General features: G+C 36.3%; 8 protein-coding genes, 2 long non-coding RNA genes and 3 pseudogenes across 26 annotated transcripts; 7 read left to right on the top strand and 6 right to left on the bottom strand.

The window, feature by feature from the left end:
* Nucleotides 1-5,030: 5,030 nt before the first annotated feature.
* Nucleotides 5,031-6,350, bottom strand: LOC104767949 (F-box/LRR-repeat/kelch-repeat protein At1g09650 pseudogene; annotated as a pseudogene).
* A 6,504-nt stretch (nt 6,351-12,854) lies between these two features.
* On the bottom strand, nt 12,855-17,028 carry LOC104747283 (GDP-mannose transporter GONST1). The gene is made up of 10 exons (XM_087502943.1): nt 16,703-17,028; nt 16,277-16,369; nt 15,529-15,742; nt 15,280-15,419; nt 14,680-14,809; nt 14,079-14,177; nt 13,669-13,823; nt 13,466-13,582; nt 13,206-13,303; nt 12,855-13,112 (listed from the first exon to the last, which is right to left on the bottom strand). The coding sequence occupies exons 3-10, from the start codon at nt 15,727-15,729 to the stop codon at nt 13,060-13,062; spliced, it is 993 nt and encodes a 330-aa protein (XP_087359069.1). The 5' UTR covers nt 15,730-15,742; nt 16,277-16,369; nt 16,703-17,028; the 3' UTR covers nt 12,855-13,059.
* Nucleotides 17,029-23,837: 6,809 nt separating this feature from the next.
* Nucleotides 23,838-25,381, bottom strand: LOC104766641 (uncharacterized). 4 transcript variants are annotated; one of them, XR_015590538.1, is made up of 4 exons: nt 25,359-25,381; nt 24,755-25,194; nt 24,242-24,357; nt 23,838-24,122 (listed from the first exon to the last, which is right to left on the bottom strand). It is a non-coding gene; the product is annotated as an uncharacterized LOC104766641 (long non-coding RNA). The 4 variants fall into 4 exon arrangements; XR_015590536.1 differs by having other exon boundaries at nt 23,838-24,117; XR_015590537.1 differs by having other exon boundaries at nt 25,317-25,368.
* An 802-nt stretch (nt 25,382-26,183) lies between these two features.
* On the top strand, nt 26,184-30,695 carry LOC147920801 (uncharacterized). Its single transcript, XM_087501233.1, has 6 exons — nt 26,184-26,625; nt 26,766-28,132; nt 28,262-28,369; nt 28,552-29,268; nt 29,597-29,749; nt 29,805-30,695. The coding sequence occupies exons 1-6, from the start codon at nt 26,184-26,186 to the stop codon at nt 30,693-30,695; spliced, it is 3,678 nt and encodes a 1,225-aa protein (XP_087357359.1).
* Nucleotides 30,696-35,839: 5,144 nt separating this feature from the next.
* Nucleotides 35,840-47,588, top strand: LOC104767950 (callose synthase 5-like). The gene is made up of 41 exons (XM_087502217.1): nt 35,840-36,017; nt 36,117-36,149; nt 36,479-36,679; nt 36,782-36,882; nt 37,285-37,406; nt 37,513-37,609; nt 37,724-37,834; nt 37,933-38,061; nt 38,164-38,256; nt 38,553-38,644; nt 38,739-38,865; nt 38,966-39,103; nt 39,178-39,254; nt 39,341-39,419; nt 39,509-39,634; nt 39,715-39,829; nt 39,945-40,279; nt 40,603-40,655; nt 40,771-40,831; nt 40,926-41,007; nt 41,103-41,152; nt 41,247-41,333; nt 41,787-41,909; nt 41,997-42,091; nt 42,173-42,257; nt 42,339-42,499; nt 42,680-42,803; nt 43,041-43,135; nt 43,257-43,374; nt 43,476-43,627; nt 43,779-43,888; nt 43,976-44,101; nt 44,180-44,248; nt 44,461-44,650; nt 44,739-44,850; nt 44,947-45,066; nt 45,154-45,269; nt 45,371-45,454; nt 45,589-45,701; nt 45,790-46,019; nt 46,113-47,588. Exons 3-41 carry the CDS (start codon nt 36,487-36,489, stop codon nt 47,391-47,393), a joined length of 5,772 nt encoding a protein of 1,923 aa, XP_087358343.1. The 5' UTR covers nt 35,840-36,017; nt 36,117-36,149; nt 36,479-36,486; the 3' UTR covers nt 47,394-47,588.
* A 64-nt stretch (nt 47,589-47,652) lies between these two features.
* On the bottom strand, nt 47,653-50,249 carry LOC147920800 (BTB/POZ domain-containing protein At2g13690). The gene is made up of 2 exons (XM_087502218.1): nt 49,370-50,249; nt 47,653-48,819 (listed from the first exon to the last, which is right to left on the bottom strand). The coding sequence occupies exons 1-2, from the start codon at nt 50,198-50,200 to the stop codon at nt 47,908-47,910; spliced, it is 1,743 nt and encodes a 580-aa protein (XP_087358344.1). The 5' UTR covers nt 50,201-50,249; the 3' UTR covers nt 47,653-47,907.
* Nucleotides 50,250-55,016: 4,767 nt separating this feature from the next.
* On the bottom strand, nt 55,017-66,689 carry LOC147920799 (uncharacterized). 10 transcript variants are annotated; one of them, XR_015590833.1, is made up of 12 exons: nt 66,479-66,689; nt 66,278-66,399; nt 65,630-66,189; nt 65,437-65,509; nt 65,257-65,337; nt 59,100-59,237; nt 58,920-58,977; nt 58,324-58,393; nt 58,146-58,213; nt 55,616-55,711; nt 55,412-55,475; nt 55,017-55,322 (listed from the first exon to the last, which is right to left on the bottom strand). It is a non-coding gene; the product is annotated as an uncharacterized LOC147920799 (long non-coding RNA). The 10 variants fall into 10 exon arrangements; XR_015590828.1 differs by lacking the exon at nt 55,412-55,475 and having other exon boundaries at nt 65,630-65,865; nt 66,135-66,189; XR_015590832.1 differs by lacking the exon at nt 55,412-55,475 and having other exon boundaries at nt 65,630-65,865; nt 66,135-66,189; nt 66,343-66,399.
* LOC109130858 (uncharacterized) lies at nt 57,040-58,093 on the top strand. The gene is made up of 4 exons (XM_087503081.1): nt 57,040-57,159; nt 57,261-57,473; nt 57,560-57,837; nt 58,048-58,093. The coding sequence occupies exons 1-4, from the start codon at nt 57,040-57,042 to the stop codon at nt 58,091-58,093; spliced, it is 657 nt and encodes a 218-aa protein (XP_087359207.1).
* Nucleotides 60,661-64,849, top strand: LOC109130859 (uncharacterized; annotated as a pseudogene).
* Nucleotides 66,690-80,096: 13,407 nt separating the features above from the next.
* On the top strand, nt 80,097-82,842 carry LOC104766643 (L10-interacting MYB domain-containing protein-like). 2 transcript variants are annotated; one of them, XM_010490562.3, is made up of 4 exons: nt 80,097-80,209; nt 81,123-81,416; nt 81,503-81,994; nt 82,100-82,842. In XM_010490562.3, exons 2-4 carry the CDS (start codon nt 81,132-81,134, stop codon nt 82,661-82,663), a joined length of 1,341 nt encoding a protein of 446 aa, XP_010488864.1. In that variant the 5' UTR covers nt 80,097-80,209; nt 81,123-81,131; the 3' UTR covers nt 82,664-82,842. The 2 variants fall into 2 exon arrangements, with proteins under 2 accessions (XP_010488864.1, XP_010488866.1); XM_010490564.3 differs by having other exon boundaries at nt 80,099-80,209; nt 81,128-81,416.
* Nucleotides 82,843-97,193: 14,351 nt separating this feature from the next.
* Nucleotides 97,194-103,319, top strand: LOC104767952 (somatic embryogenesis receptor kinase 4-like; annotated as a pseudogene). Its single transcript, XR_015591035.1, has 11 exons — nt 97,194-98,528; nt 98,714-98,855; nt 98,969-99,040; nt 99,660-99,803; nt 100,515-100,583; nt 100,678-100,749; nt 100,828-100,911; nt 101,637-101,764; nt 101,846-102,186; nt 102,400-102,794; nt 102,888-103,319. The product of XR_015591035.1 is annotated as a somatic embryogenesis receptor kinase 4-like (transcript).
* Nucleotides 103,320-106,050: 2,731 nt separating this feature from the next.
* LOC104766645 (aminotransferase ALD1, chloroplastic-like) lies at nt 106,051-109,723 on the top strand. Of its 3 annotated transcripts, none has more exons than XM_087502917.1 (11): nt 106,051-106,283; nt 106,389-106,482; nt 106,618-106,643; nt 106,750-106,820; nt 106,930-107,046; nt 107,839-107,901; nt 108,086-108,190; nt 108,288-108,338; nt 108,451-108,771; nt 108,850-109,056; nt 109,284-109,723. In XM_087502917.1, the coding sequence occupies exons 2-11, from the start codon at nt 106,412-106,414 to the stop codon at nt 109,623-109,625; spliced, it is 1,374 nt and encodes a 457-aa protein (XP_087359043.1). In that variant the 5' UTR covers nt 106,051-106,283; nt 106,389-106,411; the 3' UTR covers nt 109,626-109,723. The 3 variants fall into 3 exon arrangements, with proteins under 3 accessions (XP_087359043.1, XP_087359044.1, XP_087359042.1); XM_087502916.1 differs by having other exon boundaries at nt 106,181-106,308; XM_087502918.1 differs by lacking the exon at nt 107,839-107,901 and having other exon boundaries at nt 106,154-106,283.
* Nucleotides 109,440-111,196, bottom strand: LOC109124708 (non-specific lipid transfer protein GPI-anchored 11). The gene is made up of 3 exons (XM_010490567.3): nt 110,781-111,196; nt 110,656-110,691; nt 109,440-110,123 (listed from the first exon to the last, which is right to left on the bottom strand). Exons 1-3 carry the CDS (start codon nt 111,100-111,102, stop codon nt 109,969-109,971), a joined length of 513 nt encoding a protein of 170 aa, XP_010488869.1. The 5' UTR covers nt 111,103-111,196; the 3' UTR covers nt 109,440-109,968.
* Nucleotides 111,197-121,339: the final 10,143 nt, after the last annotated feature.

Raw genomic sequence — 121,339 nt, 5'->3', positions numbered from 1 at the left:
TTGCGACAACTTTCACAACTTCCTTACTTCGTCACTTTTATTTAGCGACTAATTTAGTGACTCAATATTTTTGTCAATGGTGTGAGTTAATTACCCATGAATTCTTAAACTATTTTCATATAACAACAACCAGATGAACCCGAGGTTTGATTTCTTGTATGCGAGAATATATTATCTGTTGTGACCATCTTCATAAATAATATAAGGACGTTAGTGTTACAAAATTCGTTTTTGGTGATAGAAGTAATATGGTTTCTTAGGACGTTAGTGTTAACTATAAATTTGTTTTTGGTGATAAAAATTTTAATAGTCTCTCAATGTATCAAGCTTTAAAAAAATCTTTTGCTATTTTTCTCTAATTGGTTACTTCAAGCTTATTCATCAAAAACTGAGAGAAGAAGAGGCAAAATTTGGATATAAATATACATTAATTTGCTAAAAAATGATGGGTCTGTTAAGCTTTGTTATTCAATGGGATTTAATACTAGTAATCTAATCTTGATTTGGTAGTTTCAATTCTTCAACTATTTTGTGTTGTCCGCGTCTTTAAAGATTTGTATTAGAGTATGGAAGTTTGAGTGGACAAGGACAATGATGGTGGTGGTACACTCAACATTTCAACATTTATTTGATATATGGTTTGCAACAATTTTAAATATGGCTCTACTTTAGTATTATTTCATATCCTAAACAATTTATGGTACAACCAAAAAAAAATAAAAAACAAAATTTTTGAAACGGATCTAGTAGTAAAGTCGCTTTGCAAATTAAGAATTTATTGTGTGTGCTAATAGTTCCAAATGCATGTGGCAAACAAATCACCAAATAATTCCAAATTTGCAATGCATTCACAAAAAAAAAAGTTGGTCAAATCTGTTTTAGAATTTTATTTATTTATTTGAAAGCATGAAATAATTGGAGACACTTGTTGCAAATCTTTTTTAAACTTTAACACTTGTTTTAATTTTTGCTATGAGTCATTATTACAAGTTTACTTTGTTATAATTAGGGATGTTAATTTGGGTAAACCCAACCCATTTAAACCTATCCCAATTAAACCCAATTCATTTAAGTATAAACCTATTTCAACCCATATATATTTGAAACCCATTTAATTATACCCATTTAAATATACATGGCCCCATTTAACCTATTGAACCCATTTAACTATACCCATTTTGAACACATGTTTTACTTGATACGGTCTATGTTTGAAAATGTATAATCTTTGATAAGCTAAGTAGCAGTACACAAATCTGAAACATATGTTATGTTTTTGAAATTGTGTTTAGGGAAAGGTAAAAGCTAGAATAACAAGTATGATATGAGGCTATAGTAGTAAGGGGGAAAGACAAAAGCTCGAATAACAAGTATGGAAATCAGACATCAACTTCTCCATGACCATCATGACTCATGGCACACTTGAACCTTCAGATCTTGAATCATGTACTCCAGAATTATTAGCAGTTCTAGCACCTTCATAGCCAATGTGATCGTTATCTTCTGTTGTACCTACACATATCTCAAGTATCAAGTCTCAACATTTACCTACACATAATATCAAGTCTCAAGTCTAAAGTCTCAACATTTACCTTCATAGTCTGAAAAGCCTCTTAACCAATTACGCTTACAAAGCAAAGCCTGAACATTTTCTTGCAGCAGACGATTTCTATAAGGAGTCAACACCCTAGCTCCAATGCTGAAAGCCGATTCTGAAGCTATAGTAGTAATGGGGATGCTGAGAACATCACGGGCCATCGAGGCTAAGTCCCCAAGTCAACCTTGGTTACTTTTCCAGTAGCTCAAAACATCTAAATTGGGAAATGATTTCCACTCTAGCCTCGGCTCAACCAAATAGATATCTAATTTTGTCTTCGTCTTGTTCACACCAGATTCAATGCATCTTTCAAGCTCAAAGAGATCATGGTTATAAGAATTCACATCAAATTAGCAAATAGCAACATTATGATTCTAAATTTCTGATAATGGAATTCTATGTACAAGAAAGTACTTACATTATCGAAATCATCTTCAATTGGAGATTCGGTAAGTAGGTCATGTGGAGTGGCTAAAACACTTGAAGATCCCATCTGATAATAACTGAAAAACATCTCCAAATTCTTCTTAAGTTTTGCAATTTTCACCTCAGCACTAATAGCATCCACTTTCTTATAAGCTACCTCAAGCATCTCTAGTTTAAGTCTTGGATCCAAAACAGCTGCAATAGCCAAAATAAGACTGTAATGCTCCCAATATTTTTTGAATTTACCTTTCATTTCCAGAGCCATTTGTTTCATAGCATCATCATCACAAATGGCGTACTTCTGCATCAACAACTCGATCCTCCATACTTGTGTGAAGTATACAATAGATGTAGGATACTTGCAACCTGAGAAGTGAGTGGTGATGACACTGAAGGGTTTTAACAAATCACAAATCATTTCCCCACGGTTCCACTCATCATCTAAAGCTAAAAACTTATAATTAGTATCATAGACCTTCATGCTACCAAATGCTTTTCTAAACTTTAAAGCTCTAGCTAGCATTTCATAAATAGAATTCCATCTAGTACACACATCGAGAGATAAACCTGCCCCACTTTTAATTCCAACTCTTTCTGCACAAGCTTTAAATGCCTCTTTCCTCTGTGAAGATGCTTTGATATATAAGACACTCTCCCGGATGTTGTGTAAAACATCTTTTGCTAAATCTAACCCTTTCTTCACAATCAGATTTAAAATATGGGAACAACACCTCACATGTAGAAACTTCCCATCACATAACAGACCACTACCACTAATCATCTGAAGTTGACCTTTGAGAATGTTTTGCATACTATTATTATTAGTAGCATTATCCAACGTAATAGAGAATACCTTCTTTTCCAATCCCCACTCTTTCAAACACTCAAGAACCTTATTTGCCATATGTTCACCGGTGTGTGATGACTTCAACTCACAAAAGGCTAGAATCTTACTATTTAAGTTCTAATTACCATCAATAAAATGAGCAGTGAGACAAATATAACTTGCCAGTGTAGCACGAGCCAACCACATGTCTGAAGTAAAACAAACTCTACCATTATGCATTGCAGATACTTCTCTTAACTTTTCCTTTTCTATCCCATATCTCACATATACATCATCAGCAACAGTTTGCCTACAAATGGGCTGGCATTCTGGATTTAAATATTTATCTCTAGCCCTAACTTTCTCATACTCGATATACCTAAATGGTTGATCATTGATAGATTATAATTTCAGTAATCATCTCACGGTCTACTTTCTGATCATATGGAGGTTTATCTATCTTCTTAGGCATCTTTGGACACTTTTGTAAATGGAGACTCAGGTGGTGTGTTCCATAGTTTCCATTTTGTTTACTACTTATCACTAATTTTGTACTACAATGAATGCACCTAGCCCTTTCTTTACCATCTTTTTCTATCCCTACTGAAACAAAATCATCCCAAACATGTGAAGTTTTGCGTCTCTTACGTGGAACTTGAGTCCGCTGACTTTGAGCTTGAGTCCGCTGACTTTGAGCTTGACTTTGAGTTTGAGTAAACCGTTCAATTTGAGTTTCACTTTCCTCTGTTGCTTGCAGACTTTGCACTTCATCTTCCTCATTCATTTCTATCATCTCATTGTTGGCATTGAGATATGCGATTGTTTCTAGAGACTCCAAATCCATCCTTCAATCAAAAGTAAAAAAAGCTTCAATCAATCTACAAATTCAATCAAAATATAGACAACAAAGTTCTAACGAAGTTCATAAATCTCTTCAATGCAATCTACTCATGATCAAAAGCTTTTCGAAATAAGTTCATAAATCTCTTCAATTCAATCTACTCATGACATAATTCAATCTACAAAGTTCATAAATCTCTTCAATTCAATCTACTCATGATCAAAAGCTTTTCGAAATAAGATACTCTTCAAATCTCTTCAACGATATAAGATACTAACCTTGTAGCCTTGTAGGAACCCTAAATTGAACAGAAGAAGATAACCCAAATCAAAAATTGAAGAGAGGACGACGACCCAGATCCAAAAAAGCAGCGAACTAAGCAATCTTCATGTAGGAATCGAGATTGTTGTCGGAACTAAGCTCAGTCTGTCTCATTTTCTCGACTTGGACTCGTGGGGATTGGGGAAGAAAAGCAAGAGATTGTTGTTTAACCTAAGTCAAAATGGCAACGTTTTGTTTTATGCAACCAAAAAAAAAATGATAATGGGTACCCGTTTAGAAATATAAAAGCTCATTTACTAGGTGGTTTTAGTTGGATAAACCTATTTTATTCCATTAGATTATTTTTGATATATGGGTTTATATGGGTAAAATATTTTACACATACCCATATATTAAATGGGGGTTTTATACCCAAATTAACATCCCTAGTTATAATGCATGTATTCGAATAATTTTCATTTTGTTTCAATTGTTCGTGATATGAGAAAAGTGAAAAGAAAACAAAACCAGTGGTGGGTATTAGAAAAATCAGTAAATGAAAAATCGGATAAGATCAGTTTACAATTTGTTCACTTTAGTTTTGTTAGTTAAACCCCCTCTGAATTGGCTTAACTTGTTCTCTGAATTGGCTTAACTTGATCTTTCTTGATTGTTAGCGAAGTTCCCATTTGGTTTGCCTTTGTATTACGATTGTAAAAGGTTAATTGAATCTGCTGAAATAAAATTTTAGATGCTCTCACAACACCACAACAACAACAAAAACAAAGACGAAACCCACTCTCTGAGCAAGATTAACTAGAAGCATGATAACAAATCTTCAAGTGTTGCTAATACGTCTACATAAGCTAAATATCAAAAGAAGAAGAAGAATTAGAGAAAAAGTCAAGGAATTGGTGATGTGGAGGCCTAGCTTGCACAGTGAAATAAAGGGTTTGCTGTTCGAGTTCATTGTCCTTAAGAGCAGCTGAGAATCAGTATTTACTCTTTACCGGACACAATCACTTCTTGGTAGGTCCTCACAAATACTAAAATGGTTCGAGCTCAAAGATAAACATAGGTGGTGGTGATATCAAATAAATTTTTTAAAAAGAATTTCTGCATGCACCACCAAAAATTGGAGTGTTACATATCAATTATTTAACGGTTGAAAACTTGGAAAAGCAAAACAGCCCTTCATTAAATAGAGATTAAACTCTGAAAATAGCAAACACGATATCCAATGTAATATTCGTCGTTGAAAGCAACATGATCTGATTCGGTTTCGAGATCATGTGTCCACAATGTTCTACTTCACGTAGGATCATGAAACAACAAATTCTTCTTCTTCTTATTATTATTATTATTATTCTTCCCACTCCCAGACAAAATTGCTAGTGGATGGAATGCGCCTTGTGTTGGGCAACCATACAGTGCCCGAGTTAGGCGGAGATCTATGGAACAAATTTTGTCCCATGTTTTGTTGACTGAATCGAACGACCATATCACTTGGTTGGACCAATAAATCTTCTCGGATACGCACAAGCGGTTGTCGAGGTGGCACAAGACTACTCGTAATGATCAAAATGCACATAGGCCAAGGGAGCTTTAGAGATGATTTGAAAAGTTTCGGTGTGAAGATCGAAAGATACAACTTTGGTTTCTTGCCAGCAGTCTGTGAACCAATTAAGCGAGCCATTTGCAAACACAGGATGGGCGACACCAACAATCCCATAAGGAGCTGAGGGAGTGACATACCTCCAAGCGTTGGTACTAAAGTCGAAAACTTCGCATGTAGTAACGCCTATTTCTTTTGAAGAGTTGTTGTTGTTGTTGTTGTTGTTGTTGTATAGCCAAACGGCCTTGTATTTGCCAGTGAATATGTCTTTACCAAATCCAAGATTATAGGTTTGGTTATTAAGCTTGAAGTAACGGTCTCCTAAATCGATCATGCGTCGTTGGAATTGGCAGAGAGGAAGATGTCGATACCATCAAGTGGCGGGGTTGAGCACAATACTATATTTGAGGGGATGGTAGAGACAAACGAGACCGTCACAGCTATGATAGGTGACGAAGTAGTGCTTGTACTCCTTGTCCTTGTCCTTGTCCTTGTCCTTGTCCTTGTCCCAATGAATAGGGAACTTAACCGATGAGGATGAACCCAATACCAGTGTTCTAAGACTCTCTCTGTCCGGCAGGTAAACCATGAGAACATCTGGATCTCGTAATTGTTGACGCTGCTTCAACTGTTTTGCTTGGAACAATGGTGATTCGATCGTTGATTTCCATTGCTTCGACACAGCCTTGAATCTCACCAGAGATTTCACCTCAAGTGTCTCCAAGATGATCTCTACCACATCGTGGGGAACCCATTCCATTTCCAAGCCACGTTTTTTCGACATTCGAAATCAGATCAACAAAATACTATATTCTCTCTCTTTCTCTCTCCCACACGACATAGATTCTCCTAACCTAACAAAAACTCCGGAACAACTTCAAACCCCCCTATCTATATCCCTACATGCCCAGTCAAAACGAACAAAACCGGTGCCCGGGTTAATGTCAAAACCCGGTTCATAAAATTTACGAAGTATCCTTTTTTCTTGTAAATTTACAAAACCCTATTCAAAACAAATATGATATCTCTATATCTCGACTTATTGTTGATTACAATAAAGGATGGTAGACACTTTACACGTCTTTACACTTAGATCTCTCATGGTTTCTGTTCTACGTGCATGGTATAGTTTCGTTTATTTTTACTTTTGCTTATTAGATTCTGGTTTTTAAACGGGTTTTTATGTAAGTAAATAATTAAATATGGATCTATATAAGAACTAATGTGAAATCTGATGTCAAACAAAAAAAAAAGGACAAACGTAAAATCTGATTTAACATGGTTTGAGATTTTGGCTTCTCATTTAAATTAATTCCAGTCAAAAAGTATAACAGATATCAAAAATAAATTAGCTATGTATATTTTTAGAATTAAATAAAAAAATTCCAATAAATCATATTTTACATTTTCACAAAAAATAAAATCTATAATAATATAGAAATTGTGGAGCACACAAATATTCCAACTACCTTCACTTGTGAAATTTATGAAGTCGCAATATTGAAAAATACAAACCAACTAGGTTCGGACCCGCACGTACGTGCGAAGTAATGCTTGCGTAAAGTTTTCTAAAATTGGAAATACTGAGACCTGCATGAGTGATATAAGAAAAAATTAAAATATAATTTAGTAAGAGATATTACATGTATATTATTCTAAACTAATCCAAACATTTCCAACAGTTTGTTAAGGAGGGTTAAATCAATTTTGGATTCGTTTGTATATTCATTTATTTCACGTATTTAACCTAGATATATATATTTGGGACATGATACTCGTCTTGTCTTGTATGCATCACAAAATTTCATCCCATAACCGTTTTCTTAAAAATAATTATAGTTTTGACTATATTATTATGATAGATTTAGATACCCATATTTCCGGTTTATAAATTTTAATTTTACTAAATCGATGAAAATTATCCAGATAAATAAAATAATTATGTAGAATTCTCTAAATATTTTTAAGAATACTCAAAAAAACTCAAAAATCCTTCACAAAATGGATCCTTAGATGTCCTCACTCCTATAGTCAAACTATTATCCAAAACAGTGAAAATTTGAGAAAGGAATATATCTACCCAAAATTTTAGATTATGTACTGTTATCTCAAAAGTCAAGACCTCTTTGTTTATATGATTTGATCAAAAATCAAAAGGTACACCTTTTGGCTATATGTTTGACCGATGAGCAGAAGTAAGTTGCTATGGGATGATAGCTCTAAATTGTAATGTCATTGAAGATTAATATTTCTTAAGCTGAAGTGATTAAACCGATGATTTTCTTGATACCTGTAGAGCATAATTTTATTAGAAAATGTGACAAAAAAAAGTAAGAGATTATTGGCATTTTAATACATTTTCCAAACTTAATTAGAAATGTAATACATGTACTATTGATAATTAGAGAAATAGTCAGGGTCCCACTTGTAAGATAGAATGTTTGTAAGATGAAATTGTGAAAGAGAAAGAGAAATGAGATGGTGTGTGTGCGTGAGAGAGAAATAGAGAAAAAGATATATATTTTTTTTTCTTTTGTCATCACACCCTATCATATCTATTTATTCAAATATTTTGGTAATATGACATTTCAAAATAAAAATCAGATATATAAAAATTTATATTTTTTTCTTTATAATTTGATATGTATTTTGTTTGATGATTTTATTTATTAATGTTAAATATTTTTTACAAATTTTGTATTCGTAAACATTATTAAGTGTACGGATGTCTGTACACCTTATTAAATATACAGATATTTGCACACCTTATTAAGTGTAATGTGTACACTTTGTAATGTGTAGAGACATCTGTACATTTAATAAGGTGTGCAGATATCTGTACATTTAATAAGGTGTACATACATCCATACACTTAATAATGTGTACGAATACAAAATTTGTAAAAAATATTTAACATTAATAAATAAAATCATCAAACAAAATAAATATCAAATTATAAAGAGAAAAATATAAATTTTTATATATCTGAAATTTTTCTCTATTGAAATTGAGAATGCAAACATAGCTCTTTATGTTAAAAATAAATATTAAAAATCATATAGATTGATATAATAAGATACAGTATATATTTATAAATAAAAAAAATAAGAGACATAAAGATATATGGTTCCCTATACATTTTACACAAAAAACAATGCAAAAGAAAATAATATTTGACAGGATTATAATGCTAGTTTATATATATGCATTAATTGCATATTCAAAGCCAACAATAACATTCAATTATTAGCAAAGACTTACAAATAATTATGGATCTCATAGGCAATATGTTGAGTTATTATGAATTATCCAATTCTCCTACAACACAAAGCTTATTACCTTTTTGGATCATGTGGAGGATTTGGAAAACAAGGAACAACTATCTTTTTAACAAGTTTTGGGAAAGTCCATCCAAAATAACTTTAAAAGCAATCGCTGAGGTGAAAAAATGGATAAACAATACAATTTTTTTTTCGATGGATACAACTATACAACAAACTACACCATCTGAATAACTTCGATGGACTACCCCAATTTATCCTTACGCAGAATGTAATTTTGATGCGAGTTTTAATCAACAAACATTAGAAACAAGAGGAGGCTGGATTATGAGAGGTCATCAAAGCGTTAGTAAGGTTTGGGGTTCATCAAGCTTATCTACTACATCTTCTCCTTTGAGAGCAGAAACTGAAGCTCTCCTAGCAACTATTCAACAAGTTTGTATTTGTAGTTATACATCAGTAATATTTGAAGGAGAATGTGAGGTATTAATTAAAGTGATCAATGGAATTTATAACAGGTGCGAGATCGAGAGTATGGTGCAAGACATTCGCTTATGGGCTATAAAGTTTACGTTTATTTTCTTTACTTTTGTGAATATCGTTCTTGTAACAGTGTTGTAGACTATCTCGCTAAAGATTGTTTATATAATGGTGATTTCTCTGACAATGTAAATCCACCTTTAAGGGTAGAACAATTGATGTGTATTGATTTAAGAAATTAATACAATAATTTGTTGATGAAAAAGAAAAACCATGGGTCTCATATGAAAAGGGCCTTACATATACAAAAACCATGAAATCAGAAAAAAAAAAAATATATATATATATATATATATTAAATATTTATGTGATGTTCGTTGGTATGTGATGTTCGTTGGTATTAGTCATGGAATTGCGTGTTATTCTTTCTAAACCAAGCAGAGTGTTAATTAAAGTGTTTCAAGTGTATAGAAACTGAAAATTCGTTTAAAATATTTCACAATAGGGAAGAGATAGAAGAATTAGTGGCTTTTGATTAAAGAGTTTTTTAACAGATTTACCACATTCCAAAACTTTTCTTTTCCTTTCTACCACATTTGATAACTCCTTTCGTCGGATACCACAACCTCAAATGAAAAATATGAAAATATCTTTTGTTTAATATAGAAATATATAATATATATTTTATTCTTCATGTTTATCTCTCTCTCACACTCTCTCTCTTTCTCTCTTTTTTCTTTTGTTTTACTTACAAATGTAAAATGTTTACATTCACTTCGTTATCTTTTAGATCTACAAGCTTAATTAATTAAAATTTTTCATAATTTATCTTTCTCAGTTACATTCGTCTCCAGACTTCATATTCTATAAGATTCGTTTGTAAACAAATCAAAGCTGGTCCACGGTATTATGTTTTTGGTCCACAGTTATAATTTTGTCTATAATTTATGGGAACATTAAAAAAAAAATTTATGTTTTTGGTCGTTACCAGCTTCTTTGGTCACAGAAAAAAAAAATGCAAATTTTTTTTCGAGCCGCAGACCTGTAGAACAAATCATAACACAAATAACCAACTGCGCCGGAGGAGATTTTGTTAATTATTCAAATAGTTAGATATATATCACTTCGTTGTCATTGTCTCCTTCACTTCCTCTGCAACTCCTCCGCTTCCACTCTCTTCCGCCGGCGACGAAGTTGCTTCTAACTCCGATTCAGATCCAGTTGTATGGGTTAAAACCTCTTTATCATCATCACCACCCTAATCGCCTTTCATTATCTTCTTCTTTCAAGATCCGAATTCTTATATAATATTTCCGCCAAAGTTTTTGTCTCCTCTCCGCAGTTTAGGATCTGGGTATCATGAAATTCGCCATCAAATTTCCCAATTTCGTGTAATTTTTTACTGATAAATAAGATTTCTAATAAGAATCTCAAATGCGTCTTACTAGCGGAACAATTCACAATGTTTCTCTAGCTCTAGATTTGCTTGTTCGTCACTGCTGTTTATGACGACAACATAATAACATATCGTTAAAGGTTGAATAATTCGTTAAAGCTCTAGTGGAGCAGTTGGTTGGGTGCGTATTAGCTTGCTTTGTAGGTCATGGGTTCAAACTTACCCTAGAACGTTTTTTTTGTTTTTTTTTAAATGTTCAAAACGACGTAGTTTTGAAAATATATATACAGACTTATACGATTTGCAAAATCTATACACATCCGAGGGTTATATTGTGGGTGACTTTTAAGATTATGGTATTGACTTGCATTTATTTGATTTGGAGGGTTAACTTGCAAAACAAAATTACTTGGAGGGTTTTTTTGCACAAAACCCTTTAAAATACATACACAACTTAAGTGATTATTAATGTTTATATAAGCATACAAAATTGGAAGTGAATATTAAAAAAAAAACGCATACAAAATATTAACAAAAGAAATCATAATAATTCTCTCTGTTCTCTCGCGTATAAATATTAACAGAAGAAGCTCTATCTTTCTTTAAAGATGATGAGTCGTCGTCAGGATCCCCTCATGGATACTCAAAGCTGGGTGAACTCGAAGTTGACTACCACGGCCAAGAATTTAGGTTCCCCAAGGATGAGATCAGAATTCATCACCTATCACCAGCCAGTGACGCAAAATACCCACCTCTTGCGATTCTGAAAACAATCGAGTCGTCTGCCTTGCACTGCAAGCTTGGGCCTTCCTCTCAAATCAATTCCCCAGATTTGGTGGAGCTCCACCAAGTATGTTGCAACGAACTCAAGGTAAGAAACTCTGCTTGTCTTTTAAGACTTTCACCCAACTTATTGATTCAGAGAGTGTGATTCTTGGGTTTCTTTACAATTCTCAGACTGCCGTGGTTTTGCTCGGAAACGATGAGGAAGTTCATTTAGTTGCAATGCGGAGTAGGGATCATAACTTTCCATGTTTCTGGGTCTTCTCAGTCGCGTCAGGTCTTTACGATTCATGTTCAAAGATGCTTAGCAATCGTGTTAGATCTTGATGAAACTTTAATTGCGGCAAATTCTATGGCATTGTTTGGAGAGAAAATAAAGAATCTTGAAGCGAGCATTCGAGAAGAGACTGATCCAGCCAAGATATTGATTTCGACAGAGGCGTTGAAGGGATATAAATTTGACATGAATCTTCTTCAGCAGTATATTGCTGATGACGCCGTGGTCGTTAATTGTTGGAACTCAAAAGGATGGATTCTTAATTTTTCGATGCAGAATGAAAAAACTAGTATGCTTGTGAAAGTCAGACCAGATTGGGAAGATTTAAGAAACTCTTTAACAGGAGTGACAGCAAAATATTTTGAAGTTTACGTGTGTACAAAGTCTCAAAGGGAATACGCTCTGGAGGTGTGGAGACTACTTGATCCAGAAGCACACTTAATGAGTATCAAGCAACAACAAGATCGTATTGTTTGCGTGAGTTCAAACGTCAAGAAATCCCTGAAAACGGTTTCAACGGTGGAGTCTGTCATCCGAGAATTACAATGATCGTTGACGATCGTACTGACGTGTGGGACGAAAGGGACATTCCGAGGATTCATTCTGTTGATCCGTATCTTCCGTATTCACCACAGGTATGTATGTTCTGCTTATTATCCCTTTTAAGTTTATACCCATAACGTCATGCGAGTAATGTATCTTCTCTTCTATTTATAGGGGTGAGCCAATAGGCCTCTGAGTCATGCAAGAAAACTCGCCATCAGTTTCAGAACATACTTTTTCAGGTGACTTGTCTTTGCTTCTCTGGAGGTTTGAATGATTATGCTTGTGAATACTGTTTCTGAAAATGTTTCTTTCAGGCAGTTTGATAGTTTCCTGCGTACAAGACCTGTTTGCTACGAAGATGGTGTGGATACTTTACCGCCATCACTCTCAGTGAATTACATAAATGCTCTGTAAATAGGTAGGACAAGAAATGTTTTGAGGGATACCAACTTGACAGTGTAATTTCGTTTCGATATTAATTTTACGTAAAAACCAGATTGGTCAATCACCAAAAAAAAACACTTCTTTTACCACTAAGAATCGATACATTCATTAATATTTTACCGTCTTCTTCTACAAACAGAGTGGCGGATGGTTTAGTAGTTACAGAAACACACATAATGTGAATAGAAATTCTGAGGTTGTAAACTCATTGCTCTGCTTTAGTCATCTTTTTTGCCATGTCCTATACTGATTAATGTAGGAAAATGTGTTGGAACTGTTAAGGGTATTAGGACTTCTCCCTCATTTTGGCTCTGGCAAATACAACCCCAGCCACAAGACCTGCATTTCAGGCGCCTCAGGTTAATGCACAAAACAACTGATATGTGTTTCTCCAAAATGTTGGACAACGGAACTGATCAAGATATCGCTTACCAAAGAGTATGCTTGCTGAGTTCTGTAAACTGGTTGGTACATTGAATAGAACGATCCCCGCGATGGATAAAGGTATCTTGTTTAGCGATCCCACCAGGCTGAATTTTGAATAAAACGAAAGATGTATATATTCAGAAGGAACAAACCACCAAAAAAGCGAGTATAGAAAAGGGATATGTGGAAAAGACTGGGCAGAGCAAACTCTCCAAACTATAGTTTTGAAATTGCATGTTTCTCTATCGCTTTCTCTAATTTGGTACCTGTAAGTTGTTGCTCCCGTTTGATGAAGAAACCACATTGAAGTGAAGCTAATGGCAAGCCCTAAAAGTCCACTAAGTGTCATGACCATCCAGAAACCTGGCAATCGCAGAAGTGGCCTGCACAATTATAACACAACAACCATTTTGTTTTCAGATGACACAAACCATTTTCCATTGACAGGAAAAAAAGGACAGGAACTCACGTTTGATACAGATAATCCATCTCGTTGAAGGAAAAAGAAAGCAGAAGCCCAAGTGGTAATGAAAGTGTGTTATTAAGCAAGACCATGGAGAACTCGTTCAAGTTTCCAGATTGAGTAACATGCTTGGCCGTATCCATGGTCTTTCTCAAAGTTAGCTGCAAAACAAGAATATATAAGCAAGTCAAAAGTGGTGGCAGAATTTTCAAGAGTAGTAGCCTAGCTAACAACGTAATGGTTATAGTGAAGAAGAACCATTTAGTTGATTGGCTTAGTCTTTTCTCAAACAACATGTAATGCTTAACATGAAAGTATGGTTTTTAAGTGAGCTCCTTTTCAAATTTGTGTCTATTGTTTCAAAAGACTCCAACATTTTGAGAAAAGAAAGCACAAATGATCAAATGTTTACTCACAGAGTACGATGCAGTTAAGAAGCAATTGGCAATCTGCCAAGCATAGCCAACAGCATTGAATGATAGGTCCGTTATCCCTCCAGAAACTGCGGAAATTATCTGCAAATGAGGGCCGAAAGAAGCGCAGGCTAATTAAACTTTAGCTTCTAATTATTCTATAAGAAATAGAATATACATCATAACAATGAGTGGCCATGACAAAGAAAACATGATTACATTTCCCTGGCAGACTAATTGTGGAAGCAGTAAAAAAACATATATCTCCAACAGTTTGAAAGGTTAGGCTATGCCACATCACTGAAGGCCTCTAGGAGCAGTATAACTGTGTAAGCACACAAATAGGGTGGGTCACTTATCCATAAGAAGATATGTTTTAGATTTTCATGATTAAGGTTGATGATCAGAAAGTGCTTTGAGAAAACAAGAGAAAAAGAATGTTTTGTTTAAAACAAAATCTAAATCAGTAATCGTTGTTTGACAAGGATATCTTTCAGAACTCTAATTTAAATGGTTTCTATATGCATCTTGAAATAGGGTCCTTGGGAATAGTTCTCTCAGGTCAATATACAAAATCAGTTTGAAATGCTTTGGACAAACATACCATTAAGAAGAGAGCAGCCCACACTCTGTTGTCATGTTGCTTGTTGAATAGATACATCTCCCCAACTGCAGTTATCACATTAGTGACATTCTTCAGGACAGTGACCATTGCTACATTGATGTATTTCAAACTGTCAAAGAAAAATGTAATTGAAGTTGACAATCAAGTTCAATCTGCGCTTCAAACGTCGTCTGCATACTCATATCAGATACTGATATATCTCATCCCTACTGTGGAGTAAACACAGAATATCTCAGTTTAGAATGGAAAAGCTATCTGTTCCAGCTCAGAATCTACAGGTTATGCAATCCTCGATCTACTGTAAAGGTTAACTATAGAGCTCAAAAAAATGAGGTACAGATTTGTATAACTACCTCTAGTACTCCAAAAAGTTGTGGCTCTCCAACCAACTTTACTAATTTAGTAATCTTTCAATGGGCTTGAGAATTAAGAAACCAGAAAGAGCGCATCAATATTTTATCGCAAACAAAATAGTAGGCAGTTAATATATACCTAGAAGTCTTTCCCATATTTCACACATGAATATGAATTATGAAATCTATAAACCAACAGAAATAAAGGTATAGAACATATTCTTACCTAAACATGCTTGTGATAAGCATGCCAACAAATATCACGTTCACTGGAAACCAGACCTTCATTAATCTCAAGGTCAGCGGTTCTGTTGTTATTAGACCCATTAAGCTCAAAGCCACCACAATGATCACTGAGACTAAGTTCTGCACCATCACAAAGATGAAAGTTTATGAAAAATCAGACCACAAAACAAATTGCTGACAGATTTTCATAAGAAGTATCACTAGGGAGGGGAAACCAAACGAGTCCTACCTGGTATAACATTAAAAATATCCCAGCATTGAAGTTGTAGCTGGAAAGGACAAACTTGTTCACAAGAATCATGCTGCATGATGAAATGCAATAAGCTAAACCAGATAGCAAAGCCCGATTATGTATCTTTCTTTGCATTGGCTTATCTCCGGATTTTCCCGTCTTCCCATCTTCTAAATCAACTGCATCGTGTGATTTCATTGCGAGCTAAGACCTACCAGAGAAAAAATAATATCTAGCAAGCATAAGACCATGTGAACTATATGAAATAAAGCCAACTGAAAATATCATCTTAGAAAGATTGCAATATAAGCCGAGAAATAGGAAATATAGAATCAGTTGGACTTCAATGATGGTCATCATCACATCACAAGATTGATTTCCGCTAGCTTTTACCACATCAATAACTCATCGAAAATATGGTGGTCGTTATATTACTTCAACAAACAACAATAAGATAGATCTATCATTCTTAACAATACAAAGAATTCAACACAAAGAGTAACATTTTTTCATCAACCCATATCAAAACCCTCTGTACAACTTTACTGGGAAAGAAAGACTCATATGCCTATTTTAGCCTCATAAACCAATTCCGTTCCAGTTCGAAAGGCCAGCAGCTAGAAAGTGGCAACTTGATCTAAAATATTCGAAACGTAAGCAAATGATAGCCAAGCAGTGTTGGGACTTGGGACTCTAAATGGACTTGGATGACTGATTAAGAAGAAGCCATTTTCATTAAACTTACTGCTTAAATCTCCAGTGGGTTGAAATTAGAAGTAAGATAACAACTCCAGATCAACGGGCTGTCCCAAGGAAACCAAGAGATTCGAATACAACCCTAGAGTGAAGAAGACAGTAAGTATCATCAGTTCCAAACTTGCAGATCAAAAGAGGGTCAAACCAAGGCAAAGAATCAACAAAGACTACTCTATTTAAACCAATTTCTAATTTTGTGAAAATATAAAGGCAAAACGAAGGGAAGATGCAAATGGAAGAAGTCGCTACAATCAAAAGATACACACACGGACATATAGAATCTGGAGCAGGTCAAAGTTTAGAAACTTCGAATAAACCCACCAAGTTCAGAGTAGTAAGCTATACACAAGCACAAAAAAAATCAAAACTTTGGAAATACCCAAAAGATTCAGTAGAAGAAAATAACGAAATTTACCTCCACGCTGCTCAAAAGCTCGCGAAGTAGAGAGGTTCAGCTTCGGATCAGAAGCAACCAAGGACGAGATCTGATTGAACCCAAATCACAGTAATAAGAAAACACAAATCAGAAGAAGAAGATGAAATTTGCTCGGGGGTAGAAACACTTCAGAGTAAACTGGGACTGTGAAGATGTTTGATGAAAACAATATGGAAGAAATTGAAGAAACTGAAATAAAACGAGGGAGAGAGAAGGGCATTGACCCAGAGACCAAACTAAAATTATGGATTCAGACCAGTTTTGTTTATTTATTTATATATTATATTAGAAAGTTTTTATAAGTTAGAAGAAATTCCATTATTGAAACAAAATATGTATTCTCAGTGGGAATTTCAAAATCGACAACTTTTTTTTTTTTTTACATTACTACTTTTAAACATGTTTATTTTATTTAAAATTATTTCCACAAAAAAAAAAACCCTTTTATCTGTAAAAACGGAATGAAAGTGAACATTAGCTATTCAATATCAAAAATTATTTTTTCTACTCAGCAACATAAAAATTTGAGAATAATCGATACAGTTTATAATATTAATATAATTAAACTAAAAACAATAGAAAAACTCTTATATTGTGTTTGGTAACATATGGTTAAAGCATAATAAGCTGAGGACAAAAAAAAAAAAAAATGACCTTGTATTATTCAGATACATGGTTCATATGAGAAACCTTTGTCCATGTATATTGTATGCAAATTCTACACAAAAAAAATGATAGTGGGTTCTGAATTTTGATTCGTACTAAGGTTTGACCACAATGAATACATACTGTCAAAAAAAAATCATAATAATAATGGTGTTTCGCCTTGTACCATACCGTTGACATTTTTGGCTTAATTCTATCCACCCAAAAATGTAGGCTCTCTATTTTGACTCTTTGACGCAGTCCACTTCAAATATCCACTAGCCATATCTGCCTAAGTTTACAGGAGCACAAGAATATTTAAGATTAAAAAAAAAATCAAAAACTTTAGGCCCAAATGAACTCTTACAAACTTTATGCAATGTACAGACAAAATCAAACGCATGACCATTTTTATAACAAAGATGTATACACACTGTGAAGCCAACGACACTCATGTTGATCTTGAGAACAAAACGGTTGAATATCATCTTTGTTTAATAACAAAATCTGGCGTAGTGGCGTGTATAGTTTGCGTAGTGGCGTGTATAGTTTTAATAACAATATCTTTGTTTAATAACAATATCATCTTTGTTTAATAACAAAATCAAACAATATATCTACGTAGTATATACCTGTATATGGACTGAACCACCTAACACATATGCTCCAAGTAGACGGACAAGTTTTCTTCACTCTACGGGCATAAGTTATGCTGCATAACAAATGTTCAATATTGGTTTTCATGTGTAACGATCTTCTTTATCTGAAGTTTATAGATATTGACACCTACCAATTCACTTCCATAATACGTACTGAAAACAAAATTGGATGATAAAAACTGCCTAAGCAGGCTTATATCTCTTCCAAATACAATAATGTGCTTAGAAGTGTGCCAAATATATATTTTTAAAAAATAAGAGATAAAATGTATGACATATCCAAAAGATGATACGAAATAGTTAGAATGATTCATGTTCATTGCAGTGGATTAAAAAATTTAATTATTTTTTTCTATCTAAAGATTTTCATATTTTCCAATGTTTTTTTTTCAGGTCTCTTAAAGCTAAAATCGATAATGTTTGTGTTCTTAAAGTACTAATTAAACATTTTGTAAGATGTGTTTTGAGAGAACTAGACATAAATTATGTATATTTACTGAGTAGTGTTTTGTAGGGATCAAAATTTTACACGAATTTGTGATATAGTACACACATCTCTAAAATCACCATGCAATTCACTTAGGGTAGACTTAGACACATTGTTTCTCCAAGCATGGTGGTTCACAGAAAAAAATTATATGAGTTGAGAAATATAGGTTACTCAGACCCAATGTAAGCCAAGAAACTCGAACAGTATTATTTTTCTTGTTCTTTGTGGGAGTAGTCGAGTAGTTATGTTGGTGCAGTGCAATAAAAGTCCTTAATTAATCCTAACATAGACGATGAAATTGAAACGGTAGAAACTTAATGATTTTGTTTTAAAATTTTAGAGAAAGAAAAACAATTTTAAAGGAGAAAAACTCAGATACAATTTTACATTCAATTAAAAAAAAAGTCAGATACCGTGCCATCTCCTCAATTTGTGACTTGATGGAATGGTGGAGAGTTCACATTTTTTTTTAATATATATGAAAAAAAAGTAAGTATGAAATCACATTTAATTTCAAACACGTTTATAAACACTATATATATGGACATGTACGAACATTAATTGTTAATATGGTTTGTTTATGAAATGCAGTTAGTGTAGAACTAGGTTAGACTCGCGCTACGCCGTGGGATACTTTTTTGTAACTATTTTTAGATATACGGTTTTGAACTCACGCTACGCGTGAGTGTATTTAATATATTTTAGTGAATATTATATATGATTGATGATAGTTATGAAATATTATCTTATAAAAACCTTTAAATTACTATTAAGACAATTTTTTTAATTTCAAACACACAATTTTAAAAAATACAAAATATATAACATTATACTTAAAAGTTATACTCTTTTAAAAATTCAAATATGATAAAAAAATCATGAATTTATAATTAAACGTTATACTATTTTTCTTTCTATTTTTTCGTCAGTTTCCTCACATTCTTCTACTGAATAATAATTCAAAATCTCTTTTTAGATTACCATACATCTTGTTAACCAATCAAACTCCACCACCAAAATCATTGCCAATTTTCTCGTTAAGTTTGAGCAATTCATGAAAACCAACATAGTCACCACATGCACTCAATTATTGATACTTTCACCGTATACGTACTCGGTTTTAGATTCACACGTATTGAAACTTCTTAACTCAAGATCCTTAATATTACAAAATTGTAAATTCTCAAACCAAAATCTTTAATACTACAAAATTATAAATTACTTGGAAAGAAAGTAATATGAACAAATGTATAGCTAATAAAACATGTGTGCTTGTCTTCGATCTTTCTTCTTTAAACCTCAAAACTTGACTCAAACAACATCAAATCTAGGTTTTGCGACGTCGATCCTTCTTTTTTGATATATTTTGGTAAAAATTATATATGATTGATGACAGTTATGAAATATTATCTTAAAAAAAGAATCATGAATTTAATTGGATTTAACTGGACGTTTAATCGATGCGGATCGAACATTTGAATTGGTGACATTGCATATACTAAATCATTTCTTTGACCACCAGACAAACGAAATATTTTTCGAATTATGAATTAATCTCGTTTTCTCATATTTAATTGGTCACCACCATCTATGTCTTCGTGTTTTTTTTTTCTATTGTTTTCTTACTATTCATATTCTTTATCGTCATTTTCATTGTCAAATTTTCATGATAATTGTCATCAGTACTTTTACCAACCGATTCTTCTTTATACTCTTCTTCTTTCTCTTTCTTGCTAGCTTCATCACATTCTTCCACTGAATAATCATTTAAAACATTTTTTTTAGAATACAACATAACTTGTTAACCCATCAAACTTCAAGACCAAAATCATTGCCTCTTTTTTTTTTTTTTTTTTTTGAATCTAATGTTAAATTATATTCAAAGAAATTTAGCGTTTTTACAACTAATGCAGCAGGTGTTTGAACAATCTTATAGAGATTACATTAGAGGAGAATAGAAACCAGTCTTATATTCGAGATTGAAATCAAACTTGAAGCCCATTATCGAACCAGCTATCCCCTTGTCGTTGAATAGCCAAAATCTGATCTCGGACTTGGCGGTCGATCCACTTGATTAACTGCTACGGGTTATTGGGGTGCTGACCATGGCGTCTTCCGTTCCTTTCCCGCCAGATGGTATAAATCGCTAGCTGAAAGGTGTATCGAGTGAAAAACCTGTCCAACCGATCTAGGTGATTGTCTGCTAAGAAAGTGAGTAGCTGGTGCCAGTCAGTAGTGTATCGTAACCCCCTTAGCCGTCGCGTTCCACACTTCTGAAGTAAACCTGCAGGAGAAGAACATATGCGACCTGGTTTCTAGACTTTGTTGACAAAACACACAGGTCCCCGTAGCTCCAATATTCCACCGCAGCATTCGATCCCCTGTCGCCAATTTATCATGAACTGCTAACCAGGTACAAAAAGTATACTTTGGAGTAGCATGAAGAAACCAAACCGCTTGGTACCAGGAAACCTCTGCACAAGTGCGCCGAGTATGATTCCAAGTGTCTGCTGTAGAAAATTCCGCTTTGAAGTTACCCACCTTCCCTTTCCACAAAAACAAATCAGCCACCTCTGTTCTGCGTTAGTACTGCGAGCATAATACATCCTCGATGGAGAGGAGGTGCGGGAGACGAGGTCTTCTCCTACTCCTAGCAGACCAAGCCTCCGCTACTGTCATTGTGCGCCCAATCCCCAAGTCTACAGCTCCCCTAGCTCCAGCCACATCCACTAACCGGGCTAAAGATGACCAATTATCAAACCAAAAAGAGGCCAGCTGCCCATTTCCAACCTCCACCGTACACAGCGTAGTAGCAACCTCTCTATATTTCAGGATCTTTCGCCATATCCATGAGCCCACTCATGTGTTTTCTTTAATCATTGCCTCTTTTCTCATAACATTTATCCAATTCATGGATCAACATAGCCACAACATGCACTAAACTATTGATAATTTCACTCGTATACATACTCGATTTTAGATCCACATGTATTAATAATTTTCGAACCAAAATCTTTAATACTATAAAATTGCAAATTACTTGCACACATGTATAGCTAATAAAAAAATGTGTTTGTCATCGATTATTTTTCTTTAAACCTCAAAAATAAACTCAAACAACAACGAATCAAGGTCTTGCGACGTCAATCTTTCTTTTTTAGACCCACAAATAAATTTTTTACTGAAACAATATCAAAATCACCTATAAAGTCATACACAAAAACATGTTTTACAACTCATAAGAGATGTAAAGCACAAAGAGAGCTAAATAAGATATTTTCAAGACATGAAAAAATCAAATATATAATAATTAATAATACTTAATTTTTTTTTAAAATTAAATATTTATAATTAAAATTTTTATATTAATTTAATTTTTTTTACAGTAAAATACTAACGATACTTAAACTTTTGATAGAGTTTAAATATTTATAATATTTTAAATTTTCTATGGGAGTATTTATACTATTTTAAAACATTCTATAAAGTTCAAATCTATGCTAAATAAAAGTTTAACCTTTTAAAAATTTCATTGATTATAATATTTTAAACTTTTTAGAGTAAAATATTAATGATACTTAAACTTTTGATAGAGTTTAAATATTTATAATATTTTAAAATTTATATGGGGGTATTTATAATATTCTTCAACATTCTATAAAGTTCAAATCTATGCTAAATAAAAGTTTAACCTTTTAAAAATTTTATTAATTATAATATTTTAAACTTTTTAGAGTAAAATATTAATGATACTTAAACTTTTGATAGAGTTTAAATATTTATAATATTTTAAAATTTATATGGGGGTATTTATAATATTCTTAAACATTCTATAAAGTTAAAATATTTATCATATTTTTGAAACTTTTAAAAGTTTCAATATTTATAATATTTTAAAATTTATAAAAATTTAAAAATAATAATATTTAGAAACTTTTAAAAGTGTTTATTTGCTCAAATAAAACATCAGATTAAACTGAATAAAACTTTTAAATTTTGGACGCCTGATAAATCAAGTTTTCCTGTTCATTCGTAGTTGGAAGCATATTAGTCTTATTTATAACGGTTCGGTTCTTAATCAATGTTTAAAACTTTTTTATTCGATGTGGGACATTGTACATGTCTTTTATTTTTATAAATTTAACTTTTTCTTTTTTGTAAAAAGACTTAATAATATAGAAAACTACTATATTTTCAAAAATGTTAATAAGTGAGATGTCTAATCCCTATTGGTTGTTTAAAATACTACGTGGTTAAGCAAAAAATGTTAATTAGTGACATGTTGAATCCCTATTGGCTCATTAAAATCATATGTGGACAGCCTTAGGAACTTATAGCTCCTCCTTTTATTTAGTATAGATTTAATTATTGAAAATATGTTTTTTTTAATTGGATTAATTATAAAAACTATAGTTAATACAATGTTAAGATAAAAAAATGCACTGATAAATAAAAATAGAGCAAAGTCAAGTCTAGGATTACTTATAAATGTTTACATTTAAATCGGGTAAAATTAATTATATAAATAGTCTAACTAATCCTAATGTATGTTCTGTTTATTTTCTTTACCTTTTGTGGAAAATATATTAATATAGTTTGAATTTGTGGTGTACTTTTATTGTAGTTTTTACAAATTTAATCCCATAATTGTTATATAGTGTTTTTTTTTGTCTTGTTAGAAAAGTTATTATTTGTCAAACTACATAGACATATTTTTACTTTAATATGGTTTTGTATGATATTTTAATACTATTATACTTATGTTGAATCATATGGATTAAGTTAATTGTCAAAGTAATATTTAAGTTGTAGATGATTAATTAGTTTTTACTTATTTTAAACTATAAGATAAACTTTCCATTGATTTTTACTATGCCGCGGGGTTATTTTTTATTTTGTTTTTCTTTATAGCTACTGTAGTGTTTAGTTTTGTATGTTGTTTGTAATGTAAAATCACTTTTATTTTTTTAAGGATGTTTATGTGTGTTTTTTTTTCTTATTATGTGTTGTTCTTTATTTTTATTCTAATTTTTTGTAATGGAATTGTAGAGTATAATGTTTTCTTTTTCTTGTTTTAGGATGTATTGGAGGTCCATTTTATTAGTTTTGTTGTTTCGTTATTATTTTTACTTAATTTTGGCTGTTGATTTTTTTATTTAATGACATATACTGTGTGTGTTTTTATTGATTTTTTTTTATATAATTATTGGTAGAATTGCTTAATTGGATTGTCTATGTAACATAAAATAGGTACTTGGATTTGGAAGGACTGTTTTCTTTCTTGTTTTTACATACTTTCACTGTTGTTTATGAAATGTGATTTAAAAATGACAATAATTGTTTTAAGAAATTTAAACAGTCCCTCCTCATAAAGCTAAGGAGCACAAATCATTGTTAGAAAGTAAGCATACTTGAAATATACAACAAAAACAAACAAAGATTCATAAGAAAATGAGTAAATAATTGAGAAGAAAGATCTTAGGGAAAAGAAAGCTGAAGACATTCCAAAAGTAAATGAAAAAGATCAACAATGAATTAAGCTTCTCTTCTCGTTTCTCTACTTCTTCCTCTTTTCAATTATATTCTTCTTCTCACAAGTCCTTTTCTTCCACACCAGCAAATACGGTGAAACCACATATTCACCGGTAGGAGAACCAGTTAGTAAGTTAAAAAGTTTGGAATGCCACTGTGCACACTATATAAATATACACCAAGAGTACATACCATGAGCTTTGGCGTCACTGTTGAATAGTTCCTTAATGAGCACTGTTTTCACAACACCAGCACCGTCAGAACGTCCAATCTCTCCTCCTCTTTGATAAGGAGAAAGGATAAACAACCTGTTAGAGAAATTAAAGCGACAAGCTGTTAGAATCAATTGTCATGACAGGTCCATAGAAAGTAAGACATTGTTCAAGCATGGCAGTCACAGAACTCAACATTAACCTTTCATAGCAACAATAATTTCGTCTACAGTGATTAGCACACATCCTCATATTAACAAAAGAAAAAAAAAAAAAAAAAAAAAAGATATCCACACCCATTCATTCTCTAAAAAGCAAGAATATGTTAACTTTGAAAAGAACCCAACTCCAATCATCCATCTCAAAACCATAACAAGACTGATTTCACCAGACTTATCTAGAATTCTGAAATTGAAATTGATAGATTATATACTATATGCTTGAAATTAAAACTGATACAAAAGGCTTCAGCTGAGAGAAGGAGGAAACAAACCTCCTTATCGCCATAAATATCAAAGTACTGCTTTTGAATAACATGACTAAAGTAGAGGAAGACATTGTAGATCATATACGAAGAGTGCTTTGTCAAATTCAACATCACGAAGTCGAAGTTCAATCCAACCATCCGATGATGAGAAAGCCAGTCTAAAAGAATCATTAATTTCAATTTCGATTTGAACTCAACCATCCGATGATGAGAAAGCCACTCTAAAAGAATTCGGTCCCTGTTCACATCCATTTCTCGAAGCTCAAACCCTCCCCAATCGACACCTTTAGATCATCCTCCACCCGACTCATTGAGTTTTTGTGCAAAAACCTCTCAGAAATCTTCAAATCCCCAGGCTCCGGATATGAACCTAGGGTTTGAGGTGACAATGAACCATGCCCTGAACTATTACTTTTTTAGCATCTTCTTCTGAGTATTTGCCTCCCCTGATGAATACAAACAAAAAAATAAGAGATCGGTCGACGGATAAGAGAAGAGGAAATCGATTAATAGCAAGAAGAATAAGAAATCGATTGATAGCAAGAGAAGAATCAAAATAAATTGATACATCATCGAGCAGCGAAGAGAAAAAATATTTTGAGTCACGAACCAAATATTGTGCTTACCTGTATTAATTGTTTTAATTTAATTGGGTATTCATTTTAATTGATGTGTCAATCTCCGTTTTCGTACAAAATCTGAGGTGTCATGCTCTGGTAAAAAACATCCAAGTTTTATTATATTGATCAACTAATATATCCACTAGGAAAACAACATAAGAAGAATATATATGTCTATAGAGATAATGTTTTTTTAAAAAAATAATAAAGAAACATATTGTTGGATAAATAGGTTTTTCCGTTTTTGACAGAAAAAAAATAAACACATGAACGAGGCATCTGTTAGTACCGCGATCCGTCAGTTTGGATAATAGATTTGGGCCCAAGACAAATAGGCTGGATGAACCGAAGTACAAAAAGAGCAGCCCATTAAGCTGAAGCAGGAGAAGTGAAGTAAAAGCATAATTGCGAGCTAAGGTGCACCGGAGCTCGGAGAGCGTTCAAATTATCGAATTAAATTACATTAATGGAGTGTGAGATTTATGCCTCTGATTGATTCAGCATTAACTGTAATAGCACTATAAATAAGAGAGGAGAGAGATGTAGTATGGGGGATCGAAAACTATCATTTTGGCAATAAGAATTTACTTTCACCTTGCAAATTACATTTAGTCTCTATTTTAGCTCGGAACTAGAACGGTGATTAGCATCCCCGCTCAGAATTCACTCTGGAACGAAGGCTAAAGCTTTTCTTCTCACATTTAGCGCTAGAAGGAGGGGGTCCATCACCTGTACTCTCGCTAGTTCCGACTCTACCTATGATCCCAAACCAAACAAGCACCTTCATGGCTAACGAATCCTCCAACCAGGTAACCATGGATACAATCCAGAAACTTTTCAAGGATTTGGCCGAAAAGTTAGACCGTCAGCAAACAGCCTCTGCTGCTTCGTCTGAACGCTTCGACAGCCTAGAGGGGCAGATCTCTACTCGCTTGGAGACGATCACAAGTTTCGTCGCTGATCTTTCCACCTCTCACCGTGTGTATGCCGATCGGGTAGATCTCCTTTCTTCCGAGCAAAATCCGCGGCGACGTGCTTTAGATTTCACTGGCATCATTCCGCCATTCGCCTTGCCGCCGGCAACGGCAACAGCGACTCCGGGGAATACCTTCCCACCTCATACAGTCTCTCAACCATCATCACCATTTATCGATGACAGGCACACCCCGGTTCAAATCGAAGTCGCTGGATCCTCCGAAGTTCCAGTTCGGATCCCTCCCCCAGTGGGAGGAAACCTCCGAGAGAACTTTACTCCGGGTTTTTCTTCCAACCCCGAGTTTCATAGAATGTAGAGCGAGATCCGAGACATGCGATCTCTGATGCACAATGCAACCACTTCGGCACCGGACATCTCCCCAGTAATCGAAGAGTCAAAGCGAACTCCTTTCTCTGAACAGGTAGCCCGAGTTCGCGTCAAGGACACCAGAAAAATAAATTCTCGAGCTACGAAGGGAAAGAGGACCCGACAACTCACCTCAAAACTTTCTTGATGACGGCTAGCCGCGTGGACCTCGAGCCGCACGAAGCGGACGCCGGATACTGTAAATTGTTCGCAGAGACGTTTTGCGGGCCAGCTCTACTCTGGTTCGCATCCTTGGCAGCTGGCTCCATTAACAACTTCACGGAGCTATCAACTTCATTTCTCAAACAGTACTCTAGCTTGATTGAAACAGCACTAACGGACGCCCAACTCTGGAACTTGAACCAAACCGCCGGAGAATCACTCCGCTCATACATCACTAAATTCAAAGAAATTCAAGTCCAGATTCCAGGGCTTTCGGATTCAACCGCCTTGGCCGCACTGAAAAATAGCCTTTGGCATGAGTCCCGCTTCCGTGAAGAGCTAACGGTAAATCAACTCGCTACCATCCAAGACGCATTACATCGGGCTTCGAACTGGATAGTTGCAGAGGAAGAGAGGGCAGCCGCAGCTCAAAAGCATAAAGTAGCTACCAAACCTCGATTCAAAGTGCCCGCCAAAAATACTCCTCCATCCACTCCGAAGCCCGGACCAAGAACTTTTGCCGTGGACAAGTCTCCACAAAAAGGTTTCCCAAGAAATTCATCATCCAAACCACCATTCTCACCGCGCTCCAAGAGCATGGTGCTCCCAAGTAATAAGTGGGTCCGGGACGAAAATGCGTTCTGCGAGCTACATAAAACAAACAGACATTCAACCCGGGACTGCAAAAAGCTGATGCATCTCCTTGCAGAAAAATTTGTGTCTGGAGAAATGCCAGACGTTACTATCAGTGAGCTCGATCAGAAATCACCATTCGAGTCTGATGAGGAAGCTCCACCACAGAAGAAACCAAAGCAAACTGACGGTGATGCAGCTCCCAAGAAAAGAATAGATGTCATTATGGGAGGATCACACCTCTTCCGAAACTCCGTCACGACAATAAAAGACCATCAGCGGAAGCTCACGAGTCTGCAGCCTAAGCGAATCAAAGTCACTGCGAACGATCTACCCAAAGTCACCTTCTCGGAGAAAGAAACCGAGGAACTAAGTACTCCGCATGACGATGCACTTGTCATATCATTGGATGTTGCAAATCACGAAGTATGCCGAATCCTGATAGGTATTGGGAGTTCGGTGGATTTAATATTCCTAGAAACGATTACTAGAATGGGCATCAGAAGAGAACATATTGTAGGACCACCTTCTCTACAAGTCTCATTTACGAGTGAGACATCGATGTCATTGGGGACAATTACATTACCAGTTTCTACTCAAGGCGTAGTGAAAATGGTGGAATTCACGGTCTTTGACTGACCTGCAGCCTACAATGCTATAATGGGAACACCTTCGCTTTTTCAGATGAAGGTCATAGCCTCTACGTACCATCAGTGCGTTAAATTCCCAATCCAACAAGGATTTTGGAAATTTTAGGAAGCCAAAGGATGGCTAGAAGTTGCTATATGGCGAGTCACAAACTTTTGGTTCAATAGCAACCACATCTCGAGGTCACTAAGAAACCAGTTCGGAAGTAGCTTAAAGGTGACCTCACTGAGTCTGTTTTTACTAATGATAAGTTTTCAGACCAGGAAATCAAGATCGGAGCCGGACTTGGGAGCGAGCTCCGAGCCAATTTGATCTCCTTTCTGAAGGAGAACATTTCCACATTCGCGTGGTCCGTTGATGAAATGCCCGGGAGCAGTTCGGAGGTCATTTTACACTAGCTGAATGTAGATCCGACGTTTAGGCCGGTAAAGCAGAAGCGAAGGAAACTCGGTCCTGAGAAAGCTGAGATCGTTAAGAAAGAGGTAGATCGTTTACTGAATGCAGGTCAAATCCGTGAAGTAAAGTACCCAGAATGGCCTGCAAACACGGTGGTTGTAAAGAAGAAGAATGAAAAGTCACGGGTTTGCGTTGACTTTACCGATCTGAACAGGGCATGTCCCAAGGACAGTTTCCCATTTCCACACATCGACAGGCTAGTCGAGTCAACCTCGGGACACGAACTAATGTCCTTCATGGACACTTTCTCTGGTTACATCCAAATCCTCATGAATCCTGAAGATCAAGAAAAGACTGCATTTGTTACGGACCGCGGGACTTATTGCTACAAAGTGATGCCATTTGGATTGAAAAACGCCAAAGCAACCTACCAGCGTCTTATGAATCGGATGTTCGAGGAGCAGCTCGGAAAAACCATGGAAGTCTATATTGACGATATGCTGGTGAAATCCATGGAAGCTAGTTCGCACCTGGCGGACTTGAAAGTTTGTTTCGACATCCTGAACCAGTTCGGGATGAAGCTTAACCCTACAAAGTGCACTTTCGCGGTCCCATCCGGGGAATTTTTAGGTTACATCGTCATAGAGTGGGGAATTGAAGCTAACCCGAGACCAATCAACGCCTTCTTATCCATAGGTTCCCCGAGGACATTACGAGAAGTACAGCATCTCACCGGACGGATCGCAGCTCTTAATTGTTTCATCTCCAGGTCAACGGACAAGTGCCTCCCATTCTTCCAGCTATTAAAAAAGGGGGGGGGGGGGGGGAAATGTCGTGTGGGATGCGAAGTGCGAGGAAGCGTGTACTGAGCTGAAAGCATACCTATCTCAACCTCCGGTCTTGGCGAAGCCTGAATTAGGTGAACCACTTTTCCTCTATGTAGCTGTCTCGGACAGCGCAGTGAGTGGAGTATTAGTTCGCGAAGAAAGGAGGGGAGCAGAGGCCGATTTTCTATGTCAGTAAGTCATTTACAGGGGCAGAATCCAGGTATCCTATGATGGAGAAGCTGGCCCTAGCAGTAGTTACTTCGGCAAGAAAACTACGGTCTTACTTTCAATCTTATTCGATCGTAATCCTAACGACACAACCACTTCGGACGGTACTACGTATTCCGAGCCAGTCTCAGTGATTAGCGAAATGGTCGGTGGAGCTTAGTGAATATGACATCGAATTCCAAACTCAAACTTGTGCTAAGGCCCAAGTGCTGGCAGATTTTCTTATAGAACTCCCTCTCGCCAGTTCAGTAGAAGATAACATTGAGGTCCCATGGACGTTGCACGTAGACGGTGCATCTTCCAGGACAGGTGCAAGGGTTGGGGTTCGCCTCACTTCCCCTACAGGCGAAGTGTTTGAGCAGTCGTTTTGCCTAGCATTCAGTGCATCAAACAACAAAGCTGAATATGAGTCTTTTCTCGCTGGCTTACGCCTCGCAGTAGGGATCGGTGAACGAAAGCTCCGGGCTTTTTGTGATTCGCAGCTGGTCACTAACCAGTTTCTGGGCGAATATGAGACAAAAGATGGACGCATGGAAGCTTACCTAGCAGCAACCCGTGAGTTGGCAACTAAGTTTGACGATTTCGAGGTCACTAAGATCCCACGAACTGAAAACTCCGCTGCAGACGCCTTAGCAGCGCTAGCCTCGACTTCGGACCTCGCAACTGCGAGAATTATCCGAGTGGAAGTCATCGAATTTCGAAGTATACATTTAGAGAGTTCGCATGCGATAACCCGGGCAATGAAGAAAAAGTTAGCTGCCAAAGAAGTGGTTCGCAAGACGATTTCTGACCCCCCACCACGGGTAGACTCGGCTCCCATCATGCCTACTCCGGACATTATTCGCTCTCCTACGGTCGAACAAGACTCCATCCCAATTCCGGACATTTCTAGCCCACCTACCACCGACCGAGCCGTTCTCCTGTACACACCTTCGAGCAATACGAACACCAACAATTGGGGGGGGGGGCAGGAGACTTGCGGAGCCCGATCTGGGCTTACTTGGAAAAAGGAGAACTCCCAGCTGATAAGTGGGCAGCTAGGAAACTCAAAGTTGTCAGTGCACGATATTGCATCTACAGCGGAATTGTAACATCCCCATTTTTAATTATTGGGCTATTTGAAGTTTTAGCCCATTAATAGCCCAAGTTAACCAAAGTTAAAACGACAAAGGGTTTATGGTGTAAGTGTGGATGCACTTATATCGCCGTCCTTGTTTTGTCGAGAGAAGAGAGTTTGTGAACCCTAATCCTAAGTCTCTCTCAACGTCGTAGTTCACCATTATCACCGTCTTTCTCATGTTGTTGTCATTGCCATCGTTGAGAAGGAGAGCAAGAGGTCACGGGGATTTGTTGTTCATCAGCAACCCATCGTGAATCACCGGAGTTTGAAACCATGTGTTAACCACTGTCAGTGGAGAAGTCAGCCGCTGTCTCCGTAACAGCCATAGCCATTGTCGAGGCCGTTAAGGGTAAGGAAGCCCTAGTGTTCTTTTGTAACTTGCGCATGAAGTAAATGATGTTGTCTAATGATCTGTTGTTGTTGTTTGATTGTGAATCATGAGAACTGAACACCAACGTGAGCTTGAGCCACTTTGGATCCCTGTTGCCGAGCAGACTCCGTTGCTTGAATCGTGGAGCAAACTCGTCCGAGTGTATGAGAAAGGTAAACGGTGAAGCTTACTCTTGTCGTTGTTGTGTTGTTATTAAACCGGATCTCAACCAGAGTAAACCAAGAATTCTAAGTTTCGTAATTGACGTCTTGAACCGAAGTTTCAATACGTGAGTTGATTTGTGTTGGTGTGGGCACGTGTATAAGTTGAACGGCGGTGTAATGGATAGTGTGCTGTAATTGGTTATTGATTAAACTAAGTTGTATGATTGTGGTGATGAATTGTGATTATTGAACTGAATCATGGTCTCGTGGAATTATTAAATTATTTGATTTTGGTTTGGTTTAATTACTAAGCTAGATCTAATTAATTAACTGGAATGTTACCCATTCAATTTAAATAGGGATTTTGGGATGGATTAATTGATTATAGTCATCTAAACCGCTGCAGATCGAGGATCGTTGCTGAAGCTGGTTTTTGTTGTTGCATTTTCTAAACCAAGTATTAAATTCAATGGCTAAGGGGTGGTATTTCCGGATAATAGTAACCTCTTTCTTTATGTACTCTTCGATAGTTGCTGAGTATAGACTCAAGAATTGTTTGTTGATTGAAAGTGTTTGTGTGGATTTGTGTGCATGGTAAAATAGGTTGTTAGTAATATGATATATGTGAAGCACATTAGCTACATAATCTGATGTTATGAATTAACTTATATATTTTTATTATAAATATAACTATGAACATACATGAGAATGAGATGAGATGAGAAAGGAAAAGATACTTGAGGATGTTGGACTGTAATGGACCGACGGGTTCATTGCAGGTCATAAACCGCTGACGAGCAGGGAAGAATCGAGCTATTGGCCGTGGTCTTCTAAGAAAGAGGGTTTGGGAGCCAGAAAAAGTGTTAATGGCCAAACCTATAAGGAACGTAAAACTTCTAAAATAATATAAAGAAAACAGAAATGTTTTAGTGTGGTAGTTGCCACAAAAGTATATAAAATAAAATCGAAGTTATTGATGAAAAAAAAGATGTTTGCTTGTTTGTTTTATTGATAAACATTTTGAATCTATGCTAAGTAATAATTGTTGATTATATTTGGAACATTATAACTGTATATCCAGTGGACAGAGTTTGATCTCCTCACTAAGTAAATTTGTTTACTCACCCCTTTTTCCCTTTTTTCCCAGGTTAGTAAGTCTCAAGATTTGCATGTTGAAGTTTGTTCATTGGTGAATTTTAAAGAAAGAAACGTTTTTGGCAAGATCGGATGGATTACATGTTGTCCCGTCTTTTGAGACGGTACGGGTGTTACAGGAATACTCCTACACCGAAGTGTAGTTGGTCCTTATCTAACGTGTGTCGCTGGTGAAGAGCCTGCGGCATTAATGCGAGTTGTTCATGATGGTCCCAATGGAAATCACTCCGGAGGGCGGACTTTGGCCTTCAAAATCAAGAGACAAGGGTATTTCTGGCCTACTATGGTTGCCGACTGCGAGGAATACTCCCAAACCTGTGAGAAGTGTCAAAAGCATGCTCCGTCAATCCATCAGCCAACCGAACTCCTGTCTTTGGTGTCTGCACCTTACCCGTTCATGAGGTGGTCTCTGGACATCATTGGCCCTTTACATCGAGGACCGGGAGGAATTCAGTACGTGCTGGCTCTTACCGATTATTTCTCCAAATGGGTGGAAGCAGCGGCCTATGCAAAAGTGACAAGTGAAGAAGTAGAACAGTTCATGTTGAAAAGCATAATCTACCGGTACGATGTTCCTAATGAAATCGTCACGGACAATGGCCCGCAATTCATCTCCTTGCAATTCAAAGGCTTCTGCGCGAAATGGAAAATACGACTCAGCAAGTCAACTCCTCGTTACCCGCAAGGTAATGGGCTAGCCGAAGCAATGAACAAAGTCATATTAGCTAACTTGAAGAAATGGCTCGACTCTCACAAAGGACGCTGGCCGGACGGATTGCAAGGCGTACTTTGGGCAATCCGAACAACACCTCGCCGGGCTACTAATGAAACACCTTTTTCCTTAGTATACGGAGTCGACGCTATAGTCCCAGCTGCCATAGAAGTACCCGGAGTTTGTTCCACGATAAATCCACTTTGGGCTACGGAGAATGAGGAATTTCTACATGATACCCTCGATATCATAAACGAGCATCGGGATCAAGCCTTAGTTCGGATGCAAAATTACCAGAACGCCGTTGCCCGCTATTATAACTCCAAGATCCAAAGCAGGCCTTTGGCAGTCGGCGATCTAGTCCTTCAGAAGGTCTACGAAAACATCGAAGAGAACAATGCAGGAAAATTGGGAATCAATTGGGAAGGGCCATATAAGATCACCTGCGTTAAGAAAAGAAAAACAGGCGAGCTTGTTTAAGAATCAGCATGAATTACACGGTGTAAAAAACAAAACAAAAAAAAAACGAAACGCTTACCTCGGGGAGAGTGACGCTGTTACTTTGGGGGGAGATTTTTGGAGGAGCCTCCGGACTCCTTAGACTAAAGAGGATCTCCGGATTTCTTCTCGGAGAGAGGCACACCATCCCTCGAACTGGACCTGCTTTGTTCGTCTCCAGAGGAGCCGATTCAGGCTCGAACTTTCTCACGGGAAGAAGTAAGAGTTTCAGGCTCCTTCCTCTTCCTCGATTGCTCAGTCTGCTGCGGGTTGTCGTCAGCTCGGTTGCATGCGATAACCGGAGTAGGGGCACCACTCTCTATGGGTTCGTCAGCCGAATCCGAGATAACAATCAGAGTGGGATCAGCGGATCCTGAGGTCGGTTCAATGCTGGGCTCCCGAGCAGGAGTCGCGGTAGCTTTAGAGGCTGAGGGTGGAGCGTCAGCCGACTTAGACGCAGAAGAGTCAGTGTTTCTAGCCAGGATGCGGGCCTTGCCCTTTGCCAGGGAGTTGGACATGAGCCTTTTCGCCTCCTTCTCGGCATTCTCCATGTTTCTCCTGAAAGCTCTCTCTTCTCTGTAAGCCATGGTGGAAGTATCGAAAAAATGAGGTTCGGTGGAGGAAACGTAGGAACAGCTCCTAAGTCGAACTCCGGAATCTCTGATTCGTTCGCACGAAAACGAGTCCCAAGCGATCTGACCTTTGCAGAGTCGGGAGAAGTATTCGGCGAAGGTGGGAGAGAGCTGACCACGCTCGAAGTGAGCTGGAAAACAAATAACAAAGTGGTCAAGAACGGAAAAGAGAGGGAAGAAAATCTAATACCATACAGAGTACTCTACGCTACCGATTTTCGAAGTCCAGTTCGGCATGAACAAGCGCACACGAGGCCCGAAGGTGAGTTCATTCACAAGAAAAAAGAAAAAAAAAGAGAGCGATAGCAGGAAAGTGATAAGTGAACTACCTTTATACGCCAGATTGAGGGAAAGAAATGATTACCTAGGGAAGCGAAAGGTTCCAGTTTGTTTATTTCTCTCTCTTATAGCGTGTTGAGAAGCGTAGTGGGTCCCGAGGCTTGTTCGAGAAGGCAAATCCCATCATTATCACAATCAAATCATGGGATACAAGAGATATTCAGTTTCCCGAAGCGGTTCATCGAAAGCCAAAAGTCTCACGAACTAAAGAGTTCGGGAGACTTGGGGGGGGGAACTGTTGGTACCCGCGTTCCGTCAGTTTGGATAATGGATCTGGGCCCAAGACAATTAGGCTGGATGGGCCCGATTTACAAAAAGGGCGGCCCATTAAGCTGAAGCAGGAGAAGCGAAGTGAAAGCATAATTGCGAGCTAAGGTGCACCGGAGCTCGGAGGGCGTTCAAATTATCGAATTAAATTACATTAACTGAGTACGAGATTTATGCCTCTAATATATTCAGCATTAACTGTAATAGCACTATAAATAAGAGAGGAGAGAGATGTTGTATGGGGGATTGAAAACTATCATTTTGGCAATAAGAATTTACTTTCACCTTGCAAATTACATTTAGTCTCTCTTTTAGCTCGGAACTAGAACGGTGATTAGCATCCCCGCTCAGAATTCACTCCGGAACGAAGGCTAAAGCTTCTGTTCTCACAGCATCAGTTTTAGATATCACATAACTCTTCTAAAATGGGTTTCGCGTATTTTAGTTCGAACCGAGTTCGTATGGTGCAACGACGATCGAATCAACCCAATATACCATATGTAACGCTAGTAGCCTAGTCCATACATCATCTAAGTCGACATGCAACAACGAGTACTCACATATTCTATACCGTGCATGCATGATGATATCACTTAATTAAAGCACACAAATTCATTTACGTTCGTATTGTTTACCATATTGAGAAATTGACCCTAACAAATTTTATCATAAACTACATATATAGTCTACATTTATTAGATTACTATAAAAAAAGTACATAGTCTACATTTATTAGATTACTATAAAAAAAACACCCAAGAAATCGTTAATCTGTTCATAGTTACATTAAAAATATATGATGACTTGTATATACTCCTCAAAACTTGGAAATAACAGAAAAAAATTGGAGAAAGATGCGGAGGTCCAATTGTGAGAGAGACGAACACCTTCCCTTCCCTTCCACCATCGCTATTTTATTAGCCTATCTTATTACGCCACGTGTTATCTCTCCCTAACTGAAAATATTCTCTCATTTCCCTCTTAAACCGTAAAACAACATTTTTTTTTTCATTTTTGGTCTCTCTCTCCCCCCCCCTCTCTCTTGTTCTTCATCTTCATCTTCTTCCTCTCGTCACTTTTTTTTTTTTTTTAATAATTTCTCTCTGTGTTGTGTTCATGCCCGACGCGAAATTGAGCCACCTCGTCTCTGTTTCAGGTGAAATCGTCGTTGCTATTTCTCCGCTTTTTTTTTTTGTTAATCTCCATGTTTATCCTTCGATTACACTCACGATTCGTTTTTTTTTTTAATCTTCAGGGAAGGGGATCTAGAAGCTCTTCGCATCTAAACGTGAGTTCGTTTTTTTTTTTTTTGACGCACGATTCAGCTTCCGTGAGATTTTTGTTTTTGGAAATGAGATGTGAAACATTGAATCGATGTTTCGCATGAGCGCCTGATTTTGATTTTTTTTTTTGTGCGTGTGTTCGTCGTCGTTACTGATTTTTAAGGTCCTTTTTTGTTTGTTCCGTACGATTTCCGATTTGTGTGTCCGTGAAATTGTTTATCGGAATTTGATATCTCGCTTCCCGTGTTCGTCTTCTTCTGAATTAAATCCTTCGTATCTATTTGTTGTTCATTGAGAATCTCGGTATCATTTGTGATTCAATGTTTCTTAACAGGGAGAGAGATGGCGCAGAGTAGTACATCTCATGACTCTGGCCCTCAGGGGCTTATGAGGCGGCCATCTCGTAGTGCTGCCACAACAGTGTCGATTGAAGTTTTTGATCATGAGGTGGTTCCGGCCTCCCTTGGTACCATTGCACCTATTCTACGAGTTGCTGCAGAGATTGAACATGAGCGCCCCCGTGTTGCCTATCTCTGTATGATTTTTGCGTCTCCTTATTTGTTTTGCTTCTAGGATAAAGCTGAACTACTTCAATTTATGTCCCTGATCACTTTAATTTCCATGTGTTCGTGTGAAGGTCGATTTTATGCTTTCGAGAAAGCTCATAGGTTGGATGCAAGCTCTAGTGGAAGAGGTGTGAGGCAATTCAAGACACTTCTCTTTCAAAGATTAGAAAGGGTAATCATCTCTTACTATTCCGTTTTTTTTTTCTCGCACAGAAAATAGCAATTCATAAGAGCCTTTAAATCAGGCTTTTAATCATCTAAACCCCCACACATAGATAGCCAGTGTTAATATGATCCCATCTATAGTTTTCTTGATGTTCTGTGTAGTAGTTTTCACAAAGGATGTTTTCAAATTCCAGTTTAAAAGGTCATCATCTCAGACCTTCACCTTATGATACAATCTGCTACTAGACAAGTCTCTTTATTCACAAGATTTACTTTTCAAATTACTCCTAAACTGGGGCTCCAGAGTTGCATTTGTTTTACACCTTGAGAATATCCATTTGAAATGATACGGATAATGACATTTTCTTCTAGCATCAGTAGATATAGTAACAATTTTTTTGTGACGCAGGACAATGCTTCAAGTCTTGCTTCTAGGGTGAAGAAAACTGATGGGCGGGAAGTTGAGAGCTTCTATCAACAATATTATGAGCACTATGTCAGGGCACTTGATGAAGGAGATCAAGCAGACAGGTAAAGATACAATCCTGTGTTTTCCAAACTTATCATGTGTTGGGCTTTGCAGAGAAATAATATAATGCTCTTTTTCTGACGGATTTTCTGAACCATCATCTTGCAGAGCTCAGCTTGGTAAAGCATACCAGACAGCCGGAGTGCTCTTTGAAGTGCTCATGGCAGTTAACAAGAGCGAGAAAGTTGAAGCAGTAGCTCCTGAGGTTTGTGTCCAAATTAAATTTCTTCAAAGCAATCAGGACAGCTATAAAAGATTCCTTAATGATTAGCTAACCAAGATGGGAGTTTAAAACGTTTCCATATGTGTTTCTGCGTAGATCATTGCAGCTGCTAGAGATGTCCAAGAAAAAAATGAAATTTACGCACCGTACAACATTCTTCCACTAGATTCTGCTGGAGCTTCACAGTCCGTTATGCAGCTTGAGGAGGTATATACAATTTGAATTATTCTTCCCATTCTTAAATGTAATGGCCGCTAAATTTTGATATCTGCCTTCTTATACCTCTAACGCTGGTTGATGACTAGGTCAAAGCCGCTGTAGCTGCCTTGGGGAACACTCGCGGATTGAACTGGCCATCTGGATTTGAGCAGCACCGAAAGAAAACCGGAAATCTGGATCTTCTTGACTGGTTAAGAGCTATGTTCGGATTTCAGGCAAGTCGGTGATCTGAAAAGAGTGACAAGAAGATATAATGTTAAAGGCATAAAAACACTGAGACATATTTCTTACTTTCTTTATCTTTTTGATTTTCACAGAGAGACAATGTCAGAAATCAGAGGGAACATTTGGTTTGTTTACTTGCTGATAATCACATAAGGTTGACTCCTAAGCCAGAACCTCTAAACAAGGTACTCTTGATAGTTCCACTCTTTGAGAGCCAACGACACTATAGGAGTGAGTAGAGTGGGTAATTAAGAGCTTTGGGTACAGTCTGATAAAAGTTCATCGACCTTGTGAACAACACCATAGACCTGGTTTATTCATTTATCAAGAAGTTTGTTATCCAGGGCCCTTAAACAGAATTATCCTAAGCAGATAGAAAAACAAAGCATTATCTCAATATTTCATCAATTCAGTATATCTCTATACTATTCATCTATTAAGCACGTTTCATTTCTTTCAACTAACTAATCTGTATATTCAGCTCGATGACAGAGCCGTTGATGCCGTAATGACAAAGCTCTTTAAGAACTACAAGAACTGGTGCAAATTTTTAGGACGTAAACACAGTTTAAGGTAGCTGGAAAAATTTTGTTTTCTAAATGGCTTGGATGGGAAATGTTTTCAAATGATTGATTTATCAAAATTCACTCTGTTTTTTTATGCAAAGGCTTCCTCAAGCTGCTCAAGATATACAACAGAGGAAGATACTATATATGGGCTTGTATCTTCTCATCTGGGGTGAAGCTGCAAATATTCGCTTCATGCCAGAGTGCTTGTGCTATATTTTCCACAATGTCAGTAACTTATTCAGATTCTCTTCATTTACTTTTTTCCCCATTTTTTCCTTTTATTTTTGGACGTAAAAAAACAACTATATCTCTTGGTTATGCTCAGATGGCTTATGAACTCCATGGTCTCTTGGCTGGAAATGTCAGCATCGTTACTGGAGAAAATATTAAGCCTTCTTACGGTGGAGATGATGAGGCATTTCTACGGAAGGTCATTACACCAATCTACCGTGTAGTTCAAAAGGTACATGTTTGAATGACAAGTCATTTTAAGAATCCTGACATTGTATACACGGTAGCTAACTTTTTATGAATTAGGAAGCAAATAAGAATGCGAACGGCAAGGCTGCTCACTCAGATTGGTCCAACTATGATGATCTGAACGAATATTTTTGGTATTTTTGACCTCAAGTCTGTAAAATTGAAGGTTTAGTTGGTGAGGGCACCTTTTATATATAATTTGTGCATTACTGTTATATAGGAGTCCTGATTGCTTCTCTCTGGGCTGGCCAATGCGTGATGATGGAGATCTTTTCAAATCAACCCGTGATATGACACAGGTAGTCTGTTGTAGTTTTCCTTCGCTGCTTCTCTTCCTCCCCCCCCCCCCCCCCCCCCCATTGATTTTAATCAGCATTTTTCTTGATAGGGAAAAAAGGGATCAATAAGAAAAGGGGGAAGGACAGGCAAATCAAATTTCACTGAAACTCGAACATTTTGGCACATATATCATAGTTTCGACAGACTGTGGACATTCTATCTATTAGCACTCCAGGTAAGCAATCTGGCCAAGCTATAGTATGGTTCCTCGTAACATGAACTAGTCAAAAATGACATTTCTACTTCTCAATACAGGCAATGATCATTCTTGCATTTGAACGAGTAGAATTGAGGGAAATCTTACGGAAGGATGTTTTATATTCTCTCTCCAGTATCTTCATTACCGCGGCTTTTCTACGCTTCCTTCAAAGTATGTCACGTCAATGCTATATTATTTTCTAATTTCTATGGAGTTTCTTTGTGCTCATCATTTGGTTATGTTTCCTGAAAATAAAGGTTAACTTGATGTTTTGCTTCCATGTTAGGTGTCCTGGACGTTATCTTAAACTTTCCAGGTTTCCACAGGTGGAAATTTACTGATGTTTTGAGAAATATTCTCAAGATCATTGTCAGTCTCGCTTGGTGTGTTGTGTTACCCCTATGCTATGCCCAGTCTGTCTCTTTTGCTCCTGGCCAGCTGAAACAATGGCTATCATTTCTTCCACAAGTTAAAGGCGTTCCTCCGCTTTATATCATGGCTGTAGCATTGTACTTACTTCCAAATGTACTGGCAGCTATCATGTTCATTTTTCCAATGCTTCGACGCTGGATCGAGAATTCAGACTGGCATATATTTAGATTGCTCTTGTGGTGGTCACAGGTATGAAGGCTGGATGTTATACATTCCCTGTCTTCTAGTCCTGCATGATAATTCCATTCCCAGTTTATCTAGTCAGCAAAACCCTTAGGAACGTTAACAGACCTCTGAATCGGATAGTTGAGATTATCTGCCACTGAGGATCAATATTCTTGTATTGCTTGTTAGTTATATGTATATGCAAGTCGAGAGGAAAGTTTGCGTGTTTATTGGCTATATCAATGATTAAATAAGTTTTTGATTATGGCTTATGCTCAGGGGGATATCTTACATGTTGTTTGAATATACCATTTACTGATGTGCATGTCCTATGTTTTCCTTTTCAGCCAAGAATTTATGTTGGAAGAGGGATGCATGAAAGTCAAATTGCACTCATAAAGTGAGTTTATGGAGTCAAACATATTCTACTGAAGAATTGATCGCATATAATGAAATTTATATCAATGCTCTGCTTATACAATTGTTTTTGCTAATCTGTTTCTTGAAATTTCTAGGTATACGATTTTCTGGCTGTTGCTTTTCTGTTGCAAATTTGCATTCAGTTACTTTCTACAGGTTTGAAACTGCATAACAGTTATGTGATGTGACCTGATGTCGAACTATCATAATCGTTCTCACCTTTAATACCGCTCTTTGTGTCTTCTCCCAGGTGAAACTTTTGGTGAAGCCAACTAACGCAATTATGAGCATTCGCCATGTAAAATACAAATGGCATGAGTTTTTCCCCAATGGTAATTTTTCTACTTATACTCTTAGTTTGGAACTATAATTTTCGACTTTGCTGTTAGTATTTCGGCTAAGATAAATGTTTCGACTCGCCATGCAGCTGAGCACAACTATGGAGCAGTGGTGTCGCTCTGGTTACCAGTTATTCTGGTATATTTTTCTTAACCACACATCTAAATGAACGAGATTTTGGTCAGGTATAAGTAGAATGATTGGTGTCTCATATTCCTTAATTTTTGCTCAGGTTTATTTTATGGACACCCAAATTTGGTATGCTATATTCTCCACAATATGTGGTGGTGTCATTGGGGCCTTTGATCGTTTGGGAGAGGTAGTATATTCTGGATTCATTCTACTCCACTTCTCTTACCCTTGTTGTGTTACTAAAACGACATTAAGGTTTCCACATGGCGTTTGATGATATCAAATAGCGTTTGAGATGCTTCTTTTACATTGTTCACATGTGTTTCTACTCAGTCGATTAACATTCTTGCATTATATCTTCTTATAACATTTAGTTAGTATTCAATCTTCTAATTCCTCAATGTTATTGTTTTAGTGTAATCCAAATGGTTCAATAAACTAGTATCTCTTGTAAATAGTTGATATGTAGTTCTCCAAAGGTAGCTATGATGGATGATCCTCTATAAGAAGTGCTTTTGACATTCATTCGAATGAATATCTCCTTAATTAATTAGATGTCACAGACGCAACTGTGGAAATTGATGCATTGTCCTGCATAAAAATATTTGAACACATAAGCTCATTTCTGTTTGCCTTCCAGATACGAACACTTGGAATGCTAAGGTCAAGGTTTCAATCATTACCTGGAGCATTTAATACGTATCTTGTTCCTTCTGATAAAACAAGGAGAAGAGGGTTTTCCTTGTCAAAAAGATTTGCAGAGGTTACAGAAGATTGATGCTCTTTTGTATCTACAAAGTGATCGTTGAAAGAATGTTGTCAACATCTACTAAATTATATTTCTGTGCAGGTCACTGCTGCAAGAAGAACTGAAGCGGCAAAATTTTCCCAACTCTGGAATGAAATAATTTGCAGCTTCCGTGAGGAAGATCTAATCAGTGACAGGTAACAACTTAGGTATTATAGTTATACTGCCTTCTTCATGAATCCCAATTTCTCCGTGTCTTAAACCAACTGTTGGTCCAGGGAGATGGATCTGTTGCTTGTTCCATACACTTCAGACCCTAGTTTGAAACTAATTCAGTGGCCACCGTTTTTGCTTGCAAGCAAGGTTTGTGATCTTCTTCTTTTTTTGCCATCACAAATACCTTTTCTACTTCTACTTATTGCTAAAATTCTCATCTTGTTACAGATACCGATAGCATTGGATATGGCAGCTCAATTTCGAACAAAAGATTCTGACCTCTGGAAGCGCATATGCGCAGACGAATACATGAAATGTGCTGTCATTGAATGCTACGAATCATTCAAACATGTCTTGCACACCTTGGTAATTGGGGAGAATGAGAAAAGGTATTTCAATAGAATGAGACATGTGTTAGATTCTAATAAGTACGGTCAACATTCCTCTGTTTGATAATACAATAGTTTCTTCACCTTTCACAATATATGTGCTTCAACCTGCAATTTCAGTCCCTCTATTGAGTTCTAGACTTCATTTAAATGATACTAAGAAAAGATATAATACCACAGGATTATTGGTATCATCATCAAAGAGGTGGAGAGCAACATATCAAAGAATTCCTTCCTTTCGAATTTCAGAATGGCGCCTTTACCTGCTCTTTGTAGTAAATTTGTCGAGCTTGTCGGAATATTGGTAAGTGAACCACATCCTTGCTTAATCATTGGTATTGATTTAAGACTGTTCGTGGGAGTGGATACTTTTTATGCCAGAGACGGTGCAATCCCCTAGTTTAGGTCTGATACTATTCTAAGCCAAGTTGGCTGCCACTTTCAGTATGAATTCATGTTTTGAGGGAAATGATAATACTTGCGAGCTGTTATTGTTATATCTGGGAAACTATATAATTATTTGTAACTTATGATGTTGCAGAAAAATGCGGACCCATCCAAAAGAGACACAGTGGTGCTGTTGTTACAAGATATGTTGGAAGTAGTGACTCGAGATATGATGCAAAATGAAAACCGGTTAGTGGGCTATTTTTTTATAGTTAGAGAACTAGCTAGAATGTCGTTTTTAGTGCCTATGTGAATATGCATGCTATAGTACACACGTGCAAGAATAAACACGGGTGGCACCTTTCTCCAGTGAATTGGTAGAACTTGGGCATACTAACAAGGAATCCGGAAGGCAACTCTTTGCTGGTACTGACGCAAAACCTGCGATACTGTTTCCTCCAGTGGCAACAGCTCAATGGGATGAACAGGTAAAAGATCAAAAACTAAAATATAAGACTGGTCTGGTCCTTAGGAAAACTCTTCAATCTTTAGACCATTTACAACATTATGATTTAATTATTTGTTCTAGATAAGTCGTCTTCATTTACTATTGACGGTAAAAGAGTCTGCAATGGATGTTCCCACAAACCTTGAAGCGCAAAGAAGGATTGCCTTCTTCACAAATTCACTGTTTATGGATATGCCGCGAGCTCCTCGTGTCAGAAATATGCTCTCTTTCAGGTCCGTGCTCCGGCTATCAGTTATCACCATTTTTAACAGAACTTATGCTTCTTGAATGACACCATGTGCTATTTATATACACCATTTTCCTACTGCAGAGAGGAGCTTTTTCTTTTCACTAACCTTAGAGGTTTTTGTTTTGCATTTACAGTGTTCTGACTCCGTATTATAGTGAGGAAACCGTCTACTCTAAGAACGACCTGGAAATGGAGAATGAAGATGGTGTATCAGTTGTATACTATTTGCAGAAGATCTTTCCAGGTATGTCTTATTGATGACCCTTCCTGTTGTTGGGTTTAGTTACTTGTCAATGCGTTCAGTAATTTATTCCCCCCCGCCCATTTTCAGATGAGTGGACTAACTTCTTGGAGCGGCTTGGTTGTAAAGATGAAATTTATGTTTTGGAGAGTGAAGAAAATATATTGCAGCTTCGCCATTGGGTTTCTTTGAGGGGACAGACTTTGTTTAGGACAGGTAACTTATACCATCTACGTCTATTTATATACTGTTAGATGTTTTCATTTGCTTACACCTTTTTTTTTTATCCTGCAGTTAGAGGTATGATGTATTACAGGCGAGCATTGAAACTTCAGGCTTTTCTTGACATGGCTACTGAAACAGGTGAGGCGTGGTTACTTGACTTGTGTTGAACTAAAATCAGCTGCATAGGTTAAACGTTAAAGTGTTTTCAACTCACTGTATTATGTCATTCGTACATTCGACAACCAAATACTGCGCAATGTTGATCATTTGTGTGAAGTATTCGTAGTTCCATATCGAAGAAATGTTCAACATTCTGGTATAAGTACTTATAAAATATCTTGTGTCTACAGAAATATTAGCAGGATACAAAGCTATTTCAGAGCCAACTGAGGAGGACAAGAAAAGTCAGAGATCCTTGTACGCTCAGTTAGAGGCAGTTGCAGATATGAAATTCACTTATGTTGCTACCTGTCAGAACTATGGAAATCAGAAGCGAAGTGGAGACCGGAGAGCTACTGACATCCTGAACCTTATGGTTAAGTAAGTCCCTCCTCCATATTTGTTGCTGAATAGATTCCAGTATTGGTTGGTTCCTTGGTGAGTCTTATTTTCATATTCAATTCTGCAGCAATCCCGCTCTCCGTGTAGCATACATTGATGAGGTTGAGGAACGAGAAGGCGGAAAAGTGCAGAAAGTGTTCTACTCAGTGCTTATCAAGGCTGTTGATAATCTTGATCAGGTTTTTTATTATTTGAAATCTTAACAGATTGGCTATACACTATGTCCTATACGAGAACCCCCAGAATTCCAACTTTGTGTCTCTTACTTTACAAAGGAAATATATCGAATAAAATTACCTGGTCCAGCAAAAGTTGGAGAAGGGAAACCTGAAAATCAAAATCATGCCCTCATTTTTACAAGAGGAGAAGCTCTCCAGGCTATTGACATGAATCAGGTAAACCACATTCCCCCAACCGGCAGTTTCCACAATAAAATAATCTTTGTTGGATGAGTTTTACTTACCATAGTATATAATTAATAGGACCATTACTTGGAAGAAGCACTTAAAATGAGGAATCTGCTGGAAGAGTTCAATGAAGACCATGGAGTACGTGCACCCACTATTCTTGGTTTCAGAGAACATATTTTTACTGGCAGGTATTTTGGGAAATTTGATTATTATTACTTTGTTAGTTATAGAACTCCCTTCTTTTTGCTAGCTGATTTATATGTTTTTCACTTCGGCATGGTGTTCACAGTGTTTCTTCTTTAGCCTGGTTTATGTCAAACCAAGAAACAAGCTTTGTAACCATTGGTCAGCGGGTCCTGGCAAGTCCTCTCAAGTACGTCATGGTCTTCTTTTTTTTATTCTACACACATGATGAAGCTCATTTTTAACTAAAATTTAGTATCTGTTAAAACTGTGAACGAAGAGGATCATTTAACTCACACAGGCACCTTATGTTTCTGATTTCAGGGTCAGGTTTCACTATGGTCATCCTGATGTCTTTGATAGAATCTTCCACATCACTCGGGGTGGCATCAGCAAAGCATCACGGGGCATAAATCTTAGCGAGGACATCTTTGCTGGTTAGATTATGAACCTTACTTCTTGGAGGAAAGTATTGGCGTTGGTTCCTTCATCATTTACTTATGATTGACTCATGCATGTATGTAGGTTTCAACTCAACTCTGAGGCGTGGTAATGTAACTCATCATGAGTACATCCAAGTAGGGAAAGGAAGAGATGTCGGTTTGAACCAAATATCCCTCTTTGAAGCCAAGGTTGCCTGTGGCAACGGGGAGCAAACATTGAGTAGGGATCTCTACAGACTTGGGCATCGTTTTGATTTTTTCCGTATGATGTCTTGCTATTTCACAACAGTGGGCTTCTACATCAGCTCAGTGGTAACTTATGATCTCCAAATGTCAAAATAAGTTTATCATCAACTCGAATTTGCTTAAAACAAAAACTTAACAAGTAAATTATGTGTACTGCAGATTGTTGTTCTCACAGTATATGCATTCTTGTACGGAAGGCTTTATTTGTCACTGAGTGGAGTGGAAGAGGCAATAGTAAAGTTTGCAGCAGCGAAAGGAGATAGTTCCCTCAAGGCGGCCATGGCGTCACAGTCTGTAGTACAACTGGGTCTGCTGATGACACTACCAATGGTGATGGAGATTGGGCTGGAGAGAGGATTCAGAACTGCTTTGTCCGATATAATCGTAATGCAGCTTCAGTTAGCGCCTGTCTTCTTCACCTTCTCGCTTGGGACAAAGGTTCATTACTATGGTCGGACCATCCTACACGGGGGAGCAAAGTACAGAGCAACAGGGCGTGGGTTTGTGGTGAAGCACGAGAAGTTTGCAGAGAACTACAGAATGTATTCGAGAAGCCACTTTGTGAAAGGAATGGAGCTTATGGTGCTGCTGATATGTTACAGGCTTTACGGGAAAGCAGCAGAGGACTCGGTAGCATATGCGCTTGTAATGGGCTCAACATGGTTCCTGGTGGGTTCCTGGTTGTTTGCACCGTTCTTTTTCAACCCCTCGGGATTCGAGTGGCAGAAGATAGTTGATGACTGGGATGATTGGAACAAGTGGATAAGCAGCAGAGGAGGCATCGGAGTGCCAGCAAACAAGAGTTGGGAATCGTGGTGGGAAGAAGAGCAAGAGCATCTGCTTCACACTGGATTTTTTGGGAAGTTCTGGGAGATATTCCTCTCGCTGCGGTATTTCATCTATCAGTACGGTACCGTTTACCATTTGAACCTGACCAAGGAGAGCCGAATGGGAAAACAGCAGAGCATCATTGTGTATGGACTGTCTTGGCTGGTGATCGTGGCAGTGATGATTGTCCTAAAGATAGTGTCAATGGGGAGAAGGAAGTTCAGCGCCGATTTCCAGCTAATGTTCAGGCTTTTGAAGCTGTTTTTGTTCATCGGATCAGTCGTGATCGTGGGGATGCTGTTCCACTTCTTGAAGCTGACGGTTGGAGACATTATGCAGTCTCTGTTGGCGTTCTTACCTACGGGATGGGCTTTGCTACAGATATCACAAGTTGGAAGGCAACTGATGAAGGCAGTAGGGATGTGGGGATCCGTCAAGGCCTTGGCTAGAGGGTATGAGTACATCATGGGAGTTGTTATCTTCATGCCAGTCACCGTACTTGCGTGGTTCCCTTTCGTCTCTGAGTTCCAGACCAGGCTTCTCTTCAACCAAGCCTTTAGCCGTGGCCTCCAAATCCAACGTATTCTCGCCGGTGGTAAGAAACAGAAATGAGACTCGGTCTAACTTCTCTGATTCGCCTTTCCCTCATCACTCTATAGCAAGCTTACAACTCTTTTACCTCAATTTTTAGTTTTCTGTGTTTGTATAACAAAAAAGTTTCCCTCTGTTCTTAAGTAAAAACATATACATGTGTGTAAATCGTGAGAAACATACCGATAGATTTAAGTGCAAATTTTTTATTATCAATTGGTGTCAAAAGAGTATTATGGAAATACAAGATAATATAGCTCACAAGTATAGTAATAGCCGATCGAAAGAAAGTAGCCTGTTATTCGAAAAACACATAGCTGCTGACAGAAAGTACATTTTGTGCTTTTCACACGTTACATTTTTCTAACCTTACGACTAATTTAGCTCAATAACAAAAAAAAAAAAAAAAACATCCGATACAAACATAGCATGTGGGAGGAGACAAAGGTGATAAGTCAGCAGGAGAGTTTATATTACAGTCTAAATACCATAAAGCTAACGCCTAACATTGACTCTTGAACTTGGAATAATTTGTTTACCTACAAGTAGAAGATTCTACACCTCTAAGGAATGACCTACGCCACCATATCTGAAACGCCTTGCTTAGATTAGGACACTCAGTCCCATGCTTTGAGAACCACCTGAACCATTCCATGAAAACTTGATACTGCTGCTTTACTGGCAGCGTTAACAGTGTTTGCCCTATCCCTTCCTCTACTTCCCTCATGTCTAGTCCCTTCTTGCATCTTTGTAGCCACCCAAAATCTACTAACATTGGCTTGAACCACGCCTCTACTAGCCCCGCCCTTGCTTCTCCTCCGCATTGCACTCTCCTTTTCCCCATTGCAATAAATATCGCTCCTGTGACTCTGCTTACTTCATACCTCACCATTGGCGATACCCTCTCATGCATCTCCACTAGCCTTTTTTGCTTCCCCCATATCTCCACAAATTCCTCTGCTATTTCCCAATCTATCATGATCTCCAGCAGCCAGTTTATGTTCTCTACCTCCCTCGAAATTCCTTCAATCAATGGCTTTTCTTTCTTGTTACTCTCATTACTGCCCTCTTCAAACAGCTTAGCTAGTGAATCGACACAGCACTTGCCTGCTCTATATATGTCATCCTTGTTGATCTCAGGCTGTTCTTTCTCATACACTGAACTTTTGCAAAGAAGACCTTTAACCAAAGATTTGAGCTCGTTTCTAGGATTTACATCACTGCAGGAAGTTATTGACCAAACGAGTTTCTTCGACAAGCTGTCTTGCACGTTTTCTGTCTCATTTGAATTAAACCTTGCGAAAATTTCGCTGGTTGCAGCATCATCGAAGTTATGAATTGCAAGAAGTCTCCTCAGTTTTTCCTCTTCGTCCTCTGTCCAAGGAACAGCTTCAAGATATTTCAGACAGGACAAGACAGCTCTTGAAAATTTGATTCCAGCCGCTACCTGTTTGTGGTTAAGAAACAAGCTTTGTTAGCTCCACCAGTCACACCTATAAGTTTATGGTTAACAATGCCAATGAATCTAACATGCAGAGCAGAGCAAAGATCAAAGTTCCACACAACAATATTCATACTCAAAGACAAAAAATACAAGATGAACAAAAACCATATAAATCAACAAACACATTTGAATAGATTTATACTTAGCAGTGAGTAGAAACTTGCACAAACATTTTTTGGGCCTCTACAAGAACATAAGAGTGTCCCAAAAACAGTTCACTGAAATGGCAGGATAAAGCTAGAATGATGAACCAAGTACTAGTCCGTAGCTGAAACACTAGAGTGTAAGTCCCCCCATTACCCAATAAATATGTCAAGGCGACAAAAACCAAATACTTAGCCAACAAAGTACTCTTCTAATACATCCTATCAAATCGTAGGTTTCTTCATATCTAGAGATGAGCTACAAAAACTAAAGCAAAATATACTAACAAGAACAAACCCATCAAAACTAAAAACTCAAATCAATAAGAAGAAAGAATCATTTCCCAAACCTCGAGTACATCAATGGCTCTGTAGACACCCATTTTCATCAACTTGTTGATGATACAATTACTTTCCTCAAACATAAGTTCCACAGCATCCCTGAAAACACCAAGATTCTCCACATCACAAACTTCAATCCTGCATGTGTTCTTCAACCCTAAAGAAGAACACTTTTTGTTCTCCACAATCAAACCCGCGAAAACATCTGAATTCGCAGCCAAAACCTCCGAGCTAAGCTCCAACACCAAAACCCCACCACCGTTTCTCCCCTTTAGGCTCAACCTAGCATCGTAACCCTCACTTGAAACCGAACCTGAGACAGTAACATCAATCTTCGGAGCTCTGAAACTCTCTGAGCGCAGATTCGGAGCTGAACCTACAACCACCACATCTTCCTCTTCGTCTTCGTGAGTGGTCTCAGTCTCTTGCATGGTATCGATGGCGAGATCCGAATCTATGGGTGAAACCCGACCCGGTGATAAGATCCGACGCGGGTCGATTCGACCCACGATGTTTAGAGGAGATTTAGAGCTTTGCGGTGAGCAAGGAACCGATTTGGGACCAGTTTTGGGTCTCTGCTGCTGAGCTTTAGCTTGAATGTGGTTACGAGATGAAATTGAAAGGGCATCAGGACTCGCCGGAGGTACGGCGAAAGAGCAACACCATGATCTTCGCCGAGATAAAGGTCCGGTGCCGAAATTAGTAGGTTTCCGGTGATCAGAGTCGCCACCCATTGTCATCATAAGAGAGAGAGAGAGAGGAAGTGAGATGGTGAAGTAAAAGTAAATTAAAGTAAAGAGAAAGAGAAAACTGTTTGTGTTTGTGTTTTTTTTTTTCATTTTTCCTTCATAGTTATTAATATTAAAAGTATACAAAAGAGTCTAAGATCATTTCTATTGAATATCTTTAACAGAATATCTTAACACATTAAAATTAAACTAAAATCTATATATATAAAATTTGTTATGAATATTCTATATTATATACACGATTATCGGTTTATTAATGGATACCTAAAACACTAAAATTATATCATTATATATATTATATTTTATTAGATAGATTAATAATATAAAAAAACAATTACCTAAACTTTTGGTTATAACACGTTATTAGCATGAATTTCTAATCCTAGTCATTATATAAAAAAAAAACTTAGCCGTCGAGACGTTTGAGCAGGACCTTCTTCTAAAACTAAGTCGTTTTCGTTATCAATCAGATAAGTATTCGTAATTTATGTTTGTTTAATACTTTATGTTTGAGTCATGCTTATAGTTGATGATTTGACTTAACGTTAGACATAAAAACCGTACCCGAATATCTAACCCAGAACCTGACCCGAAAAACCGGATTCGGATTGGGTACGAGTTTGCTTATAAAAATTTATTGGGTTCTATTTTCTAATACCTGTGGGTTCAGGTTTGGGTCGAGTAATACCCAATACCCGTTTGGGTGCCCATTAAACCCGAAAGCATAAACATATTTATAATATATTTATCATTAATATAATGCAATTATCCCAAAATATGATTATAATTTTGAATATTTCATTTAGTTTTATACCTAAATATCAAAAATAATCAAAATATCTAAAATATTTTGTTACATAAGTCAAAATTTAACTAAATTTATTGAAATTTAATTAATTTTAATTATATTTTTTCGGGTACCCGGTAGTTCAAGTACTAATCGGATTCTAAAATTTATAACCCAAACCGACCCGAACCCGGTAGTACCCAAACCGAATCGAACCTATATATCTAAAAATACCCAATGGATTCTATTTTTCTAAACCCGTTTATCCGAATCTGAACGAATAATACCCAAACCCGAACGGATTACCCAAATGTCCGGCCCTAATTTGACTCATGCAACTAAATTTATACCGTCGCATGATTTATAATTGACTCCCATATGATTGCTTTGGCTTTTGGTCATGATCGGTTCATGCTATGGATTGTGTGTTATTATTGATTCATACAATATGATTGAATTATAATTGTTTAATACTTTGTTGTCTTATAACAAAACGATTTTATATCTATGAAAAAAAAAAAGAAGCTAGAACTAAGCTTTATATCTATTGTTATTTTATTGAACAGGTCATATTATCGTGTGCTTTAGAATTCATTTATTCAAAGTCATGATGTGGCTTCAATTAGAATCTTAAAATAATAAATTCATTAGCTTGATCAGCACATGCTTTGACTTATAGTTCTTCACTTGTATGATAATTGTTTTGTTGATGTCATCGAAAACATACATGTGTATGATAATTAACTACCCATCGTTGAATATTTGTATAGCTTCTTGGAAATTTATTTGTTGATCTCTTTGATACATGATACTCCATATGTGTCTCATATAGTTTGATATTTTAGGATTTGTCTTTATCCTTAAAAGATTGATGTTGTATATCTTAAAAAATTAAAATACATTTTTATTTTATCTTTTTTCCGTATGTTATACTGTCTAAAGTCTATATTTTTTTTTTACTTGAAAATAATTATAAATTAATTTATAAATAGAACTTTAACTTTTTCTTTAATATATTAATATATGTAAAAGTGGCAAAACAACAAACGATTAGAATAGACATCATAATCGGTTATTTGTTTTACCGAGAACATTTGGGTTTAATTTATTTGGTTGTTAAGTTTTGTTTGGAATATCATTTAGTTTGACAAAAGTGTTTTTTGTTTGAAGGATTGATATCTCTTGGTGAAGTTAAGATCTACGTTTTTATCTCTATCTCTGGGAACATCATTCATGGAGACGTCTACGTGACACCGTCTTATTGTCGAGATGCAGAGACTGTTTTAGTGAGTCAGTCTTTCCAACATGAGGGAGAGAAAAATAAACAGCTGGTAAAGAAATATAATGGAAGAAATTATCTTGATTTTCGTACTGAGAAATGTGCGCAATAATTTCAAAAGATAATTTATTGGCAAAATTTACAAAGATGCTAAAAGCATGCAAGAGCCATTCTCTGACCATGATTGAGTGACAAAGTCACATATACCAGCTGTGCTCCAATTGAAATTAATATCCTAGAAGGATAAGATCAACTGCTAGTAAGTCTAAAGATCGCATGAAGTGTGATAGACTTATGGTTCCAAATATAAGCATCCTCGGAAAATAAAAGGAGCATAAACTAATATGGCACCGAGGAAGCAAAGAGTTATGAAAAATCTCTAGAAGAGAAGACATGAGTAAGAAAGAGATTCGGGTACCTGAGAATCATAATGAAAGTAAATCTCAACAAGTTGAGTCATGTCTAGATTGAAAAGGAACCAAAAGGCAAATCGACGTCGGAAATATGTTTGCATGCAGTGTTGCAGTTGATGATTTTACGGATTAAAATCGAGGATCATAAACCTACGGTCAATAGAAAAAGCTTTATTGAAAAGTGTACACATAGAATGACTGGTTAATCATTGAAAGAAGTAACTATGAAATAGTTATAGTCTCTTAACGAGATAATATTTGGACTTGTAGTCCTTACACTTGAAAGTGTAAAATGAGTGGGACATAAAGGGATCTTTATGAGAAATAAAATACATGTAGTAGTATAATGATTCTCATAAATATTTGATATTTATTATGAGAAATGCACTCTCATATGGTGGAAGCAACTATGTAGATTCTTTAGAAGATTTTCAAACTATAAGAGATATCCCTTAAAGTAATTATCTTGCTAATTATATTGCTAGAAGCAATACCTTATAGTTCTCGAGAATATTGTAAAAGCAAGAAAAAGTCTTGATGCCTTTTGACACCTTTTGAGAGAAAAGGGTGAGAGTCTATCTCTATGAGAAAATCATGTGTGTAGATCATTGTTGTTCATCTTAGGGATCTCATAGTGGGTTGAAAATAAATCGGGAACAAGCTAAGATAAGATCTTAGATTTGTGTAAATCTGAGATTAAACAATGACTGTAATTGTGTTCAAGAAATATTTTTCAAGAAAGTTTGATATATATGATCATAATGCAAAAGCTGAAGATGATGCTTTCAGGGGGAAAAATATGATCATGTGCGTGGTTGTACTCTTTTTCTCTTATTATGGTTTTTTATCCCATTGGGTTTTTCCTTGAAAGGTTTTTAATGAGACAATGAAAAGAACACGCGAAAGATAAACACCTGAAGAGGAATATTATGATTCCAATGGTGAAAGACTATCATCGTCAAAGTCTTTGACATACATTGATGAGATCGTGAGAGACGAAGATAATGATCAAGATGAGTCATCTAAGAGACCAATAATTTAGAATAATGGTGATATACGGTGATATACATGTCCTACAAATTTGTTGAAGTGAAGATTTGGTGAACCATTTACCAAGGCGTTTTTAACCACTACTTCAAGAAGTTACTTCATCATATTGGATTGCGACATTTTGAAGATTTCAAGTGATGTACTCAAGAGGGGGAGTAAAAGCGCGCTGCACTCTTTTTCCCTTAACCATGGTTTTTTCCACTGGGTTTTCCTGGTAAGGTTTTTAATGAGGCAACATCTCACATGCGCATTTGGAACTACATTTTTATAATGGTCATCCAAGGGAGAGTGTTATGAATATTCTATATTGTATGGATTCCCATTATCGGCCCATTAGTAAATCAACCTAAAACCCTAAAGTTGTATCATTATATATATGTTATATCCTATTGGATATATTAATAACACAAGAGAACAATTCTCTAAACCTCTTGTTATAACAAGTTTTTTTCTCACTTATGGTGCTGTCACGTCAGCAACTCCTGATTTATTTTTTTGGGCATATTCTTAAACACTTACCCACTAAATAGTTTATAATCTAACGCTTCAAAGGCCATATCAAACCCAAATTTTTTAGCTGCCCTAACAAAAACCGTAAATCGGAGTGGTGATGATGTCGATCCTTCTTCCTCATATGTCGCCTAAATCTAATTACTACTAATAACTAAGCCATACCCTTTGATCTCTCCTCCTCCAATTTGTTGTCGAAACATTGTTTTCATCCCTTCTCCTTTTCCTGCACCCTCTGATGAGATTGAAATCTCATTCGGTCGCAACCTAAAACCCTAGCCACAATTCAGATTGAGGTTATAGCGAAACAAAGCTATATCGTCCTATTTTCTGCTTATAAGGTTGCTTATTTCATGTTTCCCTACGCCCTTCTTGCTAGAGAGATATTCTCTTCTTCTATTGGCTGAGAATTCCAACGCAATTGTTACTCAATCAAGGTATGTCAAGGGAAGTGAATATTTTATATGATTGCCTCTTTACGTTTCTATTTTTGAAATTATATCAATGATTCTTCTTTTTCCTATACCAGAAATATAGTTCCATAAAAGAGCCACGATTCAAGGAGGAGCGAGATATAATCAAGCAAAAATAGGACTGAAGATGTAGTCAATAGAGAAAAAGTGAAAAAATCTATCTACACACACGAGACCATGGAAGATGCTGTATATTCGTGGGCTTATCGAAATTGAGACGAATATATGAGACAACATCAGCATGCTAAATCTGGTCATTCCCACATTTATTATTATTATTCTTTTCAATTGCAACGATTCAGGTTTATAAATAGTCTCCTTATTATGAACATTAAAACATTAGTATAAGAGATACACTTCAAATAACAAGTAACAAAAACTGGCTATATCTATATATACATTTTCAGAAACATTTACGAAAAAATTCCTGAAGTTCTAACTTATTTACAACCCTGCCACTGTCTATATTAGTAAGTATCTAAGTTTGGGTTCGACGATTACAATTCAAAAATAACAAGCCCAAGCCCATCCTTTTGTCGAAAATTACATAACCCTGAATTATTTTCCCCCTAATTGTTTATCTTCAAAAATTAAATAGAAAATAGACAGATTTTTCTTGCCTTCCACGATGATCTTATGCGAGATTTGTGTTTAAACTGCTTGATTTCCAAATATTTTTCCCCCACCAATTACGCATCTCCTAAATCAATCAACCGAAACAAAATTAAATTTTAAAATATATCATATCCCATAAAGCAATTTGAGTCACCCAATCTGTATTTGGAGGACCTTATAGTTGTGACTCAAATTGTGAGTTTGGGTGAATTGGAGGACCTCGAAGCCAATAATAAGCCTACCAAAATACTCAATTTTGAGCTACGGGACGAAACGTAATGCTTATATGCTAATATGTCTATAGAATTATTATGTGGGATAACATCTGCAATCCAACTTACTCATTTTATGTAATAGAGATGATCGAATGTCATGTACCTTGTGGGGTTACTTGGCCGAGCACGTTTTTACATCCTGTCAAGACTCTGATGGAAACATCATCACCTGTGTCCTCAGATTTGTGAAGATAAAATTCTACAAGGGTAAAAACATTTAATTATTACGAATTGTTTATCATTTAACAGATGCATTATTCCACACTAGGGTTGATCCCGTGGTACACCACAGTGCAATTTTTTTTAAAAACTTTTGAATATATTATAAATAGATCAAGTTTCTTTGAGTTTTAGTATAAATGTTACATTGTTATTAACAAAAAGGTTAAGATAGATATTCATTATATATTAAAATAACTCAAATGTGAAATAATCTATATCTGAATATACTTGTTTGGTTACAAAAATTCTAAAACAATTTTTAAAATATATATTCGTTTATAAAAATTCAAATCACATCTTTTTTTTTTTTGCCATCCGAATCACATCATATGCTAAAAAAAATGTAAAATTTTATTAACTTAGTATATTAAATAGTAATTTAAATAATTAAATATAAGATTAAATAAAAGTGAAAGGAGAATTATATTTTAATCTAACATATTGCTTTAAATTAGGTAGATAGATTTTAGGAAATTAATATTATCAAATAAGAAAATCATTGTGTTTGGTTGTAAGGATTGTAGAGAATTTAGTTGGGACTTGTTTGAATACAAAGATAAGAAAGGATGTCACAAAAATGTACTCCAAAAATGTTAAGATAAATACTTATGATTTTACTTAATCAGGTGTAAACTTTTTGACTAATTCGTTTGATGCTTCTCAAGTCCATGTTAACCCAATATTCCATGAAGTTGATGTTTTCAGACAAGCGTAAGATTATCTATCATAATAAATTTCTTTTTATTATATGTCTTAGCATAATTAGTGAGTTTGAATTGAATCCTGAAAACATATTTAATCGTATTTTAACAGGCTTCCCGATGATGGCCTCTCTCTCATATGCCGTCAGAGACAACCAAGGTGGGGGATGGTTGCTGTTCAAGCTGAAAATGCAGAAGATTTTCCTAGGAGAATAATTGAAGAGTTGAAAAATTCTGTTGAGATATGTAAAGCTTATGTTAACTTTCTGGATTTATTCTAACTAATCAATAAAAAAATATCTATCTATAGATTGGAAAGGCAAGAATTCATTGCACGGTCTACGACATTAACACAAACTGGGCTTGGTACTATATTAGTTGCCGTTCTTGCAATAAGAAAGTCGAGAAAGTAAACGATGGGGATAATGGGTTGAATAACAAAGGGTCAAAACCAAGGTTTTGGTGTTACAAATGCAATACAGTCGTCACTAATGTTGTACCACGGTAATGAAAATTTTAGATTCAAATTATTTCAAATCTATCTTTATTGCTTTACAATCAAATCCCATTTATATTTATTACTTTATATACATTTTTTAGGTTCATGCTCTATGCTAATGTCATGGACGCTACTGGTGAGACAAAATTATTGTTGTTTGATTCTATTTGCTCTGAGATTATTGGGCAGTCTGCCCCATCAGTTCTTGGTGGCTCAGTTGATGAGGTTAGCTAATCATAAGATAATATTCCCATTAATGTTAAGTAATGATGATGTTCCTAACCATTGTGTTCACTAACTATCATTTCATTTTAATTGGCCTGTACATTATAGATCCAGAAAATTTGCCTGATCCAGTGAAAAGTCTTATTGGAAAGACTTATCTCTTTCTGGTAAATATTAAGAAAGCAAACATATTTGATGGTAAAGACAACTATAAGGTCTCCAAAGTCCTCTTGAAAGATGGCCTACTCGACAAACAACTGTTGGAAAATTCATCTGAGACACTAAACGCAACATCTACAGTATCTGGTGACCAGGTAAATGATCTACACATTAATCCGGTATTAAAAATTAGGGAACCGCGGTAATCTAATTTATATAACTAGGTATTGTCTGTTTATAGGGACCTCTCATGTTAGAATGTAGCCCGCATACTACCGACTCTACTACTCCATCCTCCAAGCGTATTTACCCTGTTAATAGAGGGACTTCTGATCAAAACTCAACTTCTAAAATTTTTTGTATTGAACCAATAGATTTGGAGCTGAAAGAGTTCATGAAAAGGCTCAAGGATCAAACGACAACGATGGGGTTGGAAAACAGAAGGGTGTCTACCATGGAAGTGTTGTGGCCAACACAGTCATTGAGGGAAAAGAAAAGACGGTCAGAGTTAAGATCAAGGTTGAAAAGAAGGAATGATTTGTGGCAGCATTTTATTTTCAGTTTTGTTTTTGTTTTTCTCCCCCTTTCTCATGTTCTAACTTCTAAAGTTTGTTTTTTCTTTCTTTTGTGACATTGTTTCTCGCAAATAATTGCTGCTTTCCAGCTCTTTTCTGAAATTATTGAGTTGCTTCAATAAAACTTTTATATTTTTCTCCATTTTAACTTTAGAAGAATGCATCCTATCTACATCATGAACCCTAATTATCTATCATAGACTCTTAAAAAATCAACTTAGATAAACTGCTAAAGAAGTATATAGAACTGACCTGCGTTGAAGATTTATGGACCGCATGTTTCACTCGAATTTAAATTCTCTCTTGAATGACAAAATAGCCTGAGAGAAACACAAAAGTTTTCGTATAAGAGAAAATTAACAACATAACGCATTTAAACTTTGTTCTATCAAAATAATAAACCATGTATATAGTAAAATACAAGGCTTACATATATTCATGAGGCTTATAACTATCGTACTCCATGCCAGGCAAAACATTAGTATATGACCTGCCCAAATCTTCGTTTTGCAAGACATATTACCAATTTAGTATGCAGAAAGTATTTAAACCAACTATCTATATTGTCAACACTCAATCAGCAGAAAAATGCTTATTGAAAAAACATCAAATCAGCAAAAATATTAGTATCCCATAACTGTCTCCTTTTTAGTTGTAATTGAAACCAACTTTCTATATTTACTACTCAATCAAATATTTGATTCTAACTACGCAATCATTACTCTTTTTAGTAGATATATACTGGAAAAAATCCAACCAACCTGTTTAAGCAACGAAATAAACACCCTCTCATCATCTACAACTTATCATATTCGACCTAATTCGAGAAAAAAATAACCCAACCATGAAAAAAAGATAAGCCCTTCTCTGTCGGATTTTGATTCTAATTCTAACCCATCCAAAAAAAACCGTTTGATTCAAAGTTCTACTCCTAATAGTCAGATTATTCAATCGAATGCATCTAATAGTAATGGTTATGTTCTTCTAAGTACAACTTTTAGCAGGGTTTTAAACGATATTACCAACCTTGGTAATTCTTCTACTGGTCATTTTAGGACACCAATATCTCTTCAACAGTCCATTCCTGCCAAAAAAACACAACATGCTCTGGGTGATTTACAACACACATACTTTTGATAATCTTTGGTATGAATTTATCTTCATTGCGACAAACATATACTAAAATATGAGAACAAATGTCATTACCAGGTTCAAGTTTTTTCTCGGACATGCCTTCAATTGAAAATAACAGCTCCGGATTGACTCAGAAATCTTCAATAGATGTTCTCACGAACATCACCAATCTACAGCGCCGGGTTGCTCCAACAAAAACACTTCCTTCTGCTGATATCCACAATAAACGAAAAGGTTAATGCTTACCTCAAATCCCTTTTAAACAACAACTACTCATACATATAAATTGACTCAATTGATCTTTGTTATAAAGTGAACCGGTGTGTTGCTTCTACATCATTCAAAAGGAACCAGAAACAATCAAAGCATGGCACGAAAGTCGATATGTTTCCTATTAGAAATTAGCAAGAAGAATTTGAAAATGCATCACCCACTACTTTTATGTAAGGTAATCTATATATGCATAACTTTTTGGTTTTAGCTATATATAGTTATGATTGTCTTCTATAACTAATGTTTATGCGACACAATATTTTAACTGGTAACAGTGACAAATAGGTCAAACTTCAGCTTCTATGAACTACGAACCATTAGTAGAGAGTAGTACTGATGATGAAAGCATGGACCAGTTCAACGATGATAGTTGTACTGACAGTGAAACTGCAGAGGAACAGACCTACTATATAAGTACAACTAACGATGAAACTGACCAGTACCCTGATGAAGAAACTGAAATTCCAAGCAATGATAATATAGAAATCCAGAATGCTACAGAACAACTCACTGATGTATCACATCAGAGCGCCAGAAGTGAAGAACATATAAAATTCATGACTAAAGCGGATCAAATATTGCAGAAAATAAGAGAAAATGAATCAGCTGATCAGAACATCCCTCAACCAAAGAGAAGAAGTCGACCACATTTGCAAAAAAATTTAAATTGTTCAACACCAATTTCTTTAAAATCAGGTATCAATCATTTCTTATATGTTCGAATAAGTTTTTTCTATTGAGTTATATATTTACGTGGCCGGGAACTGTTTTTTCTCCCCCATATTATCATGACCATGGTGATGCTACATATAAGTGTAAGTATTGTGGTGCCTTCATATGGTATGATGAGCGTATAAACAAAAGTAGGAACCAAAATACCCAACATTTACACTATGTTGTGGTCAAGGAAGTGTGAAATTACCCTTTCTAAAAGAATCTCCAGAGCTTATCAAGAAATTGCTCAAAGGAAATGACGCAATGAGCAGAAACTACAGAGAAAATATTAGAATTTTTAATATGATTTTCGCCATGAATTCTCTTGGTGGAAAGGTGGACCAATCTCTGCCAAAAGGGAAAGGGCCTAACATGTTTCGATTGCAAGGAGGAAACTATCATTTGATTGGCAGTTTAAAGCCGGATGAGGGTGACTATGCTAAGTATTCACAACTATATATAGTTGATACTGAAAACGAAGTATATAATAGAGCTACTATCATCAAGTAATCTTTCTACCTACATATCTTTTATATGTTTTAGTAACTTCACTATACTTATGTTTCTTAATTCATGTTTTGCTTATTTCTGTAGCAAGGGAAAAAATTCAAAGGCAACCGCATGGAAGCAAAAACTTAATAAAGAAGTCATCGAAGCCCTAATGAAAATGCTCAATGATGTAAACCCTTATGTCAAAATTTTCAGGTCCGCTAGAGAGAGGTTTCAATCAACTAATGATGAGCCATTTCACATGCGTATTGTCGCTGATCAAAAAGGTGTTGATGGGAGGATATACAGTATGCCTACAACATCAGAGGTAGCAGCTTTAATACCTGGGGATTTTAAAAAACAAAATGCCAGAACGTGATATAGTCATTCAAGAGAAGAGTACTGGTCACTTACAGAGGATTAGCCAAATTCATATCTCCTATTTGGCTCTACAATATCCTCTCATTCTATGCTATGGTGAGGATGGTTTCAGGCCTGGTATTGAGAAATGTTTTCAGAAAGCCAACAAGAAGAAGAAGAAATGTATTAGCATGAGACAGTGGTTTGCATTCAGGATTCAAGAGAGGGAAAATGAGTCTCATACTTTGTTGCATTCTAAGAGGTTGTTCCAGCAGTTTCTTTGTGATTTTTACACAACTATCGAATCAAACAGACTATCTTACATCAAGTTTAATCAGTCCAAACTAAGATGCGAGAACTACAACTCCATTAAAGAGGCAACGACAGCTGGAACAACTACTATGGGTGAAGAAGGTAATCAAATTAATATACCTTCTTCTTTCACCAGTGGACCTCAGTATATGGTTCAAAGCTACTATGATGCAATGGCAATCTGTAAACATTACGGATTTCCTGACCTATTCATCACCTTCACATGCAATCCTAAGTGGCCAGAGATAACAAGATATTGCCAAAGAAGAGGTCTAACTGCTGATGATAGACCGGATATTGTTGCAAGGATATTCAAAATCAATTTGGATTCTTTAATGCAAGATTTGACAAAAAAGAATATGCTAGGAAAGACAGTTGCGTGTAAGTTTTTTCTTTGATGTACTCGAGGTTTTGTTACTGTTTTTATATTTTATCATATCCTCATTACACTTTGTTTCTACTATTTCAACTATGTATACTGTCGGATTTCAGAAGAGAGGATTACCACATGCTCACATTCTCTTATTCATGGCTCCTCAAAGTAAGCTACCAACAGCTGACGACATTGATAAGATCATTTATGCAGAAATTCCAGATAAAGAGAAAGAGGCAGAGCTCTATGAAGTTGTTAAAAATTCAATGATTCATGGTCCATGTGGTTCAGCTAACAGAAATTCTCCGTGTATGGTTGATGGAACATGTTCAAAGAACTACCCAAAAAAACATCAAGCTATTACAAAGGTTGGTGGTGATGGTTATCCTATTTATAGAAGGAGGATCACATAAGACTACACTGAGAAAGGTGGTATTAAATGTGACAATAGGTATGTTGTGCCTTATAATAAGAAGCTCTCTCTTCGTTATCAAGCTCATATCAATGTGGAATGGTGTAATCAGAATGGTTCTATTAAATACTTATTTAAGTATATCAACAAAGGCCCATATACCCGACCAGTCTAAAACAAATGAAACTGTAACTCCTGGCGAATCACCAAATACCACTTAGAAAAAGGAGAATGAAATCAAAGATTGGTTTGATTGCACATAGTTATTATACACTTAAATTTCAATCCGCCTATTTTATTCTTTATCACTATCTAACTTGGCTTCATGGTAATTCTATCTTTTTAGATATGTATCTGCTTCAGAGGCAATTTGGAGGATTTTCAAGTTTCCACTTCAAAATAGATCTACAGCAGTTCAGAGACTGTCTTTTCATGTAGAAGGAAAGCAACCTGCTTATTTTGAAGGGAAGGCTCATATTAATGATGTTCAGGAACGTATACTTAATCAAGATTCACAGTTCATGGCTTGGTTGACTTTGAATAGGAATAATGCTATTGGAAAAAATGGGAGATGAGCTCGAGAACTTCTATATGCTCAAATTCTAACATATTTTATTTGGGATGGAAAGAATAAGCAGTTTAAGAAGGGATCAATAGGTTTTTCTTTGGGTCGTATTAACTACGTACCTAGAAAAATGGAAGATGAATATTATCTGAGGGTGCTTGTTAACATTGTCAGAGGACCTTGTTGTTTTGATGACATCAAGACATATAATGGTGTTGTATACGAATCGTACAAAGAAGCATGTTTTGCACATGGAATTTTAGATGATGATCAAGTTTTCATTGATGGTTTGATTGAAGCAGGTCAGTATTGTTTTGGGGATTATATGAGAAATTTTTTTGCTATGCTTCTTCTATCGGATTCTCTTGCTAGAACGGAACATGTATGGTCTCAGACATGGCACCTTTTATCCGATGATATAGAAACAAAAAAAAAGAGAACAGTACAACAATCCAGGTAATTATGTATTCTCATATGATCGCCTAATTTCTCAAAAATTAGAACCATTTTGAATACTATTTTGTTTCCCTACTGACACCGACACTAATTTTTGCAAAATTGACTCTAACAGAAGCTCAGATTAGAAACTACACTCTTCAAGAAATAGAGATGATTATGTTGTTTAATGGTGGAACTCTCAGAGACATTGCACATTTCCCTCAACCATCACACGAAGATATTGATAATTCCAACCGGTTAATTGTTGATGAGATGAGATATAACCGTGAGTTTTTGGCAGAAAAACATGCTGAATGGATAAAAATGCTAACGATTGAGCAGAGAAGCATATACGATGAGATCACCGGAGCTGTATTCAATGATTTAGGTGGTTTTTTTTATGGCTTTGGAGGAACAGAGAAAACATTTGTGTGGAAAAAACTAGCAGCCGCTGTTAGATCAAGAGGACAGATTGTTCTTAATGTCGCCTCCAGTGGCATCACATCTTTGTTGTTAGAAGGAGGTAGGACTGCTCATTCAAGGTTTGCAATCCCTTTAAATCCTGACGAATTTTCAGTTTGCAAAATCAAGCCTAAATCAGATCTAGCTACCTTGATCAAAGAAGCATCACTTATTATCTGGGATGAAGCTCCAATGATGAGCAAGTTCTGTTTTAAATCTTTAGACAAAAGCTTTTCTGATATTATCAAGAACAGATATAACAAGGGATTTGGTGGAAAGGTGGTTGTTTTTGGAGGTGATTTCAGACAAGTTCTTTCAGTAATAAATGGAGCAGGGATGGCAGAAATTGTTATGTCATCACTTAATGCTTCGTATCTTTGGGATCACTGCAAGGTCCTAAAGTTGACTAAAAACATGCGACTACTATCAGACAATATAAGTGTGGATGAAGCTAAAGATATCCAAAAAATTTCAGATTGGTTATTGGCTGTTGGTGATGGTAGGATTAATGAGCCTAATGACGGTGAGGCTCTAATCGATATCCTAGAAGAATTGTTGATTGAAGAAGCAGAAAATCCAGTAGCAGTAATTTTTAAGAAAATTTATGGAGATCCAACACAAATGCACAAAGAAAATGGTGCTAAATTCTTTCAAAAGAGAGCTATTTTAGCACCGACCAATGATGATGTCAACACAATGAACAAGTTTATGCTAGAGCATTTGCAAGGTGAGTAAACATTTGAATAGCTAATGTTTTCCAACAATTAAATGTCATTTATATCTTTAATATCTTTAATATATTAACTGTTTCTGTGCTTCTAGGGGAAGAAAGGATCTACCTAAGTGCTGATAGTATAGACCCTACAGATTCAGATTCACTGAACAATCCGGTAATTACTCCAGATTTCTTAAACAATATCAAGCTATCAGGTTTGCCACACCATGCTTTACGTTTGAAAATTGGTGCGCTGGTTATGTTGCTTAGGAATATTGATCCAAAAGTTGGGCTGTGTAATGGAACTAGGCTCTAGATTACTCAACTAGCTAATCACATTGTCGAAGCTAGAGTAATAACAGGTGACCGAAGTGGTGAGATAGTTTTAATCCCTAAGATAAATCTAACACCTTCAGATACTAAACTGCCATTCAAGATGCGTAGAAGACAGTTTCCACTATCTGTTGCATTTGCTATGACCATCAATAAGAGTCAGGGACAGTCTCTAGAGAAAGTAGGACTTTACTTGCCTAAACTTGTGTTCTCTCATGGCCAACTTTATGTGGCATTGTCTAGGGTGACAACCAAAAAAAGTTTGAGAATACTAATACTAAACAAAGAGGGAAAGATTCAAAAGCAGACAACTAATGTTGTTTTCAAGGAGGTTTTCCAAAACATACACTGAGTCATCTACTTCTTCGAAGATAAACTTTACATATCTTATATTTGTAGCATGCTCATTTCTTCGTTGTATTATGTCTCAGAACTATAGTTTTCTTATAATTGAGATGTTTTTTTGAAAATGCAGGTGCCTCATTATCAATAGGACCAATGATTCGAGACCCATGAAGGAAGCATATCAGAACCGATTGTTAGGACTGATATGAATCAATATTTTGCTTATTGTAATTTTTTAATTTAGTTTCTAAAACACAGATTCAACCCTTCTTTTACTTCCATTTTCATAACCAATACACGAGACAATTTATTTAATTTTTGTTTGAGAGCCAATAGATTTAACCTTTTCCTAATCACTTAAATTTGTAAAACTCAATGCAGTGAACACACAGAAAAAATTAAAAACTAATTGTAGTGAGTGCATATACAGATACCAACCTTAATCAAATTACCTTCAAGACGCTTAGTGCTGAAAGCAGTACTTTGTTACATTTATGCACTTCATTTATGCAGTTCAACCTGAAGGTAAAAAAAACACAATTAGCTATATATATGACAGTATACTTTAAGGTTGGTTATTAGAACTTAAACAAATTCCTATACTACTTACCATCTTACCTTTTCTAATTGATGAATCTATATATACAGTATCAGACATTTTTATTAGTCATTGCTTAGAATCTCAACTAACCTGCAAAGTAAACCAACATCAAAACAATAATTTTTTTTAACAAATTACCAAAGCCTAGATGGAACATAGTACAAGTGATATGTGAATGTTTAACAAAAATTAGCTTTGAAAGTAATATACATAATAAGACTACAGGATCTAACACGGTTGATAAACGGAAGAGAATAGTTTGTTCCTCATCTTGACTCGAATGCCCTTCCACGTTAACCCTCATAAGTAAAAAAAACGCCCATAAGAGCTCACAGAAAGCTGGGTAACTGTTTGTAGAAAGGGAGCGATTTAACCTTCTTACAGTTCTTCTCTATGCAGTGGTACCTCAACTTAAATTGCAGGAGGACTTTAAATAGTAGGTCATCCTACATAAACGAATTGATCAGATGAGTTTTAACAACACAAAGACCAGATGAATTTATCTCCACAGCCTCGAAAGAAAAAACATAACTTTTAACTGATGCAAAATGGTATCCATTTGGGGACAAAGATAAAGGGGGCACAGGATCCATTAGGATTTAACTTGAAAGCTTTGACCCATTTCCCTCAAGAACCAAGTCAACAGATACAAGAACTAAATTCTCTTGGATAATCTCTCTGACCATCACACGATTGGTGTATAAAATCCACCCACCTCCTTGTTACTGAGGCTAAGTGAAGGAATACTCCCATTGTATAGTTTTTGATGCCTGAAAACAAAACCCCAATTACAAAAGCTACGATTGAAAACGCAAGAAATTCAAAATTGGTTCTTGAGGGAGAGAGTTAGGTTCATACTTCTTAATACATCATACATATCTCAAATCATATATGGCTGTCCAGAACTGATAAGATTGAATCACCTGCTGACTTTATTGTAATAAACGAATCTCCCCCAATATGTTTCCTATTTCGATTATCTACAAGTGATCCGAAATCGGCGTATTACCATATGTGAGTTCAAAAAAAATCAACAACAGAAAGAACAGATTTATTTACCTGGAACCATTCCAATCTTGCATCGTGGAGATGAAAACGATATGGACAGGCAATGATCGATGCTTCTCTCTACATGATTACCTTCTAAATTAATATGTTATTTCTGTTGTTGACATGGAAGAATCAGAAAAAGAACTTCAAATATCTCATACTTGAAAAAACCAAAATGTCGAAGATGATAAGAGAAAATAAAAATTGACGTTTCTTTTTCTCTACAGACAATCAGATTTAGTCAGTGAAGACAAAAAAAATATATATATTTAACTAATAGGAATTAATAAGACAACAAGTACAAGAATTGCCAAAATGCCCCCAACTATAACAAATGTTTTATCTCTATACCTAATATATTAAAATTAATCAAATATCCAATTATAAAACACTCCACCATTTTAATGGTAGTAAATATTTATAAATACAAAAGTATTAAAATATAAAAAGAAAAACCACCTAAATTATGGTTGTCAAATTATGGTAGACTCATCTAATTATTAAAAATAATAGTATTATAAATATATTTTAACTACATTGTAAATACAAATACAAAGAAACAAAAATAGACTAATAGTTTACTAAAATAATTATTATGAACAATAATGCTATTTTAAATTATTAAACCGCGGTCAAACAATAGATATACACAATAGGAATTACACAATATATTAGACTTTTAAAATTATAAAATTTACAAAATATAAAACTAATTAGTTACATATATAGAAAATTAAATAATTAAATTAATTTATGTATCCCTTAACAAAACTATAGCTCCGCGGTGTACCGCGGGTGAATATCTAGTATATATATATATATATATATATATATATATATATAACTAATACAAGTCATAGCTGGAAGTTTTAATATATTTTCAGTTTACAAATTTTAGCTCTTGAAAAGTGGTAGCAATACACATATTTCTTGGTATTTGATAGAATTTCAAGCTCAGATAATTGTCTTTTGATGGTCTTCAGTTTTCCAAAAGATATTTTCACTATAAGCAATAAGCTCTTGGTATGTACAGTAGGCAAGTTATTTTTGTATAACAAGCCTCCATCATGAAACAATTCCCAATTCTATCTTCTTTGATCAATCGATCCTCTTGCCCCAACTTCTTTTCGTAACGAATTTCAATCTTCTTTGATCATTCATCTGGCATCATTATTTATTAAATTTCTTAATTTTGCACATTTCATCTCCTCGCTACAATATACATCCAAATAGAAATTTGAAACGACCCCACATACAAAATCTCCTTCAAATCTGTTCTGCTATAGTCTCGACTGCCATCGTTGCCATTACCAATCCATTACGCATCTCAACAAATCACGTTGGGCATTCAAAGATCGAATCATATTCAAGTAAGTTTATAGTTGAAAATGAGTCTGATTAGTATGTTTGGTAACTTGTGAGTCTCAAAGCAAGAATGCTTTCCAATGATGTGGACAAATGTGGATTATTGCAGATTAAGGCTTAGAACTTCAAGCTTTTGTTGCCTTGATCACACATCACATAGCATGTAAACAATATGATCCTAGACAAAAGCCCTTTACCATCGCAAGACGTTGGTGATCAACAATTTATAGATCAACATGGTGAGGCTGAGATCTCTTTGCTTTTCTTTCAATTTTTTAGTCTCTGCTTTCAATATGATTGAAATTGATGCAGAGATGCAGACTTTGTTTCTTGCTTTAAGTGTTCAACACATAATTTCCAATTTGGATGATAACCCTTCAAAATATAAGACATAGCTAACTTGATGTTTTCATAACTTTTGTGGGTTTATATAAAATTCTCTATAATTTAATTAAATATAAACCTAATGTTTGTAACCCTGAATCAAGAAGAGCTCAAAATGAATAAGAAGAATCTATGAACTGTCTGTCGTACTTAATATTCATTTTCTATTTTATGCTTTATGACTAGCATGCCTCATCCTACTTCCAAAAATTATGTTGGTTTATGTGTTGTCTGAGAATATAAACCTTAACTATGAACCGTCCAATTCTCTTCATTGATGCATGTACATATCAGAATATATTAGAGACCTTAAAATTGTACCATAGATAGTAGATATAATTATTGGCCGAAAGGTCAAACCAGTTGAAATCACTATTCACTACAAGTTAACGGTGTTAAAAAATATTGGTCAAATCAGGTAGGTCTGAGTATATATGAAAATATAAGAGTCCAAATATTGTTAAACCATCGAGAATTATTTACGAGATCATCATTTTAAATAAGAAGTTTACAAAGTCTGATAACCAAATTATAATACGCAGTCATTGAAGGAAGATAAGTACCTCGCCATACTGACCGCTAGAAGACTAGGCTACCTACGTGTATATGTAATCTAAGATACATGATGCAACAAAACCACACATGTTGTTTACAAACAATTAAAATCCCAAATATTCCACAACAAAACAAGTAATTTTGTTAAGATAAAGCGTTAGCTATAATCAAATGAAAACGAGTGATTTTGTTCACTTTTATAGTAGTATATGTAGGTCATTTATATGAAAATGTTAAATACTATAAATCATTAACATCTGATTTTTATTGTAAAGTAAACTAAAACTATATTGAATTTAAACCTCAATTAACTAATCAAAAAATGTAGGTCATTTATATGAAAATGTTAAATACAATAAATCAATAACATCTGAATTTATTGTAAAGTAAACTAAAACTAAATTGAATTTAAACCTGAATTAACTAATTAAAAAATGTTAGTTGTCAAATATATTATCGGGCGTAGCTCGGACTTTCTGATAGCTACTACTATTAAAAGAGACAATTTGAACCCTATAAGAGTGTCCACCTCTCCCAAATTGAAACTCATCTAAGAGTATGCCACAGCACATTAAATAAATGGAAAAAATATAAGTTCAACCCTATCATTATCACATCATTATAAATTACCAACCATCTATTACTAATACTTAGATACAAATTCACAAACCTAAATTTAAACTAACCGACCTCTTTCGGTACAACAATTAAAAAACAAAAAAAAAAACAGAACAAGAAGCAACCAAGTTTCTAATCAACTTAGTAGTATTAAAATATACGAAGTAAAAAAAAAACTTTAAAATGTCCAAAGTGAGTCAAGCTTTCTTTATAAACCAGCATCCCACAAGAAATATAGCTTAAAGATTTGAAATACTGAAGTTAAATTTCCAATCGTTAAGCGCAACCTCACAAAAACAACAATCAATAGCAACCTCAGGAGAAGCAAACTAAATCAACATCTACAAAGCTTAAAGAAAGAGTTAGGAAGAAAAATTCAATTCACAGTTATGCCCACCGACTTCAGTTCAATAACAACATGTGCCTATGCTATACTACTTTTTTTTCTTTCAGAAGTGTGTTATTTATTCATAGACAATCGGACCAAGCCAATTGTGACGAGTCAAATATATTACAAACCCATTAAAGTAAATAAAGCCACTAAAAACATAGTGAAAGCCCAAATAAGGAAACATAACACTAAAGAAAAAGCAATCGACACCACATAGGACACGTGACAAAAAGAGGAACAAGTTGGTTGACACGGGGGAAGCCGAAGAAGATGGAGTCTCGGATAATCAGCCGATTCTCGGAAAGCTTCAAGACCGGTGGAAGGCACCGGGAAGCTTACTCAATTCTTGCGCCAGATCTCAAGCTTCGCCGAGAGAATTAAAGGCAAAATCCTAGTTTAAGCTTTGATGAGAATATGATTCCACTTTATGCAAATCTGTAATTTTTCTTCATCTTCTTCTTCAAACAAACGCTTTTAATCTTCAAAGAAATTATGCAGTTCACCAAACATAGACTTGCTTTCATCAAAACCGTTTCGAATCCAAAGCTTTTTTTGACAAAGGATGGTAATCCGACGATCCAAGACAAACTCAGATCAATTGGACAGCATCTTTGTCAGATTCGAAACCAAAAAATCCCCAATTGGCGGTGGTAACACCAGATAGAGACCCAACCGATCTCGCTATGAAAACCGATATCGTTAGAGCAAAGCCAGCCACAAGTGTTATAAAAACCACCTATGCTGGAAACAAAGCCGGCCACATGTGCCATGGAATCCACATATGCCAGAGACAAAGCCAGCCATAGGTGTCATGGAAACCACCTATGTCAGAGACAAAAACGACCAACCAACCTTCACTATGTAAGCTGGAGGATGTCGGATGGGAAACCGATTGACACCAATCGGATGGCAGAGCAAAAAGACGTCTCTCTCTCTAAAAGATTTTTAGAGAGATAAGAGAGAGAGCGTCCCAACAATTCAATTTATTGTCTAAATACTGACTTTCTTTTACCGCCTCTGCTATACTACTTCTATAACCAAACACAAAGAATGTAAGAGATGCACACACCGTTAGTTCACGAAAAAGATGTAGAAATTCGAGTTCCACATTAAGTTCACGCTAGAACTAAATTTAGTGACACACTAAACCGGCCAAAAAATAAACACCCCAAAATGTAAAAAATAAGAGCACCATAGACATGAAGATTTAATTTAACAAAACACAATTCACATCCAATCGAAACACTCACTCTGGGGCCAACCGAAACTAAACTTATAACTAAGATCTCAAAAACAATGGATTAATTAATTAGAAAATCAAACGAACACAACACTTTTTAAAATAAACAGATTTGCACACGAATTAACACTTACCTTGACTGAAAACATCAGGGGAGAACCAATTACCTCCTACGGATGCGAAGCGATGAGGAAAACACCCAAATACGCCAAAAAAATGAAGAATTGTGCATCGATGAAAGGGATGAATGAAAAAGGATTACAAGCATCGAAGCTATAGTTTCAACACTCATATTGTTCTATAGATCGCAAAAATTGCTTATCTGCTATCTATTCACGAGGACATCCTATTTTCAAAGAGAATTAAGCCATTCCCACCTCAATAACATACCATTAAAGATCCAATAGGCCAACACAATTTTAAGGTTTACAGAAAAATAGGGCCCAACGGCTGAAACACAAAATAAAATCAATAAAAACAGAAATGTAAGTAATTGACATATTTTTCTTTTTAAAAAAGAAACCACTACCTAATCACTACAAACACAAAAGCATTGACAAAAAACTATACAATCTTAACTTCTAATTCTATATTTTTTTTGAAACAAAAAAAGATCAAGATGATTCAAATTTATTTTAAATAAAAATTTCACTACATTATACTTGCTGCAAAAACCTAGAGGAAAAAATAAAACCAACAAAAGAACAAAAGAAAATAAATGTAACCAAAAAACAATATACCAAAACAACCCAAAATACACCCTCATCTAACTCCCGCGTGCAGCGGGGTCAAATGCTAGTATATAATAAAGTTAAGATTTAATCTTTAGCTAAGCTTTTTAGAAATTGTTAAACAATTCTATGTGTCAATTTATGATTGGTTGTCTTTTCTTCTTTTTCTTTTTCTTCCTCTTCTTTTTCTTCTTTTTTACTTCCATATCTAATTGATTTTGATGTTTAGCAGCTATCAATCAACCTTTTAAATTTTGACAATTTCTAGAAGTTCTTAATTTAACTTTTTTTTCAAAATTTATAATAAAATAACTTTTAAGCAAATTTTAAAAATTTATTGATGGAAATGTTCTAAAACCGGTAGTTTTTGAGAGCATTTCTCAAGATTAAAAAAAAACTAAAAAGTAAAGAAAAAGTATGAAAGATAAAAAATAATTTCTGGTCTGAGAAACGAAAGTAGAAAATAACACTCTTAGTGAAATAAAATTTTTGTATATATTTGATAAATAATTAATGACTTAAATATAATAAAATGAGCTTCAGATTTAGAGGTAAATTATGAAATTTAGCATTAAAAATATATTGACAAAGTTTGTTTGTTTGATTGATGCAGGCGGTTGCAGATGCGGCAGCAGCAGCGACTGCATTTATATTTTTAACCATTAAATCGAAATAATGTTTAAAAGTGTTAGACGCAATTACAGCGGTTAAAAATATAAAATCCTTTCAAACAATTTATGTATTTAAAAGAAACAAAAATAATACGCTCTCTCTCCTCTCTCCTCCGTTCAGTTCGCCCTAGCCGTCATTTTCGAGCCATCAAGAGCGTATCTTCTCTCTGACGTCGGTGTAGCTATGGCTCGCCGGCGTCGGGTCCTGCCTTTGTGTTGCTGCTCCGTCTCTCTCCTGTCAAATCCAAGCTCGTCTCGATTTAAGATCTCGTTAAAACCGTACTCCGGGTTTCAAATCCGGTGTTAATTCCGTCGTGATCTGTCTTCTCTTTTCATCTCTGGCGTTCGATTTACCGCGTCTTCCGGAATCGCTTCATTTACCGGATTCCTTTTCGGCGCTTGCCCAAGTGTTGCTATGTGTCTCCTCCTGGATCTGGGCCTGAGTCTCTCTTAATTAATTTTGGGAGAACCTTTCTCTCCCAGTCCGCCGCTAACCTCCTCCTAGTGATTTACTCACCGGTTCTCCCCCTCCATAGCTTATCCATCGAACCTATCAGGTACTGCTGGTGCTTTCTGGTCCATCCTTTTCTCCTCCCCCTCCCCTATCTGCCGCCGTGATGTTTTCTCGCCTGAGCTAGATCTTGTGCGGAGGACCCTGAAGTTGTTTCTTTGGTGGGCCTGGTCCAATACTTTTTGGATCTTTGGGTGTGTTTTCTCCTTAGTGGGTTTGCGTTTCTGGCCCATTAATAGAGTATGTCTCGACGGCCCAACCATGTTTCTTGTGAGGCTGTTTGGTGTGTTCTTCAAGCCTCGATGGGAGTCACCAGCTGGCTTTTCCGTCACTGAATTTAGAAGACCTTGTTTTGGATATACTTATGTGCATCACTCTTGCTGGAGTGGATATACTTCTATCCTCCTCCCTGGTTTTGGTTTTGCTTCTCTTTCCAGGTTATTGGAGAAAAGCATTCCACCATCATCCTTGCTTCCATGGCGCTTGTGCATTCAACCGTCTGAAGGATGCTTTCCAGAGATTTCTTCCTCTGATGGTTTCAACGGCTTGTCAGCTTGGTGCCCTATCAGCTTTGTCTTTTCAGCCAATATTATGATTTTCTTGTCTACCCCAGTGGCGAACTCAATCTCTAGCAACATCTCACCTTGTGTGTTTGGTGTTTTCCAAGGTGTCTTCTTACTTATTCGTTATAATGTTTTCAAAGATCGATGTTTCCGTGACTACAGTTATTGTCTAAGTGTTAGGATTACTTTGCTCTATCATTCTATCTGCTTGTATCTTGTCTTTGGACTTGCTTTTGGATCAGGGAGTTAGTTAGTTTTGGCTCATCCATTTGTAATGTTTTCGTCTTTGGAGGTTGATTAGTATGGTATAAAATCTTGGTCCTCAATAATAAAAAATTTATGTATTTTTAACTAAAGAGATCCTCTAAAATCCTCCATAATCCATGAAAATAATTAAAATTCAAATCTTCAAAACATTTTGAATAATACTGGATTTTAAACTAGATTTTCAAATCATTTATTCATTAAGATTGGATTTCAAAAAACTTCTTAAAATCCATGTTTGAATAAAATAAGATTTGTTAGCTTTACACAAATCACTTAAAATAAAATGTTAGATTGAATACACACTTCTAAAAGAGCACATCCATTGGTTATTTGTATTTAAATTTTAAAAGTAATAAAAAATGAAAAAAAATTATGAAAGAGATATCTCTGCATAGACAATTTTGGTGGAAATGATTGCATAGATATAAACAAGTTGAAAAAGATGAGTTGAATAAAATAGATCGAATATTATTCTCTTGATTCATCTGCGAAATATGAGATGAAAGAATTGAACAACATGTAGCACATCGATCAAGACGCTCAAATCACATTGAGATTGTGACCATACACAAGCTTTCCAAGATAAACATAATCTTGTGTATTTATCTGTACAGATTAAATGTGAGAATTGAGTTGGGTTGTTTTTTACTGCTATAGTTTTTTCAAGGTGAGAATTGAGTCAAAGGGAGGGAGCAAAGCAAAGGATTACTAGAAAGAAAAGTTGAGTCATAATCTTATGCAACAATGTGTTTTTTTGTCAAATCAGGACACTTCAATCTTTCCCACCGAACAAGAGATCATATTTATATAAACATTTTCACTGTAATTTTAGCAAAGAAAGCTTGGAGTTGGGAAATATTTACATCCAATGCCACTATACTTAAGACATGTTTTTTAAAAAAATCAAACAATAATCCCATGCCATTGAATTAATTACTCAAATCTAAAAAATTGACCAATAATTTTTGTAAACAAGAATATGATTTAGATATCACAATAATACCCGCAAATTTAGCTACTCTGATGCCATAAACTTAGAATGAATATTCTTAGTTTTGGAAAACCATATTTGAATCAATTCAAACAAGGAAATCCTTTATTACTCTGAAATTTATTATAAAAATCTTTGTAATATATATATTTCATGAAATCCCAACTCTTACTTTTTATTATATGGCATATTCTAAAAGTAAAGACTGACTAATGAAATTTAATTTCTATCCATAATTAAGATTTTTTGACAAATTTTGTACTTGCCCACCAAAAATATCAATAAACTCTTCATCTCTATCCCTGACAACTTATATAAACTACTATAAATACATACCATTCAACTCATCACATCGAATAACAACTACTCTTATCTATCAGTACTAGAATATGACCCGTGCTAGAGCACGGGTTGAAAATTTTATTGTTTATTTTGTAATTTTTATTCAAAACATCATATATGTAATTGTTTTATTTTTTAAAAAAGTTTTTTTTGGATGGAATACTATGCCATGAAATCATATGTTGAATATGACTTATGAAAATAACATATTTTTGTAAGATATATTCTAGTAGATCTAGACTTTTACCCGCGGCATACTGCGAGTTAAGTTGTGTGAGAAAAAAAAATTAATTTTTGTTTGTTAATTTTATTTGATTTGTTTAGTGTTTAAAATTATATATTGTATTTTGATTGTTGATTCTATGACTTAACCAATAGTATACTTTTTTCCCATAGTATACTGCATATTAATTTTAGTACTAAATATGCAACATATATTTGTCAAAAACATCTTGACCGAGAAAGCCTACCAAATAACATTATTCCAAACTTTAATTTAATCCGAAAAATTATATTTCTTGAAATTTCAACCCGTGCTTCAGCAAAAATCATATTTCTTGGAATTCTTTCATATTATAATGACATATTATTTACCCTTGCTATAGCAAATCAAATTAGAGTGTTTTTAACTTTTTGATCTATCATACATTTATGATATTCTTAAAAAAATCAAATTAAACTATTTTAAAGTATTTCAAATTAAATTATTTTAAAAGTTTATTATAGTATATAAAATTATACAATTTTACAAAAGAAATCTATGAAATTGAATTTAAATATTCAAATTTTGACCCGTTACTCCGTCAAAATTTTAGTTGAATAGATATTTTATAAAATAATAATACTACTAAAGCTTGAATATTTTATAAATTGAACAACTCGGTTTAACATTGTAAACTGAGAAAGGATTGTCATTTTTTTTAATTTTTTGGTATGAATATGAGCGATGTATTTCGGTGAATGGAGATATGAATGATTTATATGAAAAGCTTGGAAGGGTGTTAGGCAAGATTTTATTTTCAACTGCACAGTAAAATCTCGGAAATCACGATTACGTGTGATTAATTACCAATATTTTATTCATTTTTACGCCTAACAGTATATTTTTATATACAACAGTAAATATGGTGTAACAATATATAGAATAATGGAGATTTTATTTTTGTAAATCGTATAAATCATTGGGATATTCTCTTTAAGAGAATTCTTTGGGATATTCTTAAGTGTATTCATATAGCCCACGCATTGACCAATTAATCTATAATTTTTTTTGTAACCAACTTATATTTAATCTATAACTCAATTTGTAACCAACCTATTAAAATTATAAAGTCTACAAAAAAATAAGATTGTGTACTTTCCTAATATTATATAGGGGATTCAAAATAAAAATTCTAATAACGGATTCTTTTGCTTTTCTCTGGTGTATCCAAGCGATAAAATCTTCTTCAACTTCATATTCGATCAGATAATCAATTCAGTACAAATCCTCCAGAGCTTTATTGTTATCGTCATGAAAACTTGAATCCGTTGGGAATTGATAGATCCACCAAAATATATCTGTGGATGTTAACTGAACTTTTTTTTTTGTTTTGTTTTTTTTTTGTCCAGGTGCATGAGCAGAATCGTTTGGGAAGACTGGGAAGATGAACATTTTCCTCTAATTTTTAATTTTAATTTACTGTATATCTTTTGTTTCCTTTATGTATATATAGACATTTGTTTTTTGGTTTTTGTTTTAATTCACATATGACCTATTAAATTGAACATATCAAATCAAACTATATATGGCTTAACGTAAAACACCCAAAAAGTTTTTGTACATTCAACCAAAACCCATTTTTGTATGTTTATTTTTTTTCTTTGCCTATATATTTATTTGTATTTTTTAATTATTAAAAATTGTTTATTATTAATATATAGTTTAACTATGCAAAGTAAGACTCAAAAATAAACTAAAAATATTTTCAACTTAATTTCAATTATGGTCAAATCTATATTAGCATTTTTGAAATATAAAATTTTCAAAAATAACAATTACTTCAGATTTTATTTTTGTGACACTCCGGTTTCAGAGACTTGCAGAGAGGTTTAAAAGAATTGATTTGGCCACCTATGTCACCAAAGTGCACTTATATTTTTGGTCAAAGGTCCCGAGAGAACTCCAGAATTAAGCTTGCTTGAGCTGGAGTAGTACCAGAATGGATGACCTTCCGGGAAGTGGCTGTCGAAACTGTGATCCTCAGAGAAAGATCATGTGGTGATTTGTAGGGACGGTAACAAGTCTTTAAAGCCTCCCGGACGTAGCAAACCGACCGTCGGATATGGATGGGCTCACGGGCCTAGTGAGAGGACGTGAGGCCATTAAGGAAAGTGAGCCCATGGATTGGGATTGGACGTGAGGCCCACTAAGAGGTGGCGGTCGAGGCGTTACAAGTGGTATCAGAGCCGAACCCATACGAGTGTAGAGTCGAGTGGACTCACATCATCAGGAAGTGACGGTCTGGGTGCGAAACGAGGACGTTGCGATCTGTTAGTGGAGGTGAATTGTGACACCCCGGTTTCAGAGACTTGCAGAGAGGTTTAAAAGAATTGATTTAACCACCTATGTCATCAAAGTGCACTTATATTTTCTGTTAGAGGTCTTGAGAGAACTCCAAAGTTAAGCGTGCTTGAGTTGGAGTAGTATCAGGATGGGTGACCTTCTGGGAAGTGACTGTCGGAACTGTGCGAGTGAGGACAAAATACAAGGAAAGATCATGTAGTGATTTGTAGGGACAATAACAATTCTTTAAAGCCACCCGGACGTAGTAAACTCAGCAGTCGGATATGGATGGGCTCACGGGCCTAGTGAGAGGACGTGAGGCCCATTAAGGAAGATGGGCCCATGGACTGGGATTGGACATGGGGTCTACTAAGAGGTGGTGGTCGGGGCGTTACAGTTTCCTAGATATATTACATTCATCTTCTATTGTCTTTTGAAGATATTCTATATCTGAATCCTTTGCAAACAAAGAAAACAAAAATTTAATTTTCATCATGATTTTCCATTTTTAGATTCCCATTTTTAAAATATTATTATTGATATATATATAAAATTAAGAAGAACTTTAAAATATTATGAATATGTAAACTTAAAAAAGTTTGAAATAATATATAATGTGTTATATAGTATACGAGTTATAAAAAGGACGTGTTAGAATTAATAAAAAGATCATTAACTTTGTGCTAAAACACGGGTTAATTTTTCATTTTATTATTTGTCAACACCACTAATATTAGAATATTTGACATATCAAATGAAATAGATTTAAATAAGATTGTGTCAAAAAATTAAATCATTAGGAAAATTTGACTTAATCACATCTAATAAAATACTTATTATGTATTTAGATCTTTTTTTTGGTTCTAATAACTACAAATCCAAATAGAAACTCAAACACTACACAAAATAAACTAAATATAACAAAAAATGGTCATGCGGTGTACTGAGGGTTAAAAAAATAATACAACATAAATAATAAATAAAGAAATTTATATGTCCGCGCTATAACGCTTACACAAATCCCATAATACTAAACTTATACATATGAAAAATGAAATAACACAAAATTATATTAGTTCTAAAAACATTTTTGACTAATAACAAAATGTAAAAAAATAAAGCAATTTTTTTTATAAAAAAAAAAAAACAATTTCTCTCTTGGTATACCGCGGGTTAAAATCTAGTTTGACTAATGATCCAACTACACAATTATACTATTTGTAGCAGGGTCAATCAAAGTCAATAAAACCATATAAATTGATTTAGACTCAATTTCATTTCAACCAAATCCAAGTCTAAGTTGAAGCAATTTTTTTGTCATATATCTTACTTGACCAAATATTTTAATTTATACAAAAATAGAAATAAAAAATCATAATAGAGATAATGGAAAAGATTATCAAAGATTCCCATATTGTTTTTAGCTTCCTATTTCTTTTCTTTTGACCATAAGATTTACTGATTTACTATTTTATATGTAGTAAGAGAAGTCTCACACTTTAATGGTCCAAAAAATAGATAATAATTATGTTTAGCCAAACATAGGTCTATTTTGACTAAAACTGCTTGGTCAAAAAAAAATTAATAATAATGACAATAAATTTTCACTCATTTCATATTTAAATGTTTGCACTTTGTTTTTTTTTTGACTAAAGTACACTTTAAATTTTGATATAACTGAATACCAAAATGTATAACAAGGATAGTCAACTTTTTGCATTTTTTATGACTAAATACACTTTACATTTAGTTCATTTGCTATTTTTACTATGTATGTAGTTTTGGAGAAAAATGTTGAACATCAAATATTCACACTAAAATTTTTCCTTAATTTTAATTTAAATATATAACATGTGATTTTACGGGCAAACGTACTTGTGATAATATTATGTGTAAACTTAATCAAGTTCATGTATATAACAAAAAAAGACTCATGATAATTAACTTAATTATATAACTTGTCATATATAAAAAATCTAGCACACGTAAACTTGCTTGTGTATGTAGTATTTTTATATATGGTAATTAACCAAATTAATTTTTTTTTTTTTTCAAATCTCGTGTGCATAAACTCATTTGTATATCTACTGAATAATAATAATAATAATAATAATAATAATAATCTAATGCCTAAACTCAATCATCCACATGATTAAAAACTCATAATAATTAACCTAATTAAATAATATACATAAACTCACCTATGTATATCTATTTTGAAGAAAGAAAACATCAAGCGTAAGAAATAAAAAAAACACGACTCATGGTAACTAAAGTAATAAAAATCTATACTTTACCTATCTTACTAATTAACACTAAAAAATTCACAATATGCTTTAGTAGAATCAAAGAGTAACTGTCATTTTATGCAACAAATTAAAACCTGGCAACATATTAATAAAATAATAAAAAATTGTCCTAAGAGAAGTAGCTCCATCCAGCCGTTATAAAATGGGGGCCCTAGACGTACGCATAGACATAGTTATCTCAGACGAGAAGCACCAGTCTTGAGCGGTGGAAACGGTCTGTCTTTTTCAGCCAGAATCAATCTTTGTCTAAATCTCTGGTAAACGTTTTACATATACGTTGCTGTTTTGTTTAAATCATCAAAGAAAAATTTGTTGTTCTTCTCCGTTACGGTCTAAGATAACTCTCCATTTTAGTGTTTGTTTGTGCGATTAGACAATCGCTAGTCACAGAATCGTTTTCATTCAAATACGAATTAGGGTTAACATAAGACTAGATCTAGTGTAACAGAAAGAGCTCAAAAACTATTGTTATGACTAATTATTCTTTGTATTATGTGTGTGTTCCTCTTCCTCGTCATGTGTGGTCTCCTGGATGTGTTTAAGATTATGTTTTTGTGAACCATAGATTGCATAGTTTTCATCACATGAAAAAGCAAGCACTCGATCTAGTTGGTTTTTCAGAATCTGCACTCCAAAAACTATTGTTAAAACTTTTTTATAAGTCTTATGTGTGTCCTCATCTTTTTGTGGTCTCCTGTATGTTTTTTGTATGATCATCTTTGTGAAGATTATCCTAAGTAAATTTTGCTAGAAAATTGTTCTGTGAATTTGATTGATAAGTCACAAAAACAATTGCAATTGTTTATAGTAGTTGTTTCATGAGTTTCTGGCTTTAATACTAAGATTAGTCCTAGATTTAATTAGCAATGATGTAAAATTTCTATGACATATATATTTGGATGTATATTTTGTATAGATTTGGTTGCGGTTTAAAGCTATGTTTTGAGAATCCATAGAATCACGGAGTGAGAAAATTATATCGCGATCCTACAGAATTTTAACTAATTATATACTCGTGCCAATTTTTATATATTTATTTTCCGCGGTATCTAACGGTATTTATTTCTCGCGGTATCTAACGGTATTACCGGTAAGACCAGTAATATAATATTATTTTGGAAGTAACGTAACGTATGTTTTTTTGTTGTCTTTGCTTATCTATTGATGTAGTAAAGAATTATGACACCGAGAGCCTCGTGGAAACCTGAATACCACAGAAAATTTGTGGACTTATGCGTCGAGCACAAGGCGTTTGGGCATTTACCTGGAATGGAGCATATACTAACACCTTTTGGAAAAGAGACGGGAGCGAGGTTCACCATAAACCAGCTTAAGAATCATTATGATGTAATGCTCAAGCAGTGGAAAGTATGGTTAAGACTGGTTCAGTGCAGTGATATGAAATGGGATCCCCAGACAAAAAAGTTTGGTGCCACTGATCAAGACTGGGCCAACTATTTACTGGTACAAACCAACATTTAAAAAAAAAAAATATATAATGTTTTTGTGTTTGTTTATTATAATAAAACATAGGATTGGATTTGTTACAGGTGCATCCTGAGGCTCGGCCGTATCGGTGGCAGTGGCCTCCATTGTTTTTCGAGAAACTAGAGGTTATCTTTGCAAGTGTTAACATAGATGGTGAGGGTACTTCAGGTAGCAGAAAAAGGAAGCAAAGATGCGAGCATCGTTATGAAGAAAATGATACTGGAAGTGCCGCGTCTAACATCCATCCTCGGTATATATGGTCGTCGTCCTCATCATCACATGATATTTTTGTCGAGTTATGTTTCCAAGAGTCATCAAAACCAACCAGACGTAACGGAAGTTGTTATCCAAAGGAGACTTGGGATATGATGGTCGAGATGATCAATCGGGAAACAGGAGCAAACTACACACCAGTGCAGCTCAAGAACCACTGGTTTAGTACAATGCAAAGCTGGAGGGAATGGTGTCAAACTGTTGACGCTCCCATCTTGAAGTGGGATGCCAATACAGGCAAGTTTGGAGCAACCAACGAGGGCTGGAAGAACTACTTGAAGGTATAACAAAACGTTACTCGATATCTTTTATATCAATTGGTAAATTTGAAGCTTGGGAATAACACTAAACTGGATCTTTTTATGTTGTTGTTGTTGATTCTATAGGTTAATCCTAAAGCTTCAAAATACAGATGGAACCCCATCCCTCACGCTGAGAAACTAGCAACGATCTTCAGAGGTATCGAACCTGGAAATGCTCAACCCCGTACTTATCGCAGGAGAGTGATCCATCACCATTCTGAAGCACCACAGATGCATGAACCAGCTCCCTCATCAGCAGTCTGCATAAACGAGCCAGTCACGGGAGGAAGTGACGATATAGCTGATAATTATGAGGACAATGTTGACGAGGATCATGAGGCTATTCCGCTGATTAGGTTAGACTTGGAGGATGATGTTGAAACTGTAACTCCGGTATGCCACTGGCTCAATACCGAACTGATGGAGAATATTCCAGTGGATGCATCGACATTGGTGAAGGAATACGAGTATACCATTCCGGAATGCATGGAGTGTTTGGATGTCATGGATGAGGTTGAGAAAGGCAGTGATCTTTACATGTTTGCCTTGGACTTGTTTATGACGAAGGAGCACAGGCAGATCTTCTTGCTGTTGAAGACCTCAAGTTTGAAGATGTCTTGGCTGCTTCGACGTCGATACAGTGGCTAAGATCCTATCTCCAATGGCTAAGAAGGCAAATATGGCTAAGAATATCGTATTATGTTTGCTTATTATCTTTATTTTCAAGAAAACTTTATGTTTGGTTGTTCAAGTTTATTTGATGTTTTTATTTCTAGTTTATTTTATATATGTTTATGAGTATTATGCAAAGCTCTTTTCCTTTTCCATTTTCCTAACTGTTATGCCAAACTCATGATATGGGTATTATCTAAAATATGTTGGAGTTTCCTTGAATAACAAGTAACCTTCATCTTCTTAATGAATTTATGATTTTTTCATATATAGCCATACCGAGAGAGAAGTTATCGAGAAACATGATTTTGCTTCCTGGGCCTCTCATACCGAGAGAGAAGTTATCGTTTAATTTTCATTTAGATTTTCGAAGCTCTTCTTATACAGTAAAACCTCCGTAAATTAATACTATTTAAATTAATTAATACTTGTTATAAATTAATAAATTTTTTTGGTCCTGACTTAGGTCGATATAAAAAATAATTTATTTCAATAAAATAATAAAATAATAATTTTTTTTAGAAATCCCAGGTAAGAATATGGTCTCATTAATATCATAAATTAATAATCATATAAACTGATATATATATATATATATATATATATATATATATATATATCTAAGAAAATCTAGTGAAATATGATTCTATTGTTGTTTGCCTATTCTTGAATTTGCATTTTTGTTACAGCTCATCTCTAATTTTTTATTGTTATATTTTCAAATCGCATCCATAAATTGTGAAGAGTCATAGATGCGATAATTGGTTCTTTAGTAATTAGTTTTAAAGGTACCGCAATATCTTATGCGACTTCATCATTACCATGAAGGATAGAAGTAACAATTTTTTCTATACTCTAAACTTCTAACATTTCTCATTTTTACCTAGATAATCTATTAAATAATTGACATTCATCCTATTACGATAACCAATATTATAAATTAAGAAAATTCTTAAAAATATGAATAATAACAAAAGTATCTTATTTTGTAATAGAAAATTTTCAATATGAAAATGAGAAAATCTCTTCATAAATTATTAATTTATCGATAAATTAAAATCTCTATAAATTAATAAAATTTTATGATCCCAACCTTTTTAATTTGTAGAGGTTTTACTGTAGTTAGTTTACTGGATCATAAAAATTCGTCTCAATCAAATTAAAAAATCATCTTTTTATTAATGCATTCACAAGAACCCACGTACAGTATTCTCATAATTTTTTTTTCTTTTTTATGGACAAAACAGTATTCTCATAAATAATATTAAAAAATGTCTTCTTTTTTTCTTGTCGGTACATAAAAAGTGTCGTTATTTGATTATATTGTAAATCTAACGCCTAAAAACGCATTAAATGTATCTGGCAAAGAAAACAAGGGAATATGTACAAGTAGACAAATTCTTCTCTCTCGTTCTCTCCTTTTCTTCATATTTCTTTCACAACCACTAGATGAGTACCCGCACTAAATGCGGGTTTGTTTATATCTATATATACATTTATTGTTATACCTTTTTTACTTTTAATATTTTCACATTTGAACGATTAAAAATTATATATTAACAAACAAAACTAAGATTTTTTTATTAGGAAGCAAACAATACTAAATTTTGAAATATTATTCTAAAATGATTTTTGTAGATGAAAACTATTAACATATTTCTTTTAGGAAGTAAAATAATCATACCATTTGCACATTTGATTGGTAGATAAAAACATTAAAACATTCTACATTCTATAATTCTTGTCTAAAACTTATGTATTTAGATATATTTGTATTTAATACCATGAGACTATCAAATTCTCTTTTATCAAAAAGATTTTCATGCAGATTGGTTAACTCTTTAACGGTTATAATTAAGATAGACAATTTCTTTTTCTGCTAGCTATTCAATTTCTTGAATATAAATCTAGAATTTAATTTAATTTCTTTCTTCTTTTTTTCTTTGTATTTTCATCAACCAACATTATATCATTGATTTAACTATCTTTCATTCGATAGTGAACAAAAGTAAGATATTTTTCATATACAAAAAAAATATTTCTCTAAGGACATACTTTCATAAATTTTTCTACAATATTAACCAAATTCCTAGTCACTGGTGAAACCCTTCAACTTGTTGAGAAAATTCTAACGCCTAAACCATATATTCATATCTTTATGGTTTACCCTAAAAGGACGAAACAAACCTTTGGTTTTACTTTCGATACATATTTATTTTTTGGTGATGCATCTATTTACTTAAAGAATACATCAACATGTTCTAAACCTCTCTAGTTTATACGAAATAAAGTTTAATCTTAAAAAAACTACACAAACTTTATTTTTTATCTAAGTTACTACATATTCAATCAAACCAACCATAAACACGTAATTATTTTATCTGGTTTAACTTTATCCATCTTTAACCAATTTAATCTGGTTTTGATCTGGTTTTAACCCGGATTAGACCATGAATCTTATACTTTGACCGGACCCAACACGTAAAAGAGAAGAAAAAAAGTTGTTTTTCCATCTCCATCTCCGCCTCCACCTTGTGTTTCCTCTTCCGCGGACTTTGAATCTTCGTTTGCCATTTATACTATCTCTCACCACTTCCCTTAAGCTCATTCGGACAAACCAGTCTATCAAAATTCGATTCCAAATCAAAACACGATCACATGGATACTTCAAAAGATACTCGATACGACTCCAATCTCTGGCGAATCACATTGTGCTTGCAAGAAGACGGAAATCTGAACCAGATCCATCGTTGTTTCAATTATATTGAGTGGACAATTTTAGGTGATGAAACATCGAACTGATCTTCAACGTCATTGTCGAAGAGGTGAACAAGTGTACGGATCTATAAAATCGGGTCTATCAAACCAAACCATGCCTTGTTGAAGTATATTTGTTTGAATAAGAGTTATGTAAACTCAGCAAATCAAGTCACGACTCAGTAGTTACAAATAAGTTAAAATAATACCGGTTTATGGTTGGTTTGATTGAATATTGTAGTAACTTAGATAAAAAAATAAAGTTTGTGTAGTTTTTTTAAGATTAAACTTTATTTCGATGTTATACGAAGAGCAAAAAAAAATGGTGTAGTAAAGTTGAGAATGCAATTAGTTTAGGGGGAATAATGCGCCAATATATAATAAAGTTATTTGTGATATAAAAAAGAATAAAATTAAGATATAGAATATGTTTCAAATTTCTTTATAATTTTGAATATATTTGTTTTTAATTTAGATATTTTTAATTTGGGTTGACATGTGTCACTCTCCCCACTGCTGACGTGCAACTCATATGGAGAGAGTTGAAACGGCTAATTGTACCATGAACTTAGCTACTTTATCTATTCATACGCGAAACTTTGAGATGTGCATGTAACTACCTAAACTTAATTAAAATTTGAATTTACTATATGAACAATGCAAATCCGGCTAAAATTTAGCCATCAAATCGACAAACAGTGTTACTATTCCATTAACAAATGCTGACTGTAAAGCCATGTTTGTAATTTTAGATGCCACGTCATTTTCAAAAAGAAAAATCTGAAACAAAATAACAGCTATAAAGAATTGAACCCGTCCGTCATATAAATTACCAAGTACATAACCACTACTGCCAAGACATCTTTAGTTGTAAATGCAATCGAAATGATATATATAGATAATTCCTTTTGTCTTCTCCATTCTTCTTTGTTCGTCTCTGATATACAAAATTACAAATTCAGAAAGCTTTGTCTTTGTATTTCTCAATCAATTAATCTGGGGCTATAATCCTCCCAAGAAACCTGAATTGAAGAGGCAAACCGAGATTAAAGGCAACGTCTCTCTAAATTAACTGTCCATATTCGATCCAACTATTCTAGGAGATGATTGAAACTTTGGAGATGATAAGACAAAAGGAAAGAAACAGATGAGTTTAAGCAATTAGTGTCAAAATCGATTGATGTAATCTCTTTTGAAGAAACGTTCTTCTTAATTCTTCTCTCTTTGTCTGGTTTCGTTTTTGGGTCTTTTCGTTTTATGTGAGTCTGTGACTATGGGAAGAGGGACGACTAATTGATTGAGAATAGCTGTAAAATTGTTTTTGTCTATATATACGACTTCGATTGTATTAATAACATAAGTTGCCTTTGCTTTAGTGGTTATGTGCTTTGTTATTTGTACTAAAGATTGCGGGTTCAAATCCCTTTCTTGTTAATATTTTTTTTGAAAAATGACGTGGCATCTAAAATTGCAAACATGGCATTACAATCAGCATTTGTTAATGGAGAAGTAACAACGTTTGCCAATTTGATGGTTTTAGCCGGATTTGTAAACTCAAATTTTAATTAAATTCATGTAGTTACATGCATACCTCAAAATTTCGTATATAAATACAATAAAGTAGCTAAGTTCAGGGGAAGAATTGACTGTTTTCTCCACCTTTCATAGTATAGATTCTTTAATTGATAAATGTAGTTTTATGCCACCAATATTTCTTTCTCTCTCCATCTCTCCATCTCTCCATCTCTCCATCTCTCGATAAATTTCAACTGTTGAACACTCTTCATATTAAGAATAGGTTTTGAAATAGTTTATTTATTTTTATAAAAATGATTATGTTTGAAATCTGATCAAATTTTCTCAACTATGTCTAAAAGCTTCGGATGCTTTGATTATTCTAAATATTTTTATGGATGGATTAATTGTAATTTTGGTAATTGGATTATATCAAATCTAAATATAATAAATATTCTGGATGTATAATATTGGGTATTTCAGATACCCATTCGGTTATCTATTCAGTTTGATTCCCTTTTTTTTGGTTCGATTTTGATTTCGGTTCGGTTATTTTGGTCGGAACTTATCTCTGTGCATTTGATTTCTAATTATCTTTTACTATTTTCTATACCTGGTTTAGGTTTTAGTTGGGGTTAAATTAAAATTGGGTCAACATTTGGTTCTCTTTGGTTTATTTCTATAATAGTTGGTCAAACAAACATTAAACCGACAAAATATGGGGTTGTGGGTTAATAGATCTTGAACTATTAATTTGGAGAGATATAGGTTTTGAACGTTTGATTTGGAGAAAACTAGATTACGAGCTTTCTTTTTGGTAAAAAAGAACACTGTCATATGCGTAAAAAGAACATTGTCATATGCGTAATGTTTTAGTCAGGGCCGACTTAAATATTGGCTACACCCGGTGAGATAATCACAAAATATTCAAATTTTTTTTAGGAGAAAATAAAAGTTTTACCCACTAAATATTTGAATTACTTACCAAATTTTGAGGAAAATTAGAAAAGTAAAGATGGGTTGCCAAAAAAAAAAAAAAAAGACAACAATATCTTTAAGTTGTAGGGTAAAGCGTAAATAATTTTATTAGTTCAGTTCAAGTTTTATAATAATTAGGGTAAAAATAAATGAAAAAAAATTAGAATTGGGTTGCATGGTGCAAATGGACTTCCTCCATTTGGTTAGCGCCGAGGCTGGTTTTAGTTCTCCATCAATATTAAACATAAAATAAATTATTTTGTGCATGGGCGTGTTAATTTGGATCCAAGTATTCTTTTAACATCCGCGAACCGAAATCTCGGTTTGGGGAATGCATCGGTCGATGCAGAAGGTGCATCGGTCGATGCAGGTTCAGTTTTCTGCGTTTTGACTTAAGTGAAACGCTGCGTTTTGGGCAAAGGGAAGAGGAAAACCCTTAAGTCGATTCTTTTGTCTCATTAGTCGACTTTGGCCGTTTTTGAGAGAAACAAAGGAGAGAAAGAGTGTTCTTAGTGTTCTTGGTGATTTATGTGGATTTGTGGCGTTTCCTGGTGAGATTTGAGGCTTAGAACGTTGTAGGAGCTTGCTAGGAGTGTTCTATTGCTTGTTTGAGGTTCAGATTCTTCTGTGGCAAAGGTAAGTGCAGGAACATGGCTTATCTAAGCTAGAACTTCTTTGATCTGCTTCTTTACGTGTTGCTAGGCTTGTTAGATGGTTATTTAGGATGTTAGGAAGCTTTCTTGTGTCTTGGAATCGAGTTTTGTGGTTGCAGGAACAAAGATCCGGCGAGAAGCTTCAGGGAACACGATGCACGGCATGATGCATCGGTCGATGCACTTTGTACGTCGGTCGATGCAAGTGCGAGAACGGCGCGTAAAACCTAGGGTTTTTGTGTTATGTCGAGCATGCGCCGGTCGATGCAGTGCGAGTGTCGGTCGATGCATGTGTAACTTGCATCGGTCGATGCATCCCTTGTGTCGGTCGATGCATCCCCATGTGGTGTCGGTCGATGCATGTTGGTGTCGGTCGATGTAGAGTCTTGGTTTGTTATTTGTTGTTTGTTGATTGTTGTTGATGGTTAGAGATGTCTCTATTGCTTGTGTGTATAGCCCAGTAGATGGGAGGATTGTCTTACTGAGTGTTTATAAAATACTCATGCATTGCAATTTGTGTTTGTGGTGCAGGTAAAAGCAAAGTGTGATCGTGGAATCAAGGCAATGAAGAGGAGGATATTCTAGGGACTCGATTGGATGTTGTCTGGCATTGCTAGGTTGCTAGAGTTGGGTCATTAGAAACATTTCTAGGTTGCTGGTTTCATGTTTTCTGATGATTGGTTATTGGATATGCATTATGTTACAATATTGGATATTTATTAGATATTGGTTTTGATTATTCCGATGTTGGTTGTGATTGTGTTTAGGTTGCTAGTGGGTATGGAACCACTAGTTGTAGTTATTTATTATTATTATTATTATTTATTATTTAAAAAAAAACGGGTCGGGTCGTTTCAATTTGGTATCAGAGCCCTTATGGATGTGATTCTCGGGATGGATTGGTTGCATCGGCACATGGTGCATTTGGATTGCTATCGGGGTAGAGTGTAGTTTGAGCGTCTAGGAGGGAAGATTGGTTTTTCAGGGTATTAGACCGACTTCAGGGAGTCTCGTGATCTCGGCCATTCAGGCTGGGAAGATGATCCAGAAGGGCCGTGAGGCTTATTTGGTTACCATATCTATGCTAGAGTCAGTGGGGAAGTCTATGGTTAGCGGTATCCCGGTTGTAGAGGAGTTTGAGGATGTGTTCCAGTCGTTGTAGAGGTTACCACCATCTTGGTCTGATCTTTTTACGATTGAATTGGAACCAGGGACGATGCCGTTATCCAAGGCTCCTTACAGAATGGCTCCAGCAGAGATGGCAGAGCTGAAGAAGCAGCTAGAGGATTTGTTGAGTAAGGGATTTATCCGTCCTAGTGTATCACCGTGGGGAGCGCCGGTGTTGTTTGTCAAGAAGAAGGGTGGGAGTTTCCGGTTTTGTATTGATTACAGGGGTTTGAACCGGGTCACTATGAAGAACAAGTACCCTCTTCCGAGGATCGATGAGTTGTTGGATCAGTGTAGGGGTGCTACTTGGTTCTCCAAGGTAGATCTTGCGTCGGGTTATCATCAAATACCGATAGATGAGGCAAATGTGAGGAAGACTGCATTCAGGACGAGTGTGTTTCAGGAGTTCCTGGATGTATTTGTCATCATTTTCATCGACGATATCCTGGTTTATTCTAAGAGTCCTGAGGAGCATGCAATGCATTTGAGGGCAGTTCTGGAGAAGCTACGGGATCAGAAGTTGTTTGCTAAGTTAAGCAAGTGCAGTTTTTGGCAGCGTGAGATGGGTTTTCTGGGTCATATTTTGTCTGCAGATGGAGTTTCTGTAGATCCGGAGAAGATTCAGGCTATCAGAGATTTGCCTAGACCGCAGAATGCCATAGAGATCAGGAGTTTTCTGGGATTGGCAGGTTACTACAGGATATTTGTGCAGGGGTTTGCGAGCAGAGCACATCCTATGACTAAGTTGATAGGGAAGGATGTTCCTTTTTTCTGGTCACAGGAGTGTGAGGAAGGCTTCGCAAGCCTGAAGGAGATGTTGACTACTGCGCCAGTGTTGGCTTTACCTGAGTAGGGAGAACCCTATGTGGTTTTTACAGATGCATCTAGAGTTGGTTTGGGATGTGTGTTGATGCAGCATGGGAAGGTGATTGCCTATGTTTCACGGTAGTTGCAGAAGCATGAGGACAACTATCCTACTCATGACTTGGAGATAGGTGTTGTAGTTTTTGCTCTGAAGATTTGGAGATCTTATCTTTATGGTGCAAAGGTACAAGTGTTTACAGATCATACGAGTCTGAAGTATATATTCACTCAGCCTGAGCTGAATTTGAGGCAGAGGCGGTGGTTGGAGCTTGTGGTGGACTATGATTTGGAGATAGCCTATCATCCTGGTAGGGCTAACTTGGTTGCAGATGCTCTGAGTCGAAAGAGGGTAGCCTTGGCTCAGGAGCAGAAGATGGAGTCTCTGGTAGGAGAGATCGGTGCGTTGAGTTTGTGTGCTTTGTCTCAGGAACCGTTTGGTTTGGAGGCGGCTGATAGAGCAGATCTTCTGAGCTGGGTGCGGTTGGCTCAAGAGAAGGACTTGGGGCTGGTGAATGTCTCAAAGGATGTGGATTCAGAGTATCAGGTCTGAGATAATAGTACTATCTTGGTGCAAGGTCGGGTTTGTGTGCCCAAGGATGAGGAGTTGAGGCAGGAGATCCTGAGAGAGGCTCATGGGAGCAATTTTTCTATTCATCCATGAGCGACTAAGATGTACCGTGATCTCAAGAGGTACTATCATTGGGTCGGGATGAAGAAGGATGTAGCTAGTTGGGTCGAGAGGTCTGACGTGTGCCAGCTAGTGAAGGCTGAGCATCAGGTTCCAGGAGGGTTACTGAAGAGTCTTCCCATTCCAGAGTGGAAGTGGGATATGATTACTATGGACTTCGTGGTAGGTTTGCCAGTGTCCAGGACGTTTAATGATATTTGGGTCATTGTGGACCGGTTGACTAAGGCAGCAAATTTTCTGACCATTAAGAAGACTGATGGAGCAGCGGTCTTGACTAAGAAGTATGTGAAGGAGATAGTCAGGTTGCATGGGTGCCAGCGAGCATTGTGTATGATAGGGATTCCAAGTTCACTTCGGTGTTCTGGAGAGCGTTTCAGGCAGAGATGGGCACTAAGGTGCATATGAGTACAGCTTACCATCCTCAGACAGATGGACAGTCAAAGAGGACGATCCAGACGTTGGAGGATTTGCTGAGAATGTGTGTGTTGGATTGGGGAGGCCATTGGGCAGATCACTTGAGCTTGGTAGAGTTTGCTTACAACAATAGTTATCAGGCAAGTATTAAGATGGCTCCTTATGAGGCTTTGTATAGGAGGCCGTGTCGTACACCGTTATGCTGGACTCAGGTGGGGGAGAGGATCATTTACGGGTCAGATTTTGTTCAGGAGACCTAAGAGAAAATTCGGGTTCTCAAGCTGAACATGAAGGAGGCTCAAGATCGGCAAAGGAGTTATGCCGATAGGAGGAGGAGAGATCTTGAGTTTCAGGTAGGAGACAGAGTGTACCTCAAGATGGCCATGTTGCAGGGTCCGAACACGTCATTGACTGAGACTAAGTTGAGTCCGAGGTATATGGGTCCGTTTAGAGTGATTGAGTGTGTTGGACCAGTGGCATATAGACTGGAGTTACCTGAGGTTATGCGTGCTTTCCATAAGGTTGTCCATGTGTCTATGTTGCGGAAGTGTCTCAGCTAAGATTCCTGAGGATCTTCAGCCTAACATGACTTTGGAGGCGAGACCAGTGAGGGTTCTCGAGAGGAGGATCAAGGAACTTCGGAAGAAGAAGATTCCTTTGATGAGAGTCCTTTGGGACTGTGATGGTGTTGAGGAGCAGAATTGGGAGCCTGAGGCGAGGATAAAGGCAAGGTTTAAGAATTGGTATGAGAAGCAAGCCGCGACTTGAGCTTGTCTAGCCTGGTCCCATCTGTAATCTGTGGCTGGAGCGGGAATGGAGTATTCCAGACCATCTCTCTTGTTTACTTGGTCGCTTGGGGTGGTTGGTTGTGCGACTAAGTAACAATGAGGTGGTGCTCGGGGTACAAAGTTTTTGTGAGGCGGGGTTTTTGGAGGAAAGATTCCTAAATTAGGAGTTTCCAAAAGTGGAAAGTGTTAAAAATGGAAAGTTTTATGTGAGTTAAAATTTGTCCATTTTTAGTGGAGAGAGCCTTGGAGGGGCTTGTGAGGCCTTAAGGGCGGACTTTTTAGTCATTGTGTAGCCTTAGTGGCGGTCTTTTGAGACATTGTGTGACCTTTGTGGCGGGCTGTTTAGCCAGATGTGTGGTTTTTGTGGCAGGCTGTTTAGCCAGAGTGCCTGTTTAGGCGGTCCTTTGGGACAGATGGTCTTTGTGACGGTCCTGTTTAGGACATTTTTTGGCCTTGGTGGCGGTCCTGTTTAGGACATTTGTTTGGCCTTGGTGGCGGTCCTGTTTAGGACATTTATTTGGCCTTTGTGGCGGTCCTGTTTAGGACATTTGTTTGGCCTTTGTGGCGGCCCTTGTGGCAGTGAGATGATCCATGTGTGGTCATGAGGTATCCCAATGAGGGGATATGTGGTTGGTAGGACATTGAGATTTCTTACGCGAGCCACGGGAAGGAAACCTGAATATGGATAGGACTCAGACGTGTTCAGAATTGTTTGCTCGCGACTCTTGGGGAACTTAGGTTCTCCTAGTACTGCCATATTCTGAGACTTTGTGGCTTGGGAGTATGGTTGGTATATCGACTTCGGATGACGTTCCGGGGGCGCGCTGTAGAGTGGCAACCTGAGAGACGAGTATTGGATTTTTCCTTATATATTATGGCATGCAGGCTTAGGCCCGATGAGGAGCCAACATTATGGCATGCAGACTTAGGTCTGATGAGGAGCCAATAAAAACTCAAGGTCTAGGCCTTTGAGTAAAGGAAAGTCCAAAAATCGAGAGCAAATAATGTCTGGAGCGTGAGTCTATCGCCTAGAGGTGACCTTTCGTAGATCGGTCGGAGGAGTGCGGGCCGTGGAGACGGTTGCACGGGAGTCCTTGGCTGATGGTTGATCGAGATTCGAGGACGAATATAGTTTGGTGGGGGAGAATTGTAACACCCGTGAACCGAAATCCCGGTTTGGGGATTGCATCGGTCGATGCAGAAGGTGCATCGGTCGATGCAGAAGGTGCATTGGTCGATGCAGGTTAAGTTTTCTGCGTTTTGACTTAAGTGAAACGCTGCATTTTGGGCAAAGGGAAGAGGAAAACCCTTAAGTCGATTCTTTTGTCTCATTAGTCGATTTTGGCCGTTTTTGAGAGAAACAAAGGAGAGAAAGAGTGTTCTTGGTGTTCTGGGTGATTTCTGTGGATTTGTGGCATTTCCTGGTGAGATCTGAGGCTTAGAATGTTGTAGGAGCTTGCTAGGAGTGTTCTATTACTTGTTTGAGGTTCAGATTCTTCTGTGGCAAAGGTAAGTGCAGGAACATGGCTTATCTAAGCTAGAGCTTCTTTGATCTGCTTGTTTATGTGTTGTTTGGCTTGTTAGATGGTTATTTGGGACGTTAGGAAGCTTTCTTGTGGCTTGGGATCGAGTTTTGTGGTTGTAGGAACAAAGATCCGGCGAGAAGCTTCGGGGAACACGATGCTCGGCATGATGCATCGGTCGATGCACTTTGTGCGTTGGTCGATGCACTTTGTGTGTCGGTCGATGCACTTTGTGTGTCGGTCGATGCAAGTGCGAGGACGGCACGTAAAACCTAGGGTTTGCGTGTTATGTCGAGCATGCGTCGGTCGATGCAGTGCGAGTGTCGGACGATGCATGTGTAACTTGCATTGGTCGATGCATCCCCCTGTGGTGTCGGTCGATGCATGTTGGTGTCGGTCGATGCAAAGTCCTGGTTTGTTATTTGTTGTTTGTTGATTGTTGGTTGATAGTTAGAGATGTCTCTATTGCTTGTGTGTATAGCCCAGTAGATAGAAGGATTGCCTTACTGAGTATTTATAAAATACTCATGCATTGCAATTTGTGTTTGTGGTGGAGGTAAAAGCAAAGTGTGATCGTGGAATCAAGGCAATGAAGAGGAGGGTGTTCTAGGGACTCGATTGGATGTTGTCTGGCATTGCTAGGTTGCTAGAGTTGGGTCATTAGAAACATTTCTAGGTTGCTGGTTTCATGTTTTTTGATAATTGGTTATTGGATATGCATTATGTTACAATATTGGATATTTATTGGATATTGGTTTTGATTATTCCGATGTTGGTTGTGATTGTGGTTATGTGGCTAGTGGGTATGGGACCACTAGTTATTGTTAGTTATTATTGTTATTATTATTTATTATTTAAAAAAAGAACGGGTCGGGTCGTTTCAATTATTTTCTTTTTATATGCAAAAGTAAGTAGACACATTTGGAGATATATATTGCTTGTGTAAAAAAAAACACAATGATGTGCTATCTCGACAAAATTAAGGGTAATATTAGTAACTACCATGAAATTCAAAATAAATTAAGAAAATACCATTGTGTCAGAAAATTTAGGTAACTATCATTTTTAAAAGAAGAGAAAATTCAAAACTGTCTTTAAACAAACGATAAAAGTACAACAACGTATTGCTATTTGTGGGAAAACATATCAGTTAATAAAAATATCATTATATACTAAAAGAAAAAGCGTATCAATTATAAAATAATGTGTTTTTATATTAAAAATCGTGTTTTAAAAAAAAACACATGTAATCTTAACAAATAACGTGTAATTTAAGAAAATAATTTATTAAAGAGAGAAATATTATGTTATTATGTGTAATTTGATAAAGTAGCGTGTTACAAAACAAAATGCCATGAATTAATTTTTTTTAAAAAACACGACGATGGAGATTCCAACTGAAATTGAAATCCAAAGAGATAACGTAAGATATCTTCTGCAATTTGAAGGAGAGAACCGAAAAGAAGAAAGAAGCACGAAAAGTAAGAATTGATGTCATTTGATGTGTTTATAACAGAACAAATAATGATATCTCATGAAAAGAAAAACACCAATAGAGATGTAGGAAGTGAGAGAAACTGAAGAAAAAAAAGGGAGAATAAGACAAATCTTGGTAATTTATTACCCTTCTCACAAAAACACTGTGGACAAATGGTAGTTTCTTAATTATTTTCCATTTTTATGCTATCTACAGCATATTCTCAATCTATAAACCGCTCCATTAGCTCTCAATATTCAGAACCTAGCAGCAATCCTAAGCTTTTTCTAAACCAGTCATATCAATGCTTTGCGACGTAGTCATATACTGAGTCTCTTAGAGGACTTGGAACTACGGAGAAAGAAAGCGTTCAATACGGAATAAGACAGAGGTAAGTATGATACCACTCGAAGTGCAGCTGCAGAGTCAAAGAGGTCAAATCCATGCTTTGGTTACAGAGCTATAGATTTTAACAACATGTTAACTACAAAATCAACTAATAGACTAACTATAGCTGAATCCATCTACCGTAATGAACTAGTTGGGCGTACTTAAACTAATTGGAGTTATTCTCTCAATAACTTAGAGACATACTTCTAAGTGCAAATGTTTTTTACCAAACTTGTAATGCTTAATGGTAAAACCAGAGACCTTCAATAATGGGAACTCATGGGTATTGCGCACCAGCGGGAAGTTGACACAGAAATCTGATATCTATAGCTTTGGAGTCGTGTTGTTGGAGCTTATATCTGGGCGCAAAGTTGCTATCTTGTGCATTGGGTAAGTCTTTATTATGACCATTTAACAGTTTTGCTCCTTATAGACTAATTATGATCTTTTATATGTTATTTGCTAATTCTTTGGGACTAAACCAGATGATATTATAACTTATGAAATAGGTTTTTTTTGTTTTCTTACGAAAGAGAATGTTTTTATTATGACCTTATAATGTTGTGATTTTGATGATGGCTTACGTGTTTATTCTTTTTCTTAACTTTTTTTTTTTGTCAAACAATTGCCTTCATTCATTCAATATGAAAATCCAGTGTGCCAGTACAACGAAGGAGCAAAGTGTTACAGGTTGATACATTACAATAAAAGGAAATTCCCAATGCCAAAAAGAAATCAAATAGAGTTCATCGATTTTGAATCTAAGAGAGCTATGAAACCAGAAGCTTGGGAGCCTAAGGGTACATGTGAGATCATGGGAAATCGAGAGGCCATCCTCGAGAGTTTCAAAGGACGGATTGGTAGTCATGGTCCTTAGACACTGTGACGTTGAGAGAGGATTCAGTGTGTTGGTGTTCATTGGGGCGAAAGGTACCCGCAGTAACAGCACAACAAGGAATCGGGTGACTATGTTGTTATAGTTAGATAGGGGTTGCTTTAACATCCAAAGCATAGGGGTTGGATCATTCTGAGGAAAAATAAGAGAAACAGCTTGGATCCATGTGAGGGAGGTGGTTGGGAGACGATGCTTGAAGTCATCAGATAACCAGCTTGATTGGTAGCCGTTAATGAACATAAGGCATTCAAGACACAACATACCACTTTTGCTAGAAACATTCAAGGAGCAAAGACCATATACGCGAATGCTTTTAAAAGCAAGATTCAATCCCCTAGAATCAACTAAAGCCAAGTTCCGATCATAATGAATAAACATCCAGAGCAGCATTGTGATTACCTTTCTCTAATGGAGTCTTCGACCATTGAGTAGAGGGCAAAGGAACAAAGCTTGACACTGGTACGACATGGACAATGATACAGAGGACCTAGGCTTACAAATTTTCCCATCTCGAGAAGAGCATATTGATTTAAGTCGTTTGTGAGCTAATGGGCCTATCTTGGAACCGAAGTCCACTAGGGAAAACCCTAGGTTCCCAAGAGAGAAACACCATGGGAGTTGACTCTGTCAGCCGCCCGAGTTTTGTGGAGATAGTTGCGGTGCAGTGGTGATCTCCGATGAGTGAGAGAACGGAGGGGGTAATTGGTGGCCGCGACAGGGGTCGTCGTTGATAACTAGGTCCACTGGAAAAAATCCTAGCTTTAGAACCGATTGCACAGATGAGCAGAGATTGTGACAGATGCCCGGGAAAAACAGAGAAGGGATCCTCTCCGGTGAGTGACAGAGCGGTGGGAACAACTGGTGCATTCGGTTTGATTCGACGATGAGATCTAAGTCCACTGGAGAAAACCCTAGATTCGCGATGGATTGCCGTAGAGAGGGATGAGTCAATTGGCTTCCCGAGATTTGCGAAGAGAGTCTCTCTGGTGAGTGGTAGCACGGTGGGAGCATGCGATGGTCTTGGTTTGGATCGGGAGAAGCTTTTATTAGGATTTGATAAGGGTTAAAAAAGGGGGGAAATTGGGGAAAAAACGTAAGATAAGCTAAATAAAGGAGACTAAAGAAAAGCTTAGAAGGTGAAGAGACGATTGGATCCCGACGCCGGTGAAGCAGTGTCTGAAAGGATTATTGGGGAAGTATCCTCAATAGTCGTGTCTTTTTTGTCTTGTTTTATTCTTTTTCTTAACTAGGTCTTAATTTTTTTAGCCAAATAAATACAATAGTTTTCAGGGAGAAATAGAGCAGCTTTATGGGAGGATATGCTTGCATTTGAGGATTAAAACTTCACAAATTAAGCAGCTTAATTGGAGGATATGCTTGCTTTGAATTTATTCGGCTATCACCATCATCAGTCTTTAGTCTTTTAACTCTCTGTTCCAGTCTTCTCGTTTCCTTTGGTCCATTTTGGTTTCTTTCGAAATGTGGCCAAATGTCGAATACGCGTTACAAAGGAGAAAGCTTTCTCTGATCTCGTTCGTCTTCGTCAATGGGTGAATCAATCAATGAATGAATGGTCCCTGGGTTAGATAAACCTTGCTAGGTCATCATCCTTTACTGGATTTGCTTTTACTCTGATGACCAGTTGGAAAAATGGAACAAAGACCACTCCTTTGCTTCCTTTGGCTGATTCTACTATTCAATTTTATTCTCAGAGTCGCCGGAAACGCCGAAGGTTCTTCTTCTGTCCTTGCTTCTCTCTTGTAAAGTCTTTACCTTTTTCCTTTATTTGCCTACAAACGATTAGTGCCCATTGGAAAGAGATATCATGATGAGTTAGTTGTTGTTGTTAGATTTTTCGAAAGTTCATTACTTTATCTTTCTTTATGGTTGTTTTTGGGATTTGGATAATACATACAGGTGATGCTTTATTTATGCTGAAAAACAGTTTATCATCAGCTGACACTGCAAACAATATACTCCAAAGCTGGGATGCTACTCTTGTTAGTCCTTGTACATGGTTCCATGTTACTTGCAATAATCAGAATAAAGTTACTCGTGTGTAAGCTACTCTCTCTCTTTCTCTCTCTCTCTCTCTTGTCCCCTTCTCTGTTTGATGGGTTTTATGAATGAATCCATTCAAGTTTTGACATCTATTGTTTGATGTTTGCTCAGTGATCATGGGAATGCAGAACTATCTGGGAAACTGGTCCCAGAACTTGGTCAACTTTCAAACTTGCAGTACTTGTACGCCATATCTTCCTCAAAAGTCGATTACTTTTACACAATTTCTTGTTTTACTATGCATATACTTCAATTTATTATGAATATGTTTCATTTTGCTTGTTCAAATCAACGGTGATATAAGCTATCTTCATTGATTTCCTAAATCTTGACAATGCTTCCGTCTGGAGAAATTTTTAGCTCCACCTATGCATTCAGAAGATATTTGTGGATGATAAATGTATTTGCAGAGTCGAACGCATGTGTGAATAGAATCCTTCACAATCATCTTTCAGTGTGAATAGAATAGAACCATGGCATTATGAAAGACAAATTCTCGTTTCAATTCTCTATGCTCCTTAAGTCAATTAGATAAGAAACTGGAGTGTTTGGATCTAGTATATCTCTACACTCTACTGGTGGCCTCAACTCTACATATTTGTCTTGCTGCTGCAAAATGCTTCCACTTTCCATGTATCTTAGCTCTCTAAGATTAATATAGTGTTCAAAGTTACTGGGTATTTTGTTTGCTACATGCTTCATTATGTTTTTTTGTATCATGAATTTGGTAAAGTAGTTTTAGAGATTTTCCAATCTAAAGATTATCTTATCACAAATGTATTTAAGCAAAGCTTAATGACAGGGAGCTTTATAGCAATAACATTACTGGGGAGATACCTGAAGAGCTTGGCGACTTGAGGGAACTAGTGAGCTTGGATCTATATGCGAATAACATAGGCGGTCCCATCCCATCGTCTCTTGGCAAACTAGAGAAACTCCGATTCTTGTATGTACCATACTCCCCTTCTTCTCCTTTACAGCCTTAATATGCAGCTTCATTGTTTACAGTTTCAAAGTTTGGTTGTATTTCTATAATTAAAAAAAAAAGTGTAGAGTCTAACATTCAAGACCTGAATCATTATCTCATGTAATTATTTCTGGGAGAGCGTTGTTACAGGCAGCCTTGTTTTACAACTCTTAATCAAGTAGAAGAATTTCAAATTCACCCTGATTGACTGTGTGAGAACATACACCTCAATGTAAGAGGTGATATAATATATTCCATTAGTATTCAAAAAAAAAGAATTCACCCTGATTGACTGTGTGAGAACATACACCTCTTACTCCTCCGTGACATTGTGATTCTCAATGGTAGCTAGCGAACTGATGAATTGAGTTGTATGTTATTGGTCCGCACTTGTAAGGAGACATTTGATAATATCGTGCCTTAGGTTTGTATAGAACGATGCTGGGTCATTTCAGAAACTTCAGTGTACATGTGTAGTGTGAATGCTTCAGAAGTAGTTAGAGACTAGTTGTACAAATTCGATTAAATTCACTCATTGCCCTAGAAGTACTAAGCAGTTGGATAAGATTTCAAAACAGCATTTGTTTCCTTATTTTTTTTTATAGATAAATGGCATTTTGCTGGATGATTGTCATTTTGAACTCTTTAGTGGCTAATATCAATGTTTGTCATTCTACTATATGTGGTTAGGCGTCTTAACAACAATAGCTTATCTGGAGAAATTCCAATGGAATTGACTTCTGTGCAGCTGCAAGTTCTGTGAGTGTAACTTTGTCTCAACTGAATTATTTTGTTTATACTAGTTGGTGTAATCTTGAGCTCTGACAAAAGATGATGTCATCCTAAAATGTAGCGATATCTCGAACAACCGGCTCACTGGAGATATTCCTGTTAATGGTTCCTTTTCGCTCTTCACTCCTATTAGGTTCTCCTTTTTGTTCCTATCTTTATTCTTGATGGAGTGGTCAGAATGAATTACTAACTGTCTGAAGGTTATCTGCAGTTTTTACAATAATAATTTAACGCCACTCTCTGAACCTCCGCCTACTTCTACCGCTCCTACGCCACCACCACCTTCAGGTTTAAAGTCTTGGGCTTTCTGTTTTCTTCTATTAGTTGTGATTTTCGTCAGTTCTTTTACATTTTTCAGTGTCTAACTTCCTTCGAAATTCGTATGTTTACTAGTTGCATTTTCACATTTAGCCTGTGATTTATTATGCGTATTGTTTTCATTGGCACAAAAATACTTTCTGGAAAGTTAACTACACTATATTCTTTTTATATATGGTTGCACATTCGAATGTGAAAAGGGCATTTAGTGATTATGTATTTGTTGACTGTTTCATGTTCTATTTTTTAATATAGTATTCCGTAATATATTTGGCTTGTCTTTACTAGGGATAATAACCTGCTAATGAAAAGAACGAAGCTGACTTCTTACTAGAGTTGCTAACATTTTTTCAATGATCAGTGTTAAAAAAGACAAGAACGACTTAGAGTTGAAATGGTAGCTTGACTTTGGTAGAAACAGAAGTTCATGGACATTGCTGAAAAGGGGAAAAAAAATTATGAAACAAGTGTGACCTTGCTAGTTTGCTAGAGTATAAACGAAGGGTTAGTAGACACAGTACAAACAATCTTTGATCTGAAAATTGTATTTAGCTCGTTTACATTTGCTCAAACGTTCCACTTGGTTGATGATTCAACAATATTTCCCTAGAATCTCTTCAATGTAATTGTACTCTTCTTTTTTTTGTAATTGTACTTGAGTTCTGTATTAAGAAAAGTTTTTGTTTATCTCATGTTCTCAAGCAGACCAATGACTGCAGCAATAGCAGGGGGAGTTGCTGCAGGTGCAGCACTTCTATTTGCTGTTCCAGCCATTGCGCTTGCTTGGTGGCTGAGAAGAAAACCACATGACCACTTTTTTGATGTACCTGGTTAGTCAACTCTCTTCATCTACTTTTTCATTGAAGCTTCTTTGGCCGATTTTAACTGTTTTGATAAACCCTATTTTGCAGCTGAAGAAGACCCAGAGGTTCATTTAGGACAACTCAAAAGGTTTACCTTGTGTGAACTGTTAGTTGCTACAGATAACTTTAGCAATAAAAATGTATTAGGTAGAGGTGGTTTTGGTAAAGTGTATAAAGGACGTTTAGCCGATAGCTCTCTAGTGGCTGTGAAAAGGCTAAAAGAAGAGCGTACCAAGGGTGGGGAGCTGCAATTTCAAACAGAGGTTGAGATGAAAGTATGGCCGTTCATAGGAACTTGCTTCGACTTCGTGGCTTTTGCATGACACGAACTGAAAGATTGCTTCTTTATCCCTACATGGCTAATGGAAGTGTTGCTTCTTGTTTAAGAGGTTACTCATTCTCTGTTCTTTCGATTGCATATATTACATACCACAAGCGGTTAAAGTTTGTTCTGCTCTCCAGCTGCTGCATAAACTTTTTGGTCAACCTGCTGCATAGCAGTCAGTATCCATGCTGTTAGGGGAAATTAATAAGATATTCTGATCACAATATAGTTTTGTATTGACTGGAAACTATCTTATCTTCGGGTTTTGCCTGTTTAGAACGTGCTGAAGGCAATCCAGCACTTGACTGGGCAAAGAGAAAGCATATTGCTCTGGGATCAGCAAGGGGGCTGGCATATTTACATGATCACTGCGACCAAAAAATCATTCACCGTGATGTGAAAGCTGCGAATATATTGTTAGATGAAGAGTTTGAAGCTGTTGTTGGAGATTTTGGGCTGGCAAAATTAATGAATTATAACGACTCCCATGTGACAACTGCGGTACGCGGTACGATTGGCCATATAGCTCCTGAGTACCTTTCGACAGGAAAATCTTCTGAGAAAACTGATGTTTTTGGGTACGGGGTCATGCTTCTCGAGCTCATAACTGGACAGAAAGCTTTTGATCTAGCTCGGCTTGCAAATGATGATGATATCATGTTACTCGACTGGGTATGTTTTTATGGTTTCCCAGTCGTCTTACTGAGTTCAAAAGTGTCGTATTGCAAAATGAAAGAAGAGTATTTATTTTGTGGGTGTAATTAGGTGAAAGAGGTTTTGAAAGAGAAGAAGGTGGAAAGCCTTGTAGACGCAGAGCTAGAAGGAAAGTACGTGGAAACAGAAGTGGAGCAGCTGATCCAAATGGCTCTTCTCTGCACTGGAACGTCCCAAGATGTCAGAGGTAGTGAGAATGCTGGAAGGAGATGGTTTAGCTAAGAGATGGGAAGAGTGGCAAAAGGAGGAGATGCAGACGCACGATTTCAATTATCAAGCCTATCCTCAAGCTGGCACTGACTGGCTCATCCCATATTCCAATTCCCTTATCGAAAACAACTACCCTTCAGGTCCAAGATAACCTTTTAGAAAAGGTCATTATGCCATGTGAGTTCTTCAACAAGTGTATATTATATAAGATTGATGAAGTTGTAAGAAGCAAAAACCCACATTCACATTCAAATATCAGTACGTACTCCAATACTAGTCAGCTCTACGATACTTTCTAGACCCTCCACTTCCATTAATTAGGCTAATATATGTGCGTAAGATTTTACTACTCAAGCTGCAGTATATACCCACCACCAATACATTACATGATTTATCATGATAGAAGCTCGTGTTCATAGAGCTATATTTTCTAATTAGAAATTACAGTCAAGAACAAAATGAATATAATATACTCGCAAGAATGTTAGCCCACAAAGAATTGATCGAACTCATACTTTGCCCAAGAAATACAATCAGCTCATGAAAAAACTTCATATTAGATTTTGATGGCCAAACATTTAATGCCAGACTGGTTAAATACTAATTGAGTTTTATATTTGTAGTTTTGTTTTCTCCGTTTATAACTAGAGATGTCATGTTTGGGCATGGTCGCTAGTTATCACTTTTGGTGACGAGAATAACATGATGATGTAAAGATATAATGTGTGAAAATTGTTGAAATTTTTCAAAAGTATATAACATTTTTACAATTTTTATTTATTTATGATTTGTCTCGTTTGCGTTTTAAAATTAATTGAGATCGAGTAAATAGTTTTCAATATGTAATTACAAGCTAGACACATGTTAGTTTTTCTTATGCTTTCTAATATATTTGACAAGATGTCAGAGTTTTTTTTTCATCTTTTGTATGTAGGATGTGGGTAACTTTTACACAATGGTAATCGCATTTAGTTATCACAAGCTCCATGAAAATGCACTGAACTCCTCCATAATTACTCGATTTACGTATATGAATTTTATTGTTTCTTGTCTCATCATCCGACTCCTAAATATATTCTGTTAAGAAGAGAAATTTTTTCCACGACTTCTATAATATTATAGTGACAAGTTTAGAGTTTTCGTGTTCATTGAGGAGTTTTCCTTTCCACATTGTCAAATACTATAATAAGTTAGAATTATTATTTTATTTTTCCTCCTATATTTATATATTGATTTTCATGACAAATGGGTGGATGAAAATAAGGAGTGTTGAGTTTTCTATTGATATAGTCGTAAGCCAATAAAACTATATTTCTTCTTTATATCTTGAATCCTGACCGATTAACTTAATTTTAAAACGAGTTATTCTCTTTGAGAAATTTTCTCCCAAAATTTATTTTAATATTATACATTGACTATTTTGATTGATCTTCCTCTTAATTATTGACTTTTCTTTTCAAGAGGAACAAATTAAAACCCTTGTCTGATTTGGTTTGGAGAGTCAAGGTGTGATATTCCTTTCTTTTTTGCGATTCGCATATAATGATGTTGAGATATATATTCAATACATTTTTTGGCAAAAACATGAAGGTTTCTATGAGGCTTCTTAGTCATTTCTTAAGTACGTTCATACGTGACTTTCTTGCACCCCTCTCTCATAGATTAAGACAACAGAATTTGGTCCAAACTTTGTCCGGTAAACTTAAGAGGTACTTTGTATTTTGCCTTAGTTATGAGTGGTAAATAAGGAATCCCGTAACTTGATGAAAGAATATTTCTTAGGACTTGTCGAAAAAGTTGTAATACTTTTATACAGCTTGTACTAGTACACGCCTGATGATGACTTGTTTGTAAGTGTCATATTGGTTTAAGAACATAACCATTAATTCTGTATCTATCATTAGTTGCACTTGGTCTGGTTGTACAAGAGGCCCATTTGTCGCATAAATATGGGGTTACGTGTGGAAACAAAAGTTAGCTAGGTAGCTAACAAAGTTTGTAACACCTAACGTTTGATTCAACTGCTGTGTGTTTAAATTTATTAATTTCATGCGTTCGTGTGCATGAAAAGTCCCACACATGCATCAAAATAAACAAGTTGAAATGATTTCAGCTAGATCCGATCTAGAAATCATGGCACAACTTACTCGTGGAGCTCTCTACATGCAAGTGATCTAAAGGCATGTAGTTTAATCTCTGTTGAAGTCAGCCACCGGCATCTCTTATGACTCCGATTCTTGGGAATCTGAATGTTAGCCTAACTCCTTACTAAATGTTGCTTCGTCGTAAGAGTTGTTGAATTATTTTTCAAATCTATAATTTCCAAAGATCAGATTGCAATTCACAACATATAATTTAAGTTTAGGTTGTTGTGGCATCAATATCGTTTTTTTTTTTCTAATCTCCGTTTCAGTGTATACCATTTTAGCTAAATGACAGAAGTTATCGGGTTTGCCTCTTGTCTATATTAATTAACATTATTATACATAAAAATATCAATTAATATCTAACTAAAAACAATTCAATCGATAATAAAAGACATTACATACAGCTCACAAGTACCGGTCACAAAACATCAAACTAAATTAAATTTTCTTGGTACTTGAAACAAAATCAAATAACTCTCTTTTGCATAATATCTAATTAATTCAACATTAATTCACCAAAAACAAGAAAATCAGATAACTTTTAATAAATAATAGTACTCTAACTTTTAATAAATAAACCTCTGTTTCACAAAGAGTGTCATTTTAGCCTGATTTTTTTGTTTCAAAATAAGTGTCATTTTAGATTTTGAATGTAATATTAAACATAAATTTCCAACTTTAACCTCATATTCATTGAAGAATATTAAGAGTCAATGTCAATTTTAAGGGTATAAAAGATATTTTAATATGTTTTCCTAATTTGTGTATAAAGTATCAAATTGACACTTATTATGAAACAAAGAGAGTATCTCTAAAACATCTAATAAAATGGAACAAATTAGGAGTATTAAAATTTTGGGCTTCTCACCAAAGAAAGGATGGCATTGATTTCTGGAGATTCCAGATGATATATCTCCTATTCCAAATGAAATTTTAAGTACCTTCAAATAATAAGCTATTTTTTTTTCTTAAACTATATATTTGTCCAACATTTAATGGACAAGAAGAAGACATGGTGTGAATTCATCTGACTCACTAGCCGTGCATGGATTGGCTGCTTTAGAAATTTCTGCACTCTATCCACTTGAAGGTGACATATACACATTTTATTAGTGGTAATTGGTACTTTGCTTGGAGTATATATACATGCACATATCAGATCAGGTTGTATTATATATTGTCTACATCTTTGAAGCTATCACAACTTGGAAGTCAAGAATGGTCAGTCTAATGTTCGTTAGTTCGGCCTCATGCTTACGCTCTTCTCCATTAAAAATTACCATGGCTAGGTACTGGTTTTAAAATATAATGCAAGATACATGCACTACTCAAAGATTTTACTCGATCTATTTTATCATTAATTATATAACACTCGGCTTATTAATACACTAACTGAACTGATCAATTCTTTTGTCTACATGAAGTTTGGACTTCGAGATCAAGAAACTTGGTAAAGATCTTCCACCTTGACTCTCAAAACAGTTAGCAGAAAATAGTTTTTAGATTTGGTTATCAAAATTAGTCTCTTGTCCTTATATATGCTTGCTTTTGCTCAGGTGGTAGCACAACAAAACTTGTTCGGAACGTGAATTTGGAGAAACTAAAGAACAATTATTTGTTTCCTGAAGTAATATCTTAATCTTATCATCTTTCTTGATTTTTTTTTGTTAATATATATTCCAATATTTTGGGAATCCATATTTAACTGACAGTTTGTATATGTGTAAAAAATATAGATCAACAGACGTGAGCTTGAGCACGTTGAAAAGCATCCAAATGTACAAGTGATAAGCCTTGGGACTGGTGATACAACAGAGCCTATTCCAGAGCACATAAGCTCACACATGTCTCGCGTATGAATTTTCTTTTCTTCTTTAGCATAATTTACATTTCTTCATTGCTTTTTTTTTTCGAGTGTTGTGTGTTTGTGGTAACTGGTAAGCCCTAAAACTTATGGATGATCCTACGTACCGACGTGAATAGTCTTATTTTCTTACGTGAATGCTTAAACTGGTCAACTCATACAAATCGTCTTCCTGACTGGACTATCTCAAAAGTCAAATGTCGTTCTCTTCTTGCTTTTTCAAATTTTTCGATAGTGTCATCGTTTTTGTTTTCACGCAAATAAAAAAAAAATTCTTGGTCATCGACGCATGTGTCGGCCTTTTTTTTTTGTTGATCGGTTAGTCGTGTATGCGTACGTGCATGTGATCTGTTTCGTATATATATTATTAATAGCTTGATATGAAACCTTTTTAATAAGAAGAAAAGTCATGTTAATTAATCCTTTAACAATGTCTCTATTTTTCTAATTTTATTTTTCTCTGGTGCAGCAAGAGAAGCTATGTGATTCTTTTTTTGTGAAGTATATATGCTATGTAAATTTTATTTTCCATTGTTCTTTTATATATAGTGTTAGTTTGATTTTCATTGACTTTGAATGCTGTTATACCGTGATTGTTTTTTTCTTTCTGAAAATGCAACTATTACTTGATTAAATCGTTGGTAAATATAGTCATTGAACCAAAGAACAGAAAATTTAAAGTATTATATGTTCTTTTTTTTTTTTTTTTTTGCGGGGGGAAAAGAGTGCTTCTGATTAGTAACCATTAGTGACAATGTGTGGTTGGGTTTTGATTATTCAGTTTGCGCATGGCCTATCGACCGTAGAAGGATATAGAGGCTATGGACTTGAACAAGGGAATAAGGTAATCAAGGACCGGTTCTCTTTTCATTTTGCTTCGACTAAAGTTGTACGTACCAATTTAATTTGTTGTTTATTCGGTCAGGGTAATCATATCATTTTATATATGTTGTTACTTTATATAGCATGACTCTGTGACACTGTTATATTTCTTTGTATTGATTTTTTTTTTTTTTTTTTTTTTTTAGAACCTGCGAAAAGCTATTGCTGAAACGTTTTATAGAGACCTTCGTGTAAAAAGCAATGAAGTTTTTGTATCAGATGGTGCACAAAGTGATATTTCTCGACTTCAGGTAGGATGCAGCTAGGGAGTCTTTTTTTTTTTTGTTTTTTTTGGATATTTGACACAATCTTTCGACGTTATGCTGATTTGAGTTTTGGAATCTTCAGCTACTCCTAGGCTCAAATGTCACAATTGCAGTGCAAGATCCTACCTTCCCGGTAATGTTTTATGTTAACATCTTCCCTATTTAATGAGAAGCGGTTTTGTTTTGCTACTTATGCTTCTTTCTTTTTTTTTTTCTTCTTTTTTTTTTTTTGTGTGTGGATTCAGGCTTACATAGATTCAAGTGTGATAATTGGTCAGACTGGTCATTTCCATGAATCAACCAAGAAGTATCAAAACGTTGTCTACATGCCTTGTGGACCTAACAATAGTTTTTTCCCTGATCTGACTATGACCCCAAGGACTGATGTCATCTTCTTTTGTTCTCCTAATAACCCTACTGGTTATGTAGCATCCAGGAAACAACTACGCCAACTAGTTGATTTTGCAAAGAGAAATGGCTCCATTATTATTTTTGACACTGCTTATGCTGCTTTTATCGAAGATGGCAGCCCCCGTTCTATATATGAAATTCCTGGTGCTAGGGAGGTGAGAGGAGCTTACATATTCATATGTCTATTCCTTGTGGTCTTTTTCATTCAATAATCATATTACTTTCTTTGCTAGGTCGCCATTGAAGTTTCATCATTCTCCAAGTTTGCTGGTTTCACTGGTGTTCGGCTTGGTTGGAGTATCATCCCTGATGAGCTATTGTACTCTAATGGTTTTCCCATTATCAACGATTTTCATCGCATTGTGACCACTTCTTTCAATGGAGCGTCAAATATTGCTCAGGCGGGTGGACTAGCATGCCTTTCTTCTGGTGGCCTTAAGGTAATAAAAATGTATAGCATTTGTTTAAAATATCTTAAATATTCCACATTCATTAGGAATGGTACTAACTACTGACATGTTAAGTTACATGTGTACTCTCACTAATGAAATGGTTAAGTTTTATTTGGCTTTGATTAAGGGTCTATAGTATGAGATATGTTCTTATCACATTTTTGCTTCGTTTTCTTCGACTTTCTCTTTATGTTTTTTGGGTTAAAACTTGACAGGAGATACGGTCGGTGATCAATTACTACAAAGAGAACAGGAAGATACTGATGGACACTCTAGTCTCACTTGGTCTCAAGGTTTATGGTGGTGTAAATGCTCCATACTTGTGGGTGCACTTTAAAGGATCAAAGTCGTGGGATGTTTTTGCTGAGATCCTAGAAAACACTCATATAATAACAGTACCGGGCTCAGGTTTCGGACCAGGTGGAGATGAGTATTTGAGGATTAGTGGGTTTGGATGCAGAGACGACATGGTTGAAGCATCAAAGAGGCTGCGAAGTTTCTTTAATACACGAACCAAACATTTTACAAATCTCTCTTCCACTTCTAATACTAATTAGACACATCTCGTGATATGTGCATCGTCTTGAATAATCTCTCACACCTCTTGTACCATAATGTATATTATTGAAATAATAAAAGCTAAAACTATTAATAATTTGGTGTTTGAAGAGTGAGGAAAATTTCTTATAGAATACAAATGAGGTGAAGACTATATATAAATGATTTTTTCCAATTCAAAATGTAAATTAATATTAAATAGCTAAAAATAAGAGAGATATCTCAATAAAATTGACACATGAAAGGTGAATGTGACTTTTTCAAAAAAAAAAACAAAGAAAGGTAAGTATGATCACCAAACTAAATAAAATGAACTCAACAATCGCAATTAAATTATAAGGCTCAATAGCAGGAAGAGATGAGTGCCATGAAGATGACAGATACGACAGAAACACTGAGCAAGGACGCATCCGAACCCCTCGGGGACGGAACTGGAGTTACCGCATTTGCTCCACTAGACAACTCCGGCGCACCTGCTGTGGCCGTGGGAGATAAACCTGTTAACATCCAAAACCCAAAATGCTAATTCATTAGAGTTTTTACATATTATTTGACAAGACAAAGAAACAAATTACCTATTTCATTTTTCTGTTTAAAATTCTTATATTACAGGGACAAGTTATGCATTTTTAAAAATAAAACTTTGCAAATATGCATATCGAAAATATACTTCTATCTGAAATTTAGAAACAATATTCTATATTTTGATAACTTAAATAACATTTTAACACATTTTCTTGTAAATTATATAGCCGGTTTTTATGCAAGAAATCAGAATTCATTTTTTTTTTGTGTGGTCAAAATCAGAATTCATTAATAACTGTTTTAATTACATATGTAAATACATTAACATAAAACTTAAATATCTTTAAATACATAATAGTAATTATTTCAGTTTTAGTTTTCCAATTTAAAACAGAACCAAAAAACCAGATTAAATGAAAATTCGCAAACTTGACATAATACAAAATCTCTGTTTCGTAAATTCAACACAACAGAAAGATTTAGTCTAAGTATGAGATCACATACCAGGGGCAGAAGCAGGAGGAGATCCAGAGACAGAAACTACAACACAACATTTTCAAAAAATTCAAAAAAAATATACAAATTAATTAATAAAAATGATGAACAAATATAAAACATGGGAAACTTACGGCCACAACGAGCAGAAGGAGGAGCAGCAACTTTACAAACAGTGGGAAGAGTAGCAGCTTTGGAGAGATCAAGAGTAACACCAAGAGAAGCACTGTTCTTGAAAGCCTCACATAGACACTCAGGTCCTGACCTAACCACAGTCTTGAGCCCTGAGCAGCATGTCCCTTCCGGCTTCTCCACCGTACTACCACTCGTCACAAAGGACAAGCAATCAGCCATGTTTAGTATCAACGACGAGCAGTCCACGGCTGCTTGAACTCTATCGCCGGACATCAATGCCACAGCCGCGAAGATCATGATGAGAAAAGTTGAGGACGCCATTGTGATGAAAATGATGCGTCTCTTTTGAGGTTCTGGCTTGCTATATAAATGGACTAGCCTTTTTCATATATTATCGTTTATTTTTATATTTTTCGCCGAAAGCGAAGACATGAATCATTACTTTCTCAGTGTATTATGCTTTATGGAATTAATTACATTTGTTTAAAATTCGGTCGTTACGTTATTCCAGATTTGTAGCATATTTCCTTTTCAAAAAACTATTTATATTACGATTGATTATGAGAATAAAATAAAATTTTCGAATTTAAAAAAGGTAAAATTGAAGTTTTTTACATAAATTTTAAACTATCTAATATGTTGTTAATTACATGGTAAGATAACATAATTATTACTAGTCATGTGATAAAAATATGCATAAATTTTTGTTACAATTATTTTCTCTGTGGTTGTTTTTACTTTACATTTTAAGAATTTTGAAATCAAATAAAAAGGAAACATTTATATTAATAAAGACTAAACCATCAATGTTCGAAGAGACAATAAAAATAATATTAACCAAACAAATTTAACTACAATTTTGGATCATCATAGAAACTAATATAATATCTTTAGAGTTTTATCTTTATATATAAGTCTTTTATGGGTTTGTGTGTTTACATGTAAACTTTTCAAGCTAAAATATATATATATATATATATATATATATATATATATATATATTTAGAGAGAAGAATCACAGTGTCATCTTCCAAATTTGCCTTCGTCTGTATTATCCTTGTGTCATTCGCTAGCCTTCATGAATGTATGTTATATATGGCTTATTGCTTTTTTTTTTAATCATCAGCACCACTTCTATAATCATATTTGAATACTCTATACTTTTTTTTAAATGGATATTTTTTTTATATGTAGGTAATTTCTTCAAAGACCTTGTTAGTTCACCTGTGAAAGATCCTTGCTACTATAACTCAGGACATAAACTTTATTGCTGCCGACATATTAATCCGAGATTGGGTTCCACTTGCTATGAGAGCTTAAGCGTATGTAGGAAATATGTTAACAAAGATAATTGTAATCCTTATGCAAAAAAAAACTAAAAATTTGACAGACACATACACATACCATATATTTTCATATATATACCCATAATGATAAACTCTTTTTTTCTCTTCTTTTTATGTGGTATTTGTTTTTAAAACTAAATAATACTAGGTTGGTATCCGCGGTACGCCGCAAAATTGATTTTTTTTATATTATGTTTTGTCATATTTTTCTGTTTTGTTTTTCTAGATTCATAATTTAATATATGTTATTGATAATTTTTAAGTTAAACATGTAGTATGTTTTTGTTTTTCTGTTATGTAAGTTTTTGATAATTTCAATAGTATTTTTTTATTATTATTATTATTTACATCATTATATGATACTTTGAGTTTTTTTTTATTTCATAAATTTAGTTTCTGAGTAGATTTTAAATTTTATTACCAAATAAGTTTAGGGATTACAAACTATTAGTTCTTGATTTGTTTCTCATTCATTCACGAACCCTCTAAAACAGTAGAGTCGTCGTGTTTTTTGTTTTTATTATGTTGGCAAAGGTCTATGAAGTGAAAGACAACGTGATGTGGCACATAGAGGTGTCACTCGGGCTGACTCGGCCCAGTCCAGCCAAAAATCCGCAAAACCCGCATATATTTGTGAAACGATCCGACCGGTTTTTAATTTTTAAAATAGATAAATAATAATAATAATAATAATAATAATAATAATAATAATAATAATAATAATAATAATAATAATAAAAAAAAAAAAAAAACTACAACTAGTGGTCCCATACCCACTAGCCACCTAACCACAATCACAACCAACAGCGGAAATAACCAATACTAATATCCAATAAAAATCCAATAATAATAACCAATATTATAACATAAACAATAACCAAAAATCAACCAACAGGAATCATAGAACCAACAATCTAGCAATGTTTCTAACGATCCAAATCTAGCAACCTAGCAATGCCAAACAACAACCAATCGAGTCCCTAGAACATCCTCCTCTTCATTACCTTGATTCCACGATCACACTTTGCCTTTACCTGCACCACAAACACAAATTGCAATGCATGAGTATTTTATAAACACTCAGTAAGGAAATCCTCCCATCTACTGGGTTATACACACAAGCAATAGAGACATCTCTAACCATCAACCAACAATCAACAATCAACAATAACAAACCAGAACACTGCATCGACCGACACCAAACATGCATCGACCGACACCAGTTGGGGTTGCGTCGACCGACGCATGATCTGCATCGACCGATGCAAGGCTCACTTGCATCGACCGACACATGCTCGACATAGCACAAAAACCCTAGGTTTTACGCGCCGTCCTCGTGCTTGCATCGACCGACGCACAAAGTGCATCGACCGACGCACAAAGTGCATCGACCGATGCACATGTCGAGCATTGTTGTCCCCCAAAGCTTCTCGCCGGATATTCGTTCCTACAACCACAAAACTCGATCCAAAGCCACAAGAAAGCTTCCTAACGTCCCTAATAACATTCTAACAAGCCAAACAACACATAACAAGCAGATCAGAGAAATCTCCAGCTTAGATAAGCCATGGTCATGCACTTACCTTTGCCAAGACGATTTTGAACCACAAACAAGCATGAAGACGCTCCTAGGAAGCTCCTACAATGATCTCAGCTACAGATCTCTACAGAAACCTCCTCAATTCACCCAAAATCCTCAAGAACGCTCAAGAACACTTAGGAACCCTTTTCTCTCTTACTTTCTCTCCAAAGCAGCTAAACACGACTAATGAGACAAAACTCGTGTTAAGGGTTTTCCCTAATCCAAAACGCAGCGTTTAACTTAAACTCGTCCGCACATAACCGGCCTTGCATCGACCGACCGATGCAATCCCTAAACCGAGATTTTGGTTTGCGGATGTTATAATTCTCCCCCAGCAACATAGATTCGTCCTCGAATCTCAAACAACCATCAGCCAAGGACTCCCGTGCAACCGTCTCCACGGTCCTCACTCCTCCGACTGATCTACGAAAGGTCACCTCTAGGCGATAGACTCATGTTCCAGTCATTATATGCTCTCGACTTTTGGATTTTTCTTTACTCACAGGCCTAAACCTTGAGTTTTTATTGGCTCCTCATCAGGCCTAAGCCCGCATGCCATAATATTGGCTCCTCATCGGGCCTAAGCCCGCATGCCATAAAATATAAAGAAGTCCAATATTCGTCTCTCGGGTTGCCACCCTACAACGCGCCCCCCGGATCGTCATCCGAAGTCGATATACCAACCATACTCCCAAGCCACAAAGTCTCTGAATACGGCGGTACTACGAGAACCAAAGTTCCACAAGAGTCGCGAGCAAACAATTCTGAACACGTCTGAGTTCTATCTCTATCCAGGTTTCCTTCTTGAGGCTCGCGTAAAACATCACAATGTCCTACCAACCACATATCCCCTCACTGGAATACCTCATGACCACATATGGATCATCTCACTGTCGCTAGGGCTGCCACAAAGGCCAAACAAATGTCCTAAACAGGACCGCTACCAAGGCCAAACAAATGTCTTAAACAGGACCGCCACAAAGGCCAAACAAATGTCCCAAACAGGACCGCCACCAAGGCCACTCATCCCAAAAGACCGTCAAGAAGACCACTTGTCCCGAAGGACCGCCTAAACATTCATCTCTGGCTAAACAGCCCGCCACAAAGGCCACACAATTGGCTAAACAGCCCGCCACAAAGGCCACACAATGTCTCAAAAGACCGCCACACACAGGCACCACGACTCTAAAGTCCGCCACAAAGGCCGCACAAACCCCTCCAAGGCTCACAACCACTAAAAATGGTCCCATTCTAACTTACATAAAACTTTCAATTTTTAGACTTTCCACTTCTGGAAACTTTTCACTTTTAGAAACTTCTATTTCAGGAAACTTTCCCTTAAACCACCACCTCACGGAAATTTCGTACCCCGAACACCACCTCATCTTGTTACTTAGTCGCACAACCAACCACCACTAAGCGACCAAGTACACAAGAGAGATGGGCTGGAATACTCCATTCCCGCTCCAGGCATGAATAACAACTGGGACCAGGCTAGACAAGTTCAAGTTGCGACCTGCTTCTCGAACAACTTCTTGCACCTTGCCTTCATCCTCGCCTCTGGCTCCCAAGTCTGCTCCTCAACACCATCACAGTCCCATAGGACTCTCATCAAAGGAATATTCTTCTTCCGAAGTTCTTTGATCCTCCTCACGAGAACCCTCACTGGTCTCGCCTCCAAAGTCATGTTAGGCTGATAATCCTCAGGAATCTTAGCTAACAACTGATCATCCTCACGGAGACACTTCCGCAACATCGAAACATGGAAAACCTTGTGGAACGCACGCATAACCTCAGGCAACTCCAGCCTATATGCAACCGGTCCCACCCGCTCAATCACTCTGAACGGTCCCATATACCTCAGACTCAACTTAGTCTCAGTCAATGACCTGTTCGGACCCTGCAACATGGCCATCTTAAGGTACACTCTTTCTCCTACCTGAAACTCAAGATCTCTCCTCCTCCTATCGGCATAACTCCTCTGCCGATCCTTAGCTTCTTCATGTTCTTCTCTAATGTCTCCTGAACAAATCTGCCCCGTACATGCTCCTCTCCCCCACCTGAGTCCAGCATAACAGTATGCGACATGACCTCCCATACAAAGCCGCATAAGGAGCCATCTTAATACTTGCTTGATAGTTGTTGTTGTAAGAAAACTCTACCAGGTTTAGGTGATCTGCCCAATGGCGACCCCAATCCAACACACACATCCTCAGCAAATCCTCCAACGTCTGGATCGTCCTCTTTGACTGTTCATCTTTCTAGGGATGATAAGCTGTACTCATATGCACCTTAGTGCCCATCTCTGCCTGAAATGCCCTCTAGAACACCAAAGTGAACTTAGAATCCCTATCAGACACAATACTCGTTGGCACCCCATGAACCCTGACTATCTCCCGTACATACTTCTTAGCCAAAACCGCTGCTCCATCTGTTTTCTTAATGGCCAGAAAATGTGCAGACTTAGTCAACCGGTCCACAATGTCCCAAATAGCATCAAAGGTCCGAGACACTGACAATCCTACCACAAAGTCCATAGTAATCATATCTCACTTCCACTCGGGAATGGGTAGACTCTTAAGAATTCCGCCTGGAACCTGATGCTCAGGCTTCACTAGCTGGCAAACATCGCACTTCGCGACCCAAACTAGCTACATCCTTCTTCATCCCGACCTAGTGATAGTACCTCTTGAGATCATGGTACATCTTAGTCGCTCCTGGATGAGTAGAAAACTTGCTCGCATGAGCCTCTCTCAGGATCTCCTGCCTCAACTCGTCATCCTTAGGTAGACAAACCCGACCATGAACCAACACAGTACCATTATCTGAGACCTGATACTCTGAATCAACATCCTTTGAGGCATTCACCAGCCCCAAATCCTTCTCTTGTGCCAACCACACTGTACTCAAAAGATCTGCCCTATAATCTGCCTCCAAACCCAACGACTCCTGAGACACTGTACAAAACCTCAACGCACTGATCTCTCCTATCAGAGACTCCATATCCTGCTCCTGAGCCGAAGCTACCCTCTTCCGACTTAGAGCGTCAGCAACCAAGTTAGCCTTACCAGGATGATAAGCTATCTCCAAATCATAATCCAACACTAGATCCAACAACGCCTCTGCCTCAAGTTCAGCTTGGGCTGAGTGAATATGTACTTCAGGCTCTTATGATCTATAAATACTTTTGCAGCATAAAGATAAGATCTCCAAATCTTCAGGGCAAAAACTAAAGCAGTCATCTCCTAATCATGAGTAGGATAGTTGCCCTCATGCTTCCGCAACTGCCGCGAAGCATAGGCAATCACCTTCCCATGATGCATCAACACACACCCCAAACCAACTCTGGATGCATCAGTATAAACCACATAGGGTTCTCCCTACTCAGGCAAAGCCAACACTGGTGTAGTAGTCAACATCTCCTTAAGTGTTGCAAAGCCCTCCTCACACTCCTGTGACCAAACAAAAGGAACATCCTTCCCTGTCAACTTAGTCATAGGACGTGCTCTGCTCGCAAAACCCTGCACAAATCTCTTGTAATAACCTACCAACCCAAGAAAACTCCTGCACAACCAGAAACTCCCATCCTTCTTCTTGACAAATAACACCGGTGCTCCCCACAGTGATACACTAGGACGGATGAATCCCTTACTCAACAAATCCTCTAGCTGCTTCTTCAGCTCTGCCATCTCTGCTAGAGCCATCCTGTAGGGCGCCTTAGACAACGACGTTGTCCCCAGTTCCAACTCTATCGTGAAGGGATCAGACCGAGATGGTGGTAACCCTTGCAACGACTGGAACACATCCTCAAACTCCTCCATAACCTGAATACCTCCAACAGAAGACTGCCCCACTGACTCTGGCATCGAAATTGTAACCAAATAGGCCTAACGCCCCTTCTCGATCATCTTCCCAGCCTGCAAAGCCAAGATCACGAGACTCCCCAAAGTCGGTCTCACTCCCTGAAAAACCAACTTCCCTTCTGGACGCTCAAAGACCACTCTGCCCATGTAACAGTCCAAATGCACCCTATGACGATGCAACCAATCCATACCCAGAATCACATCATACAACTCCACTGGACTGATAATCAAATCTGCCGGCCTCGACTCCCCCGCAATCTGAATCTCCACATCTCTCACTCGACCAAAGACTCTCAGGAACTTCCCTCCTGCAACCCTGACAACACCTGTGCTCTCACCGGGATCTCCGCTGATACTAGCGCTCTCCGCGCACTCCGGAGTGATGAAGCAATGAGTTGCTCCATAGATAAACAGAACGTGGTACATAAACCCGCCCACCGACAAGGTCCCTACACAAACCTCATGTGTTGAGAACCTAACATTCAATCACAAGCAAAAACGAACATAATTAGAACTATTGAATTGACCAAGTTCGAATCTCAGAAGTTATACATGTGATCGCTCCTGCACTGGTGCCACCGGCTCCACAGTCGAGTACACCTGCGACGTCAGCTCGATCCAACCCACCGGCTGCACACCCTGCTGTACTCCTGGCTGACCTCCCGCTTGCAGCGCTGCTACTGCCATCTGCTGCAACTTGGGACAACGAGGCTTGATATGCCCCGTCTCCTTGCAGTAGTAACACACTCGTATATCTGTCCGCGGCTCCATCACTGCCCGCTGCTCCGTCACTGCCCGCTGCTCACCTCTCTGCGGACAGTTGGTCACTTTGTGGTCCTTGCTACCACACCCAAAGCATCTCGCACCACTCTACCTCGATCTATGTATATAATCAAACTTTCGCTTCTGCCCATGCGCAGGCTTGCCGCCCTTGCTATGTATATAATCAAACTTTCACTGACCGTTGTGGCTGCACCGAAGGACTGAACACAACCACCTGTGACCTCAAGTCGTCATCTATCCCAGCTGCAACCTCAACAGCTCCGCTCTCGTAGCATAGCTCCTCACTCTGCACCGAGTCCTCAGATCATCCTGCAGAGCCAACAAGAACCTCCGCACATGAGCCGACTCTGGCTCCAAATCTCGGCCTGCATACCCCACAAGCCGACTAAACTCTACATCCATCTTCGCACTGTACGGTCCCCCTGAGTCAACACCAAGAACCGTGCCTCCATGCGATCAATAGCCTCCTGTGGAAAATACATGGAGTTAAACTCCCTCACAAAATCCACCCAAGTCATATCCCGCTGCACACTCCGTGCTGTCACCGACCTCCACCACACACATGCATCACCTGACAAGTAGTGCACTGCCAAATCCACACTAAACTGGTCGGGACACCGAAGCGACCAGAAAAGAACCTCCATCCGCTCTCTCCACTCATCCGCTACACTCTGATCCGTACCTCCCAAGAAAGACCCTGCTCCCACTCGTTGCAGCTGCACCATCATCTGCACATGCTGAGCATCCACTACCATGGCCCCCGGCTGCACACCTGTGTGTAAACCCGCCACAGGCTGCACCGCTGGGACCTGCCCACCAACCACTGGCGGCACCACTGGAACCTGCCCACCAACCCCTGGCGGCACTACTGGAACCTGCCCACCAGCCACTGGCGGCACTGCTGCTGGAAGCCGCGCCAAAACCTGAGCTAGCAAGCCCATCAAGACATCCTCCCTGCATGGAGCACCCTCCGCTGCAACCCTCACACCTAGGGAAACACCGTGACCGACACCGGGCCCATCCGCCCTGCCGTCACACAAACCAGCCTGGTCTACAGACACACTAGGATGAACATGTGACTCCGCTACCTCTTCACTGGCCATGCTCTGGGTCACACTCTCACTGGCCTCAGGAACCTAACCCCTTCCCCGACCACGACCACGACCACATCCACGACCACGACCACGAACACGACCACGCCCGCGACCAACAGCATCCCACCTCTAACCATCTGTATCACCAAGAACAGAAGGGTAAGAAACAAATAATTCTAGTAACACAAGAACACAACTCACCGTGGAATCACAAAGCAGACTCAAAGAGGATGTTCTAGGACCTCATGCCACACATAATTGACTAACTCATATAATCAACTCTAGCATGAAATCCTAAACACAAACAGCAAAAGCAACAGTGAACCCTAGACCTAGAACCGTAAGGGCTCTGATACCAAAAAGAAACAACCCTTCCCGTTTTTTTTTTTTTAATGTTAACTCACTATTGGTCCCATACCCACTAACACCCTAGCACAATCAACAACAGTGGATAACAAAAAAATTCCATTAAACCAATAAGAATTCCAACAATAACTATCCAATAATTAACAATGCAATAATCCAAAACTAACAATGAAACAACTAAGTTCCAACATCCTACAATGTTCTATCAACTCAATACTAGCAATATAACAATAGCTAGACCACAATCAATCAAGCTTCTAGAACATCCTCCTCCTCATCGCTTTGATTCCACGATCACACTTTGTCTTTACCTGCACACCACAAACAACAATTGAGATGCATAAGTATTATCATAAATACTTAGTGAGGTAACCCTCCCATCTACTGGGCTATACACACAAGCATTTGAGAATCCAATGTCAAGCAATCATCAACAATAACAATCAAACCCGGAAACAAGCAATCGTTAACCAACAAAAGTTGGTGTCGACCGATGGGAAAACGAGCTATTTCCCCCCAAGAACTATCATATCTCGCTGGATGGAGCCCGAACTTGAGCCACAATCTATATAGCCATGTTATGTGACGGTTTACTATTTGCTTAACCGTCTAACGAATAGCCTAAACCAAATTTGACCAGATTAAACCTGATTTTACCTGAATTTGTCGATGTAACCAGATATATCATCTCCTTGATTCATTTGGCTCTCGTGGTGATCGTCTCTGCTGAAGTTATCTTCGAGGAAAAATTAGATGGTAGGCTACATACATACATTTCTCTCTCAGTCTCTTCTCTTATATTAAATCTTAAGAATGTCAATGCGATTGATGATTCTGTTTGAGATCGCTAGATTGTTTCGTTTCGATTAGATGATGCCATAACCAGTTTGTTTGATCCAATCCAATGTAGTTTCAATTCGATCGAGCTTTTTTTTCGAAATGATTGTTATAGATCTATGGAATTTGTGGATTTCTTGTTCTACTTGGGTTTTTTTTGAATTCGTAATTACGATCGGTGACCAAGGTTGTGATGATTAAGCCTCTCTTCGGTGACGCTCGGGATTTCACGGAAATAAGGATTTTGATGATAGTTAGGAGTGTAATGAGTTATGTTTTATGCTTAGATTGAAAATTTCTTGTACGATCAATCCATTGAATTCATACCTTATGAGAAGTTTTAATCAGACGTTTAGACTTTCATTTTCTCGTCTGATTGATTTGTTCCTTTGTTTTCTCTTTTATTCTAAAGATGGATGGGAGAAGAGATGGGTAAAATCCGACTGGAAGAAACAGATGAGTTTATATTGTTTGGTCTGCGGTTCACCGGATAAACCGAAGCAATTCATTTCCAGGGAGATATAGGTGTAGAACTTTTAATTTGGGGGGACATAGAGATTGGTCATAGTTGACATGGCTATATAGAATGTGGCTCAAGTTCGGGTCCATCCAGCGAGATATGATAGTTCTTGGGGGGAAATAGCTCGTTTTCCCGTCGACCGACACCATACTAGTGTCGATTGACAC

Source organism: Camelina sativa, chromosome 19, assembly GCF_030686135.1.
Source record: "Camelina sativa cultivar CO46 ecotype springtype chromosome 19, ASM3068613v1".
NCBI classification, from domain to species: Eukaryota; Viridiplantae; Streptophyta; class Magnoliopsida; order Brassicales; family Brassicaceae; genus Camelina; species Camelina sativa.
This window is presented reverse-complemented; position numbering and strand designations above follow the sequence as displayed.

What these genes read in the sequence shown, in the direction of transcription:
- LOC104747283 (XM_087502943.1), bottom strand. Translation starts at nt 15,729, where the DNA reads ATGAAATCACACGATGCAGTTGATTTAGAAGATGGGAAGACGGGAAAA. An exon ending in TCTTAACTGCATCGTACTCT is followed by an intron (nt 13,824 to 14,078) that starts GTGAGTAAACAT and finishes CTTGTTTTGCAG; the next exon opens with CTAACTTTGAGAAAGACCAT. An exon ending in ATGGATTATCTGTATCAAAC is followed by an intron (nt 13,583 to 13,668) that starts GTGAGTTCCTGT and finishes ATAATTGTGCAG; the next exon opens with GCCACTTCTGCGATTGCCAG.
- LOC147920801 (XM_087501233.1), top strand. Translation starts at nt 26,184, where the DNA reads ATGGATACAATCCAGAAACTTTTCAAGGATTTGGCCGAAAAGTTAGAC. An exon ending in CCGAGAGAACTTTACTCCGG is followed by an intron (nt 26,626 to 26,765) that starts GTTTTTCTTCCA and finishes TTCTCTGAACAG; the next exon opens with GTAGCCCGAGTTCGCGTCAA. An exon ending in TCTCAGTGATTAGCGAAATG is followed by an intron (nt 29,750 to 29,804) that starts GTCGGTGGAGCT and finishes ACTTGTGCTAAG; the next exon opens with GCCCAAGTGCTGGCAGATTT.
- LOC104767950 (XM_087502217.1), top strand. Translation starts at nt 36,487, where the DNA reads ATGGCGCAGAGTAGTACATCTCATGACTCTGGCCCTCAGGGGCTTATG. An exon ending in TGTGCTATATTTTCCACAAT is followed by an intron (nt 38,866 to 38,965) that starts GTCAGTAACTTA and finishes GGTTATGCTCAG; the next exon opens with ATGGCTTATGAACTCCATGG. An exon ending in CAACCCGTGATATGACACAG is followed by an intron (nt 39,420 to 39,508) that starts GTAGTCTGTTGT and finishes TTTTCTTGATAG; the next exon opens with GGAAAAAAGGGATCAATAAG.
- LOC147920800 (XM_087502218.1), bottom strand. Translation starts at nt 50,200, where the DNA reads ATGAAAAAAAAAAACACAAACACAAACAGTTTTCTCTTTCTCTTTACT. An exon ending in GAGCCATTGATGTACTCGAG is followed by an intron (nt 48,820 to 49,369) that starts GTTTGGGAAATG and finishes AACCACAAACAG; the next exon opens with GTAGCGGCTGGAATCAAATT.
- LOC109130858 (XM_087503081.1), top strand. Translation starts at nt 57,040, where the DNA reads ATGCTCTATGCTAATGTCATGGACGCTACTGGTGAGACAAAATTATTG. An exon ending in TTGGTGGCTCAGTTGATGAG is followed by an intron (nt 57,160 to 57,260) that starts GTTAGCTAATCA and finishes ATTGGCCTGTAC; the next exon opens with ATTATAGATCCAGAAAATTT. An exon ending in CTACAGTATCTGGTGACCAG is followed by an intron (nt 57,474 to 57,559) that starts GTAAATGATCTA and finishes GTCTGTTTATAG; the next exon opens with GGACCTCTCATGTTAGAATG.
- LOC104766643 (XM_010490562.3), top strand. Translation starts at nt 81,132, where the DNA reads ATGACACCGAGAGCCTCGTGGAAACCTGAATACCACAGAAAATTTGTG. An exon ending in ACTGGGCCAACTATTTACTG is followed by an intron (nt 81,417 to 81,502) that starts GTACAAACCAAC and finishes GATTTGTTACAG; the next exon opens with GTGCATCCTGAGGCTCGGCC. An exon ending in GCTGGAAGAACTACTTGAAG is followed by an intron (nt 81,995 to 82,099) that starts GTATAACAAAAC and finishes TTGATTCTATAG; the next exon opens with GTTAATCCTAAAGCTTCAAA.
- LOC104766645 (XM_087502917.1), top strand. Translation starts at nt 106,412, where the DNA reads ATGGTCAGTCTAATGTTCGTTAGTTCGGCCTCATGCTTACGCTCTTCT. An exon ending in CTTCGAGATCAAGAAACTTG is followed by an intron (nt 106,644 to 106,749) that starts GTAAAGATCTTC and finishes GCTTTTGCTCAG; the next exon opens with GTGGTAGCACAACAAAACTT. An exon ending in TAAGCTCACACATGTCTCGC is followed by an intron (nt 107,047 to 107,838) that starts GTATGAATTTTC and finishes TTGATTATTCAG; the next exon opens with TTTGCGCATGGCCTATCGAC.
- LOC109124708 (XM_010490567.3), bottom strand. Translation starts at nt 111,102, where the DNA reads ATGGCGTCCTCAACTTTTCTCATCATGATCTTCGCGGCTGTGGCATTG. An exon ending in TCCTTCTGCTCGTTGTGGCC is followed by an intron (nt 110,692 to 110,780) that starts GTAAGTTTCCCA and finishes GTTGTGTTGTAG; the next exon opens with TTTCTGTCTCTGGATCTCCT. An exon ending in TCCTCCTGCTTCTGCCCCTG is followed by an intron (nt 110,124 to 110,655) that starts GTATGTGATCTC and finishes GGATGTTAACAG; the next exon opens with GTTTATCTCCCACGGCCACA.